We start from the raw sequence: 134847 nt of genomic DNA on the forward strand, positions 1-134847 counted from the left end.
TTCACTGCGAAAGCTGAAGGGGCAGAGGGAACCAGTCAGTCAAGTCAGCTGCACTGTCCAGTGTCATGGGCAGAAAAAGAGTTACGTGAAGAAGGAAAATACAGTACAAAAAAAAAAAAGGAGCCTATTTGCATTTGAAAAGGAAAGTAAGAGGCTAATGATTATGAAGGGAAAGCTGAGGTGTGCATGGTGTGGCAGATCTGCACCCTGGGATGTCCTGCAGGCTGTGCTCTGCACGGTGTGGGCACGGCGGTGTTGTGGGACGGAGCGAAATCCATCAGTCTCCACCTCCAGTACCGAGGGAAGTGTTCATCTGTACCTGCAGCAAGGAGAGCAGCATAACCCACATTCTCCGCATTCCTGAATCTACAAAACTGGGCGTGGAAATGACTCGGAGGTGCCCCCGGGTGTGTGTTAAAAAGCTATTTCCAAAGCTCCTGTTGTGAGGAACATGCCTGGAAACCTCTGTCCTGTAAGTCAGCTAAATTGTCTCCTGCAACTGGAGACAAATACACTTCACAGCTTGTAATAGCATATTGCAGATACCTGTGAAGCCACTTGTTGTTTCAGTGAATTCTTGATTTTGCTTTCGTCAGGAGCGGCATTAAAAGGTAAAGGTAAATTAACTCAGGAAAGTGTAAATGTCGGCATTATCCTGTCTGCTTATCACCTTCATCGACAGGCCCAGTTCCGATCGGCCACGGGGTGTTGTGCTGCCGGGACAGATGTTTTGTGATCACTCGGCATCCTACAAACAAGCGAGTATTTAGAGGGTATTGTGATGGTCTTCCCTGAGAGGGTGTAAATGATTCTTTAAATGCTTTTACTGCAGGAAATGCCCTTCAGCAGAACCCAGGCCAGAGCTCAGACTGCTGCCCAGGAAGGCTCGTTTGAAGCACAGCTCGCTGCGAGGCCTTTCTGTGCTTGCAGCAGCCCGTGGTGCCGGGCCTGGTTTGCAGAGGGTCTCCCCCTTTCCTGCTGCTGGGGGAAGACGAAAACTCCTGTAGGAGAGGGAATCCTCTCACTCTTGCTTGGAGGGTTTTCTTGCAGAGGCAGCGCAGCTCCTGCTGCTCACACGCGGTCAGAGCGAGTCCTGGTTCTGCCACCACCAGGCCCAGCCCCTTCAGACTGCAGAGCTCCCCTTTGCCCACCTCGGGTGTGACTTGTCCCTGCGCTGGGGGACGGGACGAGCCGCCTGCTTTCCCGACAGACGCTGCTATTGCTGCTCCTCAGGTCTGCTTTCCTCTCGAACTCCAGCCCGTGTGCTCAGGCTTACACAACAGGAGAGGAGCTGAGCCACAGGTCATGGAGAGGAAGGAATACAGGCCAGGCTGTGGTGGAGTAAATAAAGGTTTTGAGTTTGGTTTGTGACGCTTTCTAGGTCTGAGGTTCAGCTTGACCTCAGGCTGAATGAGGAGCTCCTTCACAGCCAGGGCTGAGGTCTGGTCCTGCCCAGCAAAGAACGGTTTTGTTGATGAGCCTGCAAGGTCTTGAAGAAGTGTAAGCCACTATTGTTATCTCACTGCTCTGGGCACTAAAACCAGAATTGTCCACTCAGGGCTGAAGTTCCACCAGTGCTGAGCTAGTGAGGGGCTAACCTGTCTTGTGGAGGAATCTGCCAGATTCCATGAGAGGGCACGGAGGCAATGGGGCCTCGTGCGCCGGGCACCGCCGGGTCAATGATCCGAGAATCCCTGCTCCCTCCCTTGGCCCGGGCCCCTGTTCTGCCTCCAGTCCGGAATCCCGGATCCGCTCGGGACGTGGCCCGGTTCAGTGCCTGTTCAGCACCAGGGCCCATTCCCATGGGATCACCCTCGGTTCCCGGCGCTCGGCACCGCTCGGGCTGGCCGTGCTCCCAGCCCGGGGCTCCGGCACTGCCACCCACCCGCTTCCACTGCTGGGTCCCTCTTGTCCTCCCTCCCCCTGAGCTGCACAGGATTGAACCCTGGCGTTAAAATGCTGGGAAAAGACATGGGTTATGGGTCTCAATAAGTACCAGAATATTCTGCTAGGCATTTTCCACTCTTTGTTTAAACCACATTTTTTTACAATATAGATACTTGGAAATGTCGCAAGATTTGGTTGCTTTATTTGAACTGCAAAATGAAGGGTATGAATTAATGTCAGAAAGTCAGACCTGTGCAGTGAGTGAATCATTATCAAATCCACTCATAGGTGAAGCTTGAGACATTTTTGTATTTTTCTCTCATTTGCTGCTGACTTGTCTCCATTGATCCATGGACTCTTGAGCAGCACGAAAGAGGTGGGAAGAGTCATTCCTGATGAGAAATGGATTTTTTTCCCCCACACTCATTATTGTAGAGGACTGTCAGTTTCCCTTGGCAGCCCGTACAATGGGCTTGCTCTCTAATAAATGCAGATAGCATTAAATTAACGTTTCATTCCCACAGTGACAAACAGTGGCATCCAGTTGCAGCACATGATAATTCAATGACAATATGGCAGCAGACATGTACCTCGCCTGTTATGGGCTAATCAGAGATGCAGCATTCAAATCGGACTCAAAGCATCTGCAAAATTTGGAGTGAGGGTATTAACCTTTATCAGCTGGTGAAAATGAGCTGGGAACTGAGAAATGAGAGAATATGAATAATAAAAAAAAAACCAAAATGCATAAAAAGAAGCATAAAAGCATGAGTCAAATCTAATAAAAATCTTTCTACTCTTCATCTAACTCTAACTGGAACCTGTGCAGGAGCTGTCAGGGGAGGAGAACTGTATCCACAACTGACTGCAGGAGTGCAAGCAGATGTGGACTTGAAGAAAAGAATCCTTGGTTCGTATGCTTGGCTGATAAAGCTGGTAGAAATTGTGCCAGCCTCGGAAAGGATGGAGTTTGGCTTTGTTGTGCTCTTGATCAGAGTTTGGATCAGAATCTAGGACAAAGCAAGGCTATGGAGAAGGAGACTCAGAGGTATCTGGAAACTGTTGCGCCAAAGAGCTGCAGTAGAGAAGAGCAGATACCCACTGCAGGGAGACTCCAAGGGCCAGTGAAGGGTGAGCAGAGCCCCCAGCACCCTGCCATGGTGCTGGGAAGGGAGCTCAAGACCTGACTCCGAGGCTCCTCTCTGCTTCTCCTCTGCTGCCTTTGTTGTTTCCTGCTGATGCTTGGCTGGGTGGCCCAACCATGAATGTGTGAATGCATCTCTCTTTTGGAGTTGCAGCACATATGGGAAAACACTCCAGAGGGAAGTGGATACTGCGCTTTTTGAGACAACTTGCAAAGGAGAAGAGATTTTGCAAGGACAGGAAATTCAGCCTTCACTTTTACAACACACCCTGGGGTTTTGTTCAGCACATCAGCAGTTCTGCAGGGGGAAAGGACCAGTGGCAGCTTCAGAAAACACAGGGTTCCCCTTTCACTTGTGCTCAGCTTTCTGGGCTGTATATTTCTGAAAGGCTATTTTGGTGCATGTGTTCTCAATGAGAGCAATGCCTCAGTTAGCGCTTGGTATAAAATCTTACGGGTGCTAGTTGCTTTTTACTTTTCATCAGATGAGATATTTAAAAGCATCACATTTGTGTCCCCTAGAATTAGTCTGAAGATTCTCATCACACTTGGTTTTTTATTAATGAAAGCTCTTGGAGACACATCTGGCATATTTTATTGATCATAATCTCATGGTTGGAAGCGCATCTTGGTAGCCATGGCAACAGAAGGTTTTTTTTTTTTTTTTCAGATGTCAACATAGCTCCACAAAAAGTAGAGTAAGGGGGAGCAGATAATTTAAATTACTAGACAGCTAATAACTCCTTCTTCTGTAATAACACCTTCTTCTGTAACCAGTTCTGAGATTTCTGATTCAATACAGTAAATAATGGATAAGAACAAAATCTTTCAATGACTACCTCTGCTGTGGAAGCTTGTGAAAGTGGAATAACATGGATGGATGTGGTGTCTCAAGAGTGTTTTTTTGCTGATTGTCGTCCATTGCTCCCATCCTCTGTTGGGCTGCAGGGATCATGAGCAGGCTGTGGGCACAGACCATGGAGGAACAACAGTACAGAGCATGTATTTGCAGCCCTCCCTCTTCTACCCAGCCAGGCAGGGGTCCCAAACACTGCCCACAGCAGCAGGGCTTGCTCCTGCTCCCGGGGGCAATAGGCACTCCCAAAATGTGCCTGGGAGTTAAGGTGAAACGATACACACTGAAATATAATCTTCTGTAAGTGTGCTCTGATGCCTAAAGACCCCTGTGAGGTTGGCACCATCAAATTTTTCTTATCAGAGATTTCCTCGGGTGTGTCTACCCAGGCACAAGTGGGACCTGCAGGTAACCTGGCCTGCACCATGGGATGGCTCTTTCCTCTTCTTCCAGCCCCAGGGTTTGGCTCTGAGAGCATTCCTAGCAGTGTTTCTTCATTCTGCCTTACAGCAGCACCCTGCTAGCATTTGAAAATGGTGATGCTGGGACAGCCAAATAAAGGAGTGGGTGGATGCTGTTGCCTCCCTGGCTTTCCCTTAGGGCTTTCCAGCAAGGCAAGTGGAGAACCACCCTCAGCCTCCAGGCAGAGCAGAAAGTCAGATCCAGCTGCGGCTCCCTAACTTCTTCAGGTCTGCAAGAAGCTGCATGTGGGCATAACCAGTATTCCCAAAAGACTTCTAGACATTCAGACTTTCACATCATCTTCTCAGCAATTGAAGAAAATAGGCTTTTGGAAGTGCTAGAGAGCACAGCCCTGATAAAATTGCAGGGGGTGAAGGGCAGACTCCTTCCCTGGGGGCTGCAAATGCAGCTGGAAACATTCCCACCAGCTCCATGGCTGTCGAGCAGGGCAAAACGATTTGGTGTCCTTAACTTGTTCCCCCAGTTGGCGATTGCATTCCCAGAGTCCTGCTCCCGGTGGGGGAAATTTCCCTGGGCCAGACAGCCTCAGGCAGGGCTGGGTTTCTTGGCAGGATGCTACAAAGGACCTAGATGATGATGATGATGATGGTGGTGGTGGTGACAGAAGTCAAACGCAGAGCTGGTAACCAAGTCATTCAGGAGCTCTGCTGCTCTAAATATCACCTATTTAACCCCCCTTCTGTACAGTCCTGTCCTCAAGCTCACGCAGCACAAGGCTGTCCCTACAGATGGCCTTTCCACCCAAGGAATCGCACAGATCACCCTCTCAAAACCCAGGGTGGGCTGAGTTTGTGTTTTTTGTTTGTTTTATTTGTTTTGGGATTTTCTTCCATCATCTCTCCCGGGCTCTGTTAACCCTGTCTGTGGCCGGGAGGGTGCGGATGGCCGGGGCAGAGGCGGGTGCCGCTGGCTCCCCGGCATTCTGCCCTGTGCAGAGGATGCAGCCGCTCATGCGTGTTAATCCCAGCGCCAGGTCACTGAGCGGGAACAAGGCGAGGATTGTTCCCGGGAGCTGGGGAAAAGCAGGAGCGCAAGGCACGGAGAGGGCAGAGAAAAGCCGCGCCGCCCATCGCGGACACGGAGAGGGTGAGCTGCGGTTCCGCTTTGCCGGGGGGAACGCCGAGGGCTGCTTGCTGCAAGGGATGCTGGAATCGATGCTGAGGCCTCGTTGCTGCCGAATAAAAGGGTGACTTGGCGCGGGCTGGCGCTGGCTTGGTGAAACACGTTTCCCCTGAGCTGCACCCACGGAGCAGCCTGGGAGAGGAGATAACCATCGGGAAAATATGCAGCTGCGGCGCTGCCAGGGATTTGACACAGCAGAATACTTGTGCTGTTATGGGTTTCTGCTGGTTGGAGCGCACCTCCCTGCCGGCACAGGTCCCTCACTGCTTTAACACTCAGAAATTTGGGGAGGTGAGGCCAGAAGGAAGCACCAATCTGCCACATGGTTAAGGGTGGGCCCCGTGGGGCTTTGCTGCCTGTTCGGTCAGTCAAGTGCATCACTGTGAAGAGTCCACGCCTTTATATGGTGAGAGCAAACAGGGAAGAATAAAGTAGATCCATAGGAATAGACAAAACCAATGTGCCTTAAGAGAATTTCAAAGACAAAATGGCTCGAGCAGCTGGGGAAATCGAGGGGACTTCTTCAGAAAATGAGTGTGGTGTTGTACTTGAGAGGAATAAAGGTGTAGAGTGTTCTTTGCTCAGTTTAATTTCTTCCTCTGCCTTTACATTTCCTGAATGCTATCCCCAAAAAAGTCTTTCACCTTAAGCAAAGGTCTTGCTGCATTAGCATAGCTGAGGGCCTCTGAGAGATCAGTGCTGGAGGAGTTTGCCTGGAGCTCGGTGGCAGCGAGAGGATCTCAGATATTTTAGAAAGGATTGATGAGACTACCTTTTGTTTTAATTCTTGGTATGTCTTTATAGCTATTCAGATTGCACACCATCTGCTCTAAGAGGATCCTCAGACAAAATCATAACCCAAAATTTAGGTGCATCACAGCAACCTGCCCCAAGCCAGTAGGGATCTAGTTCTGTTGTCTCCTCCTTTTCCACACTAGCAGACATCAAAGTCCCTCCATGTCTGTCACCTTCCAGGACACCACAGCCAGGGAGAAGGGAGGTGTTGACCCCTCACACCCAGATTAGGGCTCAGTGTCCAGGAATGTGCTGCAGGAACATTACAGGTTTCATTATTTGGTATTCAGCATTTTCAGGAGTGAGGATGGGAAAGGGCTTTTCAACATCTACTGATGAGTGGTGACCTCTAGGCCAGAGACTCACACTGACTTGACCCAAGAAATATTTATAGACTCCATACAAAAGTGGAGAACTTCCACTGGTGGAGAGGAGAGGGCAGCCAGAGCTTGCCACTGCCCTTAGGCAGAGGAAGGGCAAGACCAGAGTTTCCATGTCTTGGCTGTTTTAACCACAAAAAACTCTTAAACTGGAGGGTGAATGTGGCAGCAATGAAAACCAAACCCAGAAGGTAAATGAACTGAAACAGAAAGTCATGACTCATGGATGGTGTATGGGTCTGCACAGAATTTTCTACTCCCACTTCCAATATACCTTCAAAGAGCTGCAAAAACCCTCCACTTTTTTTTTAAGCTAAATTTATAAAAAATATTTGCAAAAAACTATTGTTTAAGCACTCATGAAGAGCAGGGCTGGGCTCAACCCTCCTCAGCAGCTATTTCAGCTCCTGGCTGGGGCATACAGCACTCCCTGAACTGGCTTTTCATCTTGGGTACGTGCAGCCCTGTGTAGTGGTGATATTATGAATGCTAGTCAAAAATTAAATATCACAGGGTGCTATTGCAGCCTAAATCATCCCTGTGACTCTGCTCTGTGTTTGTAGCTAGCTGTGTGTGATTATTGTAGCAGGATTGTTTTCTATGCTTGGAACTTGTAAATGCCAGCTAGAGAAGGAGAGAAGGGAAATTAATTTAGTTGAGGAGTTAGATTTATCTTCTGTACATGTTACTGATATGATCATTTGTATTTGACTCAGTCAGCAGTCATTTAGTACACAGGCATTAACAAACACTCATTAAAGTCAGGCAGAAGATGACTGCTGCTTAGTACACCAAATACCTCAGGCATGTCATAGTACTGCAGAATGATTGCACTATTTATTCAGGTATATATATGTGTGTGTGTGTGTATACAGCACATGTATATACACAAAGATGTGTGTAGATGTATGCATGTGCATGTATGTTTGGAGACTGTTATGTTCTGCTCATCCTTCAATACAGAGTAATCCCTGTGGATGCTCTCCAGTTGAAATGACCTCACTCAGTTTACACCACGAGTGTGGGGTGAGGCAGGGCTGTTGTCATTGTCGGTGCAGCCCAGCCCACGCAGCCTGAAGTCAGCAGCAGCCCCACCAGTGCCCGGGTGACCGTGGTTGGAGTTCCTCCCTCTCCAGGGAGCAGAGCAGCTGCGGATGAGCATCCCTCTGGAAGGTGAGAAAGGAGCAGCTACTCTGCCCCAGCAGGGCATTAGCTACATGAACCAGCTTGGTGCAGACTGGACCCGGTACCAAGTGTTAGAAGAGCTCACATTTTATTTAGTGTGTCTGTTTCCAAGGCAGAGCCTGAGCTGGCTGCAGTCTTGCATTGAGAGCTCTCTGCCGCCCACTCCTCAGGGCACAGTGAGCATTCACCAAGGAGAAAAACTGCCCTGAAAACGCAATCTCTCCTAAAACTGTGGTCACACCACCAGTGCTGGCAGCAGCAACCCACCAGCTGCTCCTGCCAGAGCAGACCAAGGGGACACCTCGCTGTCAGGGACCAGCAGTGGCTGCTGCACTTCTGCACCAGGGCTTGGGGGTAGGCAGTTGTTCTGTGCCACCTCTCTTCTGCACAAGCACCCCCAGAGTACCAGTAAAGTGTAAGATCTTGTCCTGAACTTTGATTTACTTGGAAAAAGATATGTCACTAAATATTGACTCATTCTGCAATGAGACTAATACTTTCCAAACAGCTGCAGGTCTCTCCTACCCTTTGAAATATTCTTGTGGGGGAGTGACGTGGAATATGTTCCCCTCTGAAATATTATTTTCATTTGATGTGTGTTCTAATGCGTGTGCAATACTGTCAGTGAGATTACCCCAAACTGTCACGTGTTGAAGCCTCTGTGCAATTTGTTTCTATAATGGCACTTCTTACTGCTCAACATTTTATTTTTTTTTTTATGAGCAGACAAATAAGTATTGGGAAAGTCTTGCATGAAATAGGGAAAACAGTTCCTGGGGGAAAACGATTTTTATTGTTCTTGGTTTATGAAACACTTCACAGAGGTCAGACTTCTTTTCTGTGTAAAGATTGCACATGGGGGTACAGAAGGACTTCTTGAGTCTCACAGTATGTCAGTAGCAGAGGTAGAATGTCATTATTAAGCAGTAAATAATTAATGTTAATAACTAAGATGCTGATGGAAGGGATGAGGCGGTAGGGCTGTGTTCAGACTAAAGCTCCTGGTCTGCCTCTCAAACTCCAAAGCAGGTGCACAACATCTTGCCTCTTCCTGTGCACTTCAGCTGCCCTCACTGAGCTCTGCTCTGACCTTCCCTTGCAAAGAAGGGCAGGCTTTTGCCCACAGGGAAAGGCATATTAAACGAAAACAAAACCAAACGAAAACCACCCCCCAAACCTCAGGACAGGGCACTGTGCTTTGAAGGGCAGCAGCCTGCTCACCCCTGCCCAGTAACTCATCCTCGGGGGCTGCGAGCAGCAGCCGGGGCACGACCCGGAGCCGGGATGTGGATGGATGCCACGGGCAGCCAGGGACACGTTCAGAGGGAACGGGGAGCTCGGGTGGCACAGCGGTGGCACACGTGGCCCTTCCTGTCACGAACAGGCACATCCCAGCCCAGCACAGGCAGGGGCACTGCCTGCTCTTTGCAGACACGTTTTGAGCACCTCTGGCTGCTGGCAACAGCATCCAGAGCATCACCTGTGCTGGAGCTGTGACCTTCATGGCTGGGGGGCTCGGGGGGCTCAGGGGGCCCGGAGGTGCAGGAGGGGTTCAGCAGGGGGGACCCTGGTGCCACAGTGACTCCCAGTGCCCTGGAGCTGCCCCAGGCAGGCGTGGGTGCCCAGCTGCCACGGTCCTTCCTGGAAGGAGCCTCTGCTGCTGCTGCTCCTTAAAAATTAGGAAATTAGCTTGTGTGAAGAAGTATTATTTATACTCCTTTTTCACTAGATAAATCTCCAAGCTGGCTGTGACACCAGGAAAGATGTGAGGTTAACAAATCAGGGTGTCAAAATCTGCTCTTCCCACTTGATGGAGGACTGTATGAATTTCACCCCACACTGACCTGGGGATGTACCTCGAGCCAGCCCTCAGCCTTTTGCTGCCACTACCTGCCTAAGATTCATTGCAATTTGATACTTCTTGAATGACTGGCTTGGGTAGAGCAAATCTCTGGTGTATTCCTACCAACCCTGTGTATGTGAACAAGAAGTATAGAAGCACTGGCCAGGACAACAGTAATTAGCTGCAATTTATGAATCAAAATGCATAATTAATGCTGTGTCACATACTGAGTATCAGTCATGCAATGAGAGGGTTGAAATGGCAATTAGAAATTCCTAAGTTTTAGGGCCATTGCTGTGTCAAAAATCCTGCTCCACTTGTCTGGGCAGTATCAAGCCGTTGTGCAGCATCAGGCTGAGGGATTGCTTGCACCTGACAGGAGCCCTGTTGCAGCTCCATCTCCAAAGAAATGGCCTGGAGCACATCTCTGAGTGGCAGAGTAATCCTGAGCCCAGGAGAGCCAGCTCTCCCCCTACAAAAGGGGAATACTGGAGGTGCTCCTACTCACCTTTCTTTCCTTGGAGTCTCCTCCTACACAAATACCAAGAGCTTCCTCCCTGTCATATGAGCTTTTCCAATTCCATGGAGCATGAGGAATGGTCATGCCATGGCCCAGGGCTTCAATCTGATGTGTGAACAAAACTGATCTGTGCCTGCCTCAGTGCCCATGGCACAGCAATGCTGGGCTCTGAATCCAGTGGGTGATGCAGCTTGTCCATGGGTTTCCTACCTGCAGTGTTGCACACCCAAAATACCTGTCCAGGAGCTGAGACACCTTTGCAATGAATGACTCAGCTCACGTGTTGCCTGTCAATAACATTTGCTGTTTCAAAAGACATCCTGGGATGATGCCACCCTGTTTGTCCTCTGCTCCTGTCAAATACTTCCAGCATCTCAGAGGCACTGTGAGATGTGTTTGGTTTGGGGACACAACCTAGTATTTCCCAGTCTTTGGGTTTTCTCAGTCGAGATGAATGCTGGGGCATTTTCACGGTCACATCTGAATACGGGGAAAGGAAGGACTACCTGCCAGCAGGTGGGACAAAGCAGTAGTGTCCCCACTGAGGCTGAAATTTAAAATCTCACTTATGGTATGCTAAGGCTCTGATTAAAAGAGGGAGGTTGATGCTGGTGCAGACAGCACAGTGTCCCGTGCCTGCCAGAGGGAGGAGAGGAATGGTGATCTCCCCAGCTTCCCCGTTAGCACCACTCCCACTCTTTCTTACTGATTTTTAGGAAGCAAACTTCGTTTTGCATCATACACCTCCCCTCTCTATACCCCACACTCTTCATGGCCTGTTACTGTTTTTCCTAAAGCATTTTAAATTAAATGTTATTTTCAAACATGTCCCCATGCCCTCCTGATACTGCTGGATCATCTTTTTAGCCTTCCACCCCTTAATGGCCCTCTTACAATATTAATAGTTCACACTTCTAATAATATGAGATTAATCTAATCTAATCTGCATTTTTTACATAGTAATTGTTATTAAATCTCTGAATCCTGATGAAATATTAACAAGTGGCTTCTACCAGCTGCTACAGTGGTAAGGCTGGACACACAGACCACTGAATTCTTTTGTTTCGTGGAAGCTGTACAGGACTGAAGAAGAACCACATATTATTTTTACTGCAGACTTTCCACAGGTCACTAAACTGACACCTACAGTAAGCAGACCACCATTATTATTCTGAACAGGGAGGCAGCCCCATCCCAGCATTATGAACTGGTTTGAGAAAATTACTGATTTCTTTTCAGTTCAGCAGCTGAACCAAAATGTTAATAAAAGAAACAAAGAAGCAATTACCAGAGTTAGCAGTATGTAAAATTTGCAGGTGTTTCTTTTAGCAAAAAAAACCCTTGTCACAAAAACCATTCCATCTGACCCACATTAAAACACTTTATTTCCTTGCATTTGTTAAAAATAAAAAATGAAAAAAAGAAAAAAGGGAAAAAGGAGAGGCTCCATACACAGATCTGTTTCTACACATTCAAGATGCCAGCCAGCACCACGCTGAGAAATCCTCCATCAGAAAGCAGCTGTGCCCCCACTGCACTGGGTGAATGACAAGGATCTCACACTGACCCAAAATGCTGCTGCTGTGTCCAATTGACCAATAAATAATGTCTTGTTCAGGGGTGATCTCCTGAATAGCCAGGCAATCCTGTTCCTTGGCTAAATGCTCCCTCATGGGTGGGGATTCATTTGGAGCAGATGTGAGTCTTGATGCCTTATGGGTGAGGGTTTTTCAGTGCAAACTGAGTCTCCAATAGTGTGGGGCCAGGAGCATCCTGCAGTATCCTCTCTCTGCAGTGGGGAGAATTGTCACCAACAATTAATCACATTTTTGTTTGCTTGGTTTTTTTCCCCCACAAATTTGTTTCAAATTGATGAACAGTTTTGGGATAACTGAATTACTTTCTAGGGAGAATTTGTAGTTTCCTTCTAAGAAACTGCTGAGATCTACCTCAGCAGATTATTCCTATTAGCAGCTCTGAGGATCCTTTGGGCAGCTGGAGACCATGTAGAAGAGAGACTAAACATTTTCCAAGCAAAGATATAATTAGGGATTAAAGAGACTGATCCTACTGCATAGTGTAATTAGGGGATTATGTCATGGCATTGGCTGGTATTAGATTTGACAGAAAAATCTGTGCCCTGCTATATAAAATCTTCCAGGGCTTGAAATGGAAACCTATTAACAAAAAATCTTCACTGTCTTAAACCCGTGTTCTGCAGCAGCCTGGCTGCATGTTGAGGCATGAAGGGAAATTTCAGTGGTCTCCTGGGCAGAAGTAAAGAAACGCCTGACAGGAGGTGACCACAGCTCTGCCTGCTGTTTCCCCTTCCCTGCACAAAAACCGGTCCCAGCTGAGCCTCCTCTGGTGTCCCCAGCACCCCTCAGCCAAGGGGCTCTTTGAGCAGCACCATGGGGCAGAGACTCGAGGACCCCCTGCTTCTCCTCTGGCTTCTGGGCAGGTTCCTGCTGGGATCTTCCCTAGGGTTTGGGAAGAGGCTTGAAGTGCACCTGCCACCTCCCTGGCCCTGGGCATTGCATGGGAGGACAGAACCACTCTTTTACTCAGTAAGTGGGGCCAGTGAAGGCACCCTCTGGCAGGGAGAGAGGGAGAAACTCACCTGAGCACAGCCCTGCTGTCACCGTGCTCTGCATCAGCCAAGCCAGCCCTTAAATCCAATGAGCACAAGGAAAATAGTGAGAACCAGATACATGGATGACATTCCCTTAGCTCCCACCCTAATGCAGCTCTAAAATCAGTAACTCAAAAAAATCCCTAAATAATACCTCTAAATGAACCACCAGCCAGACAGGCTTGGTGTGCTCTCAGTAAATTAATTTTTGTTTAAAGTCAATGGAACACTCCAGTGAAGCATACCCCAAAACAAGCAGTAAGACCAATTCTGCCAATTCTGTTGCAGTATTTTTAAGGTTGCCCAGAGACACAGATTGCTTGGGGAGAAGAGGGAGATTAGTGCTCCCCTGAAACTCCAAGAACTTTGCCAAGGGCTTCTTTGTCACACACTGCAGTAGCAGCACCAAGGCTGTCCAATTCCCACAGCATCTTTTTCTCACTTTTATGCAGTAAAAAAAAAAGTGCACTTCAGCACAGGAGCCACCTTTTTACTGCGTTACATCTATTACTAGCTGTTCCTGACAGAGTAAATGTGAATAGATTGTAAATGTGAACAGCTATGAGTACTCCACTTTCCTCATTATATTCCCCAGCACAGGAGTTGGATAATAAAATAACAACTTCATTCTATGGTCAATTAAGAGGAATAAATCTGAGGATGAAGTACATGTGACAAACCCCCTGTGTGAGAAAGCACTGCAGCCTCTGCAGATCCATTTTTTAGTTTATCAAAAATCAGTGTATTGTAAAGTTTTGACAGCCTTCACAAGAAGGTCTTGACCAAATCAAAGGTTTCTTTTACTTTGGGGAGCATTGATTTTAGCAAGGTCAGTTGCCTTTCTCTTGCTGTGCAATCACAGAATGAAAAATTGCAGAATTTACAGAAAATGGAGAGCACATCATCATCAGCACATCATCTTGTCAGAGTATGATTTGTCTGGAGACAAGTGACTGTCAGATTTCCTCAGCCTAGGAAGTTAATCTGAACACTATCTGTCATCTAGTAATTGTGCTAAACATTCCAGCACTCATATCAAGCCAAATATTCAGGATACTAAAATGAAGATTAAACATGTGATTTTAAGTAAAAATTATTCCAGAGCAAGTGCTAAGATTTTCAAATATTTTAAATTACTGCTTTGAATTGTTTTGCAATTTTATCTCTGATATGAACTAAATCTTTCAATACACTGTAGGCTTGTTTAGTAAATATAGTTGTTTCTCCTCTATGTTGTATTTTACTTGGTCAGGATTATTACACACTGGAGTACCTTATTTAGCCTTTTTGATATCTGACAAGCTAATTAAAAAGTTACTTGAAGTTGCAAATAAAGAAGTAAAAGATTTAGAACTATAAAAAGTAATCTGTATGCTTCTATAAAAGCATCTCTCTGGGGGATTTAAAATGACTGCAACATATAGTCAGGAATAAATGGTACCACAGCAAATCAGAGCTGCAATTTCATCTTCCATTAAGAGATTAAATAATTTTCCTTTGACAGTGATTGCAGTTGATCTTCAACATAGCTGAAGTTGAGCTTCATAGCTGAAGGACAGGATGTCATCCAGAGGGACCTGGACAGGCTCCAGAAGTGAGGCCATGGGAACTTCATGAGGTTTAGTAAGACCAAGTACCAGGTGCTGCCCTGGGTTGGGGCAACCCCAGGAATCAGCACGGGCTGGGGCTGGAGAGATCAAGAGCAGCCCTGCTGAGAAGAGCTAGGGGTGAATGAGAGGCTGGGCATGCCCCAGGCATGTGAGATCACAGCCCAGAGAGCCAAAAGAGTGTCCTGGGCTGCATCCAGAGCAGCATGGGCAGCAGGGGAGGGAGGATTCTGCCCTTCTGCTCTGCTCTGGTGAGACCCCACCTGCAGTGCTGCTTCAGCTCTGAGTTTCCAGCTCAGGAATGACATTCCTGGGGCAAGTCCAGGGGAGGCCACCAGGATGATTAGAGGGATGGAGCACCTCTCCTGTGAGGAAAGGCTGGGAGAACTTGATTTGCCCAGTCTGGAAAGGTGATGGCTTCAGGGTGACCTAATTTCAGCTTTTCAGTATCTGCAGGGAACCCACAAGAAAGATGGAGAGGGACTTTTTGCAAGAGCATGTAGTGACAGAAAAAGGAGGAACCGATTCAAACTGAAAGACAATAGGTTTAGATTACATATTAGGAAAAAATTCTCTGCTGTGAGAATGGCCAGGCACTGGTACAGGTTGCAGAGAGAAGCCCCATTCCTGGAAGTGTTCCAGGCAAGGCTGGAGGGAGCTCTGAGCAACCTGGTTTAGTGGAAAGTATCTCTGCCCATGGCAGGGGTTGGATGATCTTTAAGGTCCCTTATAAGGACATATAATATGAAAGCATGAGAACTTGTTTTAAAAGTGTGTGTTGATAGTCATCTGTACAAAGTACAGTAGACTTTTTCTCCCACATTCGGCCCAGCAGGACCATTAGCTCATTTGTCAGAAGCTGCAGAAATGGTCAGGAATTCCTGAAATGGGAATTTCATTCCTTTTTTCCAGAGTACGTTTTTTTGTCTTTTGTAAGATCTTGAAGATCTTACTGTTCCTAAAATACCTGTGTGCTTAGGGGAATTTTATATGTCAGTCTTCTCACTTGTGTTTATTTATTGAACCCTTGGGAGAAAGAAGTCTTCTTGTATATCTAACTAAGTACCCTGAAAAGATCTATATTTAAAGCAAGCCCACTCACCTGCCTGACAGCCCAGCTCTGTGGAATGATCTTGTTTCTTGTGGTTCATCCAGAGCCTTGGGGGCAACCTGTTCCCTCAACACCCCCAAAGACGCCACTTGTACAGCAGTGAGCCCCAGGTCCACCCAATTTAGGAGCCTGACCTTGCTTCCTGGAGCTGGGATGAGTTTCCCTGGCAGTCCCCGCCGGTTTTCCAGCAGGTGGCAATAACCCATAATGGGTGAGTGGGAGGAGTGGGGTCTGTGCAGCGCCGGGCCAGGAGCTCCCCCAGCAGCCCTGCAAATCCCTGCGCTGTGGAGAGAGGGAGAAGCAGGGAAGAGAGAGCAAGGCAATGAATAATAGATCACTAAAATCTAGCCAGCGAGAAAGTGCATACGCAGGAGAGGGGTAGAGTGCATAATTCATCTGTAATTGCTTGGGGGGGATTTTAAATAAAGAAGAGAGCTGGGTTTTCTTTCCCTTTGTTTCTCTTCTGAGTTTTCCAGCAGTGTAAATGTGTTTTTATTCACCTGTCTTGGCCTTAGGGCTCAAAGGTGACCCAGCTACCATCCTGCCATCTGTCAGGTGATGGGGCTGGTCACACATGAGACGCTGAGGCGTGAAGCATGACCTAAAAATGACAGTAGCCTGTAATACTGCAGGCCCAAAGTGGCAAGTGGATACACCTTTAAAAAGACTGGGACAAAATGCTGATACCATCTTGTCAATGGCTATTTCACAGCTCCTTAATATACCCTGAAGGAATTTCTATCTTGTGATTCATGGTTAATCATCCTGTTCACTTTACAAACCATAAAATTTAGCTAGGTTGACTTTTGTCACAGCAAATGAAAACCTGTTTAACTTTCTTGTGCTCCTGCAGAGTGAACAAGGGAGCACAGGTTGGCTAACTTGGAGTCTGTAAACGATGTTTCCTTGGGAATTGAGTATGTTTGTGTCTGAAAGTGACGATTCTATGTGATAATTTACACCCGGCATTTGTCAAGATTAAACACCACGAAATTCTTATTTGCATTACAGAAAGTTGCATAAAGATAGTCCCATGGTCTTAATTCAGAGCTCTGTGCCAGTATCTTGTCTCTGAAAGTCAAAAAAATTAAGCTCTTGTGGAGGAATAGCAAGTGAGACAACATGGCCTGGTTTCCTAATCACCGTGGGGAGGGATAAAAGGCTGGACTCTGCTGTAAAACCCGAGCATTTGTGACTGCCGCTGTTCCAGGGCTACCTGCCTAAAGTGCCTTTTGTTTTCTCATCTTGCTACACTCTTGGCCTCTGTGAAAGACTTTGGCAATAAGTTCCATGTTCTAGTTTGTGTGAAAACCTTTCTCAGTTTCTGCTTTGTAGCATTTCAGTGTCACTGGATGTTCCCTTCTTTTTTCTTTTCTTTTTATGAAGAAATGCATTTAGAAACTTTTGATCTGAGTTGTCCTTACCATGATATATTTTATTTCAGAGTTTCCTGGTACTGATACTGATGTTTTCACTTTCTTAAAAAAAAAAAAAAAAAAAAGGCAAAATAAATGGGAAGAATGGATGAAAACCTCAGAAAACATACAGAAAACTAGAGCTACTCACATAAGAGAAGGCAACACTTTGGTTTTTATGTCGTCTTTTGAGAAACAAATGCAAAGGGCTGGGGAAGGTAATTGTTTTGGGTGGGTATCTGATTGCAGGAGCAATAGCTGAAGACCTATAACTGTTATAAATTAGTAGCTGTTTATGATTTCTTCATTGCTGTATCAGCAGATGTGTTTTAACTTCTGCTGTCATGGCATCTTCTCAGTCTCCACAACAATAACCTCTCTCGTGCCTATTGCTGAATTATGGTGTGTCCAGCACCTAATGAAACACTCAATTTGTGGCATGTGTGGAGTACCTGGTACAGACTACCAGCTTCGTGTTCCTGTTGCTATTCTGTTAAGATGGAGCTGATGCAGTGAATGCCAGAGATCATTTAGTGCCAGATGGACTGGCACAGAAAACTGCACTTTGAGAGACTTGCTCAGAAGTAACTGTCCTGCCCTTTATTTTCTGACCTAGAGATGACTGTAGATAGTGTGGTTCTTTTGACATTCATTTGTGGTTATTAATGGACAAAACAGTTTCCATTAAACGGGAGTGGAAATGGGTGGTATATTTCCCAGTGAATAGTAAATTAGCAACAAATTTGGTTTCAGTCATTCAAAAAATTCAGATTAGATCTGAATTCATTTGAACGATGCTGCCTAGGGAGAGCAAAGGAAAAGCGATGTCATTGTATTCCTATCACAGAGCTGGGGGCGGGGGACGCCTCTTTTGAACATTCATGCTTGGCATGAAAAATGCAGGTTCAGTATCTGCTTGAGGGGATTTAAACCCCTTCTACCACCTCTTTCTCAGTCCTTCATCACTAACAGCCACACCATTTAGTATTCTGGGGTGCCTGCAATCCTGTTGCTGCTGTTCCACTTAGCATTAATAATTAAATCTTCACTGCAGAGGGACTGAGCTTCAGATATCTTCCATCCTCAAGGAGTGCTCCAGGCTGAGAAGCATTCACACCCTTTGTTTAAATGACTGTTCGTATATTTTCCATACACCAAAACTGTGGCAGTCAGAAGGCCCAAAGGTGGCCCATTTAGAGTGACTCTTGTGGTTAGGAGGCTAATCTGGAAGAGATTATAAACATTATTTTAAATCCAGTTTCTGCCTCATTTGAACTAAACTACAAGGTCTTTGTTTTGCTATAGAAACTCTCACATTTAAATTTGTTTTGACCCTGGTCAGGACCTGGTTTTAATTTTGTTCCCCTTCCCCCACCCTCCTTGCTTTTTTTTGTCTCGGGCAGGAAGCCTGAAAACTCTCCCTCCCTTTTCATGAATTGCAAACATAATGCTAACAAAACTCTGAGCCAGGGAGCACCTCTCACTTGGCTTTGGAGTTTATTCATCCCTAAGGTAGAGCTATTATTTCATAATTGGAAGCACCTTCGAGGGCCTCTTTTATCAGTGGTTTAATGGATACCTGCAGCTCTGCCACTGCTTCCTTGTGAATCTGCCTTGGTGTTAACAGCTTTTCTCTTGGCTCAGCTGTTTGCAGCTGCTCTGGGGCTCCTCCCTCCCAGGACATAGTTTCATCCTGAGCGAAACCAGCATCCTACACAGCGTCACTCTGTCATTGGGGCAGACAGGTACTCACCATATTTCCATATTTCCATATTTCTTCCCATGCTGCAGGAAGAGATCATGACCTCGGTTATGTAAAACAGCTGATGGGAGAACATATTATGTACTGGTAAAGTCATGACCTAGTATGCACAAGGCCTCTAGACTTTCTAATTAGGGACTGAGCTAATTAGAACTGGTTAAAATGCCCATGTAGTACACATGTTTTTATTTCATGGGCTTCAAAAGGGATATAAGCCTCTAAAATATTTAGCATTTATTAAATTGAAGCCTGACTTTTCAAATGAAGTCTGTGATTACATGAATCAACAATTTTTATGAGAGTCTGGAGATTGCTTTAATGACTTTGATAAGGGTAAGATGTTTTCATGAACATTTTAGGGAGTGTCAACCCAGTGAATGGCTGAGGCTAGAGAAAAAGGCATTAGACCACAGCTATGGCAAAGAGGTGCAATGCAGTGTCACAGCCAACTCAGCCTTTGATTTCTTGCTTTCTTTTTTGCAGACTAATTGTAATGGTCAAACCATGATCTACATTAAACTTTCCAGGGGATCCTTTGCATCAGCTTGGGATGTAAAACTAAGCTGGCTGAGCCAAAACACAAAAAAATTATAGTCTTTCTAGTGAAACTTTTATTTTACTATTTAAAAACTACATGAAAATAACAAAGACCCATCCAGTCCCCTTTTATCACTTTCTCCCATGGTTTTCTCTCTAGTGAAAAGCTGGAATGACTCATTTCTGGCTAGAAATGTGAGAAGCAGGTGAGACAGCAGAACTAACGTTGGCTGTGTCACCTATGGTGTTATTGCTAGGTCAGCCTTTGAGCATTTAAATTCTTTATAAGGGTTTCTGTTCACTTTTAGATGGAAAGAGGAAGGAAAAGCAGCAGAGAAACTTGCAAGAAAGCAAACAAGACAAAATGTGGACTTGGATTCCTTAAGACAGCTCTGTTTGAAGGAGTGATGGAATTGGAAAGGGTTTGGGCCTTGAACTCCAGTGACTCCTTGGGAATGGCTATGATATACTGAAATCACTAAGAACTCTGAGCCAGCACATAGTTTCCTTCATACCAGCCCACTCAGGGACTTGAAATAACTTTTTTTTTTTGTCAGAAGCAAAACACAGAAATGAAAGATAGAAACACAGCTTGACATGGAAATGTCATGACCTTCTACCTGACTCTTTCTGCATTAGCTATTGGCACAGAAGGGTTGGTTTTTTTTCTTTTATAAAGCAGAATGAAATTCAGAAGAGTTGGTGCAAGGGCTATGATGGGACAGAGGAACTGGAGAAGGAAAAATAAAAGGTGGCGTCTGTACTAGTCACTTAAACACAGTCACAGGGGCTGGAACTTGATCATCCATACTGTGAAATTGTGAAAGCAGTCCTCCCAATGGCTTTGGTGAGAGACTAGCTTGCCATCTACCACACATGTTCTGTGAAGGGACCATTCCCATCCAAGCTTTAGACTGTGATTTGCAAGAATGTTTACACAGTTGAAAATCACAGTTATCAGATTAAGTATTTTTCTGAGTCACTGGGATCAACAGAGTGAAACTTCTTCTACCAGGATTGCTGTCTAGTTCAGCTTTCTTCAAGAACAATCCATGGTGACCAGGCAATATCTTCAATAGAAAATATCATGTTATATAACAAAAGAATTTGGAGAACATCTGAAATAAAACATGTGTCTGTTTTTCATATTACTGATTTCAGGCAGCTGAAAATTAAAATCTAAGTCACTCATTTTTTTTCTCATTAATTTGTCTGATTCTTTATGAACATGAAAACTTTTGGCATTCACCATTTCCAATGGCAGTAATTTCCACTAAGTACACGAACAGACTCTAGGGTGCAATTGATCTGATCACATATGGGTGCCTACTTTAAGATGAGATTAACTACTCTCCAGACTTCTTTGATTGGGATAAACAGAGCTCCGCTGAGTCTGAAGGGAGCTTTGATGTAGATGCACACTAATAGATACCCACAAAAAAAAAAACTTCCCCTGTTTTTAGCTATGCTTGCTAAGCTGAGGGGAAACCTATCAGTTTCTGATGTTCCTCAGAAAAAACACCCAGCATTAACCAGACAACCTGACATAACTTCACTTTGGCCATCCACTGGAAGCTCTGCTGGACCTTGAGGAGCCTCTGTGATTGCATGAGACTAGCAATATGCAGCATGAGTTGGATCTTCCAGTTTCAGAGCACCCACCAGAGACTGGGTTGTTTACCAAGTCAGGCCAGACCTGTGCACTGAAGTAAATTCTGAACGTCTGTGATTTGGGGAACCAGAAACTCGCCTGTGAATCTTCTCTAAGCCTGAATTTGGTACCGTATAATAAAATTAACTTCAACATGAGCAAAACATTTAACACTCTAGGTTTTATTTATTTTTGCATAGCTATGCATTATTTAGATTCTGCTTATCAGTGATTGATAAACAACCCTTCCTTTTCATCAGAAAACATACAAGGTACTTGGAAATTAAAGTCACTTATGTGGGGCTATCCTTAATTTTCCAAGGTATAAATGGACATTTACATTGTTCCTTTGATTGTGAGCATTTTTCTTTATGGGTTTGTAAAAATAGATATTACTATTTAAAGGATTAATTGCCTGTTAGCTCAAACCATGGTGAGATCAAGACATGACTAGCTGTGTAGAAATGACTAAGATTTAGCTTAGGCAAAGGTCTTAGGTCAAGGTAGCACAAAGAAGTGTCCGCCTTCATCGACTGTAGGCTTTAGCTATTCAGTCAGAAAATTATTCATTACTTTTCTCCACTTTTAATTCTGTGCTGTGACTCAGAGGTATATTTTAGTGCTCCACACAGAAGTGATACATTTTGGAATACGGTGCTCGAGAAGAGAAAAGCGATAAACAGTTGAACTACACAGGTAAGCAGGGAGCCAGGTCTTGGCAAGAGCAGAATCAAAAGATCAGTTTGACCAGAACAAATCTCACTTTGTTCTTAAGTAAGGCTGACAATCAGACACTTGCAAAAAAATGTCCTTTACTTGCAAACTGAGACTGCAAATACAAACAATAGGTATGCTTGAATTTTTGTTAGAACTTTCACTGGATGCTCTGAGAGAGATGTGAATATTGAAGATCACAATGGTGATGTGGCTAACAAACAGAGCAGAGTAAAAAAAGAATGTGTTGGCCACTGTCCACTCTGCCTAATACGATTTGCGAAAATAATCTGCTGGCGAAATGAAAAAATTTTACAAATTCCTTGCTGATTTTTCACAGTAAAACAAATAATCTTCTCTGAACTCTGAATAAAAGTTCCTCCTTAAGGCAGAAAATTCCTTTGTAGTGTCATGGTGAAAGAAGTTCTTTACTGAACTCGTGAGAAATCTGGGTTCCTTTTTCTATATTCTTTACTTTAGTTGTTCCCTCGTCAATTGATTTTTCTCATAATGCACAGTTATATAAATAAAAATAGCTCATCTATTAGTTGAGTCAGGAGATGGGGAGTAAATTGACAAGTTCATGCAAAAAGCCCACAGCATCTGCACTTTGTGAGAAAGTGCTTTTGTAGTACAGAGAAAGAACAGAAAGAAGGAATTGATTGTATGTCTATGTGTAGGTGGTAAGAGTATTTTTAGATAGAGGTGAGAGGCTGGAAGCTGTCAAAAAACTGAGAGTAGGAGCAGAGTACACAGGAGATGCCCCAGGTAATGTGTTTTATATCAGGCAAGTTGAACCATTGTATAAAAAAGTAGTATTAAAAGTAAGATAAAAATATATTCTATTTATATTAAAAATATTTGCTAAAATAAGTGCATATGTCTAAATTCAGAATGGTTTCTCTAGAGCATATCACTCTTGAGGTTATAAGACCAAAAAGAGAAAAGGTCTCTAAAAAGGAGTCAAAACCAGAGGAAACAGCAAAATGAGCAAGGTGGATATTTGCAGTATCTGCCTGTTAGATGTGACAAAGTTTTTGTATTTGCCTTCTTGATTATTTCCAAGAGAAAGAATCAACACTGTTCATAATGAGATTATGTTGGTAAGGAGGGGTGGCAAACAATGAATAAACAACCCAGATTTAATACCAATCACGTTTTCAGCAGCACATTTCTGCTGGTTACCTAACACCAGTTCTGGCACTATGAGTAACAGGATGGCAGCAGCCACTCTCAGATACGCATTTCTAATTAATTAAAACATGACACACATCTAGGATTACTGCGACTGAGGCATAAAATAATGGACAGCTGAACTTGCAGAGATTTGATATAGACTCAGAAGAAAAAAAATAGAAACTAAATAAAATGGCAATTTGCCCTTCAAAATTAATAGGCTCAGCTTTTTATACATGTAATGCTAGTAGTTGAGAACTTTGAATTTGAGGAGAAAATGCAACATTTCTATGCCTAATTCAAGCACCACAAATGGATTTTTTTTTTCAAGGCTGAATTTTCAGAACTGTGAAGCTTGTTTTCTATGGATTTGTATTTTATCATAGATTGTAACTATCACCTTTTTTCCCCCACAATTGCAGCATTTATAATGCCACTTTCTTATGTGGATTCTTCTCCACCTCTATATGGCTGACTGCTTCCGCAGACTTTGTGGGAGCTTAACTACCTTTAAGGGAACTCCCTTTTGGCAAACACAGTTAAATTTGGACAAAGGTTTTGAGGGTTTTTGAGGGTGTAATAGAACGTACAGACACTTCAAACACTGGCATTTCATAAGGAATCAGTTTACAAAGAGAGAGATTGATGTTGTTGTGTGCCAGGTATGATACAGAACAGTCAGAACACAATAGATACATGAATTGAGTCCTGTACTCTCTACCATATCTCGCACGTATTACATAAAGCAATTACAGTTGGCAGTCCTTTCAATCTGGGATTCGTGAGGTCAGTACATGTACTGGATGTTTCCAGCTAACATATACATGTAGTCCCATCTGAGGAATGAGTACGGCAGCATTCCTACATCTCCGGGAAAAAACAAGTCGCTGTGAGTAAAGGTTGTGAACTTTAGCTCTTTCTACTCCACTGAAATGGCAGAGAAATCCTTCATAGGCAGAATACGCAACAGATACTAAAATTGGAACTTGGGCTGGACAGTTTATTTGTAATGTGGAATCTTTCATGACTGCACTTGGGCAGGGACTCAAAATTACATATCTTCTGGCACCTTCAGCTCTATTATGCTTGTTGATCTTATGTGGGACCATTGGTTCAACCCTGACTCAGAGGGAAGAGTGCCTCAGACTGAATCACTAATGCTGTATCCTGCAGCACTCTAGTGAAGCCTTGGCATTAAAGAAGGATAATTACATTGTGGTTACTATGACTGATTTTTGAGACACTTTTATATACACCTCAGGCATGTCAGCAGGTAAAATGCAGTCAGCTTGTTCAGAGGTACCCAAGTGTCCTGAGTATTTTTATTACAAAACTGGGCATTCAGATAGAATCCTACTAGACAAAAACATCCAAGAATTACTCTTTATCTTTTTCATGTATGTGTAATTTACAAGGGAGTATGAATAAAAAACTACTGTCCTTTCACACAAAAATTTCTTTTGCCTTTTAATGATAAATAATGGACATCTATATACAAGATGTTGTTCCCCTTACAATAGAAATGATGGTGTCTAGTCTGTTTCTTCCAGACTCTGTGAATAACTCCTGACTGAGTGGGTGTGACAGTATTATCAGCCTTACAACACCAACAGAATTTTAATAATTGTGTTTTGTGAACAGACAGCCCAAAGTCAAATGATCCTTGATGTCAAGGGGACATTCTCAGCAGTATTGAGGCTTGAGAAGAAAAAGCTTTAAGGTATATGCAGCATTTTCTACTTGTCTTGCATGTTTGTTGAATAACATATATGAGATTTCAAGGAAATATCAATATTGGAAGTTCCAGACGGATTGCAATTTCATATGAAAATATGCCCACATGTTCAATTAAACCTATTGATGCTGTTTTCATCTTTTCCTCAATTACAGTCTGTTTCTCTCTCTCTCTCTTGCTGGCACTTCTCAGGTCTTTTCCCAGTGCTTGTCCTTCTCTCAGCAAACCAGTTCTTTCCACCTTTTGATGGTTTTACTGTCTCCTTCCTCCTTCCGTGTGTTAAAATAGTCAAAGAAGAAGTTAGACCAGCGTTCCCCTTCATTAGATTAATAGAGTGCAGTCAGTTTACACATCTCCATGCCACTGTTTCAGGCTGTTTGCAGATTCATTCAGATACTACTGTATCAGTTACAGTCAGTTAATGCTTTCAAGGTTATCTTTGCAACCAAGAGAACTAGATACCGCTTTTTCAAAGAGAAAGATAAGATTATTTTTAATTTGAAAATGCGGTGAAGGCCACTTAAATATTTTCAAACAATGCTTGAAAACTTTTTTAATATAGTAAGAGACATCAAGCAAGTTAACCCGAAATAAATGTCAAGGACTACTCCTTATGATATGTCTTTGGGCAACTATTTAAAAAACGAGGTTTCTTCAGGTATCATCTATTAAAGAGTGAGACCGACACCCGTACGCAGCGAGGAAGGTGCCTGGCAGTTGTTTTCACTGTTCGCTTCAGCAGGGACAGAAAGGCCTGGGTATTTCCCACGGCCACGTCAGTGAGGTGCTGCTGGCACGGCTCCAGCAGCCCGGGCCGAGATGGGCAGCAGCACGGCCGGACCGCCCGGTGCGATCACCGATTTCTCACCGGGCCCCGCCCCCGCCCCGCCCCCGCGCGGGCCCGCCCCGGCACGTGACCCGCGGTGACGCCGCCGTGCCCCGGAGCCGACACTGGCCGGGGCCGCGGCGGGAGAGGAGCGGGAGCCGCCGCAGCCGGAGCGGGGCCCGGGCGGCAGGTGGGTGGCTGCGCCGCGCCCCTCGGCCCGCCGGGGAGGGGAGCGCGGGGACGGGAACAGGGACGGGGACGAGCGCGGCGCTGCCGCCGCCGGGACGGTCGGGCAGGGCTGGGTGGCCCCGCGGGGGCACGTTCGCGCCCGGGCCGGCGCACGGGGCCGCAGCCCCCCGGCGCCGCCCTCCCGCCCTCCGTCTCCTGGGGCGCCTCGCGGAGCGCTCCCCGCGCCCGCCGGGGGTCCGGGCGGCGCCGCCCCGCGCTGCCCCCGGCGGTGGCGGCTCCTCCGTTCCGCGGGCGGCGCCGGGAGCGCCGAGTTGGCGGCGCCGGGAGGCAGCCCCGCACCTGGGCGCTGCCGCGGGCCGCGCTGCCGGGCGGCGGGGCCGGGCCGCCCGCGCTGCCGTGTGCGAGCGGCGCCCGCTCACCTGCGGGAGACAAAGGGAGGCAGCGGCGGCCCCGCCGCCCTTCCCGGGCGCCCCCGCCGGGCCGGGGGCATCTGCCGCCCTTGTGCGAACTTGAGCGCGGCAACTCGGGCTGGCTGGGCCGGGGCGGCTCTGCCGCGCTATTTATAACCAGCCCTCGCAGACAACAACTTAACAAAAGCCCGCACCGAGGAGCGAGCGGGGCTGCGAGGGAGCTCGCCTGGGGGCGGGGGGGGAGCTGCAGCGGCGCTGAAAAGTTGTCCTGACACTTGTTTAAAATGCATCGCTTATTCAGTGCTCTGAGTCACGGGCAATTATTAAATGGTTGCTTATTATGCCTCTAGCGTTTAAAGACGTGTGAGCTCCGGGTAGGTAGTTTACTTGCAAGTAATGCTCGGTTTCTAACTGTGTTTGAGGAAAGAGTGGAGGGCTAAGCTTGTTTTCATACAGGTTGTAAGCTGTCTGTGTTTTGGTTATATATGTTGTTTCCATTTGCCCCTATTTGTATGCAACTTTTGCATGCTTTAAATGCACGCTTTGCAGAGGGTGGCTCTTAGAGGCGTCGGTGAGGACTGGTCTGCGTGAAAATACTGGCTGAGGAGTCAGGTGTGCTGGACAAGCAGTGGTGCCCCTTGGGAAGAAAGGTATGAATAGGGTTGAAGTCTGACAAGAGACCAGTCTCCCAGGCAGTGGCCATGCAGATACAGCCTGAGCCCCTAAGAAAACTGCCCAGGGAGAAACAGAATCGTGGAATCTACTGAGGTGTCACTAGGGTATCTCATCTGGCCTGAACTGTTAAGAATTTATCTTAATTTAGCCTTCATAATTGAGTTTATTTCTGTATCAGCACTGTGGAAGGGTTCATTTCAGTAGTGGGTGAAGTTTGATGCTGAAAATGGAAAAAGATTACACAAGTCAATTGCTGCTGCTTTGTAGGACACTGCGAACAAGGTCACACAAAGAAATTTAAGGCGATTCGTTAAGACTCAGTGGCATTTTTAACACCGTATCATCTGCTTGTATTAGAAAGTAAGTAACAATTCCCTATCCCCAGTAAGGGTTTGTTATTTTTTCCCAGAGGAAAGTAAAACAAATACCAAAAAGTGTTTTAGGTTATTTCCCAAGACTCAGTTACTTGGTTCTGGAAGATGAGAAGTAAATGCTGCGTGCCTGATAGTTTCAAAAGAGAGGGTGGGAGGGGAAGTCTTGAATTTTAGGATAACGCTGAAGGTAGAGGTGATCATATCTCATACGATACATGAGCATACTATATGTGTATCATAAATGATCATATTAATGATTCTGTGTCTTAGGACCGTGCTTCTTTCAAGCATTTGCATCGGGAGAGCATCATTCTGTAGTTAAGACTGGGCGCTGTAAGGAGGTGAGGGTGCAGCAGCTGCAGGGTTTAGGTTGCTCCAGGAAAGGCTCAGCTCGGAGCGGACCTGCAGCTCTCTGAACCCTGCCTGTCTGAGGGTGATTGGAGCTGTCACATCGGGTCTGGATAAAAACGGTCTCGTTCTGTGGGGACGCACATAAAAATCCGGCTAGAGGCAAGTGATGGCATGTGGAACCCCTGGTGCTGCGTGTGCACCCGCTGTGGGGAGAGCTCCCCGGAGCCCTGAGCGGGCCGGGCCGGTTCCGAGAGCAGCGGAGCCCATCGTGCCGGTCTGGGCCGGTGCCGGGAGCAGCGGAGCCCATCGGGCCGGGCTGGGCCGGTGCCGGGAGCAGCGGAGCCCATCGGGCAGGGCCGGTGCCGGGAGCAGCGGAGCCCATCGGGCCGGGCCGGTGCCGGGAGCAGCGGAGCCCATCGGGCCGGGCCGGTGCCGGGAGCAGCGGAGCCCATCGGGCCAGTCTGGGCCGGTGCCGGGAGCAGCGGAGCCCGCCGGGCCGGGCCGGTGCCGGGAGCAGCGGAGCCCATCGGGCCAGTCTGGGCCGGTGCCGGGAGCAGCGGAGCCCATCGGGCCGGGCCGGTGCCGGGAGCAGCGGAGCCCATCGGGCCGGGCCGGTGCCGGGAGCAGCGGAGCCCGCCGGGCCGGGCCGGTGCCGGGAGCAGCGGAGCCCATCGGGCCGGTCTGGGCCGGTGCCGGGAGCAGCGGAGCCCGCCGGGCCGGTGCCGGGAGCAGCGGAGCCCATCGGGCCGGGCCGGTGCCGGGAGCAGCGGAGCCCATCGGGCAGGGCCGGGCAGGGGCGCGCCCGCGGGCGGAGGGGTGGGGGAAGGGAGGAGCTGACCTCTGCGAACACCCAGGGTTTGCCAGCCTTACTCAGCCTTAGCTGAGTAAGAGATGGGAACGGTTCCATCAGCAGCCGGAGTCCGAAGGGATCTCTGCCCCCGTGTCGAGTGAAAGCCCTGCTCGCCTCTCGCACCGCCTGCCGCACCCGGTGCCGTGCCTGTCATCGCCAGGCTCCGCTCCCGTGGGACAGCGGGAATGCTCCGGGAAATGGTGGATTGTGTGTCCACGTGGGGATGTGACCCACCTGGGATCACTTGCCAGTAGCGATTGGGGTTTTCTTCACCAGGAGAAAAGCGAGGTCTGAGTCTGTTCTTCGGTGTTCATGAATAGGTTTTCTTAGTCGAGCCATTTGTTATTAATCTCTCAATCAGATACTGAGACTTTGTTTAAGGTATTAAAGCTTACAGATGTTCTCTGTGGAAGTAAATGATTTTTCATCCTTATCATTCTCTAATTAGAGTAATTCAACCTTCTTTACTAACGTGGGTGCCATCCAGCATGACAGGTAAATGGCAAGGAATGAAAAGTACTGTGAGGTTACAAGGGCTGACATGCCATATCACTTCAGTTGTTGACTAGTCGCACAATGAAGTCAGTAGTCCAAGTGTCAATATCGTGCATTCATGCCTGCATTGTCGTGAGCCCCTTACAGCAGAGGTTTGACCAAGGCTCCCATGGCTCTTTAAACTGTGTTCTGTGTAATAGCTTCATGAAAGGGCATTACAATTGGCTCTCCCCTGGGCTGCACAGAGAGTACAGGCAGGCTACCTTTTCTGACACGAAGGCTTCATTAAAAGAATTAAAGTAAAACAAAAATTAATGCATTTGAATCTGTGAAATCAAGGCTGTGGTAGTCGTTTGCTGATCTACAGGGTTAATTTCCCGACTATACCATACATATTTCTTGCTTTTTAGGATTGAGGAGGAGAATTAGAGCCTTGCTCGATCCTGATGATGTGATCTGTTTGTAAAACTGTTTCAGTGTTCTGGCTGAACACAGCCTGTCTCTCTTTAGTCATATGTTCAACATTACCAAATGTTTGCTATTGACTTGATAATTTTGCAGCTTGGATGAAAGACCAGAAATTGTGCTACTTATTTTTGTTATTTCTTCTTTGTTGTTATTTTTTGGAAAAGGATTAGGCTGCAAAACTGACTTCTGGAGTGGGTTGAGCTATTTTTGTAGCAGTTTTGTTTTACTTAACTTGTATTATTCAAAATTTTTTGGTTTTTTTAAACAGAACATGCAACCTGTTGAACCTTTCTGTCTTGAAAAATGTTAAGTGTGCATTCTCAGTAAATAGTCATAGGGAACCAACAAAAGAGGAATGAAAGATCCAAGCTTTTAAACACTTGATGGCCCTGTGGGAAACCAGAGGCTTATGTTCTCTTTTTGGTTCCTGTGTGGGAGAAAGAGACTCTGAATGGATCCTTGTACTGTGGTTCAGCTTTTTGAGGTAACAGAGCTTTGAGGTAGACTGCAGCTTGGTAAGACTTGCATTTTTTTGGTGTCTGACCTGGAAGCCATGAAGGGGATTGGTAGCAGCTTTGAAGAAGTGTTGGAAGGAGTCAGGTTTGCTAAGAAGGAAAAACCAGCATTTAAATGGCAGAGCCTCCAAAACTAGGAAGAGCGCGGGAATGGCTGCAATTTGTTCATGTTTATCTTCTGCTGCTGTTGCTAAACAACTGCAGAGCTGCACTTAAAAACACCTATTTATGTAGAATAGCAGGTAAGCAGGTTGTTTTGTACAGAGGCTGTAAATAGACTTTGAATGTCAATGTGCCATTTTATGATAGAGAGTAAGCACCAGAATCCTGGCATTCTTTTCTACTGCTTTGTGTTCCTATTGTCAGCTTTGTTGAATGTGGTACCATCGTTCCTTCTGTCAAGTCTTTGATGAAATTGCAAATCTGACTTTGTGATTCTATTTGGAGCCTTGAAAACGGTTGTTCTTGAAAATGCTTCTTGGAAGCAAAAGAAGATGGGCTGAGGGGGAGATGCAGATTAAAGATGGGCACTTCTGTCTTGGTGTAATACTTTAGCTTTTTACCTTCTACTTTGTCTCTCAGTGGCAAATGTATTTTTTTTCAAGGCTCAGATCAAATAACAGAAATGGCAAAATAATTGAACAGTCCTGAGTGGTTTCTGTTTTAGATCTCCCCAGAAGTTCTTGTCTGATGTTATTTCTGTCCTTAGTCCCATTTAGCAGCCGAGTTCACTCTGCGTGTGTGTGCCTGCATGGAATTGCATTAGTTCCACTTTGTGGCAGGGTAAAGGCTACAAATCTCATCACAAAGTCTTAACTTGCAGAGCTGTAAGTTTCTATGCAACTTTTCTCATTTGCGAAACACGTATTTAAAAATAAAAATATGTGTTTGTTAATCTTTACAAGATTAAATATGGCAGCATTTTACTTGAATTCTCCTTCATTCCACGTGACTGATGGAGATCTTACATGCTTTGATTTTCAAGATTAAAAATCCTACCTTTCATGTTAATTTACTATATTGTCTTCAGTGCAAGTTGGCAAGACTAATGCTTACCCACCCATGAATTTGGACATTGATGCTGCATGATTAAATAGAGAGAATTTGTTTTTGGGTATGGATGCAGTAGCAGTTGTTTGGATCATAAAGATGCTGAAAAGTACTTTTCAGAATTTTCATGTATTATTGATTATTTCATTACCCATTTTGGTTCATAGTCCTATTTTGTCACTGTTGAGGTTTTTGTTTGCATTTTTTAGATCTAGCCCTTAAACATTTGGTTAGATCAGGTTTTCTTTGAGGTAAATAAGTCTTCCTTGGAATATTTTGATTTGAACTATTGTAGTGACAGTTTCAAAAAGAAATTAAGCCTGTGTGTAAGCAAGAGATTGACTCAGATCAGTGCCCCCTCCCCCAAATCCCCAATGATCAATCAATGTTATTCAATAATAGAAACAATAAATAATTAATTAATAAAGCTAATGAGGCACTTCATAGCAGGAGGCTTGTGTGAATAGGACAGTTAACTCATTGACCTAGGTTGTGCTACTGATTTTCTATTTCAACACTGAGAAAGGTATCTGAAAATACTGCATTTTTTCCATCAGTTAGTCTAAAGTTGATATGAATTGAATAGGCAGGATTTAGTAAAAATTATTTTTCTCCAAGGTGCTCTCAGCCAGCCACTTGATTACATATACTTTTTTTTTCCTTACAGCTCTGAACATTAGCAGGAAAATAACACTGAAACAGAATGTTGCTTGCCTTTTGTCTGAAAAGGTGAAAGCTTTCAGATAGAAATGGCTGATAAGGGTGGGAAGATGCTTCCAGGACAATTTTACATTCAAGTGGAGTACGACTATGAGTATGAAGCCAAGGACAAGAAAATTGTGATCAAGCAAGGGGAGAAATACATCTTAGTGAAAAAGACTAATGATGATTGGTGGCAAGTCAAAAGAGATGAAAATTCCAAACCCTTTTATGTGCCAGCACAATATGTGAAGGAAATACCCCGTAAAGCGCTGATGCCACCTGTGAAGCAGGCAAGCATGTTGCCAAATAACACCTTGAAGTTGACACATGGATTACAGAGATCAACAGAAAATGTGAATAAGTCACCAGAGCTTTCTAGTTTTGGAAAATCTTCTCCAGTTCAAGTGTCTTGCTTAGTTCGAGATGCCAATCAAAATCTAGGACCGAGCAGTAGCCCCTGTCAAACTTTTGGTTTGAGTCTGGACCTTACCCAGAACAATGGAAAACTTAACAATGAGTTGCAATCTCCCAAGGTTTCCAATCAGTTTAGAACCATTTCCATGGGTCATTTCCCATGCCCTGATTTCTTGGAAATAGAGAAGACCAGCTTTTTGCATGAACAATGTTGTGATTCAGCAGGAGAAGGCTCAGAAAAAATTCACCAAGATTCGGAGTCCGGAGATGAACTCAGTAGTAGTTCCACAGAACAAGTGCAGGTAAGCTAAAAAATGGCCCCCATGTCTGGTTTGTTTTCTTTTCTTATTCCCATGATTGCTGCTGTGTTGAGACTTACTGCCAAAAAATTCGAATTGCTTAAATAAAAATTTCTTCTCTCAGCATAAAATTGTTACTAAAATTGAAACAGTTGATGTATTTGGTCCTTGCAGAATTACTGTGCTATGGGAACTGATTCCATTTACATTATTCTGTGATTTAAAGAACAGTAGTGTTTCTGTATTAAGATTGGTTTAATATGACACTGAATTGGGTTCTATTTTCTTTCAGAGGAAGGAAGCCTACTGCTGTAACTCCTCACGATTTTTCTTGTTGAAATAATAGTGGTAGTTAACTGTCAGTTTTCCCTAAATATAAATAGATAACGTAAGAACTGTATGTTAACGTCTTAGTGGGTTTAATTGCGCTTAAGATTTATATGGAGTTTAATTTCTGGCTTGATAATTTTATTTGTAGGCTGTTTTAATTAGTCAGCCCTGCCAGTTCTGCTTCTCACAACTTTACTCTGGATTAAAACTCAAAACATGTGAGTTTGTTAATTAGTATGGAAGAATCTCAGGAATGATGTACTCCTACTTCAGGCTAAAACTGAGCATTGACAGCCTTTGTCCTTGGTAAAGCAGTTTCTCTCACTTCTTAATTTTTTTTGTAACAGGCATCCCCCACCCCCATCAAAAGATTAGAACTCTGACTTAATCAGGTCACTTCTGGTACGGGTAACCAAGTTAATTAGTCTGTTGTAATCCAGGTTTGCTCTTAAACCAGTGATGTATGTGTGCATACACATAATTATATATTTATATATGTGTGTATGTAAATAATTCACCCACCTCACACTTGCCTCCCCCATCTTTCTGTAGGGACATGTTAAATTATTTTAAATTTTGTTAAAAGCTCCCTACTCTTGAACTTAATCTGTAGTGTGAAACTGTTTTTGCTTGGATAAGAACTGATTGTTACAGTAAATCCCACTTGCTAGCATGTGTTCATTGTACCAGAGGATCTCAAATCAAACTTGATGCTAACTTTAGACATGGAAAGTTTTATCATCGAGAGCTATGAATCAGTACTTTGCTAATAAGAAATAATGAAGGCAAAGCTGCTTAGGAGCGAGTCCGTATAGGAAGATCTTAAAGATACAAGATTGATTAGGTGAATTACAGAATCTTCAGCTATATTTATATATATTTATTGAAATAATCAGAATCAGTAGCTTTTCAATATCCTACTATATTCTTAGTCTCATTCTTTATATTCAGAGTTTCTATAGTTATGAGACATTATGTCTCTAATATTTGTATATTTTATGTTAGTTTTAACTTTGTGAACCCTCCCCCAAATAATATGGAATGAATAGGATTGCTGAATTTGAATCAGTGATGTCTTTCTTATGCAGTGTGAGAATCCATGAGTTTTCTTGCACTTTCTTTACAGCCCTAGCTCAGTGTAGTTGATATGAACCACTTAGAACTTGGCATGATAAAGTGATTACTAGATATTTATTTTAGAAGCGTGTGTTGGCATGTTACTGCCATATTAATCAATTGCCAAACAAATTATGAAAATACCAAGGAATGTTTAGAAAGTGTATCTTATTTCTAATAGTTTACCACATTAAAATTTATATTACATGGTAGGACAGTTCTTTCTTCTGTTTTGACTATAATTTGATGCATTTCCTTCTCTAAGGCAGATGGAATTAATATTACATGGGTGTCTTTTGTCAATAATAAATATATAGCCTGCAGCTCAGTTTCCACTGGACTTTGTGCTGCTTGATGCAGTGACACTTAATCTTTTCACCATTCTCCCCCCTCCCCACTATACTTTATTCAACACTACAACTGATTATGAATCAGATTTGTATTTGAGCAGGGCAGCAGTGCATGTATTGTAGAAATGGGAAATCTGAAGTGGGGCGAGTTTTCACAGTGTTTAAGAATAACAAATACTAAATATGCTGCATTTTGGCTGTGGAAAGTGCTTGGCAGTATGACTGATGTTACTGAAGAACTTGCTATTATCAGAATCTTGGGCAGCAAGAGTGTGGGTGCTCGCTGTGCCTTGCAGTTTGCCTTATTTTGTAACTTAATCTCATCGAGCATAATCACAAGCTCTTTAAATACAATGAAAATGTTTGACATTTAGTAGCCGTGGGGATTAAAGCAGTGGTAGAACTGATGTCACCGTTAGCTCAGTCTAGATGTTCAGAGTGCCAGCCTTCTCACTGGAACAGCTTGGCAGTTTTTTTAGAATTCTTTCAATAATGAGCATTGTTTAGTAGAAATCAGCTGTGTAGAAATTAATGGCTCAGAAAGCTGTTTTTATTGCTCTTAGTCTGTAGTGAGAACATCAAGTTCCTGGCTTTCACGCACAAACAGGATTTCACTTCACAAGACTGACTGCTTCTCCCTCCCCTGCCTGCTGTGGAGTTCAGTTTTATGCAGTCTGCATTATAATAAACTCTAAGCTACAGGTGTTTTCTCTTAAATTTGTAGGATTAGAAGGTAGAATTACCTTAATAATACCTTAATGTAAGTAATTTTTTGGTGGGGTTGAGCTGACAGTGTTCAGCTTTAACCTGACCTTCAGTATGTTTTCACTGTCCTTGAGTACAAATATATGAGATAGAGAGGAATGCTTCTCTTGTGAGATCTTTCTAAGAAATGGTTACATTAGTCCCTGAAGATTATCTTCCTCCTTCTTTCCAGTAATGAAGTTCAGGTTCTGCAACTGTACAGTCTTGAAGTCATGCCTTGCTGGCTGTGAGCATACTGGATGATCCAGAGCCTCCAAAGCAGTGTGTAAAGGAAGGATTTTTAGCAGATGAAATATGTGAGGGACAGAGAGGTGGCAGTGTGAGCAGAAGTATTTGCTAATGAAGACGTAGCAAAGGGTCGGTCAAGAGAAGCATCAGGACTGGATAATGAACATTCTTCACATTTATGCAAAGAAAATGCAACTGTTGGTTGCCACTCTGGTGGATAAGGCGTTGTAAGAACCATATGTTTATGGACTTGAACTGTAGGTAGGCTGGAGGTAATTAGAGGAAGTAGGGCCTGAGAAGAAACAAGCTTCAGTTTAACCAGATTTAAATCTCTGGTGTTGACAGTAACTGCAGGTCAAAGTGGAACTCAATGAAATGGTTTGAGTGAATGCACCGCTGAGATAATGGTGGCACTCAAGGCTGTGAGAATCAATGAAGTTCAGTAAAATTTTAGGAAAACTGTGTCAGGTGTGATGTCTTGATCCCAAGGAAAGGGCAAAAATACTCCTCAAGGAGGTTAAGGATGTGGGGAAGAAAGAAGGTTCTGAAAGAGTGATTCTTGAGCAGATATGGGCAGTACTTGAAAGAAGCAGATGAGATGTCTGAGCAGTAGGAGCAGAGACCTGAGTAATTGTTCTGAAGTAAAAAAAAAAGACTTGCATGTTCAGGCAAACAGGCAGGAAAAGTTGAAGCAAAAGAAGACAACATTAAAAGTGATCTTTAAAAAGCACCCTGGGCAATGCTTGCTTTCCTAACAAGTTTTGAGAGAGAAGGTGTGCAGACAGGGAAAGAGTTGGGTAAGTTCAGAGATCATGTCAAGAATGTTTAGGTGTTATCTTTGAGGATGATACTTTGGAATAAAATCATTACAGACAGAAATTAAAATCTGCTTTTGGCAATGCTAATGCATGATCTATGGGAAATAACTTTGTTTCTGATGCGTGTTACTGCCTCTTTTGTAATAGGAGACAGAATGTATTTAAGAGTAAATACATGGCACTGTCTTAATGTTACTTTTTATGCTTATTAAAAGTTACTTTTAGCAGCAGGTTGGTTTTAATCATTATAAATATAGGCAGTGACCTATTTGCAAAGATTGTTCTGTCTTTCATCCTCTTTAGTAATTGACTATTGCATAAACTGTGAAGCACTAAAGGGGATTACCACTAGGATGGCTGTTTTGCTTTGATTAATTCTGAGTAGTAAAGATCTTAAAGAGCTCTTTCTGTCTTGCCTTTGCAATTTCTGTGGGATTGCAGTAGGCTTTTAGTCAGAAAAACCAAATATTTTGTGCTTCTGTGGATGTCAGAGTGTATCTTCTGGAGATCTTGGCATTCTTGTCTTTGTCATTTAGTCGAAAGACTGGTGGCAAATCATTAGTGTTAGACTACCTTGCTGGTCAAACATTAAACCTCTGAAATAAATACCCGTCACTGTTTTGTGGGGCACAGAAGCAGTTTGCTTCTACGGTAAGAAATTTCATGCTGATTTTTTAATTTCATTCATTTGTCCAAGAGATGAGTCATTTGGCAGTATGAAGGAAGCATGCAAGATTTTTTTTCTTAAGAAAACTGAGCATGTTTGCAGATTCATATATAATGTAATAGTTTGAATTATGTTTTAAGTACCATTCTTTAATCTCTTAACTTCTTAAAAACAGCATTTGTTATTCTAATGATGTTAAATGCTGAAATATGCACATTATAATAAGGTGAAGAATAAATGACAAGGAACTAAAAGCTTTATAATTTAAGGAGTTTTATAAAACATAAATTTAATTTATTTTTTCTGTAATTTCAGTAGTTGCTGCTAGAACTTTGTAAACAGCTTGAAATGTTTGCTGAATTACATTAATAACTCAAAGGTTCTGGAGAGATAATATTAGGGAATATTTTTCCTGGCTGGTTTTGTATATGTGGGTTTTTTTGGTTTTTTTCTTACACAGTGTCAGTAGGTCTGGATAGTTTCACTTTACAGTGTGCTGTTTGTGATTAGTTCTGTCTCTGTAGTTTTAATATGTAAGTCAGATTGCAGGTATTTCTCCCTTTCAGTCCAGGTGAGTAATTCTGGATTTTGGTGCCTTAAATTGAGGAGCCCTTGTGTGCCACTACTGCTGCCTACAGCCCATATCCCATGTGCTCCTCTGAACATCCCTGTTGCAAATCAGATCGGCCTTCCTTAAAAAAATAACCAGTGTTATAACAAGTGTTATCTGTGTGAGGCAGTTGTCAGAGAATCATGACCTGTGAGACAAGCTGGTTTTAGTTGACTGGCTTGTTCTAATACTGGTGTTGGAATGCTCAACTGAGTAAGCTACAGATCTACTTGGTACATGCAGTTTGGTGTTGTGCTTTCAGAATTGAAACAAACCCCTAGTGCAGTGTTAAAATTCTGCAAGTGCCAGCACAGTCTGTTGACTCTTGCACCCCTGTTTGCCCTAAATTAATGCAGAAAATGATGAAATGAAGCTTTGAAGGCACTGATTTAGATGAATAAACCTTTATCCTGGTAGAATTACTTCCTATCTCAAAGCTCAAGATGCACTGCTTAAAGAATAGAAGTCATAATATGGAATTGATTTTTCTGTTTTTGTCTAAAAAAGTGTTATTTCTAGTATGCAAGTGTGAGTTTTGGTGCATGTTGTCCCACCTGCCGTTTCTCTTGAATTCGTGCCAAGTGTCAGCAAGGTGATGACAGAATTTTTAGGGATGGTGGAGTAAATGCTTAAACAGGAAAGCAGCCCTAGGAAAAGGAATGGGTGTTTTGTCTCTCTGTTGCCTAAGTTGAAAGCAGCTGGAGATACTGGGAACTTGCTTTTTCTCGTTGGCAGTGCTTCTGTCATTTGAAGTAGGGAACCATCAGACACAGAAAGGATTGTAATATGTAAAAATCTGCTTGAGACTGTTTTGAGAATATTTGATCATACTTTGTTCTCTCACATGGGTACAACAATGGGTACAAACAATTGCTTTTGCCATGTCTTTACCTGGTTACGATCTAGGCAGTTGTTTAATACTGCAGTGCTTGCCTATAGAACAAAGGTGCTGTTATTCTGTAGAATCCTAAAGAAAGTATCATTTGTTTCACAGCAGTGTGACAAAACATCAGGGAACGTATGACTCTGTAGAATAAAATGCAGAACACTTTTTCCTTTTTTTTTTTTTTTAGGCAGCTCTCTGGAATAGTAGACATTTGTGCTTAAAAAAAGAGAAAGCAAAATCTGTGCATATCTAGTATCAAACAGCTGATGTCTCTGACGTGCCTTGCCAGGTAATTTTGATTTAAAAGCGATAGAGACAGATGGGTTTTCCCTTTATGTGGAGTTTGTTCTAAAGCTAAGGGCAATATTTTGGACAGAACAGTCTTTCAGGATAGTAAGAACTGAGGATTTTCAAATGACTTCTGTGATTGTGAGTAACTGGACAACATACTGTTAGAACACTTGTATCAATTTTGAATTTAGCCTATCTAAATAGGACTTCTGACCTAGTTCTTGGGAAAGACGGTAGATTTCTAGTAGATTATAGTTCTGTTCTGGTAGATATGAAAGTGCTGGGTTAGTGCAGAGAAGCATTCAAGCAATCAGAGAATGCCAGTAGTAGAAAATGGTGCAAAAGGAAAATGCAGAATGCGGATTTCATGGTGTTCCTGTATTCTAAATAATGTGCAGTTGCCAGCCTCTCTCACCTTGAAAAGGAGGTAATAGTGCTGAAAACAGTGTAGAAGAGGTGAAAAACACAAGCAGAAACATGGAACAGTTCTGTGAAGGCTTTACAAAAATCTTACATGAGAGTGGGTGCATGTTTAATGTTGCAGAGGACTCCTGACTTCTAGGCTGTTTGTTGCTGAAATGTCCAAGGGATTGTTGAGAAGTAAAATGCAATATTTTCCCCCCCATCTTCTGATATTTTGTCCTGTCTTTGTAAATGCTTTTGACAGAGATTTGGAGGTTGTGTACAGTGAAGACTAGCATAGGTGTTTAGAGTCTGTATTTTAATTCATTCTAGTTTTCCATCTGATAAGTTTTGTAAATGAAAGCTAGAAGTTGAGGAGCTGTCTGAATGAATTTAGGTTATTGCTTATGTTGAGTTTTGATGTTAAATTATCTGGCTTCACCTTCTGCTTGTAATCAAAATCATGATTAGAAACTTGGACTCCTATTTTAAATCTGAAATTACATATTACATTTTGAATTTAAATAACATAGTTTTAACTATTCCCTTTTAAAATGGTTTACCTAAGGCCTCTGGATGATCTTCAGATCACCTAGTTAAATTAAGTAACTTCCCTGTATTTTGTTTAAATGCAATGCTGAAGAGCAGAGTTTTATGTCTGTTTTCTGCTGGTGTATAGTTTACACAGTTGCCGTCTTTTGCTTTTGTGGATTGTTGTTCAGCTGAATCACTTTGCTGCTCTAGTCACCACCTGGCTCTACAAATATTTATTTCCAGTGCTGCAGGGAGGTGGTGGTGCTGGCCTAGGCAGCATTGTGACGAGTGTGTCAATAGCATGTAAGTAACTCCTTTATGGCAGTCACAGTCTACTGCAAAGTCAGCAGATCTGAAGGACTTGAGGACACACTTAATTTTTTACTGTCACTGATGTGATGGGACTCAGGCAACAAGTGTACTTATGCAATACTGTAATAAAATGGTATGTCTGATAAAAACAAAAATACAGTTAACAAACTTTCTGGACTCTCAACTGGTTGTTCAACATGTCTAGTAATATTGCATGCACATTCATTTTCTAGAGAGCTTGAAAGTTCACTGGGATATGGTTTTTGGAAATAATTCATGGTACAACAGAAATGTTCCCATGTTGCACACAATTATTGTCTTTTAAGTATTTAGAAGAAGCTTTATCCTCCAATAAAGTGTTGTAGCAGAGGTTCTTGAGTGACTTTGATTTGACTGCTTTTCCTGTTGAGATTGAATAAAGGTGCTTCATTCCTGCCCCCAGCCCTGAAGATTTATCAACATGCTTGGCATTACCCATATTAATTCTTGGTTATCTGCATCCAACTGGAAAAGCTAATAGATGTTTGTCATGCATAACTGCATTGTGCTGTAGGCACAGGGGACTATGTAAGTGTGTTGGTATATGTGTATATACCTATGTTCTCTGTATATACAACAAAAAACGGGCAGGTGTTCTATTTCTTGATAGCGCTTTGATCTTGATTTGCACCTCATATAGTGGGACTACTAACTTTAAGCTTCCTCCCAACTTCATGAGATGTACTCATCAGTACTGTCTTTTTTCTGACATCCAGGTTAGGTCCATTTGTCCTGGCTGTGGCTTTGTTTCGTTCATCCCACCCGAGTGCTACACTCTAACTTGTAATGGCATTTTCATGCTTCCCCGAGGCTCTGTGCTTTTCCTGCTGTAGCATGTGTTACTCTATGGTGCTGATGCCCACGAGCTATGCCAGAGGACTGCAGTGCTTGCTCCCGGGAGAGCTTTTCACAGCCGGGCTCTGTGGCTGCCTTGCCCTAGGCAGGGAGCAGGAGCTCGAGCAGAAGCAGCGTGGCCCTGCCAGGGACCCGGTGGTCGCAGAGCGCTGTCCCTCTGACCCTCTGCTCATCTCTCATCCTCTGGCTGAGCTCATCTGCTCGCTTGTGCCCGTGGCAGCTCCTCATCAGTCACCCAGGGCAGCCTGCTCAGGAAAAGCTACAGCCTTCAGCTTCACTGCCTTTCATTCTCCTTGCCTTTGCCAGCCTGAAGGGTCATGCTTATGTGACTGCCTGAGGAGACCCACAGGGTGAAGGAAGTGAAACTTGAGACAGTTTTTCTTTTTATTCTTCCATGCTTCAGTCTCAGAGACCTGTCTCAGTGTTTCACAAGGTTGTGGGTTGTGATCCACCAAGGTGTAAATTTTACTTTTAAATTTTGTTTACTTTTCAGTTAATTATATATGTAAAAACTGTATTGCATCCGTTTTTGCTTTTTGCTAGTTCATAAATTGCTACTGTAACTATCTGTTGAGCAAAACGTAGGTATGTACTTGGGCTTGTGGGTTTTTTTTTTCCTTTTATGGAGAACCAGAAAAATCCAAATCCTAAGTGCTGTGCTAAAAATCTGGCTCTAAACTCTAGTATTCTTCTTTTCTTGTTTTGTAAATCTTCAAAGATCAGCAGATTGTGTCCAAAGGTTTGATGATTCCCTGTACAGCGTTTGTGAGGACTGTAAAACAGCTCTTTCCAGCTGCTGCAGGTCTTTGGTGTGCTGTTTATTAAAACAATTGAAGTGAACATTGTGCTAAGATGGTACCACACTGGAAAATTCTTTCTTTGCAATAAATTTTCTGAGGAAAGTAGCTTGAGGGGCTGTATTTAAATTCTGTGCCCATAGATGGGCTCAGGAATTCTGTGTGCTTATCCTTCTCTCACATCATTACTGTCTGTCCATAAACTGCTGCTTTGCTTCTCAGAGTATCATGTTAAATGGTGAGTTGAACCCTGAGCCAGCCTTCTGTGTTGTCCTTGGTATAGTTGGATCTGCTTGAGTGCAGCCTCAGAATTATAAAGTAAATAAAATTCCACAAATACTGAGTCTTTTTATATCTTCTTAACTGCCTGAAACAAAAATTGCTGGTTTAATATTCATTGAAGTAAAGAGGTAGTTGCAGATTTACTTTAACATTTTCACATAGAAACACAAAATTCAATGACAAAGGTATACTTCTTTTTCTAGATGCAGATTTGCAGGAATAGCTGTTATTGAAAATGAAAGACATTCTTGGTAGTGTAAGGAAAATAAAGGGGAAGAAAAACTGCAGAAATGCATGGCTGAATGTTTCAGGCTTTCTGTCGTTATACTGGGTGCCAACAAACTGTCTACAAGTAGAGAGAAACAGACTAAGAAATACAGTCAAAGAACAAATACCTCTATTTTCAGTAGTTGTAGAGAGAAAAAAAGATTCAACCTGGTTGAGATTCCCATGAGAATTTTATTGTTTTCCTTAATTCTGCTGTAAGCAGTATATGTAGTCTGTTGTTTTGAGAAAAGTCTGTACAATTGTGTACTTGGCTTGAGCATTTTAAAAAAAACCCACAGAAGTGATCTTAAAAAATCTCTAACTTCTTTAAGTTAGGTGCAGTGAATTGGATACATTTCTAAAAATGTTCCTCCTGCTATTCAGTATACTTTTGCAAAACAGAATCCCAGTGTTAAAACTGGAGTGATCATAGCCTGTTCTAGCTCAGTTAAAAGTTTAAAATTAAAAATATCTTAAAAGCATCATGGCATAATTATTTACAGACTTCTTTTTGTGTGGTTTTAAACAGCTACTGAGAGAAATATTCCTGCTCTGCTCCAAGTTTGAAACACCTCATATAAATATATAAATATGCTAAGTGATAACACTTATTTTGCTCATCCTATTATACCTTTAAGGCAAAATTTTAAACTGAAGTCTTGACCTAATGTTCTCTGTATGTTTTCTCTGGCATGAGGCTTAGCTTTCTACTTTATCCTTCATTACCAGAAAGAAATCTTATACGTGATGTAATAGGAGGTGTTCTTTGTTCTAAGTCATTAAAATACATGAGATTGAGGGGGTTCAAGCAGCCCTAACAAAACTTCAGAGTTTTGCTTGTGTGCTTCAGCACGTACATTGTATTGAGAATAGAGGCAGTGTCTTGGGAATTTAGAAGGCCTTGTGACATTTTGTCTTAATTCTTTATATCTCTCTCTGCTCCAGTATAAGTGACAGATGCCAATATATGTGGGATTTTAATGGTTTATTTAGAAGCTTCAACATGCAAACTAAATAGCTGAGTACTTATGTATACTGGAGGTGACAATATGTAAAGAGCCTGTTAAGAGCCCAACTTACCATGGGAATTTAATTTTAAAATACTTCTCTAGTGGAGCTGTGAACTTAATTTCCATAAGTGCCAAAATCAGAGCTATTTTTCCTGGTCAGATGAGTTTTAAACACAAAACACTTGCAGAGCATAGGAAAAACCAGAAATAGATTCATTATAATGTTAAGTATTTTTTCCCATCCTTGCTTTTTGCCTTAAGGTTTGCTTGCTTCAGGCAGGCTGGTGAATGTCCCATTCCAGTATACTGGGAGACAGGATTCCAAAGAAATGCAGTGTCCTAAAATACCAAAGACTCATTTGAAAATGGAATTTTAATCTCTAAGTCCTTACACAGTGACTTTGTCTTGCACCTTGTAAAAAAGTCTTGCTGTCTGTCATAGAACCCACTAATTATATTCAGTGTTACACAGTAAACATGTGAGAGGATACTGGATCTGAATACAGATTTAATAAAGGGTAATCTAATACAGGGACTAATGGGTTTTAAAGACAGGAGAGTCTAATGTGTTGACCACTGTTTGAAATCTGCCAGGTGAAAATGAATTTTGATTTTTTAAAATAATGAAATTTTAGATTATCTATTTTAATAGTAAGATAAATGAGTAAGTGGGAGCACTTAATTTTAATTTAACCATTTAAAAGATTACTTGTTATCTGAAATTGTTGAAATATGTTAAAAAGTTTGAATGGTGTGGGGAAGATGGTTTTTGTATAGTCTCTAAGTTTCAGCCTTTATTGAGGGAAGGTTTATGTGGCAAAAGAAGTCTATGAAAAGCCATCAAAACCATATCAAACAGCCTCTTGGTCTGAATCTTCTTCACGCTGAAGGATCTTCTCATATTGATGCATTATGCTAAGAATATCAATAAAGGCATGATTTACATCAAGTGATTTTTAGAGAAATTGATACTTGTAAGTTCGTGCTAGATGCATTTTGTCATGGTGGGCCAGCCAGTCTGGCTCAAAGCTCTGTACTGCCTTGGCAAAAGGGGGCATAAAACTTCTGTTTCTGCTCAAAATAGGTAAATCTATATGCTAAAATGGGAAGTATGTGTTCTTAGCAGAGTATAGTGGTTCACTATCTCCCTGCATTCCTCTGAGGGGATTTATGGCTGCCAGGCTCATCTCGAGGCTTCACTAGAGGTTTTGTTGTTATTGCTGTACTATTGCTGTGCCAGATTGTTTGCCCATCCTCTAATCCCCTATTTTAGTGGCAATCTCAAATGCACAGCTCTAGCTCAGAGTAAGTGTTATTTAGGAGATACAGCTAATCACCCTCCCTACTCATTACTGCTCTTGTGAAGACAAAAGCATTTGGAGTAATGTTAGCCTAAAGCCTATTCAGGCACTTAAATTTTCCCAATAAGCTTCATATCTTTAATATGGCTGTTGTACTAGATGTGGCTGAACAGCAAAATCTTACCAGTCAGCAGGCAGAATAAGCTCTGACACTGCCAGCAGTTGCAGAAGGCTCTCTGGGCAGTGCACTGATCAGCTTTCAGCACTATTTCTACAGATCCTCCTGGGACTTGGGACCCACAGCTCCTACAATGCCTGCAGTTGCATAATTCACCTTTTTGTATGAACTCAATGGAAATCTTGTTGGAAAACGGTATAGTATTTGGCAAAGTATTTGTGTATCCAGTAATTCTAAATACATTAATTATTAATTATTTTTTCTCTTGGAGACTCCCAGGAAGTTCATCTTCCATTCTAACTGTGTTTTCTGGAGATCAGCACCAGCTTTCTGTCAGCTTGCAAGAGCAGCTTCATGTACTGACCATTACTATGTACTCAAGCATACATACATGTCCTTTAAAGCAGTATTTTCCCCTGACAGCTTGGCAGATAGTGCTGCCATACTTTATTATACTTGTAGTTTCAATGAGAATGTTCTCTAAAGGCTGCTGGCTCCAGCTGATCCGCTGAGTGCTGAGCATGGAATTATAATTCAGCAGCACGGGGGAGGGCTGTGCTCGCTGTGGCGGGCACAGGGCACCGCTTACTGCCTGTTGCTTAATCAGCATGAAACTATTAGCAAATTCTTGCCATCTCAGCTAAATGTACTGCTAATAGCTTTGCTTTATTGCATAGGACAGTCAAAAAAGCCTGGAATGTTTTAGTAGTTTTAAGTAAGCATAACATTCCTCTTAATGAAGTTTGACAGCGTTTTCAGAACTCCCTCACACTGTATAACAAGAATACCATTACACATGCCTGTGTACTAAGTGCTGGTAATTTATTTGTGTGCATTTTCTGACACAACTCTTCTTATATGAAAGCTTTTACATTAGAATTTAAAATTATGTTATTTTACAAATGAGATTACTGGCAACAAAAGCATCTGTATATTATTAGTCCATTTAAACATACTCTAAATTTAGTCATGGTTTTACAGTTGTTAGAAGACTTTGTAAATCCAACTTCAGTGGAAAAAAATCACAGAAATTATTTGGTGTTTTTAAAATTAATTTAGATTAAGTCTCACCCCCCAGTATTTTGGAACATGCTTTGCAATCTGGAGCATGCAGTGCACAGGGGAATGTGTGTGCTAGTGTGGTCTTTTTCATTTGGATCATCAGGGGTAAGTTTCAGAGAGGGTTAGTGACAGATAACTGAATCTGATTGTTTCTTTCACCTCCCTGTCTTTTGTTCAGTGGTAGGTTGTTTTTTTTTTGTTTGTTTGTTTTTTTAGTGCAGTTTAATAATTCCTTCATTTTAGTGATAAATTTGAATCAATCTCTGATACCTAGGGATGATTTTCAGTTTTTCTTATCAGCAGTGAATAATGGTGTTGCACGGCAGAAGGAATTCAATTATGTCAGTTCATTTTACTTCTAGTAAGCTGTGAATTTGTCTTACAATCATGGGGGAAGTGAGAAGGGCCACTGTGTTTTCCCCAGTATTGTAGGTACCAGACAGCTCAGGCAGTCTGCATGATGGGCAGGGATGTGACAAAGAACTCTACTTCCTATTTTTATTGCAGGGTCTGGTTTACTTACAGCTGCTCTTACTCATTTCTCTTACTTCTGAGAGTCTTATCTCATTCCTGGAGCCCAGAATTGAAAAAAGGTTTTTATGGTCTTAATCCAGCAGTGCTGCTCATGGTCAGAATGGCTCTGCTTCGAATGCAGTGCCATCCCCTTGCATCCCTGCAGGACCAGATGCAATCTTTATGATCAGTGCATCTTTAGCAGACCCTGTCTGGATTGGTATAACTGTGACTGCAGGCTTTGGGAGATGGAGTCTACTTCAGATATCAGAATACTTGACCCCCTTCCCACACACACCTCCTCCTCCTTTCTGGCAGGCTATACCTCTTTGTTTCAGCTCTTCATAAGAGGTCTTTCATCCTCAAACTTTGAGAAGGACCTGCAAACAAGCAGGGGGATTTCTGTTAAACATGTAATTACAGTAGATGTTCATACTTGTCTGAGTGAATGAAATCCACGCAGAAAACTAGAGTAAGACTTTTTGTGTGTGTGTCCTGTTACTTACACAGTTGGTATCTACAGCAAACACAGCATTTTTTGTTGAATAGATGGTACCAAGCGTTTTAATTACTCAGCAGCCCATGTAGAACTTAAGAGACCGTTGGAACATGTTGTGATCCTGTTTTGCAACACATACCAATGGACATCATGCAATAATTATCTGTATGAAACATGTAACTGGCTTGTTTAAGGACTATTGTTGAAAGAGGAGAGATACTCAGATTTAGTTTTGGCGGGTGGATGGTTGTGCTGAGCTTCTGGAGGAATTGTTGATGTGCCCATTCATTATTATTCTTTGAATATTGTGGTATCCACTCTTTCTCTCCCCACCTTTTTAAAGTAAGTTTCTAGACTGTGTGACACACTGCCTCAGTGCCATCACCAATTGCTTTATGTGAGCTAGAATAGACATGCTGTAGGCACTGTGCATTGATGCTATTTTGTGGTTCTTTCTTGGTTACTGTAGCATACAACCAACGGAATATTTTTTTATCCTCTTGGCCATGTAGAAGTTATATTTGTAGTGTGAAAATTACAATTGCTTCTAAACAGATGAATACTGGATTTTAAATTGTGCTGCATTTACTCAGAAGCATAAAGAAGCCCCAAACCCCAGTTCATTTAGTTTGCATGACCTCTATTTCATATTACAAAATGCAGCTTGTTTCATCATTTGCTTATTTGCAACTTCTCAGGGAAGAAAAATGACTTTAAGTTTCCTGTTAGTGCTGCAGCTGTGAAAGCGAACCAGGGGAAATGGCCACAGGTCCCAGTAAAACTACTCTTAATTAAACATTTGGGGTTTGCCAGCTTATAACATTTTGGGGTTGTTTTTGCAAATTGTACCCAGGAATTGATTTAACAGCTGCAGTTCTGAGGATGGTGAAGTTGATAATTCACAGTCAGGGGAGAAGTACAGTTGAAGCACAAGTTATTGCCACTTGTTGACACATTTCAAGATATTGCCTTGGGTGACTTAAATTCTATGCTGGAAACCTTTTTAGTGTAGAGATGATTTTACTTTGATCATCTCTGGACATGGAAGTAGGCTTGTCCATTGTTGAACTTGCTTGTTCTAAAATAAATACATATTAATCCCACAAAGTACAGCACTGTGTATCTTTTGTCTGATTTGTTTTGCATCTTACTGTTTTTTGGGGTTAACCACCTCAGTGAACCGAAAATGGGGGTATGTCCCTATTTTTTTTTTTTTCCTGAAATCTGAAAAGCTTGATTGTCCATAACTCATCCCTTAGATTTGTGGGAATGTCTGAAATAGGAAGGATGTCTAGACCCAGTGGTAGCCTCTTGCTTTACCCCTGACAGTTTTGCTACAGGTTGAAGAAAATTGTCCTTGAATTTTTCTTTTTGGGAAAGGTGTGCAGGGGGAGTGGAGAGAAAATTTCCTCTTTCCTTACTGGTGTGATCTTAAAATACTTAGGGATTTTAACTTATTTGGAGTATTGAGATACCCTGGTGGTTTGCAGAAGAGAGGAGAATATTGCATTTTTCCTTGCTTAAATTGATTTAAAATATTCTGAACATTCCTGACCCAGGTTTTTTTACTAAGAATTAACATTAGTAATATTTTTTAATTTTTCCAGATGGTGTGAGGAAAATGCTTTATTTTATACTCCATGTGTAAAGTATTGCACATGTTAGATTTAATGTTAAGGCAATGTTTATTGCTGACAAAAACTATGTTCTTCAGAATTCAATTTTTTCATTCCAAGTGTGGGACTGAAGCTAAATAAATAGAATATTTTTCTCTTTACAGTCTTATCTTTCATCCTACTGCTGAGCTCTGTACTCTGAGGTGACAGGAAGAACTGTCATCTTAGTCATCTTAAAAATATTTATTATTCTCTGCCTGAGCTACTTGGGGTACTTATTTCCTTCTTTGATGGCATGAGGTCTCATCTGCTTCAGATTTTTAATGCTCTGATCACCATGGTACTGTACTGCTCTTTCTTATAGGCTGCTGTTTTTTCTTAAGAAAAAACAAGGACTTAACAATAAGTCAGCTTCTTACTATCTACTTTTAATAGCTTCTTCATTTGTTTCAAACTTCAGATGTGAATGTGCTGCTTTTCAGGATGAGGGTTACAGATTTGTAATGTAGCCTTGTTTACAAAGCCTTGTGTGAGTAAGGAAAATAGAGAACAACCCCCTTGTGGTTCCTTCTCACTGCACAGGGATAAGAAGCAAGAGTACCAAAAGTGCTATTGAAGGTTGTGGACTAAACTACACTCAAGTTTTCAAGGAAAGTTCCCTATTTTCCTGATAAGGCTGTTGCAAAATTTATTTCCTTTTTTGCTCCATATGTAAGTAACTTTTTTTCCTCCCTTCAATTTTTTTTTTACCCATCCCTGGGAGAAATAGACAGTTCTTTACTTATTATTGTTTCTGTAACTGATTATGTTGCTGATAATTCCTTCTCTCAGCTACCTTTGGAATTTAATTAGGCGACTAAACCTCCTTAAGAGCTAACAGAGAGGTTCTGAAAGAAGGTCCTGCTCTCCTGTCACCTTAGTCAGACACTTCAGAGGTGTCTCTGGCTGACCTTGCAGTGACCTGCTGACACCTAAGGAATCTAAATATGGGAGGGCTTTTTATTTGTTTGTGAGTTTTTTGTTTATTTATTTTTTGAAGTCTCAGTGGGGTTAATTTATTGCCATTCTGTTTTTTCCATCCCTTTGCTGCAAGATCACATCAGTATCAGGGGTGCAGAGGGCAGGGGAGATGGGGTTGCTCCTTTTGATAGCCAGTGGGCCAGTAGACCAGCATAGCTAGATCTTAAAAATGTATCACTAATCTTTGATTTTCTGAAACAAATAAATTGGTTTTTTTTGTTTTCCAAATTTTGAGTTGTTGCCTGAGTCCATTGAACTATGTGCTTTATTGATTTGATTACATGAATTGAATTAGCAAAAGCATTTGCTGAACTTCTGTATAAATAGAAGTGTCAGTGTGGCTTCTGCCTTTCTGCACAAAGGAAATTCTTTGTGTGCATGGGTAGTTAGGGTAAATAACTTAAAGTTACTTTGTCAAGTTACTTTCCTCTTGGTTTCCCTTTCTGCTAAGATTAGCAAACCAGTTTTTATAAAAGGAAAAAGTGAGGAAAAAGTTGTTTTAGGTTTTTTTTTGCAGTAGATATTCTGATGTTTTAGAAAAGATAGCTCTTAAAAAATTTGCCTGAAGTTAGAAATATGGACTTTGTGTGTACAGATTTAAGAACATGCTGAGATTTTTATTTCCCTAATCCAAGTTCGTTTTATATTAGAGTATGAATACGTTACATGATTAACAGATTTTATCATAATTTTTCTAGACTTTGGATGTATAATTTGTGTTTTGGCTTGTAGTGGTATAGAGTTAACATGACAGTATGTAAAATGTGGTTCTTCAAATCATATATTTGGAAATTGTTTAGCCAATCATGATTCCTAAAACATGCTTTTTTTAGGTGTTCCTGTTTATAAATTGAGCACTCTTGAATTTTGTTTCCCAAGATTTTACTACAGTGTTTATGGAAGTCAATGTGAATAGCTACAACTTCATCAGCTGTTTCTGAAGTTTATTACCAAGTGGGCAGTTTAATCAAGGAAATTGCCCTCTGGAGTTTTGGGGCACATGAGAGGTGTAGTAGCTTGTGAAGGTAATTGCAGGTAATAAACTCAGGGAATGCGTGGAGAGGCAGATGTGGATGGTAACTGGGTAAAAAGTGACTGGAGCCTACCAGTTACACAACAGAATGTATCGCTCATTAATTAGAATGTGTTACTGCTAATGTATTAGTAAGGCAAACCAACAGATGCCATTATAGTATCTGATTAGATGCTTTGCTTCCTAGGCCAGTTAACTGTGTTCTTCACTGGGGTTTGCCACCTTAATTAATCCCGTAAGATATTTCTAGTATCCCAGTAAGTGTGCTCCTACATCAGCTTTGCTTATACTGTTGGAATACTGGTGATGTTCTGCAGCTGCATATGTTATTAAAAACTTCTAAGTGTTGCAGTTCATAAGCTCAAGAAGATATTTTGAAATTGTTCTAACACCTAACAAAGAAATACTACCATAACAAAGGCTTGCTGGATTTGCTGCCACAAGCAACATTTGGTGACGCAGAGTTTCACACAAGTGAAATCTGCTTTTGCAGCAGAGTAAAAGGACAGCAGCTGTAAACTGAGTGGGAGTTCTGCATTTTCTTTTCAAGTGTTTGGAATGAAATACCCTTTCTAACAGAACACATATTTGATGACTGATCTGTTTTAGAACTATTTCTTGCAAATTGTTATTTTCTCTATTTTCTTTAAGAATCCTCAACTATCTGTTGTGAAAGTGAACCATTATAATACACATATAGAGTTTAAAAACTATTAATTGCTCTGGGTCTTTCCTTTTCTTTCTCTTCTTCTTTCTGGGTTTTTCTTTCTCTTTCCTTCTCTTTAATAGGAGAATATTACAGTTTTTGCTCTACTGAATGATGGTAGTTTTGGTAACTTGTGTGGTAGTATTTAGACTTCATTCTGTTTATTCAAGTGGCTCTCAAGCTGTCTTTTAGGTTTTTGAGCTTGCTCAATACTACAACTTCAGTAACTTGGGAATTTTATCAGAGGTGGTGTTTACTTTCCCATCTGCACTTTTCATGGGTTCCTGGCTTTACACTGCTTTGTGTAAGCACTGGACTCTCAAAAGTACACTGAAAAGCTATGGGATCTGTACTTTTGAAAATGTAAAGTGTAGAAAAAATTGCCATTCAGTTTGAAGTGACTGTAATGGAAACTTTTCCGTGACTTTTAGGCTGAGTTCAAATAATACCATTCTACACTATTCTCATAATAATAGTAGGAACTAACTTCTTAGACGTGCTGTGTTTCTGTAATGGGTACAACATAGAAGCGTTCTATGAAGATCTTAATAATCTGCCTTTAAGAGCACTTTCACCTCTCTGAGGCAAATGAGATGTACAGCTACACATTAAACCAGTTAAAACTGTAAATGGTCTGGTAAGTGAGGAGTCTCCACTACTTCTAAAACTTAGAGATTACTCTGCTGTAAGTTTTAAAACAACTGAAGAGCTTGTTGTGCTCTTGTGATACTTGCCATCTGAAAAGCAGTACCTATTACAGGATAATTTTCCACTGGAGAAAACAAACTAGGCTTTTCTTGTGTTTTCTTAGTGTACTGTTTTAGTTTGTATAGACTGCATCCTTGAGAGACATCACAAATGATTCCCAACAGCTTTATTATTCACAAATCTGTATTCAGACATGTACTGCAGACTTCAAAGAGCTCAAGAATTGACAGCAATTGAGATACAGTGCAGAAAAAAATAAAATTAACTTCCCTAAAAGGGAGGAAAAAGAAATGTGTAAACCTCCTTCTGTATGGCATATCCAGGTTGTTCAAGATGTGGACTAAATTTCTGAATTAGGTTACAGATAACTTCATTATGTGTGTTGAAATACCAGCATTTGATCTGGTGAACAGGGAGAAAAAGGAGTGAAGGAAATTCACTCTCTGACTGTCAAACATTGTCAAATTTGGCCCCTCGTTCCTAACTGGGGTAAGCTTGCTGTGTAAGCATGTATGACGTAAAGTGTTTCATATGGTATTGAAATTTTCTGCTATAGGAAAAGCAGCTTTGTCTATATTCTTGGACAAAAGCTTTTTTATGGAAGGGAGAAGCTAGATTGTGCAAGTGGCAAAGTACAAGTACGGTAAACACTGTCATCTTTGTGCATGTTTGACAAAGGATCCCATTGTAAGATCTTATTTCCGTTTTTTAAAATATTTGACATCACTGTTGCACTCCTTCAGTATACTTTCTTTTATTGCTGTAAAACTTCCTACATTTGTATGTAATAGTTTGCTCATGCAGCGAGCGGCTGGAGGAATGTGAATGGGAAATTTGCAGAGTATGCAGGGGAAAAATGGTTTTCCATCAATTTTCTTTGATTGGTCACTTATGATGGATGATCTGGGAATGGTCTTGGTACTCCAAGACAGCCAAGTGCTCTCCTGTCACAGGCTGTGTCCTGCTGCTGCAGCCAGTTCCCATTCCTGTTCCTGAGTTCTTGTGAATGTGGCAGAAGCAGCCACCTTTAGCTTTCTGTACTGCAGGATTTAGCAATACAGTTAAATAAACCATTATCTTAATGAATATGAAAATAATTTAAGTAGTTTCTTTTGGGCTATGAAGGGAAGGGAATGTATTTAGTTTGAGGGGCTTTTTGCTATGCACCTAGATAATGGTAGATTTCAGTAGCACTAGATAAAGATTTATATTTTCATCAACTGGAATTTTTTTTTTTATTTTTTATTTTTTTTTTTATTATTATGAGAGAGCTAAAACAGAAGGGAATTTACATGGCTGAAATAACACAAGCACATTCTGGTAACCCCGATGTCCTATGTACTAAGGCTCTGCTTCATAATCTGGTTTCATTACGCAGAATATTAGTAGAAGTACAAATAATTCATTGTGTGCAACTATTGCCAGTAATAGAAAGAAGTAATATATCAGCCTGTAGTTCAGTGTAAGCAAAATACGAATTTTCCTGAATTATAAAATTAGCAAAGGTGAATCATGCTTAATTTAGCTGTTTCTAGTCTAATCGAAAGTTGCTGACTAGCCATTAAAAATTACTTTAACTCTACCTGCTTAATTTTTAAATTGGACACTTTTAACTGTTGAGTAGCCTTTATTAGGCAGATACATCTGAATTATTTGTATGGGATGATTTAATTTCTGTATTGCTTTGCAATGTCATATTTTTTTCCTTGCCACTTTATAATGGCAGATCAACTGAACACAAGTCCTTCAGTGCACTTAAATAATACTTGCATTAATATAGCTTGTCTGAAATTTATAATCAGCTGTTAACAGGCTTATAATATTTACTCACATTGTTTCATATGTTCCTTAGAGGTAGTGTGAATTATCCAGTCTATGTTGGAGAAGGTTAGAGCAGAAAAAAAATTGTTTCAGTTCCCATTTAATATGGCTTGTTTAATTAGCTTGCCCTGTTCACTTGTGAGGTAGCAGAGGACTCACTGAAAAATCTCCCCTGTGGGTTTTTCAATATAAATTGTAAATATGCCCATATCTGGGCATATTTAGAAAGAAAACATTATTAGAAAGAAAACAGAGTCCAGAACATGTTTGTAAAAATATAAACCAAAATTGGAAAGAGGAAGGAAAGGATGAGCTAATTATTCTAGCTGAAGCTGTCACTTTATGAAAATGAAACTGTAGAGTTTTTGAGATTTATTTTTTATCATTCCTGTTGAATAAAGCTCGTATTGAAGTGCTGGCCTTCCTAAAAGGACAGTGGGAATTCCTTGGCAAGAAGCTCAGTTGTTGAGGGAACTGGGATGCTTCATTCCCAGCCTCAGGATGCTGTGGGCTTTGCCTGTTCCCCTTTCTTCAGCTTGCTGCTGCAGAGACAGTATTCCCTTGCTTTCCTTCAATATAATGCTCCTCTTTTACATGAGTATGGACAATCTGTTGTTTGTAACTTCATAAGGAGTATTGAGATTTGCCTTTCCTTTTTTTTTAAAGTTTATTAATTTTTAACAGCTACTTGCAGCAATCTGAATGCTGCTACTGAAATGAAAGCTTTTACATTCAGGTTCATAACAATAAGAGAAGCTGCAGAGCCACCACAGTGAAAGCAGTTTGATGTGTGGTGGGTCATGTTTTGCAGGCTAGCACTGCAGTCATTCTTTAAAAAATTGTTATGTTTAAGAAGTTTTTGTCTTGAATTCAAGTTCTATAAAAGGAATAAGGTAATTACCAGTTACAAGCAAACTTTGCTTTCTGGCTTTTTGTTGCTGGCATACTGTGCTACTTCACAAGGTACTTTTCATTACTGAAATGTGTACGTTTGCTTTCCATTGCACTGAGTTCAGGTTTCCAGAGGCCTGATAGCATATCTGTGGCCTTTGTTAAAAATGTTGACTGCTCATTCATGAATGATTAACAGGTTGTTTTTTTTAAAGGCCCGTATCTGCTTCCTACTGTGCCAGTATAAAAACTGTTCTGAAAATGCTGTGTGTGCAGTCTCTGAAGGATGTTGTGTGTTGATCCTGGAAACTTGGTCCTGCCTGCATGAAACTTTCTTCCTTATCAATCAGCAAGGATCTAGTGCAAGCAGACTTTTCTGAGAGACCGAGGTTAAATGTGGCAGATTTCTACAGTATTATACAGACCATTGCTGAGCTCTGGAAGGGATCCTTGTGTTCTTGAAGTTGCCAGAGTGCCTAATAGACTGTAAAATTTTCATTCATGTTGTAGTGTCATAGAAGTATTTCTGCTTTCTAATCTTCCTACATAATTTTTCCAGCAAGAGTCCCTCACTGTTCTTAGCAGAAGAAAGCAACATGAAAAAGTCTGAAATCCATATCAAATAGCAAATGAATGTTGAAATGTTTGGAGTATAAGGCATTTAGTGTGTGCATGCATGGGCATGTTGAAGGATGTGTTCTTGCAATTCTGATAGTGAGAAGACAAGGAGTCTCTTTGGGAAGATTTAATCCCATGTTGATGAGCATTTAAAGTCTGATAGTGAAAAAAAAAAGCCTCGGGGAGGGAAGTTCTTGCTGGAAGTCCTGTTTAATGTTTGGTATGTATTTAAATCTCCTTTAACTGTGTCTGTCTGGTTTGGGGCATACACCCATGGAAGTGATCAGGAACTGTTTTGGTCTAGGTAATGCTTTGTCTGTTCATATTAATATATTGTTAGTGAGTAATGATTTTGATAAAGTTAAATTGATCTGCTTTTTGGCTTGAAATGATTCAAGTTTTTTGCGGAACTCAGTTGCGGACTCACAAAATGGTCATCTGAAAGGAAGGGGGGGTGGTGCAGTGCCCAGGAGCTCCACAGGAACATCTGCTGTGACCTGCCTGTGTGGGACTGTCCTTCCCAGCCTGAGGGGTTTGACCTTCCTGCCAACACTGGCAGAGCACATATACTAATGTTAATTTCAGGAAACTTTGAGCTTTATAAAAGCTGGGGTTTTTTTAATCAATAAATAAGATATTCTTGACAAAATCAGTCTTGGTAAGGTTGGGTGCTGTTGAACTGAGCAATATCCTAGACATAACAACATACCTCATCACATGGTTCAGGGGGTGAGGAAGTTTTGTTGTGTGCTACAAGGTTATTAAAAATAGTTCTGATAACAAAGTCATATCCCTCAAATATGTACTTACGAGCTAAGCTGTGTTTTATAGTCAGATTGGTGGCATTGCATTTTCTTAATGCTTCACTGAAAGCAGTAATTTCCAGACATCTTTCAATAATCTTGCAGTTCTCCCTGAAAAATCTGTCAGAAGAGAAAACAACAGGGAATGAGAGTAGCTGGAGGGTTGGCTTGGCAGAACAGCTAGTTGTCTTGTTTGCTCAGGAGAAAAGTTCTGTCTTCTCCTTGAAAACCAGAAATTGGTAATATTGAGTTTGGAAGCACTAAGGATTCAGAAGAAAATCCTTCATTTACATTTTCATTTCATGTTACTGTTTTAAACATAACTTATATGCTGCTTGAGTTAGGTGGCAGTACTTTGGCCTCTGGTTATAATAGTGAAATGGTTGAAAACCTCGGTGTGAAGCATCTGAGCCATGTTCCTATGTGCTGCTTGAGCATTTCCTATGTGTTTGCTTTGCATTCCAAAGCAAAAATATACCAAGCATTCTGTGTTGCAGGCTTTCTATTTGGAAAACACTTTTATTAATACATAGAACTGTTCTTTTAATGATGGCACTTAACTGTCTTAATTAAAACAAAAAAGTAGCTGTTAAATGTGGGCCAGACAGCGAAGCTGCCTTATTGCTTTGTGTAGAAGAGGAATTTCAAGAGAAGGTGAGGGTTGTGCAAGCCACCAGCCCCCCATGGCAGCAACCAGGGTGCTCAGTGGTGCCACTTTTGCCACTTCCTTAAAAGAGAGGAAGGAGCTGGAGGTTTGTGCGTTCTGTGGTGTCATTTCAGTGACAAACCCCGTGGTTCAATGGCAGGGTGATTTATGTGGGAGATGCGGCTCTGCAGGCTCTTAGGACACCAAGGCAGAAACAGTGCTCTTGAATGAGGAAGCATCAAGATTACTGCCCTAACATCCCCGGGAACTGATTCATCCCTGAAGACAGTAGGGTGGTCTTCATTCACAGTAGTGTTGTTTATGCTCTTAGGGCTCTCAAGGCAGCTCTTCTGCCCTCCTCACCAAAAAAAAAACCCCAAAAACAAAACAGTGTGTGTGACTTGGATAGTAAAAAAATAACCTTTTACTGTTCATCAAGTTTTGTAACAGATTTTTCCTTTGAGTCAGGTATAGGAGGATACTGATTGGTTTTGGCTTTCAAATTTTTGCCAGTGCTGCAATTTTTTTTTTTTTTTGTTTTCAGTGCTTGTGGTTTGCCTTAGATGTACTGTACTTGCTATATCTGGTAAGCTGTGTTGTCTCTAGAGGCACGCAAAACAAGTCCATGCCTGTTATAATCTCATTAAGTTCCTCTCTAGCTGTTTCCCCCTTTGGTTGTGGATATTGCCCATATTTGGTTCTACCTATGGTGCAATCAGTTTATATCTGATTGTGTGGTATGATATGCTGTCTTGCCTGAGCAAACCCTGATATTTTATGATTAGATGTGGCCTAGATTAGCATCTTATGATTTTAATGCTTGAAAGTGTATTATAAAAGATCTTTTGTGCAATGCAGTAGCAGCAGGAGGCACAAGGACTTGCCTACAGCCAAGCTGCTCAATTAAGACGGAAGGGATGTATAAATTGTATAGTTTTTCCTTTAGAGTACCTAAATATTGTTCCCCAAAATACAGAAATGGCAATGCACTAGCAGGAAACTTAAATTTGGTTTAATAACTAGCTGCTTTCACAATCTCATAATCACAGCTCTCATGAAAACACATGCTCTTACACTTTACATGGTATGTTTGTATTAGACTTTAATAATTGAACATCTGAAGCTTTATTTCTCTCCTAAACACTGTAGGGGCTCATTTGGAAGTACTTGTGATTTCAGTAAGTTCTGTGGTCTTCTAACCATAATTTCTGCTGTAACATTAGCAAACTTTATTAATAAGCAATTGTCATTAGTGTTTTGTTTTCTTGTAGGTATTTGTTCTACTTTTCTGCATGTATGTGAACAAAATCATGTGGATAAGAATATACACTTAATTTCTACCAGAAGGGAGGGGTAATTGAAACATTTGGTGGTGTCGCCTAAAATAGTTTCAAATAAGCATGTTTGAAAAGGCATACAGGTGAACTGTCCAGGTGTTTTTCAGAATTCCATAGTCACAACATTGTGCTCATCTTTCTGACTGAGATGCCTGTTTAGACCTTGCTGAAAATGCAAAAGTGCTGCTTTACATTCACCATCACTATATCAACACTGAGGTGGAAAGTTTGGGGAACAATCTTTGCCTAACAAGTGGCATCTCAGAAATGCTCTGTATTGTCTTGAACAAGATCGCATTACTTACAGTTTCTGAGCAATATTTGAACTGTAAAACTGAAGTTTTTCAGCAAGGCATGGCAAGCATATAACTTTTTGATGACGATTCCAGTGTATTTGAAATCCACTGCAAGACATAATTATCAGCTGTCATCTGGAGAAATGCTAAAAAATTGGTTCAGTATTAAATAAACATAGCTTGTGATATCTACCTTAGAATTAAGAATCTAATGTTCTTACAGCCCAGCATTTTACAGCTGTCCTTTGTGCTTTTGTACTTAACAAAAAAATGAGTTTGTTGGTTTGTTTTACCACTGTATTCTGATTTGTAAGGGAGCATTTGAAAGTTCTTTTGCTCGTTAACAGTGCGTTTCTTCTCTCAATAGCCAACTACTCCACCAAGCCAAGGGAGGCCTGATTCACCAGTTTATGCTAATTTACAAGAACTGAAAATATCTCAGTCTGCACTTCCACCACTACCTACAAGTGCTCCAGTCCAAATAAATGGGGAATGGGAAACCCATAAAGATACAACAGGACGCTGTTATTACTACAACAGAGGATCACAGGAACGAACCTGGAAACCTCCGCGGTGGGCCCGAGATGCAAGCATTAATAAAGGGGATTCCCAGAGCCATGCAGATCATGAGGTAGTTCCTTCTGAGATCAAAAGCAATGAGATTATAATGCATATGAATGGTCTTTTGCTGTGGAATTTGGTATATCTTAGTTTCAAGGCGTCAAGGAGTGTCGTCCTTTGTCTTTTTGGTTATGTCTTGGTATGAAGTAATCATCAGTTTCACTCTTGAGTTGCTTTTGTGTACAGGAATGTGTATATGAACTGCATGGAAGAGTAGCAACTTGTAAAAATGCCTGTAAAAACAGCCCTATAGCAGATACTGCTACTTTTGACTAGATTACATTCAGGCCATAAACATATTTTTTAGGTATATCAATGGATTTTTTTCATTTATGTAAAAGTTTTGCTTTTGCAAAGCCTTTTGGTAAAGCTTTGCTGCTGACCTTGCTTGAGACAGTTGAAGCTTAATGTGAAGTTATTTATGTTAAAAGATGATTTGGACTAATTTGAGGTGCCAATTTATTCTGTGCAGCCAGGTGCTAGGGAAAGTCTGATTGTGGGGTGCATTTGTCTCAACTGCATTGGTTCAGATAAAGCAAAGGAATAGTTGGGAGATGGATATTACTATTAGATGTGCTTAAAATAGTGTTCTTGTGTCCAAATAGGACTGAGGTTGGCCAGTTTCGTGGTGGAAGGAAAAAGCAAATATTTATCAAGAAATCTTCTACATATTTCACTTCTATATGCCCTTTAAAAAATTTAAATAATAATAATAATTATATATATATATATAAAATTTGGTGGATTTTCTTCTGCACCAGCTATATGTAGTGTCTCTGTATATCCTATATATATATATATCTAAGCTATAAAACCAGAGCTTAGTTTTAAAATTGAATTGTGGACTGCTCAAAATTTTTTGATTGCTGGAAGCCTGTCACAGAAGTCTACCTCTGGAAAGGTAGGAACAGGAGAGAAAGGGAAATGGAAACTTTTCATTTCCTCTGGCACTGGCCTTCGCAGCAACCATGACCTCCACAAGTATTTAAATAGCCAAATTTTTTTGCCTCAGGTGAATGGAATGTTTATGCCTGCCCCTTTGGTATCTCAGGTGATGGTCTCCTATTTTATCACTGTCCTCTTGCTGGATAAGACTGGTTTTAGTCTGGATAAGCTGATTGCTTTTTTGAGTAGTGATGCTCCTTGTCATAGTAATGGTTTTCTCATTGTTTTAGTTCTTCCTTCTTTTCATGGAATGACTTGCAAGAATTCTTTCTCCCTCCCCATCTGCAAGCAGTCCCTCTGACTCTTACTCATCCAACTCTACCATCACTTCACCACATTGCTGCATCTTCAGAATGCTTGATTTTTTTTTTTTTTAAATTGCCCATAACTTCTTTCATCTCAGTTCTTCTGTTTATTTGTATTTCTTTTTATTTTATTTGCTTCAGGTACCACAAGCTGGCCATCAGACAGTAATGTCTATCAAGTTTCCAGTCTTTGTGAGAACAGTGGATGATACATGTTTTGATTTTTAACTAGACACACTAAGTCTGTATTTCCAGTAGCATAAGCTCCTTAGGTAATTTGTGTCTTGACTGGGCTATCAAGATATGAGTCTAGGGAGAAATACATGTTGTGTGGTCACGTCAGTCCACTTACCAGCAATTATGTGTTGATTTTGAAGCTGCCTTTCCCCCCACCCCCTTTCCTTTCTTTCCTTTCTTTCCTTTTCTGTTCTTCATTTGATAATATGCTTCACACTCCACTGTTCATGTTCCTTTTTGGAACCTCTGGATACTTAATCCAATATAAAGTAAAGATTGAGATCCAAGCCTGAGAAAAATGTAGGGCATCTCAAATTTTGTCTGATCAGGAAAAGTTGGAGCTAACATATCTTTATAATATTTTTTCAATATTATACTCTAATAATAATTAGCTTTTATGCTAGTCTGAGTTATGCTCTTTTAATAATAGAAGAGTACATGCAGGATTAAATGCTAGTTTCTGCTGATTTGTCCTCACAAGAGCTTGTGTTGTGGTAGGTAGCAAAATGGAAGGTGATGTAAAAATGAGAGCTGAGGAGGTCACATATTCTGAGTAATATATGAATCATGACATAGTTTAGTGTTGGTCTTTGAACTTTGTGATTAGGAAATTGAATTTTATTGGATAATTAAAAAAGGGCAGAATTGTACCTTATTGGCCAAAGTAGCTGGTTACAGACATGGAATAAAGAAAACAGTTGTAGGTACTGAGAGTTAAATGGATGTTATATGTTACATGGATGGGGTGTGGGGAAGCAGTGAAGTCCTATGGACAGGGCCTATAAGAAGGTGTATAAGATTTTGGAATTACAGATAAAATGTATTAGAGGCGGTGACTTGTTACTGTATCTGAGGAAGGAGTATTTAACATTAACTAGGAGAAATTTGTCAAGTGAAGTGATTTAATTAAGTTGAACTGTAAAAGGAATGAGATGTCACAATATCAGAGAACACAAACCCTTAATACCTAGGTTGGAGGTCATAATGTGAAGCAGACATCCACAAAATACCCAACAGCTGTAGAAAAGCAACTGGTTTTAATTGAATTTCAGAACTAGATTTATATTGTGTCCACAATGTGTTTTCATTCCACGTTTTTTGTTTCAATATAAACAAACAGTAATAAAGTAATGGTAGCTTCCTTAATTACTATTCTTCCTGATTATTTTCACTTTCACAAGTAGTAATAGCAATGGTAAAAGCTAGAAAGGTGAAGGGAGACGGATAGGTAACAGGACAGATAGTTCCTATTAAGTGCATGGTGATGAATTGGTCTCTGCCCCCATTTATTGTATGTAAATAGAAAAAAGCCAAGAATGACAATAGAAGCAATGATGTGGAGGACTTTTTCTGTAATTCTCTTCAATGTCACTGCAAAGTTCTTACAAGGTGTAAGGGTGGGCAGCTGTCTACTTAGGATAGCTTTATTTAAGTGTGAGATAGTGTAATTGGGATGAGACTTGTGATAAAGCATGGATAATATGAAAAAAACATACAGGCAGTTAATGCTGAAAAAGTCTTGAAACTGAAATTGAAAGCTGTGGAACGTGGATTAGCCAGTGTTCTCTAAACCCTGTTGATGCAGCTTTAGCAGCTGTTCCTGACAGCTGAGGGACAAGGAATGCCTTGGCTTGGTAAAATTTGTAACAACTCAGGAATTTTGTTGAAGTTCAGGTCAGCAAATGTGCAGGATATGAGTTAAGTCTTGCAGCATCTAAACTATTATTATATGGATGCCATGCAGATAGACTGACATTAATAGTCACTCCTACAGCACATCAGAGGTTTTTGTAGGAGAATTCTCATTTTTAGGTCTTCTATTTAATTTTACCTGTGTACAGTGTTTCTTCAATGTCAGGAATTGCTTGGAAGAGACAAATACCAATGTATTATATTATTAGGTCATAATCTCTGTAGATAGTAATAATAAAAATGTCCAAAGTCTTCTACATTGATTTGCCATATGTCAGTGCAATTAATATTTAACTATTAAAACCATGTAAGGTTAACTACAGTATAGTTTTCCTATTAAACAGTAGTTCAAATGGGGCCAATAGCATCACTGGCAACTCTTCAGTCTTGATTCTGCAAGTGTAAAAATGGGACTGAAGACTCCCCCCACCCTGCTTCCTCTGCTTTTCTCCCTTCCCCACAGTGCTTAGGAATTGGCACATGTGAATTTCACATTGCCCTGTGTGCAAGAGAGGTAGCATTGGTTAATTCATAATTTATGTGCTTGTGTTCTGTAAGATGTAGAGGACATTTGCATTTTTTCACGTTCCTTAATTAATGGCCTAAAAATTTCCTATGGGTTTTTCTGTGCTTGGTAAACTGGATCATGTCAGTTGAGGGAGTTTGTATCACACAAGTGGCAAGGTACTCAGAAAAGAAACACCAAAACCTGTGTAGAAATTATTTGAATATGTCACTAAACATATAATCTCTAAACCCACTGACTTTTAAAAAACGGGGAGTTTCTGATAATTGAATATTTTTTTGTAAGACTTAACTTTTTTTGGGAGAGGTTTTTTTCTGTTTAAAACTGAAATTGTGTGTCTCTCCTGCCTTACAGTTTTTTTCAAAACCCTTATGCCAGTGTTATTGAACCGTAGTATTTTACTCCTGTAGTTTCTGAGTAGCAGGGTGTCTTAAATGTCTTGCCTCCTGCTAGCTGAGGATCCAATACACTGTGAAAGAAAATCTGCATAGAATTCCTCAGGAGACCATAGCATAGAGATGTTGTGGGAGATGAAAGAAGGGAGATTTTTTTTTGGATGCATGGAGTGGATGCTTAGAATAAGACTACAGTGTGTTAGCAAGGGGATGAACAAGGTTTATGGGGGAACAGAAATTGTTTGATGTGTGTGTAAAATCTTTTCTCTGTGTTACACATCAAACTTGTTCCTAGCATAATAATTTACTTTTGCCTTCAGGAAACAGTTTTTCACCTCGGCTAGCTGTGCCTGGTGGAAAGCCTTGCTTTTGCAATGCACTTTGTCATGTGCATCAGAATTGGGAGGAGGAAAGTAGAAATTCATATTTTAAGATGTGTTGGACAAATACTGGAAAATGCTGGCATCTAAGAAGGTGTTTCAAGTTGTCCTTAATCAGTCCTGTGTTTCCAGATGTATTTGAGAAAAGGAGAAAGATTTAGGTATGAAATTTGGGATGATGGGTAGAAAACTGACGTAGCAGGGCTCAAAGGTTTTTTTAGGGCAATGCAGATTAATAAAGCTAACTCTCTTAATTAGTAATATAAATTTGTAGGAATAAAATTTGGATAGGCAAAACCCCTGGAGTTTGAGTAGTGAAATCTGGTATAGTGGAAATAAAAAAAAAAGTATCAGTAAAAGATACTTTTTGTTCTGAAAATACTTTTTTTTTGTATTTTTTAAATTGTCTGCACCATAAAAATGCATCTCATTCTTTCATATAAGTTATAAAAAATGTGAACTCTTTGATTTCATTACTATTCTCTTTCTAGTCAAATAATCTTTGATCTTTCAGATTTTAAAGCGCTTTCATTCTCAAAACTGCCTTATATGTTTCTGACTACTTGTAGCATCTTTCATCAGAAGAAAACGACCACAGTTCTTGTTACAGCCAGTCAGATAGTCAGTATGGTTCTCCTCCAAAGGGTTGGTCAGAAGAGTTGGATGAACATGGTCAAACCTTATATACCAATGACTATACTAATGAAAAGGTACTTTTTCCTTCTTCTCGTCATGTGTTCTAAATCTTTCCCACTAATTCACTTCTAGAAATGAAACCTGTATTTCCAAAAGTGAAGAGCGTACCTCAGCAGTATCTCCTTTTGTTTTTTTTAAATATGCATGAAGCTTTAGCAAGTGAACTGATTTTTTTACTTATGTATGTTTTTGTTATTTAGAAGAAGTTTTATTTCCACTTGTGTATCCGATTCTATTAAATGAGCATGCCATGTACAATTTTTTTGGTTCCTGCCCTCCCCCTTCCTCTTGGTTATATTACAGGAATGAACTTCATACCAATAAGTTTTTCTTACTGTCTTTTAAGAGCTGCTGTAGTCTACATAGACCTAGTTAAGATGATTTTAAACTGCATGTAATGCTGCTTTATCACTTTCATAATTTCCTTTATTAGAGATTTTCACTACTGCTTTCAGATGTAGACAAATGTCTTAATTAAACTGCAGCTATATCAGCAGATTTATGCCTTATTTCATTTCTGCTGCCAACTTACTGTGATTCTGGGCATGCCATAAAAATTTCTCCCACATAGGATGAATTTGTATTTGTTTATATTTGTAAAGCAGTCCATTTTTCTAATTGTTCACTGAAGTTGTATTTTGAGATTTTTAACTTCTGAAGTGTTCACTGAAACAGTACTTTGTTTATCATATTGTAGCACCACCTGTTCTTGAGTTGAATTAGGCAAGTTTTATTTGCAAGAATTTTCTAAGTAGTTGGATTTTTTGGTCAGTTTTAGAATTTTATCCTCTTTAATCTGTTTCTGACAAACATCTGTAAAGCACATTCCTGTGTTTTAGCAAATATTCAGCCTTATTTTTAATTGCACTGGGATTGATAAAAAACAGCTTTTCCTACCACAAACAGTTATAGAAAGGCAATCTGTGAAACCTGCTTGAGCCAAGAGCCTTGCTGTGCTTCTGTATTTTTCTGCAATCATCTTGTTGATTTTTGCTCATTACAATTATTTTCTTTCTGCATGACCAGTCCCAGTTACCATGGGTTTACTTCTTTGATTGTGGTAGTTGCTTGTAGAGGTTACAGAAACTATATTGTCTTCCCCATGATAGTTCTCTAAGGACTGCATCTCACGTTTCCATTGATGTCTTAAAAAAGTTGTTCAACACGTGCATATATCTCCCAAATTATCAGCAGTTGCTGGTTGAGCTGCTTTTTTGTAATTTTATAAGATCCTGATGCAGATATGGAGGAAAAATTGTGCCTCCTTAAACTGACAACATAATGTTAATGAGATATGTCATCTTAAAAAAATATCTATTTATCACAATCTCTTGTGTGATATTGCAGGACTTTTTTTCTGAGGAGTTACAGAAGAAAAAAATCAGTATGCTGGAAACCGTTGCTCTCATTGCAATCTAACCTTAGTTAATGGAGGTTGTGCATTAGACATGGCTGAAGTGGATGGCAGTTAATTAAAAATTAACTTTAAATCTCAGGTCTCAGAGTTGTGCTGTTGTGACTGTCACTCTGATTACGTTTTCTATCATCACATTTCTTTCTGCAGTGGATAAAACATGCAGATGAACAAGGTAGACCATACTACTACAGTGCTGATGGCTCCAGATCAGAGTGGGAGTTGCCTAAGGTGAGTGACCTAAAAAAGAAACTTAATAACTTGGGGCTTTCCCCTCTTCCTGAATATGTGTTCTATCAGGCCTTTAATGTGAGGACTCAGATACTGCTCTTTGTTACTTATCGCATTTTCGTGGAATTTCTGATTATGAAGAGGGAAAAAAATATTCTCAAGGACATGAAAAATGGATGTATGTAGCTATTCAGATGTCAGAGGAGATCTGGTGTCTTTGCTGAACTGAGCAAAGGTTTTATGCAGGGCTGCAGAATAGGATCTGTGTTTTTGTTGGAATAAAGAGAGCCTGTATGGGAAAAAGAGAAATCTTCACTGAGAAACTGTAGTCTATTTTTAGTACCCTCCAAAGTGCTTATACAAACAAGTGTTGGGGAAAAAAAAAGTTTCAACAGAGTTTTGTGGTATCTTTGAGGATGACACCATTTCACCAGAGGTGTGTTCTGGTATTTATTAATTTCATAGTGAAAAATAGAAATTTGTAGGGAAGTGACAGATCTAAGGACACTTGATAGTCTGAGGATGTATCTAATACTATTTAATTCCCATATTCACTTCAAAAAACTAGGACATTTGTCATATGGATGTTGTTACTTATGTCTTCCCTGCTGTTTGTTCAATGTGACCATTAAAAAAATTGTTTCACACAAAAGAGTGTGTGTAAATATATGAAAAAGCATGTTTCTCTGTTATTGTTTTATCAGTACAAAAATCACTGTCTTGAGTCACTTCCACTTAGAAAGGAGCAACCTTAATAGGCTCTTTCATAATACTTGTGAGAAAATATTTACATTGAAAATTATGAATGGAGTTACATACTAAGCTCTTTTGTTATGTCAGTAGGAGAATGTGCTTCTGAATCACTGAAGAGCTGAGTTAGCTTAGCTTAGAGAATTCTCTTGTGTTAGTCTGATGTCTTAGATAACTTTAATTTTGTACCTCATGTATGTATTTAATGCCTCAATGTAACAATAAAATTTGTACCTGTTGGTTTGAAAAGCTGTTCAGCTTTTGGTTAGTTATTGGATTTATTAGCACTCTGAAAATGTGATAGACCAGGTTTTACCAGAAGCAATTTTTACTTCAATATGTATAATTGAAATAATTTTGGGGAATAATGTCATGAGTACTTCATTCTATGACTTCTACTGTGCAGGAAGTTTTGACTTGTAAGAAATTGTATTTCACAAAAATAGCTTGAGTTTGGATTTTAATTAAATCGCCAATTGCCTTTAATCCAATTAGAATAAGTCACAAAGGTAATCCAGAACCATTACTTGAGGTACACTAGGAGCTATTAACAATGGGTTCTAGTATTTGTTGAGTAATGCATGTTATTCTAGTGATTCTAAACAAAGTCTGAGTTCTCTTCTATTAGTAACTACTTCCAAAATTAAACATAGTCTTTGTTTGTAATTTGTGATCTGAAAGTGATCACATGTTGCTGTTAGAAATTTTCCATGAAAATTATTTCTCATGATCCACTTGGGCAGAATGTACTTTTTAATTCCTTCTTGAAACTAGTAAATCTTGACTGGCAGCAAATATAAGGTTAATGGAAGAAAATGAGCAATTGACTCTTAGATTCATGATCCAAGAGTCTCCGTATTTCCTAAAGTCCATAGCTTTTAACTTTAAATTCTGTTGAATAGATTAAATATTTCAACAAAAGATTTAGCTAGTTTATGTAACTATATATTTGAAGATGTTATGCTTGTGAGTAATTAAGCATGATTGAAGATTAGTCTCTCAAAAATCTTGCTGAAGCTGGTTCTAAAGTATTTAAACAAATGAATTAGAAGGACCACTTAGACCACAGAACTGCTTTGAAGAAAAATTATCTATGTTGAAAATTCTCTTGATTAGTGAGACAAAACCATAGAAAGCTCTCAGCATTGTAATACTTTCTTAAATGAAAAGTAAGTTACTAGGAAAAGTCCTACTCTTGCTCAGTTTTGTTTTGTTTTTTTCCCAGTGTATTTAGCACAAATATTGCCTTCCAAATCTTGTGAAATAAAGTGATGTAATAACATGGTCATGTAATGCTATTAAAGCAGAAAAAGAATAGAATCCTTTTGTTAGATGGCTTTTAATAATCTGGATTTCATTGGAACTAAAAGTGGTTTCTGGAAATAGCACACTAGCTGAGCTAATACTGTGATATTAAAAATCTTCCGAGTAATGGAATTAACTATAAATGCGCACATGCTTGGGAATAACACACTGTTCCTGTGCATGTTTTAAAAATTGTGAGGGTATATGTTGGGAAGGGAGGACAGTTACAAAACAAATGACTTTAGACAGTCTCACAGAAAGCCCTCCAGTCATGTGAATTTAAATAACATCTAGGAATAGCTGGATGCCTCTGGCTAAAAATGATATTTCAGATGGAGTAGCTTTGACAACTGCTGAAAAGTCTATTAAGGCTCATGATGAGTGTGACCCAGCTTTCTGCAGTGGAAGAGAACATACTGAATTAATCTTTAAAATGGATAATAATATTTTAATCATAGTTTCTACTAGATCTTGCAGACAACTGAGATTTCTGATCTGTGACGCTCTGTTGTATTCAGGTTTTGGTTCTTGCCATTTATTTAAAAAAACCCCAACCAAAACAACCAAGCAACAAAAAAAACCCAACAAACAAGCAATTAAAAGTTAGACACTATAATAAAATATGTTTCCTGTGTAGTGAAAGAATACTGTCTAAATTCAGGTTAAGAGAGCTTCAACCCTATTCCAGAAACCTAGTTTTCTAATATGAGTTTTATGACTTAAGCAAATGAGAAATCTCTAGTAAAGGTGAGGGGAATTGGACTCATCTCAGGAGCAAGAACTCCCTAATTTATGAAGTTTCAAAAAAAGTTAACCTATCAAAATGCCAAAAAAAAAAAAAAAAGTGGGAAATCTGTCTAATAAATATTGAATAAATAGCTCAAATGAGAGATAGAGGGGACAACCTAATAAAAAGTAGAGATTAAAAATCTCAGATTTTCCAAATACATTCCTAGGCCAACACCTGGTGTAAGAGCATGATGCTTGGCCTTCCTCTGAGCGAACTCGCTGATCCAAGAGTAGCCTTTGGAAGAAAATGTGTATAATTATGACCCTCTGGAGCGAACTCAGTTTTAGTATTAATATTTGTAGACTGTGATATTGCAATTGCATGTGTTCTTCTCACAAGTTCCTGCAGCATAAGCTCTCCTGGTGTATCCACAGAGGAAGCAGTAGCTGGCGGAGCTTCATTTTTGGCAGTGTTAATGGATCAGCAGTCTTAATTCACCGTCTCCACTGCCAGCCTTGGGAGTGAGCTCAGGGCCTCAGTTCTGGTTCCTGGTGAATTATTTTCCTGATAGAGACCTGAAAATTGTTAGAGCATGATAGCTGAAGAAATGATAGTAAAACAGGGTGCAGGTAATGTCAGGAACATACCATGCAATCAAATGGTGAAAGAAAATAAATCTGAGAACATATAGCTTGGTTGTCTTATGGTAAATTTGTCTTGTTCTGAGCTGTGCTGCTGGATTTGAGGTTACCCTATGTGCTGGCATTTGAGTCTACTGCAAGTCAATGCGCTGGCAGTCTCATTAGCAGTAGTGACATCCTTGTCCTAAAATTTGGGATTGGCTGGTGAAAGTTGAGACAGCCTTAGCTGGTGTGAGGGTCCAGGTGGTTTTTAACAACACAAGTTGTTAAAAAAGCAAACCTGAGTTAAGTATGAGAAGGCAGTCAGGGTTTTTTTCCCTTTCTCTTTAATATATATATTTCTACTCAAAAAAACTGGCCTGATCTTCCTGATTTGTCCTGGGGTTTAGTGGCTACCACCTCCCCCCGGTTGGAGCTTGGGCACACAGTTAATTTCTTCATTTGTATCTTACCTTTCTTTCATGCTAATGTTCTAAGTTCTGCTGCCTTAATCCCTAAGAACCTCATTTTTCTCTAGGAAGGGTTTTTGTTAAACCAGTGGATTTTTCTGCCTCTTTTGCATTCTAAACTCTTGGCCAAGTCTTATTTGTAGCCATATTAGTTACTGGGCATCTCCTCCTCCATCTTTGCCTACTGTTAGTCCATAATGTGCAGAGACCTGCTTTTCTCTTTGCCATGGCAGTCCATCTGTTGAAGACATTGGTACCTGTGGCAATCAGCAAGGACTTAGGGCTGCTTATCAAAGATGAGCAGTGGTGGTGACCCTGAGGATTAAAAAGGGAAGCAACATGAACAAAGTAGGTTATCCAGAGGTGTCTTTCAGTCACTGGTATATCTGAGCTAGAGCTGCTTGTCCCAATGGTCTCATTCTGCCTGGGTTTTGTTCCTTCCGTGTGGCTGAGCCCTCCAACTGCTGCCTCCCTGACATTCTGTGGCAGAGAATGAGGAGTCTTCATTGCCTAGAGAAAGGAAGGGAATGACATCCCTTAAAAGGACAAAAATAATCCTGATTTATTTGTTTATGGAGGTTTAAGAAAAATGTGTTTCTGATTAGTTGATAAGAAAAGCAAAAGCTGTAAAATAGGTGTTACATCTATCACAACAAAGAAGTTTATTCAAAGCCAAGGACAGTAGGAGCACTAGAAAGTAATTTTATTCTGAGGCAGCTTTAGTTTTTTCAAAGAAGGTTCTTCTATTTCAGACACTCTACTGGGACAACTGCAAATAACATGTATGATGTGCTAAAGGGTAATAGGATAGCACAGTGTTTTTAAATGCTGCTGTTTTGATCTTTGACTGCAGTAAAGGAAGAGTAAAATGCTTCACTTCAGGTCTTTATCAACTATCAGTATTGGCTGCTTCCCAGTCTTTTCTCCCTTAGCCCGTCCAGTTCCCTTGTCTGGCTGAAGATGTTGCTAACACAAACCAAGAAAAATCTTTTTTCTGTTTCTTAAAGCTGACAGATCTGTGCCATCCCTGTAGAATGGGGACAACTGCTACAAATAACTTGGAGGTGTTACATTTGTTTCAACCACAATTAGGCTAGGACAGAGCCTTGAGCCATGCCATGTATCAGCTTAAAATTAAATAGAAATCACTCAGCCAGTTGAAGAGGTTAGAAAATTTTGTACTGAGGTGAAGAAAGCCTATAAGTAGCTAGAGAAGGTATTGAACAAATTCAGCAATGAAAAGAATATTGTGTGACCTAAATTTACACCGCTGGTGTCCTTGAACTACAACAAGAACTGTTACAAAAACATCCCTGTTTTGCTTGGTGTGTGCTGTCAGAGAATGACCGATTTGCTCATGTGCCCGCTGTGTGATAGGAGATGCTCCCAATGAAATGGGGAACAAGCTGGGGTGATGTGCCAGAGAGGTTGGTGTAATGGGACAAGTTTGAGTTTGTGGAGGATTTCCAAGGAGCAGTAGTATGTAAATTTGGAGTTGTGTTCTATGTTTTAAAAAGTTTTACGGTTAGGAAAATAGCATTGCACCCTGAGAAGATGCTGTTAAGGCATGTGGTGTAGCAAGGGTTGACCCACTAGGCGCTGTGGTGAATGGGTTGATTTTATTGCAGAGGATAGCCCTTGCCTGATCTGTCTTCAAGATTACACCAAGTCTTAGGCATAGAAAGCCTGCTTAGAACCATAACCACGTAAAAACAAGATTTTGTTTGTGGGAAGGCAGGCCCAACCTAGTGTCTGGTAAACAATAGTCAATATTGCAAATCAGGAGGCAAGAGAGAGAGCAGCTTCTCTGCAGGCAGGAGTCCTGTGGAGTGTCAGAAAGGGAACTGGACCCAAAGCTGTTCTGCAGGGCTTTTTGAGCTGAGGTTGGGTGGGGGCACAGCAAAGAGAAGCAGAGTGGTGTCATCCAACCAGGCAAGCCTTCCAGCTCTGGCTACCTCTCCCCAGCCACTGGACTCTGCCTGGTCTAGAGGATGGTGAGTACCACTGGACAGTGCAGAGTAGGAAGTGGTGTCTCTGTCTCCCTCTGAGACATCTTTTTGGAGATCACAGGCCAAGCCATGTATTTTAAAGGTAGAGACTCATCTTGAGCCCAGAAACACAAAACTTTTTATTTCCACATCACTCTTCCCCCCAAGTATGTTTTACCATTTCTAATGAATAAAACAAACAAAAAACCTCATAGACATCCAAGAGAAAAAAATTTACTTGAAGTTTCTATTGTGAGAAAAATGGGGCAGAAATGTCAAGTGTTCCCTTTAAAGACTTGTCAGTTTACTAACACTTGTTTGTATCACCAATGCAAATTATTTAAGCTGCTAAGATGCATAGAGCTCACTGTTCCTGAGTTGTTAGCAGTGCTTTGTTGATGAATTCCATATACTGTTGCTTTGTTTTCTTGTTAAATATGTTTAGTAAAACTTGAATTTCATGTTACAGTTCCTTTCTCCTTCAAGGTGTGGCTGTCTGTTAGGGAAGTTAACTCCTGATGGCTTGTGATAGTATCAAAGGCACCATTTAAATACCGATCACCTATGCCCATATCCTAACTTTTAAAATGTACTTGAATTCAAGATAAATTATGTCAAAATACATATTAGTTTATTCAATTACTTGAGTTACTCAAATGGAAAGTGCATGGAAGATTTCTATAAATAATGTATACTAGTGTCAGTAATGTGTAAATCTATTTCTGAAATAACAGTTCCGTTTAATAGCAAGAAATGTGTTGGAGTTGCCCACCTAAATGGGTTAGAGCTGCTGCAAGGAATGCTATTTGTTGCAGCCTTTGTGATTTGGACGTAGTTTCACTGGAGATTGTTTAGTTTTTAGTTTTAATGCTGGCAGGTAATTTTGCTGCACGTTGCTCAATGTGCTGCTGCGGTTTGGGTTGCAAGAGCACCAGCAGAGTGGATATTTCCTTAATGAGAAAGCAAGCCAGTACTAGGGTCCTTTCAGCATGTACCGTGACTCAGCTTTTGATTTAACAAGGAGACAAACTGAGTTGCTTAAACCTCACCGCTGTACGGAAGCAGTTTTCTTGTGAGTGGAAATGTGCTGGGGCCAGTACAAAGGCAGGCTCAGAAGTGACTTTCTGTAGAGATAGCTGATACGTTTCTGTCTGTACATGAACTACTGAATTTTGTTCTCAGTACTGCAACATCCATTCACTTGGGAATGTTTTACTAGTCTTGTGCATGTTCAAATAATGTAACAAAATGCTAAAGTTATTTAGCTTTTAGGCAGCTGTTGGCTTATTGGAGCATTAACTCCATTCATAGTAAAATACAAAGCGAACTCAAGCATCATGAGTGCTATAGCAGTAGCAATGCTGGTTCTTTATTTGGACAATAAATATAACTGTATTATGCAGTTTTGTTTAGATTTACTGTTTATGTTGTTTAGGTTAAACCTTGCCATGCTTTGTTGGTATGAGCAACAAACCTATTGGTATAGGTTATTCTGTCTTTGAACATCTGAGGCTCTGAGCTTATAGCAGGAATCAGTAGCAACACTGTAGAACTCAGTGTCCTTGCAAAGATTATTGCTTTACCCTTCTCAGGTGAAAGGGGCACTTCACTTTTCTTTGTTATTTCCTGCCTAGTGGATTCTAGTGCTTTATGTGACTCCATAAATACTGCCTTAAATTTCTTTATATGTGCAGATTCTAGTCTTTCGAAAGAATGACATTTTAATAAATTACTTAAAACCCCCATACATTAATGTTGTCTTTTCTTATTTGTGTTTTCAGTATAACACTTTGTCTGAAATATTTTTAGAATTTTTTATGATGTATTGATTGTGATGGTATAAAATGGCAACACTGTTAAAGAAAAATATGCTTCAATTGTGAGATCTATTGAAATGCTGTGTCCTTCTCATAACCTTCATATTTTCTCAGCAAGTTTGCATGCTCTTTACTAGAAAGCCTGTGTTATGATAAATATGGTCTCTCCTCAGTTGTTGAAGCTCTGCTAGGACTTAAAATTACCTCCTGCTAAATGTTTATCTTCTGTGCATATGGAATGTGTACATTTGTATGTGGTATGTCCATTCCACACCAGCAGACTCTTTTATAAGCAATTTGATGTGTTTATTCTGAAAAAGCGAGTCCTCACCCTCATGTCTCCTCTCCTAGGCATCCCAAATCTTTGGGTCAAAGAGGGTCATACCAGGCAATCATAATAATCTAATTATCTTACTGCAGGATAATAGGTTTTCTTTTTCTTATGCAAGAGCTGGTCAGGTGCTGTACTACTGTCAATGTAATATAAAGAGTGAATGTTTAAGTCTTGTATTTCCTGTAATTCCTTGGTGGTTTTCAATACCCTGTTGGGTTGCAAAATCAGCAGCATCTGCTGCAGAAGGAATCATCTCTGCCAATTGAGAGTATTATCCCAACACAGTCTTAGTTACTGCTTCAGAGAGAACTGCAGGAGAAAGGACAATTCTGAAGTCTAAATGCAGAATAAAATCAAGGCTGTTTTCACACCCTTGGGTGGTAACATCAGGAGTCTGAAAGTTTGCACTATTTAGGCATATGAGTGGTATGTCCAGGTCTTGTTTGCATGAATTAAATTTTACTTAAAATTCTATTTTTCTTTTCTTTAGTATAATGCTTCACCACAGCAGCAGAGAGATATTATAAAGAGTAGAAGTCTGGACAGGAGGCTACAGGAACCAATAGTTTTAACAAAATGGAGGCACAGCACAATTGTGCTAGACACCAACGACAAGGTAGGAGCAAGTTATCAGCATGCTGAAGTGCCACTTATTTCTAATATGTGACATATTTAATCTATCAGAAATGACTATGTCTGAATTTCTGAAATTTCATTTTTCTTTCAGTCTCTTGTATCTCTGTGTATAACATGCAGGCACAACCAAGGGCAGTTCAATAACTTCACTATTGTTACTTTGTGAATAGTAGCTCTTTCCTCGTCCTTGAAGTATTTTAGCTAGTGTTAGTTCAAGGGAAAAGCTGTGCATGGTTACAGCAGGGTTGTAATGTTGTTATTGAAGGGCAGAGGACAGTACTGAAAGTACTGAAAGACTTGGCTTTGATCCTCTCCAGAGCTGAGCTGGTGTTTAGTCTGAAAAATGCTGTGAGTCAGTAACAACAGAAGCTGTTTTCTGCCCATTCTTAGGGCATGTTCTTGGTAGTCTTTTTGGGCTTTACAGTAACAGATGCTGTTTAGGCTAGCAAGGAGACAAGGGCTTCTCCCTTGCTCTCCATCTGCTTTGACCTTTTGCTAGCCATTTCTGCTTGTGCCAGGCCATTCTGCCTGTGTGTGAGGAGAGCTGATGTGAGCAGGGAGGAACTGAAATGGGTGCTGTACAGTGGTGACATACTGGTTTCTGTAACTTCACTGCAGTCCCTCCCAAGATTCATGGAAAATTGAATAACTTGGTAGTGATGAAATTGTAGCACAAACTTCTTATGAAATACCAAGAAATGGCATTTTTTAAGCTCCCTTTTCCTAAAACTTTGAGAAAAAAAATTAAATAAACGCAGATTTGAAAATGTAAGGAAAAGCCTATGAGTGGCCTTGTGTAACCACAGATGTCAAAACCAAACTTGAATGGACAAAACACACTAGTTGTAATGACAACGTATCTGCTGCCCAGAACGTCACTTGCTCGACCTGTTGTTTCCATTTTAATGGACTTGCTTTCCATGAGTTGACTTAGCTCTTCAGAAGAGGATGTATTGGATTTGATCTTGAGCTTTTGAGTTGTCAGTTTGGGATATATCATTTGTGGTGTTGAGGAGGCAGTGGGCCGTGCTTGGCTGGAGACTTTGCAGCTCTCGGCATTAATTCAGCTCGAGTGATTCTGAGATCCCACTGCTGCCCCTTTCCCCTCCCTCCTCCTCTTCTCTGCCTCATGCATCCTTCTGTACTCAGTGTGTTGTGGCACTCCATGAGACACAGCCTAGATGGAGCCCTGGTAAATCAAAGCTGAGTGGACACTTCTAGCCTCATGTGCAGCTTATGCTTCACAGGTATGAATGGTTTTGTTGGAGAAAGCTTGAAGTTCTGGCTTCGCTTTTAAAGGAAGATGTTATTTTTCGGCATAAGATGTACTGCTGTTTTGGAAAGAACTTGATGTGGTGCTACATTGAATGAAGAAGTTTTTGTAAAACATTGAATAAGTGGAGCTGTTTACATTTCTTCAAGGCTCAGTGTTCACATATCAAGAACTTAAACCTAGTGAAGCAAACATGAAAATGCACAAATGTTATGGATAATGACCAAAAGAAACTCTATTTGAGCTGCATTTGTGATATCTTAAGTCAGCAGCCTAAAGTTCCTGTAACAGTTTCCAAATGTGTAGGCAGCCAAGTGTTTTTTATTGGTAAGGAGAAAATAGTTTATGTGAAGCACAACATCAATGTTTTGAGAAAACTTAAAACATTTAGTGGAGCAATAAACTAATGTTTTATGGAAAGACAGATAATTTTTAGTGTAGCTGTTTTATTACCACTAGCAGATACACTGTTAATATATTCTGCTTTAAATTAGTATGTGAAAAGGGAATGTTTCCTTACCACAAATACTGCATTTCTTGTTCGAGAGTTGCTTTTGCTGTATGAAAACTATATCAAATTCAGAATGAGATAGAAAGGAAAGCAACTGGTATTTGGTTCTATTCATTTGGCACATGAACCCCAAGCTTTCTTTTTAGCTGTTTTCTGCTTGTTTTCCTTATTTGTTTTTTTTCCTGGAAAAAATAATGAAACTCAATTGTATGAAAATAGGGCAGTCAAAAGAGTATTTGAAGTGTGTCAGAGTAAAAGTATGGGTTGCCATGGCTCATGAGAATTTGATGATACCAAACATACTGGTTAACAGTTTATTGGCTGTGGCACATATCTGGATATAGACATCAGCTAAAAAATTCTATAAACATAGGAAAAAATACCTTCCTGCGAGGGACAATTGATTTTCTTAATTTGAACTTTTTTTTTTTTTTTTCTTTGAAGAAAAAAGTATGGAAAAATATTTTCAAAATATTGAAAATAGGGATCATTTAGGCTGTTCTGCTTAGGAGTTCTAAAGTTCTCTGTTATTATGCTACTAAGAGAATTAGTGAGCCACTTCTCTAGGTAGATTTGCAAGTGAATTTTAAAGCACAAGTGTGCAGAGTGCTATGTTGCAAAAGCAAACTGGGTTTAGGAGAGCTATCAAGGGATTTAAAAAGAGAGGGGGAGAAATGTGTTAACAGTAACAGAGAACAAGTGATGTTTTTCTTCCATTTGAAATTCTTTACCAGATTTTCAAGCAGTGTGTTTGTGCAAGGCAGTCATTACTTCAGAGGAAATGCACATGCCTTTTTTTTCTAATTCCAGATGGGCAATTTTTATTTTCAGAGATTTATTATTTTATTTTGGTCGGTAGTTAACTGTTCATAACAAAACCCAAAATCTCTAGAGATTTTCAGTGTTTGATTATAAAGAGATTAATGATCATGACTCGCAAAAATTAATAAAGTTGGTATGTGTTTTTCTACATCCATAACTTTTTTATGCTAATCTTGTATTTACTAACCACACAGAAATATATTGCATTCCTTAAAATCATAGTATTCATACATAGTATCTTGTAATAAGCCATTATTTTAAATATACATCATAATTTGGTAGCAGTGTCATACAAAAAATCTACTCCTTTATTAGGATGAAGGCTTTGCTTGAAGCTGATGCAGCATGTATTAACATTCTTTTTTCTAAATGGTTATCTACTAATTTAACCCAGTTTGAGTGTTGTCTGTAAACACTGTTTAGTAAGCAAATTTAGAATGTAGCTGTCTGAGAATATTATAAATGCTTAGAATAAGTACTTTTCTAATGAGTGTGTAAAAAGAAAGAGAGAGAGAGAAAGCATCTTTAGGTTAAAAAACATAAAATAATTGTATGAAAGATAATAACAGTATCTGTTGACATTGATTATTTGAATTTTATAGGAATCATCAACTGCTTCTAAGGCCGTTTTTCCTGAAAATGAGTCATCTCCTTCTTCACCAAAGCATCAAGCCACAGTCAGTATGCAAAGTGTTTAAATAGATAAGTAGATGTTGTAGAAACTGAGCTATTCATGATTAGAGAATTGAGGGTAAGCCTTCTTGTTCTTGGGAAAAATAATGGGATAAAACTGTTTGAAGGCTTTGCATTTTAGAAGGAATGTGTTACAATCCAACTCTGCTTTCAGGAAAAAAATGTGAATGTCTTTGGTTTAAATGCAACTTTGTGATAGTATATTAAGTTAAAAATAGTATTTAAGTTAAAAAATGTGGAACTCAGTTTGCTTCCTCCAACAGTCATATCTTCATATGTAGCATGCTGAAAGGTAAAAACAGAAACAAATTCCCCCCCTTCATGGAATCCCTCACTGCTAGTAGTCAGTAATAGTTTTGTAGCATTTGATACTTCTGATTTTGGCTTGTGTTTCAGTCTTCTTAAATAGAGGTAGGGGACCTATCCTATAGGGCACCATAAACTCTGTCATTTTGAGTTAGTAAATTAAGATCTGGGAGAAAAACCTAAGCCTGCTAAATAGCTTTTTTAAAATTTCAGTTTATGCTTGAAATGTGATCATTCATTTTCAAACAGTGGAAAATGGATAAAAAACTTTTTTTTTTTTTTTTTTTAAATTCTGGGACTGTACTATAGTAGCATTGAAATAAGTAACTTGGTCAGCTTTAGCAGCCCCTTGGTAGGTACCTCAGGGCATTAAAGTCACAATTTCTCCTGTTTCTTTCTTATTCTGCATGCAGGAGAATAGTTCTCTGGCTTAGTCATGATAATCTATTCTTACAATACTTCAAACAGTTATTCACAATAAAATAAATGTTGTTTATTAAGCAAGCATAGCTGATAGCCCTGCACAAAAGCAATTATTGCTGCATGTGATCTAATTTCTTTAAATATGGCTCAGATCTTGAATTTTTGGAATTGTATTTTGCAGAAGAGCTCACTCCCGATTCAGATAATAGAAAAAAAATCTGTATTTTCTTTAGCTGTTCCCTGGGATTTAAATATTCCGGAGAAAGTTGGTAAATTTTTGGGAATTTTGATCCTTAACCTGCTTTCCTCTTCTTTTTCCTGATTCCATTAATTTTCCCATTAGTACCCCCTAGTGTTGCTGCTAAGTAGGGCAGTATGATACTTTCTCTGAGTAATTCTCTGGAACAGCCCCACTTGTTCCACAGTGAATAATTGATTAAAACCATTATTTATTTTGGGAGGTGAGCACAGGTTGCTCAGTAACTGTGAAAGTTGGTGATAAGCTGTTCTGCTTGTTAAAAGCCAAAGGTTGGTTAAAAGGGTGTAGTTCATAGGACTGTTGGTCCATGGTCCACATGAATCACAAATAGAATAGTCTAAAGAATAGGATAATTCATTTGTTTTGCCTTTTGGAGAGTGTACGAGGGAAAGTGACTCACTTCTTTTGTTGAAAATACCAGTTTTGGAAAATAATGCATCTATCACTGGCTATGAAGAGCATTTCAGCCCAGTGACAGTATTAAACTGAGTAAGAGCAGCAGTTACCATTGGACTGAAGTAAAATCTGATCCACCAGCTAAACACCTTTGTCCTTGATAATGTGTCTTTTCTGTATCTTATGTGCTGGGCTTGGAACATGTAGGTAGAATTTTTAAGGTCCATGGAAAACAGATCTGTGTCTCTGATAAGAGTGTTGTCCATGGTATCCCAGAAAAAAAAAAATTCTTCAAAATTGTATTATGCAGTTTCAGTCCATTTAAATTTGGGATTTAGAGGAAAATTCTGAAGGGGATTTATCTTCTATTTTCATTGGATCTATAATTGAGTAATTTTTTTAATGATAAAACTAATTTGGATACATTCCTTAGTTGATGGTTTCAACTAATAGCTTATTTCATACATTAGGAACTGTTAGAAGCTGATACTGAAGAGGAATTGATAAAATAATTTAGTGTTCTTTTAGCACCACTGTCTGGTAGGACAAGGCTGGGGTGTCAGAAGGAAATGGTAGATTTTGATACCTTGTCTTAAGATGATGGTTTAAGAAAATCTTTTTATCCTAGAATGGTTTTTTGAACATTCCTTCATTTTATTATTTTTACACAGAAACTAGAAATATTCAATCCAAATATTTGAAACTTGCAAACAGCCTTCTTGTTCAGCAGTATTCTTTTCCCACCCATCACTGACTGGTCTTAAAATTATTTTGTAGGCATGCTGATATAGATGGTTTTCATCAACAAGACATAACTAAGTAGTTTAAAATTCTGCTATTTTCCATAGGGATAGGAGAAAAAGAGGACATCAAAGATCTTCTGTTTTTAACATGAATATGTTAATTTTTATGCACTTCAACCATGTTTTATTTAAAATATGAAATCGTATTAAAATTAATAGGAAGAATTTGTATGGGAATTTAGGCTGGTTTTCATCAGCCACCTCCTTTTTTAGTAAAAGACTATTGTGCTATTATACAAATCATTACAAATTTACATTCATAATTTTCACTGTCTTCTATCACAAATTGTTTAATTTGGCTTGTCCAAAGAACCTTGGTATTGAAGGAAAGCTTTTAACCTTCTGAATGGTAATAAGTACTTTCCCAGAGGAATTTTGATTTTGCTGATCTCTTAATATTTAAATATGCTTAAAGACAGTTTCTTGAAATTAGAACATGAGCAAAGACGGCTCATTGCCAGAAATGGATTATTTGGGGGATTTTATTCTGTGATGTGATGTTAATAGAAGCAGATTTTATTTTATATTTATTATGACTTATTCTTATCTTACAGGGTCAAGAAAAGTATGGGTTATTAAATGTGACAAAAATTACAGAAAATGGGAAGAAAGTTCGGTAAGTCTTGGACTTAAAAAGTGCATGTGCTTAGGATTTATGCAAGGCCTTTTGTATTAGAACAGCACACTGGGGTATGCAACTTCTTATTTTTTGTCTGAATTTGCCTTAGAGGTTTTCCTGTATGACACAGCTTAACCTTACCCCACGCGTTTGTCCCAATGAGCTAAAGCTAATGCACTGCAGAGAGCCAGAGGCTCATGTATCAGGGCCAGGCCAGTGATTTCATGAAGGTGTATTGATGAGAGACAGCTTTTTAAAATGGCATTGATTGATTGATTGATTGATTTACTTAAGAGCAAATCTGTATAGGTTATACTGTGTCTTGTTCCTTGGATAAAATTGTTCTAAGAGGAGCTTTCAGACTTTCGCTTACCGTCCTTTAGCTTCCAAGGAGTGCACATCCATGTGCTCCCTTAATTCTTCCTTCACTGTGCTTGTGAAGGGTTTGGAGCAGTGTCAGTCTCCTTTAGGTGATGAGTGACCTAATTTCTAACTTTTCACTGCGTCCCAGGCAGTAATTTGCACTATAAATCGTAATGTGTAATCAGGTGATGCTGTCTAACTACATTTCTGGTGTTTTGCAAGGAATCAATGGCAAATACTGCAGAGATGTGGCACATCCTCAGAGTTAATTTAGATTTGCTTCTTGCCTTCCCCCCCTGCCCCGCTGCTTTTTTTTTTTTGTTAATTTAATCTTTCAGATCTAATAGCATGTTGTATCTAGTTCAGTGTTTCCCAGACTTGTGATACACAAAGCAAGCTTGTTCTAAGGATTAAATAGCCAATGCCCAGTTGGTATTGTAGACCCACCCTGACCTAGACCAGTGCAGTTGGGCAGCACATCCGACCTCTACTTTGGTTTCTCAGAGCTGCTTCCAAGAGTTTGGTAGGGCTGGGTAGACAGTTGCATGTGTACTGTGTGCTGTCATCATTTACATTGCATCTGCTGGAATCATTGATCTGGATTGTTGCATTGCTGAACAGAAAGATACAACATGGCCATGCTGTCACTTTGAGAGCTGTTAAGTAATAATTCAGTTGGGCAAAGGGAATAGATATTCAGTCAAGATTTTTTTTAATAACCTCAGGAGGACAGGTCTGCTGGCATAAAATCAAATAGTCAGACAACTGAAACAACTTGTTCTTTCTTTTAATTTTTTAGATGTGTTGCAAATAATTTATTGCCAATATAAATGAGCTTATTACATAAACATGGGACAGTTGCAGCTCATATCAATGGATTTCAGAATTATGCAGTAGTTTGGCATGATCTGTTAAGTACACAGTGAGCTGAGCATTCCAGATTAGCCCCTTTGAAATTATAATTGCATGGTGTTTCTCTTGGTGAACTGCTTCTACTACTAATTAGCTTTGTTTGATTTAGACTTTGATGGTCAGGCTGGGATTGTTAACATATGTTCCCTTCTACAAATATGATAGCAATTAAGACTTACTGATGCCACTAATGACTATATATGTGCTTAACTATATTAACATACAGGTCAGCTGGGCAACAGTGAATGACGGTTTAAATATCTGCTTTCAGAGTCAATTTATTTTATGTTTGTTTACAATTATTTACAGAAAGAATTGGATGTCATCATGGGCAGTGTTACAAGGGTCATCACTGCTGTTCACTAAAACCCAAGGAAGTGGAACTGGCTGGGTAAGCCCAGGAACAACCCTCATGCTCATTGAAGTGTTAGTCATGTAAAGCACAATAAACTAAAACCCTCTTATTTGCAGGGCCTAAATACCTACATATATACACCTAATATAGAAAAAAATGTCTGTGTATAAGTTGGCAAGAAAACAGTTTAATGTAACAATTATGATGTAGCATAAAAAGAAAACCAGTTGTATGTATGTTTGTATGTATGTATGTTTGTATGTTTGACAAGAAACATTCAGGTGCTCCTTAGTCTTGAAGTCATTTCTCCAGACCAAATACTTCGTGTTCTTTACTAATGTGTTTGTCTGAACAGTTTGTGTGTTTTACCATTCTTGGATATTTTTCATGAACTCCAGGTAATTTTGAGCATGATACATATGATAAAGAGAATAGTCTGACACATGGCTTCTTGCATTGGCCTATTTGAGCAATGCAGCATTGTTGTCTTATGATTTAGTCTTGCTGGTTTCCGTATTTAGTGCATGACAAGTACATGTACTTGTACTTATTTTGTTGTCTGATGAAGACCAAAAGAGAAACATCACACTGAAGATGATGATTATTCAATTTTTTATCACCTCTAGAGTAATAGCACTATCATTAAATTTGCTCTATTTATCCAGCTGCATTCCTGCATTAATAGGTACAGAAATGGCTCTTTATCTAAGGCTTACATAGCTTCTTTTGGAGGTCTGACATTAAACTATATGGATCTCCTGTACTAACTATAGGTATTGGTTATTTCCATGTATTGTCATGTGGATTCCAGTACAATTGCCTCTTACAGATCTGTGCTATCTTGCTGTGGTTTACTGATCTTTCTGCTTGGCTTGCTTTCTCCTGCTGTACTTTATTATGGATAGTGAATTGAAATTGACAATTCCTTTCTATAGTATGGAGTTTTTTTCAGGCCTGTAAATATATTTTCCCCCTTCTTCTTTAGAAGTGGAGGGCTTGCAAAAAAATAGATGAGAATGGATAAGTAAAGTTTGGAGTAGAAGGGAATGAAAAAGGTAAAATTGGCCTAGATGGTCAAGCAGAGGGAAAAGCAAGGAAGGAAAAACAATAAAAGCATGAAAGAAGGTTAATTCCACTGTATGGCAGGAAGTGGATTTTGGTAACTTCTGTGGTTGACTTTTGCAGCCAAGGATCCAGAAAGTATTTTAGTTTTACAGATATTAATATGCATATTGCAAAACAAAAATTTTGCCTAGGTAAGTAGTCAAGTTCCAAAATCTCAATTACAGCTACTAATTATTCTTAATTCAGGCGTGGCTGTAAATCAAAAGAGCTGTCTTTTTCAGCTGTATGTTGGTGTCATTAAAAATCAAAATGCTAAATTGTTCATGAATATACGATAATATTATAAATGATATAATATTAATATTATAAATGATGTGTGCCCAAATTAATTATCCATAAAAGATAAGCAGTAAGCAGAGTTGCATGATATATTGGCACTAGTAAGTTGTGTTAAGCCAGATAAAATAATTTAAAAATTAATAAAAATCTTAACAAATAAATTTAAAAATAAAAATGTGTAAATTCTTTTGATAATTTAAGTGGAATAGAAGTCCCATATTCAGAATATTTCTGTGAGAAAATATCAATTGTGTGTATTGTTGAGCACTAGAGTTGGGTCAGCAAAATAAGTATCAACAGTGCCAACAGAGTAAAGTGAAACTGGAAATACTAAGTGAGAATCTCTTTCAAGGACTTAATGTTTTTTACACCTGCATAATCATAGCTGACTTTGTAGCTGTGTAATTGAGTGTTCAGCACACACTCTTCTTGGTCTCCATAGGAATTTTTCTTTTTTTTAGGTATTCAAAATTCCACCTCACGTCTCCAACTTTGTTTTGTGTCCATATTTTAATAAGGCTAAGCCAAGTCTAATAGTTTGACATACAATAAGAATTACATTTCTTCTTCATTTTACAAGAAGAATATTTAGCATTCATCTAGTGATTGATATAACCATATCTTCTTTTTTTGTGCATTGTGTTTTGACTTCATCACTTTTCTTCCTTTTTCTCATCAAGTCATTTTGCCAAGGGAGCTCAATTCCTGAGCTCTTGCTCTCGCTGCTTTCTTCTTGGAAAAATGCTCTCAGTCATCGACCTGCTGTCACCTATGTAAACTCTGCCCGAGTTTCAGCTATCACTGTATGTGTTCTTGTTGCATGCCTCTTGTCACTGTAAGGCTATTTGCCACTAATCCTGAAAGTAAACCTGAATTTTTCCAAGATTTAGTTTTGATACTTCATATAACAGCTTATGTATCTTGTTTGCTGTTTCTGAAAGTCATCCAAGGTACAAATTAACGCAAGTTTATTGCAATAATCCTTTAATTGTTCCACTGGAACAAAGTGGAAAGCGTATCTAGTTAATTTGTGCTAGAAGTATAATCCCAAATTTGCCTTCTCTTTGAACCACTAGTGCCTTGACTAATAAGCAGCATGATATGCTGAGTTTTTTAACAGATATTTTGTCTGATTCTTTCTAACACAACTAATTTAGAATATTTGTATGGTGCCTATGATACCTTTGATAAAATGGTGTACATGTTGTTTGATAATTCTAGCTGTAATTGGAATACCCAAAAATGTTAATGTTATGCATGAAGAGGAGAAAGGACAAGAGCACAAGCATGTTCTGGTTATATTCCACATACAGAAAGCTGATTTAAATAAGTAGGATTTTTATATGTAATTTAAGCATCTGTAGTTATGTTTTGAAAATGACAAGCACAGAAAAGCTGCCTATCAAAAATTCATAAATTAAACCTTGTGTTTAAATTATGCAACTGTCTTTTTCTTGTTTGTGAAATTAATTGCTCTGTATGTGGAAGCCTGGTACAGATAATTTATGAACAGTTTGGCAACTTTGTAAAAGGCTGCTTTTTATGAGGAGATCTGGATTTTTTTTTAAAGTTTTTTCACTCAGGTTTTGGTGTGAATGAGATGTATTAGGTATTGTCAAAGTGACAGGGCTTCACAAAGCAAAGAAAATGGTAACTGCTTAGAAGGATTCATCTGCCAGCTTTCTATAATAGGCACATGTCCTCAGTGACAAGTACAGTAGTGGCAAACCAAGCCTGTAAACTTCCCAAACACCAAGGAAATAGATGCTCTTCAAGATTAATCTGAGCAAACTCTTGTTTATGTTACACAACTGTGATTTTAGCCAAGGATGTTATGTGTACATTACTATAGTTCATCAGCATTGCACTGCTGATTATACAGGAGCTCAGATGCTTTTGTGAAATTCTTTTTGAATGCAAATGCTTCTATCAGTCTGGTTTAAAAACAATTGATAGTTTTTCTGTGACAATAAAGAATATATTTTACTTTGTTTTTTTTTTCTTTTTTTTTTCCATTCTTTCTTTCTTTTCTTTTCTTTTTTTTTTTTTTTTTTTTTTTTTCTCTAGATGTAGTTTGAAACTCCCCTGCCAGCCAAAAAGGTGCATCTGTCTTAGCTTTCTTTCCACAGTCCATCCATGGATGAGGAGGACTTGAAATTAAAACATCCTACCCAGCTCTAAGTTAGAAACAGAATTACTAGAATGCCAGGTGTCATTTGTACGTGCAAAGTCTTCCCATAAATAACTTCCAGTTCTGTTTCCAAAGAATGCTAGAATGTGTCACAGTACAAACTGTGTGGTTTGTCCCTGTGCAGGCTTCCAGGACTTGGAGAAGATCCTGAAAAGATTGAAAAGGCCTTCTATTTATTGACATCAGTCAATAAGACTATCCTTAAGCTGCACAGCATCTACTCTATCTAGAGCAAAGAAAACACCATATTCTTTCCAAAAAATTATCTCTCCCATACAACGAGCACAAGTACATCCCATGACTGTTTTTTGTCTAAAAAAAGCTGTCAGAAGTGACTCTAGGACAGCTTCATATCTAGGACAGCTGGCAGCACCATGTGTAAGACATCTCCCTCTTTCTGTCTTATCCTGCTGCCCTTTCCAAAATTCCCAGACAGGTCAAAAGAGAAAGCCAGTAAGAGGTGTGTGCTCAGTAAGACTTGGCTTTTTCCTGACTGGTGCTGACCAGGTAGCACTCTGCTTTGAGAAAGCACACTTCATGTCTGTGTGGCAGCAGATGCAAAAGGAAGGGCTTTTTTTTGCCCTCTGTCAGCAGAACCTGCTGGCTTCAGGAGGATTCAGTTGCTTTCAGCAACCTTTGTGTGCAGGTTGTGTGAGCAGCCCAATGCAGCACTTGCTCCTGAAAGCTTGAAAGGAGGGAAATGGCTGCTGGCATTTCATTTTCATAGACCCAGGAGCAGAAAAGAACCTTGACAGGAAAGCTCAAAGGAGAGCCTGCATGGTAAACTTAAAATGTCCTTGAATAAAAAGGTTGCGATGAGTATATAATGTGTTGGTCTTTAAAAAGAGCTTTGCAGGGTAGCTGGATTATTTGCCTGGGTTTCCCCATCCTTGGATCTCACACAGCAGTTTGGCCACCATTTGAGCAAAAGAATGGTAAAAGACTTTTTTTCCCCTTTTGACTTTAGTTTTTGCCTTCTACTGTGCTTCTCTGAAATGCTGAGGGAAGTCAGGCCAAAAAGATGGGTAGAATGTAAAGCTTGTAGGAGGTAGTGCTGTAATCTGTCAGGTGTGGATTCAGCATGCTAATGTAGTGGAGGGCTTTTCTTTTGGTCAAAACAGCACTGACAGATAATGTTTTTTTCTTGTTATGTGTTGATGTCACCTGAAGCAAGTCCTCTCCTGTGATTCTCAGCATCATGTGGGCTGTTGTTTTAACCAAACCCCCCTCTACCCCCAATCCTGTAGAGGACTTTGGCACTAGTTTCCTGTTCTCTCTAGTGCTAAATTCTATAAATTGATTTAATTTTTTTTTCCAACACGCAGCAAGATTGATCTAGGCTGCCAGGAAGTGCGTGTCTGGGACCCTTTGGATGTGTGTGCCATGGTTATGTGACTTCCTCTTGAGTGGGCAAAATGGCCCAGAGATTCTTCCTGTGGACTCTGCTGCTGATCTGGGCTTCTCTCAAAAGCTCTAATATAATTAATAAGAAATGTTCTTGGATGAGTTATCTGAGAATTAAGTTAGGAAGCAGAAGGCAGTGGGGATTTTTCCCCAAGTGCTAATTGGCATAGGGTAAATTAGAAGTACAGCCTATTCTGATATTTCTTGGCTAAAATAAAGAAGTTAAGATGCTACTTTCCATTCAATACTTCATTGCCCTTAGGACTCTAGGCATGGAGATTTTCCAGTGGTAAACAGCCTTTCTGAAACACAATTAGCATTAATTAACATCCATGCTGGGAGTTTAATCAGAAGCAGCAGATTAGTCCTGTTTTCTGAACCATCTCTTCTCCCCTTGGAGGTGGCTGTTGTTGTACAGACTGGAAACCTGTGTTTGCAGCAAGGAGCTTGTCCTGGGGCTTAGGTCCCCCAGAGCTGTCACAGGAACAGCATTCTCACATCAAAGACTTCATGAAGAAGTAAGAAAAGAGCCTTTCTCGAGGAGCAGATGCTACAAGCTTTCCCTGGAACTACAACATGAAATTTCTGAGCTATATCTGACTTCCAGCTTTCCCTGTTTGATATTTTACTCATGTAATTGCAATTAGAGCTTTTTGTTTGTGTGGGCCACTGAATTGGTTTCCTTAAGGAATTACATTTCAAAGTTATGTGGTGTATGTTGAAATTGTAAAAGACTTTATTTAAAAAAATTCTGATACCTAGTATGAATGTGAAAGTAGGAGGTAAAAATTGCTCCCTGATATTTTTCACTAAATTGCGTGAAGGGTTACTTGTGGCTTAAATGTTTAGATTTTTCTTTTTTTAAACTCATCATTTTATTTATTTGCTGTTTGTTTAGTAGACAGACAGAGAGTTCTGTTTACTTGGTAGGACATGTTCCAGTATTGCAGTAGAAGCACTACAGAAAAGTATAAAAGTGTTGGGGGGATAAATGTTTTTAAAAAATTATAAATAGATAAATATACAAACTGAGAGTGCTCTTTTGGTGTGGAGGGATGTGATTCCTGTCCAGCAAACCTACTGTTTCTGGTTTGATTTTTGGTTTTGTATACAACCACTGATGAAGTGGCAGAATGTCTGGGGATGTTTTGTTCAGTTATTAGCTGGTTTTATTTAAAGCTTGGGACTATCTTGACTAAAATCAAGCTACAGTCAAATGTTGTATGGATTTCTGCTGTTTGTGATAGGAAAAAAAGCTCTGCTTGAGTCTGATTGGCATTTAAATTTATAGAATTTTGAAGGCTTTAAGCTGAGCAGCTTGTAATAGACATGCTTATAAGTTGTTCTGTGGAAGGTTTTTTCTTTTCCTGGTGTCCTGCCTGTTGATGGGTATCAAAGTATTGTATCTGGTTTAAGTTGTGTAGGTTGTAAATAATACATGTTTTCAAAAGATTGCCAGACTGCAAAGAATTTCATCAGGTTTAATTTTATCATCATTGTTCCTATTTTTTTCCAGAAGTTTGGTGTCAATCAGTCTAAGCCAGAATTTACAGTGGATCTCAAAGGGGCATTGATTGACTGGGCCTCAAAGGACAAATCGAGCAAAAAGAATGTTATTGAGGTAGATTATTTTATTCAAATGAAGAATTATATGCTCTTCAATTACTGATGTAAGAAATCTTCTTTAAACTTAGAATAAATAACTCATAAAACTGAGTTTTATCCACTTCTACCCGTTTAATGTAGCTGTTATCTCAGTATTTGCAAGAAATGTCAATTTTTAATGTGTCTGTATGTGATATGCTTTTCAGTTTTAAGCAGACTGTTCATTACTGTTCTTACTTGGGAATGTTCTTGAGTGGCTGTGTATTAGCTAACAATTTTGCCAGTGAGAAGTTAAATTTGATTTAAGTAATTTTACTTTTGAACTGTAGTGTGTTTATCAGTTCTGATACTATCTGGTTTTTTTCTCCTTTAAAGCTAAAAACTCGCCAAGGTACTGAGCTCTTAATTCAATCAGATAATGACAGCTTTATTAATGAATGGTATAAAGTTCTTAACTACACCATCAATAATCAGGTATGTATTTAAATCATGAAGGTTCTATTTTCATGGTAATATTATTTAGTAAACCAATTGATATAGCAACTTCTTATGCTTCACGAGCTTCTTAATTTGCTGATTTTCTTGAAAGCAGGCAGGAGTTTGAGGATATGGCAGTTTCAGGTGGTGATGTGTGAAATATAATTAGTAGTGGCAAAGGGAGAAAGATGGTCCACTGGCTTAAGATCCAGGAGGTATGGGCTGGCATCCATCCCAGAAATGAACTTATTTCTGTGCCCGAATACTTGTTCTGTCTCAGTGACCTGAAAGGTTCTGATAGAGAGGGAATAAAAGGGGGAGGATGGTCAAGGGACAACTTCATGACATACGTTTGTTAGCATTTGATACTGCTCTTCACTTACTATGGCTGCACTGAAGTGCAAATTAAAAGTCCTGGCAAAATACTGTATTATCTCTTCTTATCTGACAGCATAATGCCAAGTATTTAATTATTGGAAAAGTGCCAAAGCATTTGCTTTTGATCGTGCCAAACAAGATTAACCGTTTTTGAATTCAGAAGTTGGAGATCTTGGAGAAAGTACTGCTCTCATATCAGGCTTATTTTATGTGTATTCTAACTTTTCAGTAGTACCAGATTTGGCTGCTGTCCAGTTTCATTGCTTTCAATGCCAGTCAGTGACTTTCATTTCTCTTAGTTCTAATAGTGCTTTTCACATGTGGGTGTTTTCCACCAAAACACAGCAGGCTAATATGAATGGTTCAGTTTCTTTCTGAGTGCTCATGGTTTAGGTTCCTAATCTTCTGAACTCTCCTGGTATGGAAATGTCATGGCCCATAATAACCAGGCAAGGCAGTGTCACCCAGTCACTCAGTGACGCTCTTCTCCTGTCTGCCCTGTGTAACACAACATACAAGGCATAAGTCAAGAAGGTGCGTTAGGCTACTTGATAATTTGAAGCACTGAAGCTTTGGGTACAAAAATCCATCAGATCTAAGGGCAACTTTAATTTTGGAAAGTTTATGGTAATAGTAGCTGTGATCTCTTTCCAATGGCCAGGGCACTATTGCTAGCATGACAAGATCTTCCTCAAAAGGAAAGGCAGATCAGATTCTGTTTTCTTTGCTCACTCAGGCTGCTGTTGTGGCAATATCCTGTACAAGAGGATACTGCAAAGGATGTAGCTGCTCTTTTTTAAATCAAGAAATTTCCAAGTTATTACTTTAGACTTGTTGCATAGTACAGACTAGATCCCAGGTGACTTTCTTCCATAGCATTTAATAGTATTTTAATATATGCCAATCCTAAAAAGCTCTGGAGCCTGTTGAAGAGTGGCAGAGGATCCTTTATGGGAACATTATTTGGGCAGTTGAATATATCGATCTTTGATGTATGAAAAGGCTATCCAAAGCTTTGAAAAGGGGCAGGAATTAAGGTGTTTAACACTGCCCTACAGGTTAAAGTGCAGCTTAGTCCATAAAGTCATGCTGCTGCTTACTCAGTGCTCGGAGTGCACAGCCCTGCCTCATTTTTACAGTTTTCTTCCATGTAAAGAAGGCACTCTGCAGTCAGATTTTGGCAACTGTGTAGCAGTCCAGTTCACTTCAGTTGAAGTGAAGTAAGACATACACAGTTCGGGAAGGGAATATGTTGTACTGAAACTGAGGAAATTTCTTTCCCTGTTTCCTGGTGTATCTGCAGTCATGCACATAGCATGGGCTGCAGGTAAGATCAGCAGACTCTGGTATCTGCCTCCACACTTCAACACGACCTGTGTTTTCACTTGACAATGTTCAATGAGAATTTGCCAAGATAGCAGGAACATAGGGCAAGAATTTTAAGCACCAGTACACTTATTTTTCAGAGGGAATTCAGTGTATATTTAGACGGTAGTGAGATTTTCCAACTGATAGTTCTATTTTCTATTAAGAAAATTTTACTTGCAGAGAAAACAAATTGGGTAAATTTTGGGCAGAAATTTTTCTTGATTCTATCAGTCAGGCATTTCTGTGGCAGACCGTTGAATAGCTGATGTTTATCTAGTGGATTTGGAAATTAAGCCCATCCAAAAATAACTTCTGTTGTTTATTGGTTGATGTAATGAAGTGTTATCATGAAAGGCTGTTTGTACTTTGTTCAGTGCCCAACAACATTTTCTTTATTGGGTCTTATGATGAAAGAGAGTTTCTCAAAGTTACTCACTCTGCCAATGAGAGTGGTGTTGTCTCTGGAGATGTTCAACATCTAGAGTTCAGGAAAGAACAAACTGAATGTCATTATTGGGGGAAAAATTGTGTATTGTAGAACTGTCTGTAGGAAATGCATGTGTTAATGCTGTATTTTCTGAACTGGTAAACTGAGCACTGCATATCTTCTTAAATCCAATAGGTAATAGAGTCTGATGAAGCATTAGATGATGAGGTACCAGATTCCCCTGGAGTGGAAAAACAAGACAAAGAGAAAGAAAATAAAGACTCCAAGAAACTTCGTTGTGAGTTGAAAATTTTCCATTAATTGATTCTAGCAATGCCAGAATTTTCTTCATTTTCTGCATCTTCAGTATTATGGTTAAATAGGGAAGAATTCAAAAGGACAGCTAAAAATGAAACTACTGAAGTTTGGAAACAATCTTAATATAGTTCATTCTACATCTTGCTGCCACTTGGTAAATTTTCTTCCATGTTTTATTAATCATACTTTAAAAAAGGAAGAAGAGGAAAAGAAGTGTGAAATGTCTTTAGCTCCTGTTGTATGACATATTTAAAACAGGGGAAAATAATCAGTGGTGAAATTGAATATTTTCAAGGTGTTATCAAATGCACAGAAATAGTATCTGACTTATTTATAAGTAGTTTTGAATAAGAATTCTTTTGTCGTTTTACTGATTGGAATTGTGTTTTATCTGTGGCACAGCATCTGTAAATATTTGTACTATTGACTTGGGTGCAATTTCGCTAAGTTGCTTCTGATGTTTTGACTGTTTAGAAAAACAAAGCATTTTAAATTACACGTTCAGAATTTTGGAGCTAAACGTCTTTTTGATGCTGGAATTAACTACCGGTGCACAGAAATACACTAATTAGGCAGATTGTTTTGTGTCTTTTCCTTCCAGGCCCTATACGTAATTTTGAAAAAGTATTTATTTCTTTCAAATTATTTAACCTAATGAGAGGCAGGACTGGTTTTGAAACATAGCTGCATTTTTAAATTTCCGCATCAATTCCATATGTAAGCTCCCATTTAGTTGGTTTTGCAAGTTTTTAGTGACAGGGTTGTCTCTTGGTAGTTTGAAAAACAGATGCTTTTTACAAGGAGTTCCAGAAAGTTAAGGAAAAAAATTAGGGATGCGTTGAAAATTTGAATAGTTTTTTTGTGTGTTTTGGAGCATAATTGTTTTTTTCTTTTAATGTTGGTTCCTTGGCTGATAAATGCAGTGTTGGTTCTGTGGGTAGTAATGCTAAATGTGTTTCTCTTTACAGCAGTGAAAGCACCCAGCAATATAGACTCCACAGATCAGAAAAAGACCAAAACGAAGCTCAAGAAGTTTCTTACACGGCGCCCTACATTACAAGCTGTCCGTGAAAAAGGCTACATTAAGGGTAAATGAACCTTTTTAACAAAGGATGTAATTTGATAAGCTGAATTTAGTAGTTCATGTGTAAAATGGGGTTAAAATGGTCTAGTCTCAGAGTAAAATACATGTGTATCGTTGGTTTAACAAAAGTCTTGGATGTATAGTGGAACTGGTGATTGCTGTACTTCTGAGTGCTGTTACTAGCCATTAAACTGCTCGGAGGATGCCTTCTCCTTCCGCTCATTGCTGGCCAAACTGCAGTGAAAACTGGGGGCCCAGGAGCCCATTTGGACTTGGACTCTCTAGCTAAGAAGCACTGCATCCCACCCTTCTGAGCTGGAAATTCAGATATCTGACCTCATTTGTGCAGACGGGAAAGAGCAGCCCTTTGGGGTACAGAGCTGAGAGTGTGTGCTCACCCGTTTCACAAGGGTGTTTTAGCACGTGTGGAAACAGACAATCATGTGCCATATCATAAGAAATGAAATATTTAGGAAAACCAGGATGAGGTTACAGGAGTCTTAACTTACTTTTTCCCATAACCTTTTTTGAATGTATACATTGTTTAATTGTTTCACAAAGAGTGTTACATATACTCTTGAATCAAAGTTATGAAAGATTTCTTTTTGTCACACTTGTAGAAATTTGAGAGAACAGTATTTGCACAGGTTTAAGTTAATGTGTTTGTGTAAATTATTGACTTGGTGCTCATTGTAAAATTTCATTTATTTATTTATTTGTATGCTTTAGCAGGACTTGTAGGTGGTGGTCTACTAGGGTCAAAATAGCATATGGGTAGGCAAATACCAGACCAAATCCTACTGTGATTTGCCTCACCGCATACTTTAACAGGTGTGCTTCTGTTGCATGTGGCGTTTGATATATTTGTGTATCTGCAAATATAATTTATTTGTAAATGATGGAAATTTTGTTTGGAATAAGGAAGCATTATTCCCAGACTTTGACATTTTGCTCTGCTTTACAACTTAGTATTCATGTCATGGCTCAGTGACGTAACTTCTGACATTGGCAACAGTGAACACTAAGCCAAGTTTAATTTGTACATGTGCGTGCTGATGATTGGATTTTTAATAAAGGCATTAAGGAATGAAGAGTTTGTTTTTTATTTAAAAGCATGGTGTAAGTTTTAAAAGTTGGATGTGCACTGTACAGCTTTATATTTATTGTATGAATGAAGAATACAGAAGTCTTCATTTAAAAGCCCAGTGTACTTTTGTGGCTGCTGCAGAACAAACTAAGTAAATGGAAAGCTTGGCAAATCCAGTATGAGCAGAAAACTAGTGAAAAGTTCTGGAAGAAAAAATCCACTTGAAACAGCATGCGCTAAGTGGAGAAGGAACTGTGTCAAAGTTTTGTTACATTGAAAATCAAAACTACAGAAGTTACTTTTAAGATGTGAAGAAAAAATACTGCTCCTGTTTATGTTGAAATTATTAAAGTTAAAGGCAATTGTAGCAAATTACTTTGTTACATGCTACTATTTTCTTCTGCTACCTAATCTGCATTGCTTTACCTGCCACAGCTGCATGCTAGCCTGGCTTTCTGCTGCGTGGGCTTTTTCAATCCTTTGCTACTGATTCTGCTTATAAAGCTCGCTGCGTGAGTAGCTGCCACAGCACTGAGGTGGTGTGGACCACTGGCCTTATCATATCCAGCTAATAATGCCATTAAATGCCCATTTTCACACTGTAAAATTGGTTTAGTACGCTGCTTGGGTTTCCCAAAGCACTAGTCAACATGCAAGAGTTGTTAATCTACTGAAATCATTGAACATGAAAAATGGGCTAAATGCTGTGCATGATGCAAATGCAAGAGCAGTCTCTCTTTTGCAGCTCTGAAGTAAGACACACCAGATTCTGGGAAGATGGCCACTTATCTACCTAATTTAACAGAGTAAACAAACCAGCAAACACTCCTTCCCTTTAATAGTGGGATCTTTGCTTCTCTATTTCAAGATCTCATGTCACCCCCATGCATCTGAGTAGAAGAGACCATCTATTATTTGGGCATCTTTGATGAAAGCCATAGAAATGGATCTATCAAAGATTTTGGTAACGTTCAACACCAAAGATTGATAACAATCTGAGCAAGAAGAATTAACATGTTGCAAGCTGATCTCTGTCCAAGCTGATTTTCATTTTTGCTCCACTTTATGTTGGAAAATATTCCCCCTGGATTGTGTAGTTTTGAAAATAAGACTCAGATTTACCATTGCCCATAAATATCTGTATTTAGATTCTGACCTTGCAGCCAGGCTGCCTGCATGGTCAGACTTGCATCCATTCAGAGCTCTGAGGTAGAATCTGTCATTTACAAATTTGTGTCAGAACTTTAAAATGTCAGAAGAGTCTATGTTAAAGTAAATTAATATATAATGCTGTGTTAAACAGTGGGTGCAGTGAAAGATGACATTTTGCAGGGTTTTTTCCCAAGCAATGCCAAAAGCTTTCACTCTGGTTAATTATCTCTTTGAATTTATAACAAAGATTGCAATAAATGCATGTTGAACTTGGGACAGGAATGGAGTGTAGCAGGACGCATTTGAATCCATTAAATTTCTTATAACATTATTGACTAAATGACTCTTTAAAAGAATCACCTGATGGATTAAAGTTATTTTAGTAGCAGAACTTCCTTTCCTGGAGGCTCACGTTTGTGTAGCTGCTGTCGCTCTTCTTGCTGGGAGCTTTTTCTTGCTGGGAGCTGCTGAGAACTCTTTTCAAAACTTTCCTATTTCCTCTCCAATACTGCGACAATTGTATCCAGTAGACTTTGCCCTTTGTAGAGGTTTGTTTTAACCTGAACTAGTTCTGTCACTCGAGTCCTGTTCCACTGTAAATCAGTCTCTTTACTTGGTTCCAGATCAAGTTTTTGGTTCAAATCTCACCAGCTTGTGTCAAAGAGAAAACAGCACGGTGCCAAAGTTCGTGAAGCTGTGCATTGAGCATGTTGAGGAACATGGTATGGTTGAATTTTTTTGTTTACAAATCTCTCTAGCTCACCACTCCTAATGTTGAACATTTTAATCTTAAAATGCAGTTGGTTTATTTGGGGAAAATAATCTGAAACTTGTATCTGGAGTTAGCGTTGGGTTTTCAAGAGTTAGGACATAGGTGGGATCCAAAGTGGAGAGAGGGGAGGAAATCCTATATCTCAGAAACTGATCTGCTCCAGTGCATTTCAAGCTGAGGAGAAGTAGGACAGCCTCCTGGCAGCAAGGCTCCAAGGGAAGAGGGATTACAAGAAGTAGTAGAAGAGCTCAGCTCATCAAGTTCTTTTTTTTGCAGATTAAAAGTGACACTATCGAAATGCAACTATTCATTTTTGGAAGGCTTAAGCATGCTAGCAATCACTTCTATTAAAACTTCCTTGGAACCAACTTTTAGGAAAAATGTATGTTTTTTATGTGTATGCACTGACTGCCCGAAGACCAGTCTGTTGGTTTGCTGCCCTTCAGCCAGTTACGTGAATTGCTAAATTTTATGCAATTCTGGAGATTATCAGTGTCCACATACTGACTCAGTTTTTTTGTTTGCTTTCATTGAAAATACGTGTTTGCTACCTAATAACTAAGAACACTTTGTTTGAAAGCTACATATGACATTCTGGGCTGTCTGCTGTAAAGCACATCTTTGCATTTTTGTTGAAAATTTGTCAGTTGTGACTCCTGACTTGGCCATAGTCTGTGGGTTTTGCTCCCTGTTTCTTGCTGTTGTCTTTGCCTTATCTCTTGGAAAAGATGACTGAGAGGGGATTATAGCATCTCCATAATCATCATTCAGATATTTACCAGTCTGTCAATCTGAGAACATTCTCTTGAGTGTCAGGGTAAGCGTTACAGGGCAATACATGTGAATCCTGAGGCATCGTCCATGGAGCTTCATCTATCCTGTAGTCTTCTTTGTCAGTGCTTCTATCTTATGGCCTGGGAGGGGAGAAAAACTGCTTCCATTGCATTATTCCAGTCTGACAAACTGCCACCTTGCTTGTGCATTCAGGCTTTGTTCCATTTGTGATCTAAAGAAAGGCGCTATTTTGCTTTCCTATTTTTTCTTCCTTTTTTTGGTGATTTTTGTTTTGTTTTTAAATTTCTTTTTTATTTTAAGGGCAGGACTGCAGTGAAGATAGTGAAGTTTTCTTTTTTTAAATACCTGAGGGGAAGCTGACAGAAATGAACAGCTTTTTTTCCCTACCTCTCCAACTCTTCCTCCTTCTACCAGTACACTTCAAATCAATCCTTTCTGTAAAGGATTGACTAGTGGATTATGGGGAAAAGGGATATGTCAGATGGTGCTGGTAACTGTGCTGTGTTGCATCAGACAACTGCTTGAGGAGCTACAGGGAATTGCAGGTATTCTGTCAACACTCACCCTCTCAGAGGCAGTGACTCACCTGCTGCATCCAAGTGGCTTTTCAGATAAATTCTTTACCTCCTAATCACTGCTGAGTGACTGCAGTAGGAACCACAGAGACACAGTTTTATTCTTTCCTGGTCGAGTGTGCAGTCCTGTAGGGCACAGGCTGCCCATTTTAGTTCTGTAGGCTTTTGGGTAGCTCTGGGTGTGCATGTACATCATTCCTTCTCCATGTAAACCTGGTCACTTGACAGCTGAGATGCTCTCTGTGCATGACTTGATTGGGTTTTTCTTAACCATTCATTAAAAATTGAACATTGTATCCACAAAATACCTGGTTGTTGCATGTTGGACTCCCATTTATTCCCCTGCCCACCCACCAAGAGCACCTTAAACAAGACATCTGATCTCATTGGGGTAACTTGGAGCTGTTGCCTCATTACTGCTTGAACAGGAAGTTTCAGAGATTTCTTTGAGCTTGATGCTCCTAAACTTGTGTCAGCAAATTAAACCTTCTCTGTTTTATATGCCCTGCCCATCAAAACAAGCTAGCTTAACTTTTTATTTCTTTGTTACAAGGTGGGTTTCCTTTTAATTTTGCTGAATAGATCTATACATATGTAAGGTATTAAAATGGATTTATCCCTTTGTTTCAGGATTAGATATTGATGGCTTATACAGAGTTAGTGGCAATCTTGCTGTGATACAGAAGCTGAGATTTGCAGTCAATCATGGTAAGCCTCAATTAAACTACAATGGCATATATTTTCAGATTGTTAAAGTTCATAGAAAGCCAAGGAAAAAGATTTCTCTGTAACTGTAGTATATCCTGAGAAATGACTGTCATATTTGAAATAAAGTTACTTCAGAATTACAGAACTGACTATGTAACTAACATACATCACTTGAAAAACCTGATATTCTGGAGGTTTAGTCTCGTGTGGACCACAGAGGCATTGCTAGAACAGAATTCCAAAAAAAGGATGGTAATAGAATTTGAGAAAGGGGGATTATTTCAAACAAAATAACTCACTACCTTATGGGAAAACAGCAAGCATGTTAAGCTTCCACTAGCATTAAAATTGTACATTAATGCTTTTTTAGTGAAATTTGCTACTGCCTTTAAGTGGGGGGAGGGCTTAGCTCCTCTTCACTGTACTCTGTGTATCAAACCCTTTCTTCTGGCAGTGTCTTAGTGTAGCCCATCCACAATCTGACCTCTTGTTTCCTGATTGACAGGATCTAACAGTAGGTTTTCTGTTATGTCAGCAGCTCCTGTTCCCTTCTGGAAATGCCCTAGCAGTAGGGGAACTGTGTGTAGTGCAGTAGGCAGAGTTTAACCATCTCAATCTGCTGCTGCAGCTCTGTGTCCCAGAATGGGATATGGAATGTGCTGAAGTGGAGCAAGTCTTCTCTGCTTTGAAAGCAATAAGTACAGAAGAATAGTTGAGTTAATTAAAAGAAAAAAAAAAAAAAAAAGAGCTTTTATTGTTGAAGTAGTATCATTAATTATTTATTTTTCTCTCAGATGAGAAGCTGGACTTGAATGACAGTAAATGGGAAGATATACATGTCATTACAGGAGCTCTAAAAATGTTCTTCAGAGAATTGCCCGAGCCACTGTTCACTTACAACCACTTCAATGACTTTGTCAATGCAATTAGTAAGTCTGGAGAACTTGCATATTGTGTTTAAATAATTCCTGTACAATTTTTAAAATTATTTTGAACACAAGAAAGATGTTTTTGTAGTAATCGGGGTGACTTGTCCGGGGTTACATGTCCGTGATGCCGATGCCGGCCGGGAGGTGGCAGTGTCCTATCTCGAATTAGCACTGCAAACCGTAGCTCTCATTCCCAGCCTCTTTAATTATATGCTAAAGTTTCAAACAAAAATACTGAACTTTGGTTTCTCAACCTCACCCTTTTGCAGAGCAAGAACCAAGGCAGCGTGTCCCTGCTGTTAAAGATTTAATCAAACAGTTGCCAAAACCAAATCAGGACACAATGCAGGTACTCTTTAGACACCTGAAAAGGTAAGTAACAGAAGGCTTTGTGTTGCTGATCCTCCCTTAAAGAATCCAATTAAAAGTACCAAGTGACAGTTCTTGCTGCATTTTTTTATGCTGGACTTGATAAAAGCAGTGTATCAGTCTGTTTGGGTGTGAGCTTGCAGAACACCAGGCTTGAGACAGGATATTTCATAGTTATGATGTTTGCTGCCAAGTCCTTTAGAGGGACTGTGAGAGGACCAAGAATGACATTTTAAAATAGAACTTTTTTCATAGAGAGGGGAATTACAGCAGCTATATGTCCTATTAGCAAGACTACTCATTAATTAAATACTCTGAATAGCCAACTGCTTTGGCATGTCTTTTGCTGTCATCCTATTGCCCTAACACTGATAAATCTCTTTTTTTTGTATTTTTTTTTCTTTCAGAGTTGTAGAAAATGGAGAAAAGAACCGAATGACCTATCAAAGTATAGCAATAGTTTTTGGTCCAACTTTATTAAAACCAGAGAAAGAGACTGGTAACATAGCAGTCCACACAGTATACCAGAATCAGATTGTAGAGTTAATTCTACTGGAGTTGAATTCCATCTTTGGACGCTGACATTTTTTTTGGAGAAGAAACTGGAAGTGATGGATTGGCAGCAGTACTCCATCAGAAGGAAAATCTCTTGCTATATATGATGTTTTATGTTTGTGGACCAAGAAGCAACTTGTTTTTTTGCACTTTTGGGGAGGGAAGAAACAGGAGAAATGTTTGACCACTTTAATGCGAATTAAAGACAACACTTCAGATTTCTTTGTAAAGTTCAATATAAAAAGTGAATTGAAAAGTTTATAGTTTGACTTTTTTAAGGTATTGGAAAAACTTAATATAGGTTCATACACTGGATTTCTTGGAGAGTAAAACTAATAATCTCAGACTGGGTAATCTGGAATTTAATCTCAAAATTCTTTCATATGATGGGGAAAAGTACCACCATTTTTCCTGACATGCAAAAATTCAGTGAAGTTACATCCTAAGCTTGTTTATTACAACCTACTTAGATCTGTATAACACTTTTCCAAGGGGTTCTGCATGCAGTGACTGTCATAGACTTGCGCTAACAGTTTGGTTTAGTTACTCAAATCTAATTCTTCACTTGATATCTGCTCCCCTCTTTCCTTCTTTTTCTCCTGTTTTTCTATTGTTATTTCTTTTTTTAATTTTATTTCTTTTTTCCCCCAGCAACCTGTCTGGAAGTTCTTTGCTGCTTCATAGAGCAGCACACTATTACACTATTTCAAACACTGAACTTGTAAGAATAACCAGCAATGGTTATTTGTCTTGGGGCATAATAGAAGTAATATTTAATAAACATGGTCATTTTTTCAGGGTATGTCCTGAGCTAAGTTTTGTGTTATACTGATCTAAAGCTAAAGTCCTAAGTAAATACCGACTGTAACACTGTATTGAGTTCTTGGTATCATGCTGTGGTAGTGGAAGTTCATTCTTGATGTAAATACAGGCTGTCCTTTTGATTCCTGTATATAATTCAGTTCCTGTATAGTTTAAGAACACTTTAGTCACACATTTCTAATCATGGGTAGATTAGCTACAGTAGCATAATGTTTCCAGTGGATGTCTGGGTTTCAGCAGGGAAACAGGTTATGGGGAGGGAGGGAGATCTAACTGTGTGCACTTTTAGATGTTAATTACATTTGCGGGCAAATAACTGTAATGCAAATGGTACTGGAGAAATACTGAGTGTGCTTGCTAAATTGTTAATGCACTACAAGAAGAGCCTTTTAGGTTATTTAATATGTACAGGATACATTAGAAAAATGTTTTATGAATTCTAACATCTACAGATAGCGAAAGTCATGTTTTGATAGATAGATGTTTGATGGAATCCACAATGCTAAATTTAAGATTTTCTTTTTACATTAATGTAGAATAATTTGTAAAATTGGTTTTGAAAGATTTTGTTACAGGGAGCATGGTCTGCTGAAGATTTTTTTAAATGTATTTTTCTAGACTAACTGCTGTATCTGACATATTTGTTATGTCTAACCCAAATAAAGAAAACCAATAGTTCTTTTAGAGTTTACCATACCCACTTCAGAGAACACCTTTAAACAAGACCAATGTATCTTACCCCTTAGCGTGGATGGATACCACTTGTGATAAAGAGCTGTCACACTGGACTGAAACATGAATGCCTACTTTATAACCTGACAATTTTAGGAACTTCCCAGTCCCCTTCTTTAACAACTTGAATTCTAACATGAGGTTCAGAGAGGGCAGAAGTAATTTCTGGATATAAATTTGTGGTCTTTAAAACACATCCCAGCTTGGAGCCCGCTGTACAGGAAACAATTACATTGAGGAAGGGATGGTGTCAGTAGCCTTAGATCTGCAGCATCCCTGTCACCCACAGCCCTGGCTGGCAGCAGAGGGACTGTGTGGTGACACACTGAGCTGTAACCAGACTGATGGTACAAGAATTTCATGAGCATAGGGCTTGCATGAAAAGTTTTTGGAGATGAGTGAGAAGATTAGTAACCTTGTGGCTTTCTCAGTGTCTTCTTGTGGTAATGGTGAAGTCTTGTGGTTTGTTACAAAGCGACCTGGGTGAGAACTGCGAAAGCCCCGTCTCAGCGCTGTGTTATCAGCCTCCCTCTGGGCTGTCACACCGAGCAGTGCTGAGCCTGTGCCCTAGAAAATAGCAACAGAGTTGGAATCTGTGGCTGTACATTATTCAAACCCTGCCTTTGGCTGTAAAGAAAGAATTCCTGCTGCTACATGAGAGGGCTTGTTCACCGGTCACCGTTTGTTGCAAGTGTAACCTTTTTCAAAGGAAGAATGCCTTTTAAAAGCAATTTGATAATGAGGATGTCACACTTTTCCTTGTATTCCCCAAAAATAAAGCATTTTGTTATTACAATATCTAGATGGGTTTGTGCCGTGAAGTTGTCTTAATGTTCTAATTTTTATTTTGGGGATGGGAGAGGATTCTTTTTAATTGAAAGAGCTGTGGGCAAACACCTGAGACATTCAGGAAGAAGAGGAAGTCCAAGCTGATAGTACATTTGTTGTGACCAACATGAAACTCTGTATGTCTCCACGTTGTGTTTCTTCACTGCTTGAAAGATCTTGTCTTGTTCCTGTCAGTTAGCTTTCTTTTAAATAATCAAAATTAGGGATTTGCACAAACACACCAGGGAAAAGCTATGTGTATCAGATGAAATAGTTAGTTTTATATATTCCTCAGTTCAGGCTCTGTATCAGATTTGATTCTGGTTTAAAGTCAGTTTAAAGCCTGAATATAATTTTTTGGGGGCTGTAACCACTCAAAGGATACTGGAAGTCCAGCATTAGTATTAGTGCCAGCTGAAATTTTTGTTCCAGCACTGGAGCTGTGTTCAGCTCTATAGTCCAGCTACACAGCAGTATTACAAAGCAACTTTCAGCCATGCTTGACCTGTACCAGTTACGGGTTTCTTCACTTTGAAGCTGGAGCGAGAAGTGGACACAAAAAAGACAAGGTAAATGTGCACAGTTATTTTGTGTAAACTAATTTTTTTAAGACAGAGTTGCATGCAGGAAGCTTTATTGATAGGTCATGCTTACTGTCCAGGCTCAACAAGGCCTCTTCCTATCTTCACAGAAATCCATTATAAATTCCCTTTGTACTCATTGTGTCCTGGCAAGCGAATCCTTGTCTTGCAGCATGAGGGAGAAGGGAGTTTATAGGTAACGCAGTACCTATCAGTTTATTCCTAGGCTGAGCTCTGACTAATTTCTTCCTGAAGGGAACAGCTTTATTTAGCCCTAAAGTAGTGATATTTTCAGAATCAATTGGTTAATTCATAAGCCATAACGTAACCCAGGCACAGTAGGGCATTCTGCCGGGCCCAGGGGGAGGGACAGCATGTCTGATGAGGCTGCCTGCAGCCGCTGGGGAGAGGAGAGCTCCTCTGAAGAATCTTAATTAGCCTCCACAATTGTGAAGTTTTGTGGGCAAGCAGCTGGTAGGACTGGATCAGGCCTTTACAAAAGTAGCCCTATGTGAATGTGGGACTTAAATGAACATTCCCCCCCTCTCCAGCTCCCCCAGCATTCTTGTAAACAGAGCACTTGTAAAACAAGCTCACACTGTGTAACAAACCAACATGAGAGACATTCAGAGGCGACTTGGCCTCTCAGTCCTTTTTATTGCCTTGAGAATTAAATGGCAGCTCTAATATTAGTTTCCTACAACTTCCCCAAACAGATTCTAGTTTCTTAAGGTACTCAGCTGCTACTTTAAAAAAGTAAAAGAAATCTGTGTTGCGTTCAGCAAACGCAGAACCACAAAGTGGAACAAGCAGGTATAGTGTTGGTTTTATTTCTCATGGAGTCTCCTCTTACAGCTTATTACACTAAAATACAGCAAGCTGGGGAAGGGGAGAGAGGTCCCGAGTGTGGGAATAAGTAAATGCAGAACACTGAAGGCAACAGACAAAGCAGGTGTGATGGACAAGCAAGATAGCAAAGAAACATTCACTTGAAACTGCAGGAATCCAGGCCAGAGACCTGGGAGAGAGCTAGGCTGCCAAGAATGTGGGCTGGAGTTGCTTTTTATTTTCTCTTTTTCTTCCTTTGCACGTCTCATGATACAGATGAAGGCCAGCTATGTTTTTTAAGGGTAATTTGCTCTGCAAACAGGTGGGGGTAAGTAATACTGCAAAGCAGCAGTTCCTGCCTTTCTCCATCTTTTCTGGAGTGGCTTCTATGTGTCAGCTCCTCTGGGATGCACTTGTGTCTAACTTCCCTGGACACAAACACCTGAGTGCTAATGGGAGTCAAGAACAATGTCCCTTCAACCAGCATCTGTGCAATACAAAAATAAACTTGTTCTCAGTTTGGCAGTGTTCTGGTGCCACTGAGGACCCCATCCAAGATCCAATCCTTGTGGCACCAGATCCTGAGAGGAACAGGTGGTCCTGTCACAACCTCAGCATACCAGAAGAAACAAATACATGAAGATCCAAAGTGGAAGTATGCCAAACAAAGATTTGTTTCTATCTAAACTATCTTCACAACTAGTTTAGATCTGCATGCACAGTACAAATCTGGTCAGAATAGCTTTTTAATTCATAGTGTGAAAGAAACAACTGTCCTCTAAAAAATTAAATACGGTAATAAAAAGCTGTTGTTTCTTATATCAAGCATTGGAAGATACATGCTGAACATTGGTCAGCCTGTCTATTTCATCAAGTGCTGCAGCCAAATAACAGGAATCAAACCACTGGCAGCGTATCATGGTCACTGATGTGCCAGTGCTCTCTGCTTTTAGGTAGAGGGAGATGCTGAGCTGGTGGTGGCTTGGTGGTTTCCTGCATGCAAGTGTCCTAACTAATAAGTTGTTCCAGTAAGAGAGGAAACTAACCTAGAAACAAAACTGAAAAATCACCTCTTTACAAGAAAAACTCTCAGCCTGGGCTGGGCAGTGCTTGGGCTGCAGGCGCTTGACCTGCACAGTGCTGTCACCAAGCTCTCCTGCAGGGATGTTCTCCCCTGGCACTGAGTGACTGAGTGCATCTTCTGTGGGTGCTGGCCTTGCCAAGGCCTCTGCCAGCACCCACGTGTGACCTGCTCAACTTCACAGCTTTCTTCTGTGAAGACGAGCTAAGACATTGTTGTGCAGAAGGTAATGCCTCTCCTCTGTCAGGTTGAAGGATGCCACTGTATTTCCCGCTATGCAAAGGCTGTTTCAGAGCTGAAGTGCTGTTCTCACTGATAACTAGTTGTGCTCTAATCCAGCTCGAACCTTTTGCTTCCTTATTTGTACAACAGTGTGGAGCCTGGGGGCTGGAATGTGCTGTGCTCTGCCCAGAGCGCTGCTTCCCTGGCAGAGGCTGAGCACAGGCCACTCAGCCATAGACACTTCATCACAAAGCAGTCATCAGCGTAAAAACGTGGACTAGAGAATTAGAAAAATGTTCCTTTCCAGGTAATAGTTAAAGCAGGCAGTGCGCTGCTGTGTCGCAGAGTGCCTGTTCTACTCCAGTACTGCAGAAATGTACCTAAGCTGAGCAATTAGGTATTACACTTGGCACAGGACTGAAGGCAAGCAAAGTGTTTCCATGCAACCTTTGAATCCCTGTCTGCATCGCTTGTGTAGGCTGAGCTGTGAGCCAGCTGCCAAGAGGACAGCACAATCTTCAGGTTTGCATTAAAACACTGCAGCTGTAGGCCACGATTGTGCTTGCTGCTTTCTTTTGCCCAAGCTTCACAGCCTGTCCCATACAAATGCATGAAAATTAATAACTTTCTGTCTACCTTTCCTATTTATGGAGTACAGCAGCTCTGTGCAGCAAGCCAAGTGCTCAGGGCCCTTGGGTACAGCTTCTTATGCTGTATATACACAATTTAGTTAAGAGGGGAGAAGACAGTTTATTATAAACATTGAACAGTGGGCGGCATCATTAGCTTTTAAAAATCATAACTAACTCCCCAGGTGGTTGTCCTAATGTGTTCTGGGCTTTCTTTGCATGCCTGAGATGAAAAGAAAGCCTGAGCATGTGAGGGTGGGATGCAGCACAACAAAATGTTGTGTGCTGCTGTTGGTGGCACAGCAAATTCCTCTCTGCCAGCGTCAGTCTCAGATGGCAGAAGTGCTGCCCGTGTTGCACTAGGCACAGGCTGGGGACTAGGGCCTTTCCTTCCTTCCTGCTGCCTTTCTCATTTGCTAGGTTGTGATCTAAGGCTCGTGGCATGTTGCAAGCCAGACATCCTCTCGAGTTTTAGAGAATCTGTGAATGGAATTGGCAATAGCCTCCCATTTAGCCACCAGCTTCCTTGTTCCTACTTGGCCATTCATGGTCTATATCAAATGAAAGCATTTCTTCTGGCCAAAGGCTTCCTTCCCATCTTTGTCCTAAAGGAACGCTGCTCAGCTGAGCAAACCTGTCTCATCTCCCTTGGCAGCACTCACAGCCCTGCTGGTGCACAGATCACTCTGCTTGACATCTATAGGGACATGTCCTTGGGAGGAGCAAAACTCACATTAACAGCTGATATATCAAAGTGCTCCAAAATTTACACATCTATTCAGAAGTGCTGGCAAGGAGAACTGGCATCAGTTATCAAGGAGGAAAGTGAAAACCATCATGGGCAGCTGCACTGGGTCTGGGCAGAAGAGCTGTTTACTCTGACTCCTTTCCAGAACAACCAGTTTAGGTGATGTCAACACTCTTAGGTAACTGCAACTCTTGTTATCCTTGTGAACAAAAGCTTTTCTGAAGTGCCAGGGACCAGAGCACTGGTAGAAAGTGCTGCTCTGTGGGCTGGGCTGTGTGCAGGGGTGAAAGAGCCTGAAGCAGCAATGGCAAACTGGCTGGCTGGCTGTCACCAGGGCACTGAAAGGGGCTGCTCTGACCCTCAAAAACAGAGAGGGAAGAAGAAGAAGAGTGGCTTTCAGGAGCTGTCACCAAAGCAGCAGCCCCGACACAATCTGCTGTTGTCTCCCTAGAACACCTCGCAAACATCCCAGACAGGGCCAGGGCCACAAAACGGGGAAGACCCTGGGGTTCCCCTTCCCTCCTCTTGTCAGTTCCCTTCCCTCTGTGTCTCCCACAGTGGTAACCATGACAGCTGCCACGTTGTCCTGCCCTGCTCTGTAGCTTCCATGAGCCCATTTGGGCAAGAGCTGCCCCACCAGCTGTGTGCTGGACAGATGAGGAAAAGTTGGAATTACCTTTCTGCTCATGGCATGAAAGTCAACATTGAAGGACTATGCTGTTAGCTACCTTGTGGCAGCTGGAACCCCTGGAAGAGATTTTGGACACAGAAAATACCAAACTACCTTCCTTCTACACATCTATCTTGATTATTATTTTGAAGACAAATTTTGTTGTGGCAATGAACTATTTAACTTTGTATCAGGTCTCAGCATTTTATAATTATGTACAAAAAGTTAAGATTCTGAGTATTCAGAACCAAGATTAAAATAAAAATAAGGTACTAACATATTTGTCTTAGTCTAGCATATTTGGCTGACAAATTAAAGGAACAGAGGTGCTATTTATTACTATTTTACGCTAGCTGGTGATCAGCACTACACCTGCAGCACCAGGAAGGGCATGGAAAAGTTGGACTTCCTGTCATTTACAGGAACCCATGAAAAGCCTTTAATTTAGACCCTGTAAAGCCATTCAGTGGTAGTTTGGGGTCTAGTAATAATTTCCCCGCAGTGCATTGCTGTGTGGAAGATATGGCAAATCCCCTTACAGATTCAAGGTCTGCAAAGCAAAGCCTCCATTTCCCTTTTTATTCACACAAAGTGGTCCCCAAACAAGTCACAAAATCCTGGGTGATGTTGAAAGAGCTAGAAATTATAACCCAGGGCAGAGCAGATGGTGCAAGTCAAAGTGAGTGAGTTACTGCTCCTTTGATCCCACCATCTGGGCCCCCTCCCACCTGCCCTGCAAACAAACCCTGGGCAAAGTTGTTGCCCACCCCCAAAGCTCTGCTCCCCACCAAGCTGCCCAGCAGCATCTCACAGTCTTGCACAAACACATTTTGTAATTAAAGCACTGAAAAGAGAGAGAAGACAATTAGGAGGACCCTAGTCCTCTTTTTGTAACCTTAACCCTGCTCCTGTTCAATCTGGCAGAACAGCACTGTCACCTTTCCCCAGGATAATGAACTTGGCTCTGTCAGACACTTTCTAGGGAGGTGAAATATCTAACAAATTCTGGCCCCTGTTACCCATTAAGCACAAATTGCTTCAGAATTGCCTTGACCTGATCACGTTGGTCATCCTTAGTCTTGGTCATCATCCTCATTACATCTCCTCTGCAGAGCACGCTTATGAACACTACCAGGCTACAAAAAATTCCCTCTTCTCATCCTGCTCCTCGAGTTGGATGCTGGATGCAGCAGGAGGGCAGGATGGGCAGGAGGGCTCCAGCTCCAGGAACAACAACCAGGGAAAAGCTCTGGGTTGACCCTTACCATGATGGGCATGAGCAGGAGGCACTGCCTGGGCCAGAGTGGGCTGGATCCTCTGAATGAAGGGTGCCCTAGAGAGGACAGGCAATGCTTACAAGCACAGGGGCAAGTGGGTATTCCAGGAAAATTTCCAGGCCAAGTTGTGTCCTTGCCTGAGACTTCATACTCCTTTTCTATTGGTTTTACTGTCCAGTGGTTGGCTACCAGCAGAATGAAGGTCACAGCCCAGTTTGTTAAAAAACCCACCCAATTATCTGTTGGATCATATTTATCCTTTATTTTCCTGGAAGGCACAGGACTGCTCACCTTAAAGAAGGCAGCCAGTCTGGGAATGTGGTGTTTTCATCATCACCCGCTTTCTCCCAAAACGTGCCATGTGAGGGCTCTGATTCCCTTTTGAAGGAGTCTCACCGTCTTCCCTGTAAGAATGCTGCGAGGTCTCCAGCACAGAGCAATCTGTTCACAGCATCATTATTCTCTGCTAAGGCCTCAGAGACCCTGAGGCTCCTGACATTTCTCACTGCCTGGAGAGAGGTAATTTTTCATTGCTTTCCTGAGAACTCTTGCAGTTTGCAACAGTAATGGAGCATCCAGCTACACCGAGCTGCAGCCTACAGTTTATTTTTATCTCTTGATAGGCATAAGCTGAAGGACTTCCAGCTAAGATCAGGAAAATGGGGAGGTATAAGCAAAGCTAGTAAGAACACAGAAGAGGCCCCTAGCAAACCACATATTCTATCACAGTGTATGCAGCATGTTTTTTTAAATTGTATAACAAGATATGCTTTACTAAATACTAAGTAAAAGTAACAGGAGAGACTGGATCTCAAGTAACATTAAAATAAATAAACTCTGAAAATACATTCAGCAGTATCATAAGTGCTTCTAACTTCTTCTGTCTCCAGCTACAGATCTAGAGGCCAGATCCAGCTGCAACTGGTATGGGACTGTGTCAGCTGAGCTGCTGGTTGGGAAAGACATCATCTCTGGGATGCATACTAAGGAAAACAGAGCCCAGAAACTGTACTTTGGCAGGATCTGCACATCTCCAGCTAGTTATTGCATTTTTTCACATAGTCTGTTTAAAAGAAATTAACTATAACAGAAACCACTCTTTCAAGCAGCTGGTAAAAAAGAACAGCAACAACAACAAAATACCAAAAAAAGCCCAAACAAACAAACAAACAAACAAAAAACAACAGGGCAGAAAAGGATTGAAATTATAGCTCCTATTTGAAGGGCCATTGCATGAAAAAGTGTTTCCAAATATTTCTGAGATCTAACATCTGATTTAACTTAACAAAACAGATAATCAGCAATCTGCAAGCCTGAAAAAAAAGAACATCTGAGTTTTGCCAAACCTTGCCAGTGATTTGTGGAAGAATAACTATTTTAATTTCAAGTTCTATAAAGGGAATTATTTCTGAGAATGAGAATGTAAAGCAGAAAAACAAACTCTATTTTTGTTTATTTTTCTGGTAGCATTCCCAGTGCTGCTGCTGAAGGGCAGGCAGGCTGGGCTGCCTGCTCAGCTTTACAAAGAGTATGGAGAGAGGGGGAGGTACAAACAGGGCTGAGGACACTGCCCTGGGCAGGGCAAATCCCTGCTCCCGAGACAACTGAAAGCCTTCGTGCACTGCAATTGCTTCTCTCTTGTGTTAGACAATCGGCACTTAGGTGACAGAGTAAAAGTCAATCGAATTTCTTTGGCGCAGTCTAGGGCAAAAATTAGTTTGATGCTGTTTGCTGCAGATAGGGTTTGTCTCATATTTTTTTTTTTTTCGTTTTTTTTTCTTTTTTTTCTTCTTTCTTCTTTTTCTCCTTTCTTCTTTTTCCTTTCCTTTCCTTTCCTTTCCTTTCCTTTCCTTTCCTTTCCTTTCCTTTCCTTTCCTTTCCTTTCCTTTCCTTTCCTTTCCTTTCCTTTCCTTTCCTTTCCTTTCCTTTCCTTTCCTTTCCTTTCCTTTCCTTTCCTTTCCTTTCCTTTCCTTTCCTTTCCTTTCCTTTCCTTTCCTTTCCTTTCCTTTCCTTTCCTTTCCTTTCCTTTCCTTTCCTTTCCTTTCCTTTCCTTTCCTTTCCTTTCCTTTCCTTTCCTTTCCTTTCCTTTCCTTTCCTTTCCTTTCCTTTCCTTTTTTTTCTTTTTGCTGTTTTTTTTTTTCTGTTTTCTTCTTTCTTCTTTCTTCTTTCTTCTTTCTTCTTTCTTCTTTCTTCTTTCTTCTTCTTCTTCTTCTTCTTCTTTCTTCTTTCTTCTTTTCTTTTCTTTTTTTCTTTCCCAACCCTAAAATTCAAATTAGGCTCCAGCTCAAAGCCTTTACCACCAGGGCATGAATGCTAAATAGCCTGTTCCCAGTCCAATCTGTTCACTGCTTGGCTAATGATTATTCTCCATAGAAACCTCACCAGAGTCAGTTATTATTCTCTCCTCATGCACTTGTATCTCTCTTGTATTTATATAAGATTAAGTAGCCCTGTTAAGTTTTTACCTCTCTGATTGGAGCTTATTTTAACCTCAATTAAGCCATCAGCCCGGGTTTCTGAAGGCAGAGTAATAGCATAGCCATTATCATTCTCTCCACCTTTTGTATGAAAATGATGTTGAGGATTGGTTGCTTTGGGGATTGCTCTGTGGCAGGTAACCAACGCCGAGAGTCGGGGAGGATAAATGGTGCCAGACTCCCAGAGGTGCTGTGGCACTGTGTAATTATTGTTCCAGACAGCTGAAAGCAGCAGGGTTTCAGGTTCCCCTGCTTAGTTTCAGTCTGCCATGATTGCTGGCACAGAAAGATGCTGATTGTAAGTAAACATCAATTATGCCCTGCTACCCCACTGCTAACATCTCTGGGCTTGCAAGAAGCAGAAGCACAGCGCTGTACTTGGCTCATAGTACGAAAAAAACATCTGTACAGATTTCAACTTCCAGGTTTTTGTCCTGCTTGGTCAAGGGACATTGCTCCTAAATTCCATCCTGATCAATAATGAGAGTTATGGTGCTCTTTGTATCACTGCTTATGTGCTGTACTTCAATGCTGTTGCGAATATAATGACTAAAGTACTTATTCTTTGAAGAAGGCATACTCAGGTGATGCAGCAAGCAATTCTGTTATCTGCTCTGGAACAGAGGAATCATTTTAGAGTCTTTAAAAGAAAAGAAAAAAGAGCAACCAACCAACAAGGCAAATATAACTTATCAATCATCCTATATGTCAAGGTAATTTTTTTCAGATGATGTGTTTTTTTAAATGTCAGCCTAATTCCTTACCCCTTTTTATGTGGCTTTGGGATTTCTTTTTTCCTTTGCTAAAGGAGGCTTAAAAATGCAGAGCCCACACTGTGGCAGGCGACAAGCCCTGCTCCTCGGGTTGTGTGGACAGTTACAAAGCGATTTCCGTGGCGCTCGAAATGCAGCCTCCGACGCTGATGGAATTTCGCTGTGCTGTGATTGCACCGCACTGCAGTGAAATGGGTTCAATTTGATTATCTGGCTATTCCATTTCGCCTATATTTACAACCTACCTGACCTCTGGGAGAAGGGGAGGACAGGCAGCCAGTCATGCTGGAGACATTTCAAAAGGTCAAAGCAATACAGCGTTTACCACTATAATTCACAGGCTCTACAATTCGGAGATAGTGCTCTCACGACAAAAATTGGCAGATGAACATAGTTAATGTGAAATGTTTATCTATTCCCAGAGCAAACACAGAAAGTAGAGAATGCTTTAAAAATTCTCCCCTTTCTCCTTTTGGCACATGATGATGTGTAAGTGCATAAAAGCAGTGTGCAGACAATACCTTCTTTTTTAGAAGTTGCCCTTGGCTGGTGCCAAAAAGTTTGTGTTGGACTGGATACCTTGTCCACAGCCTTGGTGCTGATGTTAACACATTTATAGCCTCACAGGGACGATTTTGAGCATGCTGTTGCTGCTGATGCTGCTCCCAGATGGGTGCTACCCTCTGCACCTCCACTATCTGTGCTCAGCAGAGAGGCCTCAACCTCCCTCCAGCATCGTACCAACAGCTTGGGGGTGGGTAGGAACAGAAAGTCCTCTGCAAATCTTAATTAAACCTCACATGCAGTCCTCCTGTCTTGAGGTACAGATTCATTATGGTTGTAAACAAGCACCACCCATCCCAACTGGTTAGCTAATAAAATGGTGTGTTGATTCCAAAGCACCATTTAAAAATTCTTGTATACTTTATAGGCCCCAAAAGCCAGAAAGTAAGAAAAGCATCTTCATGCTTATGAAATCTGTGCAGCTGCCCATTTCTAACATTTCCATCTCTCCCAAGCCTGGACCCCAGGCCTGGGTGGCCATGCAGTCTGGCCATACATTTTGCACCTCTAATCTCTTTGTTTTTAAATATTGTTTGGTCTTAAATCTCCCCCAGAGTTAGGCCTTCTGCTACTGGGGGCAGACATGCTATGAGTTATAACAGTTTTATTTTGAAAACTGGACTGTTTTTTGTTTGTTTTAAAGTGAAGACCTTGTATGACATCTCCTGAGAATTTCTGTCTGTAATTTTACATATTATTGGATTAATATATAAGAGAGAGTTGAGTCTGAGAAGCAGCTATAGCACTTACTTCTTAGCATCTTTCATCTTTGCAGGAAAGATATTTGAAAGGCAGCCTAAGAGCAGAGCAGCTTGAAATAAGGTACAGCCTCAGTTCTGTGAGTCAGCACAGATCAGCACTATGAAGTGGTTCACACAGGGAAGCATCTCAGGTAGATGCTGCATCACATCCCGAAAGGATCACTTGAGGCTCACACTGCCTCTCCCTGCAGCTGCCACGAGCTCCTGGTCCTCTTCTTAATCCCTAGCAGAGATCTCTGGTGACACCCAGACCCTGCACACAGCCAAGCAGAGGAGTTTTCTGTGTGGGACAGGGACAGGCACTTCACTGGTGCTGGGCAGACTCTTTCAGGCAGAAAGTAGTTTGTTTATGTAGCTCCCTCTGCTCCAGTCAGCACTGCATCATCACCTTCCACCAGTCCTCACATGGGTGTTTGATGACACACCAAAAGAATAGCAGCTTGCAGGGAGGGGAAGAAGAGGAAATGAGACCTGTGTGCTGTTGGATATGATAAGCCAAGTGAGCAAGGAAGAAAAAAGAGTGTGCCAGAAGCACAGACACAAAGAGTCTTCAGGTCTCACCCACAGAGCATCTTCTCTGCAACCCAGCTCACCCTCACAGGAGAAGAATCCAGCTTGGAGTGAAGAGCAGCTCTCTGGTTAGAAGGTGGTTGAAAGCAGTTTCTGCTTACACACAGGACACAAAAAAAAGCTTTGCACCAGAGGAAGTGAATGCTGCATTAAGGTCACAGTGCTGGCACTAACTGTGAGTTTCCGAAGCCTGTGAGCAGGACATGATTAAGCAAGGTGCTTAGGGGTGCCTCATCCCAACTCAACCATTGGCACACTTTTCGGGTTTTCTCCTACATTGTGAAGGCTGCAATCTGCCTTTACCTCTAGATCCTTTAATAATTCTCTATTTTCTCTGCCTCCTTCCATTTCTTTTTCGTCACCTTGCATTTTATGTTTGCTATAATTCAGCAAGAATCACTCACCTCCCTCCACCTCTTTCTCAAGGCATTTCAGCATTTATAATTTTGAACTGTAGGCAGTCCAAAGTTCTTTAATACAAGACCATTTTCCAGTGGATTATAAACACATCAAAAGCAGAAAATTTGACAAGTTTTGCTGTGTGGGATTTCTACTTTGGTCTGTAACTTTTGAGAGGCACTGTCACAAAACCTGCTCAGAGAAACCTCAGAAGGAGCTCAGGGGAGGACCCTGAGGTGACAGACCTTCACTGGGGATCATTAGCACATCTATTGTTCAAGGCAGAAATTTAGAAACCTGCTGAGAGGTCTCATGTTAGTGATGGGATTTTGTCATTTCCATGCTGCTTGACCAAATTTGGCCAATTTTTGAGTCTGTGAAAACTTTCAGACCGCACATGGGCAATAAATTCCAGTTGGAGTTTGCCAGCTAAAATATCTTTGCACTGAACATGCTCCCACTGAGGGGCCCTGAGATGCCAGATGAACTTTCCACACCTCCCCTTATGGGGCACAAATGCTGGGGGCCAAAGGACCAAATTAAAGTTATTTCAGAAACCTTAATTTTAGAGGTCACTTTAATTTATTTCTTGGCTTGATGACTGTACTTGAATTTGTGCAGACAAACAAGATTAAGATTCCCCCTGTAATGGAGCCATTGGAGAAATTAATATTTGCTGTATTTAAAGTATGCAAAATAAAGCTTTTACAAGAAACATGTTCATATAACCAAAAATGTCAAAGGTATGTCTTCATTGTTTGTCAAAAGAATTGTTTAATTATTTATTACTCTGCACTGCATTGCCAAGATTTACACACTAGTTCAAATAACAAAGTTGCTTAAAAGAGCAAGATGATGTCTTGACAGAAAAACCTCGTGTAACTAGCAAAAGCTCATCTTGGCTGGGCTCTGTCATGGATTGTCTGTAATATTTCATTGCCAGGACACAGGGTAGAAAGGAGACAAGCCCATCAGGCTAAAGCTCGGAGTGGGGAGTGCTGAGAAAGGTGAGAGACAGCATCTGCAGGAGTTTCTGCCCTCGAGCTGTCTGGAAACCAGGCTCAGCAAAAGGCTACGTAAAAGTGAAGCAAGGAGTAAAAATAACAAGGCAATAAAAATATTAAGACAAAATTACCCACACCAAGAAACAAATGCATCTCTAAGGCAGGATGAGAGAGCAACTCAGGGAATTTTTCTGCAGACAAGAGAACTTGGTAAAAAATCCCCAGAGTCTCCACCCTGCAACTCATGCACTGGTGGATGGGAGGGTGGAGGATTGCAGGGACTGCGATTGCAGCCGCAGCTCACCCATGTCGGGAAGGACACGGTGTTGCTCTTAGAGCTCACTGAGACCATGGCTGCAGCAGAAACTGGAATGCAGCGAGGGATCAGAAGGCACAAAACTCTGCCAAAGCCACTATCTGAACTGTCAGGCACATGCACCCTGAGTGGAGCCAGCGGAAGGTGGATGGTGCAGCCACAGTCTCCAGGTAAAAGGTGGCCAGAGGGAGCCATCTGGGCCAGGTGAAGGAATGCTCGTGAGCCACAGGAGGAAATGTCATACAACTGACAAAAAGTTACTTACAGACAGTATACAAAGGAAAAAATACCCTGTAGTGGTTCTTGTTAATAAAGGTCCTTTCCTATTTTTCTTTATTTAATTCCAGCTGTGAGCAGAAGGAAAGGATTTAAAAAGGAGGCAAGCAAACCTTTAACCCCGCATAGATTCCTCCAGGCTGTTAACAGCTCTCCAAACAACTACAGCTACACAGCCTTGACATTCCTGATCTTTTGCAACAAACTGGGCATTGAAACAAGATTTTCCATGTTTGCTTCTTCATGTTACAAAAATTAGAAAGGAACAAAAAATTACAGGCTGCACCAAAACACACGGACCCAGAGGGACATTCCTGAGCATCCGCCCTGTGTCTGACCCTGGTCTGGCACATGTAACTCGAGCTGCTCTGGAAATGCCAGCCACGTCAGTGGCCATCATGGGTTTTCCTGCCAGGGCTGTAACTCCAGCAGCAGGTTGCTGAAAAGCCACAGAAGAACTACAGGAACCTTGTGGTACAAATGCGTGGCCAGTGCTGCCACTCCTGTCATCCACGGCTATAGGCTCTCTGGAACTTTGCCCAGCTGGAAACAGTCAGAACCACAGAATCACTGTAGAGATAAGGGTGGTGGAGACTTCTGGAGATCAGTCAGGGATGCCTAGAGGAGGCTGCCTAGGTCCATGCCTAGCTGGCTTTGAAATACCTCCAATGACAGAGCCTCCACCACACTCCTGGGCGGCCTCTGCTAGTGCTTGGTTACCGTCACAGTTAAAAAGTGTTTCCTCACTTCCAGAGGAAGCCTTGCACTACCTAAAATATTTTGAACACTTAGGCTTTATGTTCTTGTGAAGAAGCAGGAGCAGGAGGGAATAAAACCCGCTCTGCCACTGTTTCTTTGGCGGCTGGCAGGCAATGAGTCTCCAGCCTCCTCCTTTCCTATCACAGTTTTATTGACTACTGGAATAGTGGCTATACCCACTGACAAAACAAAAATGAACATTCATGCCCAAATTGTTAACAGATGTTGAGAACATCTCAGAAAACACATGAAGCCCTAAGTTGGTCTTTCACTGAGGTTAATATTAAAATGTCATCCCAGCTTGGTGCAGCTCACAGAAACCTGCCAAGACAAAGAAAGTAATTTATAAAGTTAAGACTGTGCTGTAAGTCCAAATAAGGGAAGAGAAAGATGGAAGTTTACCCTAAGCTATCCTTAGCTCACCTTACTGTGTCTGGATGTGGCAGGTTGTCAGAGAACTCTCCAAGAGCCTTGGGAGCAGTCATGCAGCAGATCAAGTTTTTCAGCTCCCAGCTGGGCAAGATGTCACTGGTGCTTGCAGACTGCAGCTCACTGGGAACCTCAGCAAAGCCTGGCTGGATTTTAAGCCTGTGTTTCTCCTGATGTATTTAGGCATGGGGTGAATTTGCAAAAACTCCAGCACTACAAGTTTTATACAGAGAGCCAAGGGACTTTTGCTACCCTCTTGCTGCCCCTTCCAGGTGTTTTGGAAGAGTCTGAAGAATGGCTCACTAAAGAGACCCCCACAGAGGGGGGTCTACCACATGTTAGCCAATTTATAAAAGAAAGACAGTTAGACAGTTAAGTGTCAACTTAAGGGCAATATAAAACCCATGAAAATTTGCATTGACTATGATTTGACACCACAAACTGCCTACTATATGTACACAAAACCCACACTTGGGAAGAAATATTGCATTGGGCAAGAACAAGAATGTGAGTAATGAGGTTGTGGATTCAATGACTTCAAAAGAAAATGAACATTTTCCAAAGAAAAGGGGTGTTCGAAGAACAGTTTAGTCTTGTCATACATTTTGGTGCTTTTTGCAACTACTTTGGTGCAAAAGAATTCTCTTTAGGCACAGGTTTTTGAAGAAAGGCTTTGAGATGTTTTGCCTTAGAAAATAGTACTTATGATGCAGCAATTGAAGGAGATCACGGTGGGCAGGAGCTGGTTACAAAGAAGGAAAAAGATAGAAGCCAAAGGGGGCTGGGAAAGGTCAATAAGCATGAGTGGAGCACAAAGCAGACTACAGCAATTACAGCATCATTCTACTCTTCTGCCAGTACTGTACTTTGTTGAAAACATGGTGGTTTTCTGTTCCCTGCAGCATAACCCACAAACTCACAGGCTTGCCGTGCCAAAAACCTTCAAGTCAATGTGCTGTATATTTATATCATTAGAGAAATAAGAGGCCACTTCATTCATGGAATTTAAGACAATATATTCAAGACATAAACATGTTTTGAGTGACAAGGCTTAGTAAAGTTATTCCATAGTTACCAGCTATGAAATTTCTCCAAAACTTCTGACTGATGCTTGCCACAGTTGCATAGGGGCACAGCTGGAATACTCACTACAGCAAACTTGTGCTCCTGCAAGTCTCCATATTTGCACACATCCCTCGGCTCCCCACATCCCTCTGAGATCAAAGGACCACCACGTCCTGGTTCACAGTACGGCGGGAGCTGAAACTGGAAGTGACACGTTTAGAGAGCGGCCTTTTAGCACCAGCACAGGCTTCGTGAGTTTCCACTTGCCTTGATATTAAACAGGTGTTAAACAGTAGGCAATTTTATAAGTTTCTTTTAACTGGAAAGTGTCTGGAAAGCAATGAAAACCTCACAGAGAAGTTTTTGTGAAATGTCAGAGGGAAACACCTGTTATTTGAAAGCCTAATAGGAGGGAAGCTCTGCAGTAAGAACTTTCTCTCTGGCGTGTTTTTGCCATGCTGGGAAGTGCTCCGCTGGGACTGTCACTCTCACCTGCCTGCAACACTGCTGGTCGAAGGCTTTGCCTTCAAGAGCTGTAGAATCTAAAACTGCCAGAGGTTCAGGCAGGACCTGAGCCATCGGAGAACAGATGGGGTGAGGCAGCTCAGCATTGCACAGCCTTCCTAGGAGCACAGGGCCACACAACTTAGCACCATTTTGCCTTTAATCTCTTGCATTTCCAGCAAAACTTGACCTTTAAGCACCACTGCTGTTCATTAAATTATGTCACTTGGCAGGAAAAAAGGGGTTTTCAGGGTCTTTCACTTAACTGAAATTTACTGAGGGCATCAAGGAAGATTCGAAATACCAAGAATAACAGAAATGAGTCAGGAGCACATAGAATATGGGCAGATCCACCACATTCCTCCTCTCAGCATGTACTACTGGCCACCACCCATAGGTCCCTGGGCAACCCAGACACAGTTTATCCTAGGGGAAGTATTGGAGATGGCTCCTGAAAAGCTGTTGCTTCTGTTGCAGGTGCAGCCCTGACTGCTTCACTGGGCTCAGGGAGGGAAAATGACACTTTTAGAGCACCAGGGAGCTGGTGTTTCAGCCTCCCCCCAACATCCTCTGCTGCCCCAACCCCAGGCACAGAGATGGTGTGAGTCCCTAGTTTGTCACAGCCTCAGAAATTCTTGACAAGAGCAGTTTTGGCTGGTGATGCAATGGGTCCTAGGAGAGACAAAAAGGGTTGCTTTTTCTATTTAGACCTAAGGCTTGAGCTGTTTCCTGAGTCTGGTGTATACTTCAATATTGTTTATATACAAACCCAGGGGATCTGAATTAGATCAAGAAAAGATAAGCAAGAAAAGTCATACTCTGTCAGATTCTCATTTCTCTAGTAATTTCTTTATTTTTCAACCCATTCTGAGGGTAGCAAGGGCTGCTATCCTCTCACATCAGGGTTTAGCAGGAGGAACTGCAATGTTTTTCTCTCTATCTTATGAACAGGTGATGACCAAAGCAGAAAAAACCTGAATCTTGGAGGACTTCTGTTATCCCTCTTTGGCTTAGGGCAAACACCCAGAGCCAAAGAAACTGGTTGTGCTGTCAGCTTTAAACTGCTTGGTGTGACTGTTTTGGGTAGAATAAACAGCATTTGTTTCATTCTTCTGCTGTACTTGGCTGCTGCAGGCACTGGTTTATTGGACTAAAACATACAGATTAAAGGGATAAACTAATCAACAAACACACATGGGGCTCCACTAGGCTGGGGCAGATGGAGGTGCAGTGCAGGCTGCCAGCACAGCACCCACAGCTGGGAGCATCGCTCCTCCCTGGGCACACTTCTGCTGAGGCATCACACCATGGGCAGCACCACAGCACACACCTGGGTGAGACATCACATCCACGTTCTCTTCTCCTGGACTCTTCTTCCAGGTTTGTCTAAGTTGTGTAAGCTGTGTTTGGTGTCTGCACCTGCCTAGAGATCTCCTGGCATAATTTTAGACCCTGACCAAGTACTTGTAATGTCTGTCCTGGAAAAAGCCTCAGGCGAGCTCAGTCCAGGGCCCATGACACAAAGCCCTATATATAGGACATGCAGGCGCTGGGTAGTCACAGGTTTTCATGGTCCTACTTAGCTAAAACCAGACAATTGGCACAGGGTGGAGTTAATGTAGGAGGGAAACCTTCACCAGACACCCCTGCATGGATCTCCATGGGCACAAAGGCCATGTGTTGGTGTGCAGGCTGCTGGCAGTATTGAGGCAATAGCTGATGCTGGTTGTTGCAACCCTCCAACCTTTAAACAACAGGGGAAAAACAAACCCAACAAAAAAATCCCCCTTAGTTCTGGGGTGAAGAGGAAAAGTGAGCTGTGCACATATAGGCACTTTCTTGCTCAGGCATGGGCTTAGCCAGATACGCTGCTTTTCCTCTGAGTAATCACCAGAGACACCACGCTTGAGTTGTGCCAGCTCTTTGCACAGGCTGTTTGCTGCTGTGTTATAGCCCCATGGTATCTGCCATAAGCCAGGCTCCTAAAAGGCTTAGTGTGAAGTCCCTTATAGGAAAGCTCTTTGGCATTCATCTGCTGCTCTGTTCCAAGGAAGGTTACCTCGAATAGGCTGCAAAATCATGATGTAAATACCTACAGCTTTACATTACAGAGCTAACTCAGCTCCACCCACCTCAGAGCCTGCACGAGAAAGGCAGCAAGTGCCTCCACAACCCTCCTGCAAAACCCTCCTGTCCTCCCTGGCAGCTGAAATACTGCTGTGTTCACAGAATCACAGAATATTCTGAGCTGGAAGGTACCATCGAGTCCAGCCCTCAAGCAAATAGCCCCTACTGGGATTGAGCTTGTGATGCACAGACATCAGCTCACAAGGCAGGCAGTGTCCTTGAGCACAGAGGATTAACTTCATGAGTGACAAATTAAGAATAACCACCCCATCTTCATTATTATTCTAAAAAATTCAGAATGTAGCAGGAAACCTGACCTCTGTAATTGCCTTTTTCTCCAAGGCAGAAATCACATGAAATAAAAAGGCTCCAGCTTCTCACCCAAAGGCACACTTTTAACCTCCTGCAAATACACAAAGATGATGCAAAATGCCCATATTTTATCTGCAAATGTTATACTGGGCTAACAGCCCAGGCTGAAACAGATGGGCATAGGTTCTAAAAGCAATTAATGTGTCCTGAAACACTATTTCAGCATGTGTTCCTTTTAGAAGTATGACCTAAAGAGAAATTCTAGGCCCACTGATGGGCAACTGCTTCACTTCTGAGCGAAGGTGGTGTGGTTTTCCAGAGCCACAGTCTGCTGCACAAACTAGAAACCCAAATCCATTCCTACCTGTGCTGTGCAAGCCACTTTCTCCAGCCTCTGCCCCTTGTCTCCTTTCAGTTGTCTTGATTTTGTGTACTGAAGCATATGGGCATTTACTGTGGGAGCCTTTTCCCTTACACTAGCCCCAAGTCTTGAGTGAGGTCATGAGCTTTGCATGAATGGCTTAGCCTTCACTAATTAGGAGCCCTTCTAAAAAATACATATTTTTTGCGCTATACTGACATCTGCAGGTGCACCATAATGGATTTTGAAGATTAGGCATGTTATCGTTGAAGAATTGGCCTCCAGGTTTGCAATGAAAAGGAAGATTGCATCACTCTGAGTGAAGGGAATGGAGGAGCAGGGCCAGCTCCCACGAGAGGGTGCTGCACACTGCAGTGGCCAAGCTCTGCTACCAAACCCTCCTGCTGCTAAGAGCAGACTAACTCCTTGCTCATGGAATTGTTCAGGCCAGTAGGACACAGCAGGCCAATTTTGTAAAGAGCCTGTGAAGTTCAGCTGCTCAGAATTGGCAGAGAGTTGTATTTAGTGATATTTTGGCTGGTATTCAAACCTGTGTTGATCAATGTTGGCCTTAGTTTAAAAAATAGCCACAAAAACCTACATTTGGAAAAATGCGTCATATTGTAGATGAGAATGAGGGTCAAATTAACTTAGGTCATTGTTGCTTGAATTTATAAATACACATTGAAATTGTATTCAGCCAGAGCATAATGTGCTTTGCAAACATTCTCAATTTTCTACAGTTCTGATCTTATAGTGAAAAAGTGAACATCTCTGATGCTGGAGATATTGGAGCAAGATGTCACACATTCTTCAAAATCAAGTGGGGCTCAGAGTAAGTGAGTGCCTTTAATGAAGCTGTAAATAAAAAATCCATGAGAGATGCCACTTGAAACAGTTGAATGACAGGTGCCAATACAGGTAGGAATTTCTGCCACCTAATGCATGCCTGGAAGCTGCAGAAGTGAAAAAATTGGCTGAAGCTTAACTACCCACAACAGTGGTATATCATAGGAGTTTTGTAAAGAGATATGTTCTTCATGAAATAAACAAACACACAGAATTATCCTCATTTATCTTCCAAAGATTTTTCTGGCTTCTAAAAATATTCTATTACCAATACAAGACTTTCTGTAGTATCTCATCCTGAAAGTATTTCAAGGCATGAGGATTTGGACAGCCGTTGTGTTGCTTCTAGGTATTATGAATTCTATTTTATTCTATTCTATTATTCCATGAAAAAAGAATAAATAAATTAACAAGAGAGAGTTCTTTTTGTTTAAACAGAGAAACTTCCAGTATCTAAGTTGTGATTTGCTTGTCTCACATCAAATTAAAATTTAGGCTTTTTGCCCACTGGTTAGAGGATGTCACCAGAGACCTAGGCCTGCCTGACCATGGGGAGCCCTGAAGTAGGGGCCTTTGGGAACACAATTCCAACTTTATCCCTGCAAACTGTGCTTGTGGAGTCTCAGGACCTGCACCTCTGAGCCCTCCAGACGCCTTGTCACTCATGAGAGGGACAGTAGGGACTGACCCTGGGAGCTGTTACTTTTTAAAATGAATTGGTACCAGGAATTAGGTGGCATACAGATGAACACAGTAAAGTAGAAGAAAGCCTGGGAGGAAGAAACTGCACTGTCTTATGTCAAAAGTCAGGCTCTGCTCACTTTGGCTTTCCAGGTAGTCCTGCTGAAGGTAAAGCAGATGCTGGAGCAGCTGAAGAGAAGGAAGCTGGACTGTGAGTGTGCTAATGTTAAATGTTAATGCTAAAGAAAGCCTTTCCCCCTCCCAAGCCAACTGTATCTGAGTGCTGCTTCAGTGCTCCTGCAGATGCAGAGCTGCATTTGTACCATTTCCTGGAGCTGATCGAGCTAGTGGGTGCCTGGAGAAGGAGGTGAGGTGCCATTTCCCCTGTGAGCTGGGCAGGAAGGAGCTCAGGCACCTCCACTTCTGCTGAGGAGTAAGTGCCCCAACCACAGGATACAAGAGGAGGCAAGTCAGCTAACACAGCTGCACAGTGCCTGGGAGTCACATCCCAGGGTCAGATTGAAGCCTTTGAACAACTCTCAAAATTTGCTGCAGAGCTTAAAAATGAGCCCAGCGTGTGTTTGTGCTGAGCACCAGCCGGCTATGGGTCAGGGGCATGTGAGCATGAGAAGTGACCCTCTGCTAACACCGCACTCTCAGTACACATCTCTCAGGGCAAGATGCACAAGAAGGGTTTTTAAGACCTTATCTGCCAACTAGAAGTCATGGCCCTGAGTTATATCCCTAAGCTCTCTGCACACTCGGTGACTGCAGGGAGTCAAGCACCTCTGAGCAAGGAGTGATGAAAAACAAGCTGCAGGGTAAGGAGTAGCCCTACACAGCAGTTAGAAAACACTTGGATCTCTCTTGTGCACTGGCCCATGTATCCAGGAAAGTAGAAGTCCTGTAGCAAGAGCAGTGGCTTGTCTCCATCTGAGATTGACACCCTTGGTCCTACAGAGCCTATATCCCTGAGGCAGAGCTGTCTGCAGCCTTTTATGAATCCTGCCATTTATAAATGGCACATTGCCTGATGAGGTAGGAGGCAGAGGTGCAGCTCTCCCTGGCTGTGGTAGCTTTAGGCATGCCCCTGACAGCCCCAGGTACTCTTGCAGTAGGGTCTGGGCTGAGGGCAAGGTGGCTCTTCCAGTCTCCATAGCAGAAGCCACATCTTCTGGCTCACAATACAGGACAATGCTGGAGAGCTGGATCTTAAGTGGACCAAAGAGACAGAAAACTCACTCAGCAAGTCAGGTACAGCAGCTCTGAGGCAGATTGCACTAAGTGTGAGCTTCTCTCTTCCATCCATTTAAACATCACAATGAAGTGCCCCAAATGGTGAAAAGCTGGTCCTTCTGACTTGGCTGCACTGGTGAGAGAGGCTTTCAAACATCCTATGGAGGCAATAAAGGCTAAACCAGCTTGAGTATCAGCAAGTTTTTACTGCCTTCACTCAGTTTATGCTGGCATCTGATCAGAGATCTTGCCCTACATGTGGGCTGTGGAGCAGCTCAACAGCACACCAGGCACATCCCAGGATACTTGGCAGCATGGGATCTCCCAGGAGTTCATCCCTCAGCCACAGTTTCACCATGTGGTTGTTTGCATCCTTGTGCTCAGACTCAACAGTGCAGCAAGCACAGCCTCACACCAAGCAGTGCCCACAGACGCACCATTTCCATCACAGCTTTATACCTGTGGAGGGAAAACACACCTCCTGTCTCTTGGGCTCCACAAGGAAGGCTCTGGGGCAGGCAAGCTCTGTAGTACACGACATACAGTGTGTGCAGCATGGCTGACAGCCATGAGCACGAGGCAGCCGAGGAGGGGAGGGCAGGATGGGTGCTGTTCTCACACTGACATCCCCACAGTGGTGGAGACCTTGGGAAGTGGTGCCCAGGAGGACACAAGTGCCAACTTCTTGCTTCTCAATGCCAAAAGGGTTGTAGTACAAATCCCCTAACAGACAAAATTATAAAATCCATGGCCCTAAAGGCCAGGGCAAACCTTCCTGTTCGTCTGTTTTGAATATTAGGCATTGGTTAAAACCAGGAAAATTGATTACATGAAAGACCTGTTGAAGGCCCTGGGCTGAGGACCTGGCTCACTTGCTGACATGACACAGATTGAGTTCAGAGAAGAGAAACATAAGGGCAGGAAAAATCCTCTTCCAAACTCAACTTGGTGAAAGTGATGGGGAGAAAAGAAGGAAAAAAATGAGTCAGGAGCCAGAATGTATATTTTGGTTTGTGTTTTGTGATGGCTCAAACAAGAAGTCTGATCTGAAAACATCTGAAATGCAAGGAATTCCAATTCAGATCCAGACTTCATATTTGGATCCATTCCAAGCAAAACAAAATAGGACTAAGTCTTCTGTCTGAAGATGAAACAACTTTCTTCTGCCAAACTACCTATTACCAAGCACGAATTTAGCACAATTTAAAAAAATATTTTAAAAAAGGGGGGAAGAGTGGAATACATTTACTTGAGTTTTAAACAGACATTAAATAGTCTAGATATGAAGGTGCCACCTATGAAGACATAAGGCACTAGCCCAGCTTTGAAACTGGGAGTTTCCCAAGCTTTTAAGAAAACATTTTACACATTGTCAAAACAAACTACAGATAAACAAGCATAAAACATGTGAAAAATGTGACTGCAAGGGCTGTGATGACAGTTCTGTTTGCACAATACATTCATTTCAAGGTACTTGAGCATCTGTCATACATTTAGTTCCTTCCTGCTAAAGACAATAAAGCAGGTGAGCATCACTTACACCTAAGAGACCATATGTTTGTAAGATGCTGGGAGGTTCACTCAGCAGAAAAAGAAATGCATTCCCTTCAGGGTAGAGCAAAGCAGATCAAATTTCTTCTTTGCACTTTATTATAATGACATTACTAATGCAAGTGATAAAAAATAATGTACACAGAATACAGCATCTGGGCTAAATGCTTCCTCTTCCTTGCTGCCAAGACATTAAAAAAGAGTTTTGCTTTGAGTTTTGTGTGCAGATGAAGTATAGAAATGAAAATTAAGAGCAGTTGATTTCCTCTACCCTTTGTAATGAATCCTCTTCTGAATTGTTAGGAGACATTGGGCATGAAAAGGTGGCTTCCAAACAGGTTTCTCCTACTGAAGAGAAGCTCCCAGATGCTCAGCTTAAAGCCTCAGCTGAAGACAGCAAAAGGTTGTTTTGATTTGAAAATTCTTGTTTATGATGACCCCATTCCCAGAAACGCAGTAGCAGCTGCTTTTGCTCCCACTATTTGAGTGAATTTTTCATGTTTTGAGGAAAGCCATGATTAACCTTTATTCAGAATTATGTACATGGGAGTACCGTGTCCACTTTTGAACTGCCCAGAACAAGACAGACCTTGATATACTAAATTATGCCAAATAAAGGCCACCAAGATACTTGGAGGCTGGTGCACATGGACAAGGAGAAGCTGAGAAGGGCCTGCCCAGCCTGGAGAGGGATGGCTGTCAGAGCTCTTGTTGCTGTCTACACCTACAGAGGGACAGGGAAGAAGGAAGAGGGAGCCAGACTCTTTTAAGAGGTGCACAGCAAAAGACGATGAACACAATCTGGGACCTGGAAAATTCCACTTAGCTACTAAGTTGGACATTGTCTGCTGTGAATGGGTGAGATCTCCCAAAGTTACTTCTAAATTGCATCATTCTGCAATGGTAAAACTGGAGGAACCTCAGTTGAGATGGGAAATGCAAAGGCAAGGGAGAGGAATCATATGAAGAGAAAGATGCATTTTTTATTTGACTATATAATGTACAGAAGGGCCCAAGTAAAAAGTCTCCAATTTCTAGCTTCTAATAAAGTTCACCCAGCTCAAAAAACTTACCAGGTGAATGTGTCTTCTCTTCATTGACTACAGCTCTGCCGAGACAGGTGTCTCAGCCTGGAGAAAGGTTATAAATTAAGAAATTAAAGTTAGGTGTGTGCACTAATTGGCCAAATGAGTTTATATTAGTGTAGATGCAAAAGCAGAACTCCAGAAGAGTCCCATTGCAGCTGGAGAGGCTGGTCAAGTCATAACAGGAAAATATTGCTGGCTGTGAAGATACCCAGATTGCCTGCTGAAGGGGTTTTGAAGTGTTTAGGTAACAAATAAGATGATTACTCTTCCAGCTCTAAGAAATTCAGGTCCAGACTACAAATCGTAGTTACTCCATGAAGACAGGAAAATTACCTCTGAAAGGCATTTGGAGAGGACTGTGTTTCTATGTGCATACTGAAGTACAGAAGTGCAAGTGCTGTGGTGTGACCTTTCAGTACAAGTATGTGTAGTGGCAACAAAGGGGAATTTTGTATGAGAAAAGCTGATGGATTTACTGCTTGAATGGGTTTTGTTTTAAACTAAAGTACTGGTATTCTAAATAGTACTTACTGTGGGTTTTTAAAAAGTGTATTAAATGTTTGTTTAGCAGGGAACTGAATGGTATTTCTTCACTGATGCTAATGGGGACTCCTTACACCTTCAGTCAATAACTGAGTTCTGTGTATTGTTTTCTGGAAGAACAGAAGTGAAACGGATGTTTCAGGAAAGGGTTAAACAGAGATCCTCAGTAAAGGAGAGCTGGCTGGTTACAGTAGGACTGGCAGGGAAATGGGATTACACAGACATGCAAATGGGGAGGACAATTCCTACAGCTGAGCACCATCTCACTGCCTCTGCTTCCTTCTTACCACATCAGGACAATGTTACCCAAAATACGCCAGCTCATTGCTGGACAGGAGTTCTCCAGCCCACCAGATAAAGGCCTTGAAAGCTGTAGCAGTCAGGCAGGACAGAAATGCTCCCCTGGGGAGCCAGGTGGCGCAGGAGAAGTGGGAACCACCACACAGTCTCACGTCTCATTCTACAAGAAGCAATAGCGTAAATGGATCTGCCCCACAAACACTCCTCTTTCTGCATGGTCATTACTGGCTGCTGGGGTCCCCACTGACAGAAAGGGCAGAGGAAAAATCTCTGGGAGCTATGCAAACCTGCCAGCATTGTAGAGCTGGCAATTTCGGGATGCACTGTTAGTCTCCCCAGGCCCCTGGAGACAGGAGACAGGCAGGCCTGAAAGGCATTTCACTGGGCCAAAGGGGTGGTGCCTGGGGCTCCTGCTGTCCCCCACAGCAGTGCTCCCAGCAAGGCCGTGGTGGCAGAGGGGAAGCAGCCTTGGGAGAGGGAGCATGACTGCTGGGCTGCTGTCCTCAGGCAGGATCCTGGACTAAATCTTTTCATCACCCTGGAGCATTTAGTGGGGAACAACTGAGCTGCACAAACTCCCCAGAGGAAAGCCAGAGCTGACCTTCACCATGCCCTCTCGCTCACCTGCCGCCTCCTCCTCCAGGTCTCCAGCAGCCCAGAGCCCACCGAGCCCTCTGCCTGCTACTTACTTATTTATCTTGTAAAGAAGAGCCTGGGGCGTTTCATGTTTCAGCCTTTTGTACCCTTGAGGGAGGAGATAATGGAAGGCCTGGCAGAAGATGCACACACTCATCAGCCTGGGGTCCCCCACACCACCTTTGGAGGGATCCCTGGGAGGGGACCCCACTGGTACCAATAAACATGTATCAGCGCTGCGCCATTAATACCTATGCTTTTTTAAAATAAAGAACATGAACATAAATAAAGCTGGGCTAAAGCACATACATAAAATTTGCAGGAAACAGTGGAGACTTGGAGAAGCATCTTTCCTGTACTGGTGGGTTTCCTTCTGCATAAACACAACAATAAATAAGAAGTATTCAACTAACAGCTATAAATAGCATCTTGTGTGCACACTCAGATGATTTACATGCTTGTCCTGGAGTGATTGGGCTGGAATGAGTTGCAGCCTGTTCCTCTTCCTCCATGGCAGGAGCTCTCCCATTACCTAAGCTTCATTGTTTTTGCACTTTTTATTCCAGGGCTTCACACATGGCTTGTTTGCTGCTCAGTTCCTTCCCGTGTCCAGCTTCCCTCCTTGCCAGCATTTCCAGCCATGGAGATGACACCTGATGGTGAGCTGATCAATGGCTGGTTTCCTTCCTCTCAACTCAGCCGGTCCCACACACACCACAGTCGGCTTCACAGATGTTCCCACTTGTTTTCATGGGATATTTGAAAACATTTCAAATCCACCAGTGACTGAATGAAAATAATCCATGCCTGAGGTAAATGTGCTGATTTTAACTGTAAGAATCCTGTTGTAGAGAGGGACACACACACATGCAGATACTTTGCACGCTCTTTTCAGACGTGTGCATGTATACATGTTTCCTCATGCAGATAATATGTTTCTTCTATTGGTTTCTCTTGGTATGAAACAGTGTATTTAGAGACAGGAAAAAACTGCGTAGCAACAAGCAACAAGAAGTTTGTACTGTTTGAATTCTTATGGCAAAGGCACTAGTGGAAATTTCCTTTGGGAAAATAAATGGCATCTGAGATTTCTCCCTGTGTTAAGGAACATACATAAATGAGTCTTGATTGTATGAATTACTAATTGAGAAGAGACAATGTAACTCTCTTTGCTATCATAGCTGTAGAATTGCATTGCCTTCTTTAAAACTTTGCTGCCACCTCAAGTACATAAAGGCCAGAGAAAGTGAAGTATCTCAGTAAAATACACCATTGTCCCGGAACAGGAGTTCACAGGCTTTTTGGTCTGGTGTGCCAACTCTCAGCCTTTTGAACTGCAGCTTCACAGACGATGCCATCTCCTCTGCACCCCACATGTTGCTGGAGGTGGTTCAAAGGCATATGGGGAGTGAGAGTCTGTTACAGGCAGCAGACAGCACAGCTTCTGCTGAAGGCCAGACACAATCCAGCTGAGAGCCTGTGATCTCCAGATGAAGCCAAGGCTGTGCCTGCTTAGCCCAGCGCTCTGCCAGCCTTGGCAACTCCCACAGGCAAGCACAGAGTCACAGCCATAGACTGGGAGCTGTTGGCCAAGCAGCACCCATTGCTTTATTATTTCTTGTAGAACATAAGGAAACAGACCTCCCAGTTTACCCCTGTGGGGCCCTGTGAAGATTCCTGCTCCTCAAGCAGCAGTAGCTGTTGCCAGAGGATGTGCTTGTGCTGAGGCTCCACACAGCTGCAGGGTGCTGCAGAAGGGCTGGAGGCACTCCTGCTCACAATGCTTGTCTGCCTGCAGCTGGATTTTGCACATGGCTGCTCCCAATGTCCACAAAAGGTTGAAGAATGCAGAGAAAACAGCTCAGACAATTCTTTATTTGTTTTCAAAAAAGGAAAAGAGACTCTCTCAGTGGAGAACATAAATTCATGGCCAAGTACCCATCTTTGGGACTAGAATAAATGGTGTCTTCACCAAAGGAGATGAATGCTGGTATCTCCTGCCAGGCTGGGCCATGACACCACCTCTTGCTTTTGCCTCACCATGAGTGGCAGGACAGCCTCTCCCCGCGTGGAGTTCAGCAGAATTAGGGTCTCAACCTCTTTGGGCATCTGTCAGTAGAGGGCAATGTAGTTACAAACAACCGACCTGTTCCAGGTCCCCACCCAGCAGAAGGCATAGACCTTACCTAGTATTTTATATTGCCATGTGTGACCTAATAGTGTATCCTGCTGTTATGTGCCGTGTTTAACATACCAGCAACACTATGTCATGCAGCTGATACTAGAATTAAGGTCTAAGGTATTTGTTTATGAAGGCAGGTTCCCTTGTGATCACTGCTATTTGTGGTGGGGGAAAGGAGGGGACACAGCGCTGGAATGGGTTTCCAGTGGGCGTTTGTTTACTGTACTTTCGATGCACTGGGTTATCAGCCCAGGGAATAAGTTATAGCTTCCCAGCCTGCCTGTCTGGTTACAAATTCCAGTCTGTTCCTTCAGGCTGAATATAGAGAGCAGCTGGCTGAAGCTAAATGAATAATACTGCCTCACAAAACAATAGTGCTGGGCTCAACATGTTGCACAGACATCTATTTTGAGTTTGGATATTTAAAGACTAAGGAGGCATGACAGGCACATTTATGGGGCAGCGATTACCAGCAGCCTGCAGACTGTGCCTTGGATGTGAACAGATTAACACCTTCTTCTCTGCGTGTGTCAAATAGTCCAGTAAAGAGTTCACCTTTACAAAGAAAGTGTCTCTGAAGAGCTGACAAGTCCTTCCACTTCCTGTGCATCCAGCATTTGCCTGTTGGATAATGTTAAGCAGAAAGTTTCTTTGCTACAATCAATCCTATCTAAAATAAAGAGGTGAAACATGATGCTGTTATTTCACTCCATTCTGTAACTTTTATTGGTGGGAAATGGTAGAAAGATCTAGAAGACCTTTCTGGTCCATAATTTTCTAATTTCATTCTGATCTAATTGAAAGCACTAAGAACCTCCTTAGCATGTAAGGTGCCTCAATACTCAAAAAGCAGTCATTGCTGTTTGAAAGCTAATGGGAAAGGGAGGTAATTTTCTGCTTTTCAAGACAATCAAAGCTAGGACATAACTAGGTACATAGGATGCTTTTGGAGATTCTTCACCTCTTTCAGTTTCATCATCTCACTACAGCTATGATTGTCTGCATATACCAATAATCCAGAAGGAGGCTGGATTCCCATTTTTGGGTACAACCTGATAACCTCTATTCATCTCAGACCAAGCTGAATGTGTGCAGAAGAGGGATTTTTATGGTTTTGTGACCTGAGCTTGCAAATATGTACTGAAAAGCACAGCTCTCAGGACACTGTCATGACTGATTAAACATTCTCATGCCATCCATTCAGTGCAAGGACAAGGCTTTAAAATGTATTTGTTTTACAGTTCCATGCCGTTAAATCATATGCAAACAGTCATAGGAACATGCCAGAGTTTTTTAAGGTCATAGTAGCTTCAGGTACTCGGAACTTCTAAACTTTGACTAGTCTCTTCAGCAGGAAGGAAAGCTACTCTCAGTTAAATGGTGCTTAAGGGGAAAAAAAACAGTCTTAAGAAGTTCACTGGCCAGTAACTCTGGGGCTAGAGAAAGCTCTAGGTCGTAGTGGGAGGTCACTCTATAACCCAGGTTTAGGGGCTGAAATATAAATTAACATAGGCTAGAAAGTTCCTGGCCTAATCTCCAGCTAAATTAACAGGGTGGACTGGCCTGCAGATAGTATATGCACTGATGCATTAGCAGTTCTATGGCAAGTAACTAAAAATACCTAAGAGAAGATACTGAGATTGTTTGATAAAAGGATGCTAGGAAATCCTAAACTGCTCTTCATGTCCGAATTTGTTGGTTTTTTCTGCAGTTTTGAAACCAGCACTGTTTTCACATCTCATGATGTGGTTCTGCATACAGAAAATGACTGGGACACTGCAAACAAGCAGTGAACAGGAAATCCCAGTGAAAGATATGGTGTATCACACTTCTGACTTTTGTCTAGAGATGGGATGTGATACAAGTGCTTTGGTTCCACCAATAATTTTTGTAATCATTAAGCTGGGCATGTGTTTAAATATTTTGCAATAGTAATAAAATTTATCTGAAAAAGTATATAATAATTTTTTTAAGAAATAAAAAGATTCAGAAATCAGGTTGTGATTTCCAAAAAAAGGTGGATCTAACAATTGCAGTAGAATTAAACATTCACACCTGTATTTATGCCATCAGGCTTTCAGATAATTAAGGACCATATTCCCACAATCCAATATTGCACACTTATTTACCTGTATAATGTTTCCAAGGTCTCAATAAAGAGTTAAAGTCTTCTTCATGGTCAGTTCAAAGAACCTAACCTGGAACTGTGCTCTGGAGCACGTGCTTGAAGAGACTAATGCAGCAGTTAGCCTGGACAGTGCCTTAGAACCACTAATTTAGATTGGAAGGGATCTCAGAAGATCATCTTGTCACCCTCGGAAGGGCATCAACTACAGCACATTGCTCAGGGTTTTGACGAGCTGGGTTTTGAACATCTGCAAGGATGGAGACTCTACAACCTCCCTGGGGAAGTGGTTGCAGGGTCAGGACCTTCCTCTGCCCTGCTGCTGAATCAGGTTTTCCCACTGCCTAATTTGAATTTTGCATGTTCCAGCTGGTGTCTATTGCCCATCACTGTGTACCACTGAGGAGTCTGGCTCCATCTGCCCTTTCGTGGACCCCCTTCCTGAAGCTTTCCTTTCTCCATGCTGAACAAACCCAGTTCTCAGCCTCTCCCATACATCACCTGCTCCAACCCCCCCACCATCTCTGTGGCTTCCTCTGGACTCAATCCTGTTTGTTGATGTCCTGTAGAGTCCAAAAGTGGACAGAGTGCTCCAGATACATTCTCATATCTCTCAGCCTGCTGCCTCTGCTTCATGCTCCCACAGCTCAGCGTGGAGCTGGCTGCCTTTGATGCAAGGACACACTGCTGCCTCATGTCTCTCATTTGGCCCACAAGGACTCCCAGATCCTTTTCTGCCAAACCACTGTCTCTTTGCTTCACCCCCACCCCATCCTGCTGTGTGGGATTGTTTCATCCTAGGTACAGGACTTTGTGTTTGTCTTTTTTGAGTTTCATGAGATTCTTCTCAGTTTATTCTCCAGGTTGTTCAGGTAAGCCCTGAAGCGCAGCAACTCTGCCCTCCAGCATATAAATTATCCATCTCCCCCCATTTCAGTACCACCTGCAAACTGCAGGGAACAGAAGGCAGCAGTGGGACAATGTGCATCCAAACCCCAGACAAGCTGTGTTTAAGGTCTTTGCACAACAACATAGCAGCAAGCATGCGGAGACCTCCTGTGAGTCAGCAGTGGGTACAGTCACAGCACCTGGCAGTGCTGGGACAGCCAGGACAAACTTCCTGCCACTAGCAGATGGCCTTTCTGGGTGTCTGTCTTGTTTCAGACAGACAGAAGTGTGGGGCTGTCATGACTGAGGGAATGTGTCTGCTCCATCTGAAGGATTTATTCTTGCAATAATGCAATATTAGTACAGTAAGCAGAAGACAAAATGACATTATATATTTTTTATCAATTCTTTCACCATCAGACTGCACTATGAAATTTTTTCCATGCCACAACAAAGGGGCATAAGAAATAAAAATCACTGAGCTGACAGTTTTTTCCTGATTTCAGCCACTCCCTACAGCACTTTTTATCCAGATTTTGATGGTTTTTGCAACCTGTGTCCACCACTGAACAAGTTGCAGCTGGTCCAGATCTAATGGGTTAAATGCCCTGTTCCTATCTCTGACAATGTTTTACTGCTCTGGAAACTTTTTTAAGGTCTTGTGTCCAACAAAATTCAGTTTCTAGATAGTGAAGCAAACTGTGCAGATCACACTGAGCTGATCTCCGCTCACCAGCACCACTGGTGCTGCAGAGCTCCTGGCCACAGCCTTCTGCCAGGATGGCTGGGAATGGCTCTTTGTGTCCAGAGGAAGATACCAAATCTCTCTTGTACCAGGGAGAGCCCTAAAGCGAGAACAAACCACTTGTCCTCACCTCATGCAAATGTTACTCAGCACAAAAGGTTGCGTGGCTTCTCAGGGATGCGATTACAAAGCCGAGGGGATGCACATGCTCTGCCTGTTAATCGCCACTCGGTTGGTTAGAAAATGTAAATCTCCTCTCTATATGCTGGTTTTTGGCAGTGCCAGCCACAGAGAGCTGCAGCTTCACCCTGCAGTGTGCACAGCGCTCCCTGACTCCACATTAAATAGGCTCCCACCTGCTGCAAGACCTGAGGAACCACTTGGCATTGCTTGCTTATAAATAGCATACACCTAATCCCAGTGCCAAATTAAATTAGACCTAAAATATTCACATAGTCTACACCTGGCTTCCTGCTAACAGAAGCTAACAGCTACATTAGTAAATGTTCTTTTTCTCTACCAAAGCTGTCCCCTCCAAGGCAGATCTCACAGAACTCTGCTCTGAGCAAGCATGACTGGGATAAGGGATGTTCTCTGCCTCTGCCCCTCATTTGAGCAAAGTCTGCCATCCAGACAGGCCACCCCTGAAGCCTGCTGGCTTTTTTTTTCCCCCAAAGAGATATCTTCAGTTTGCTAGTTTTGCATCATGCACCAAGTACCATCTTAATTTAATTTTAAATATATATATGGGCTAAAAAATGACAAAAAAAGACACAGTTTGCATTTTCAGAGATGCTGACAAAGTGTGTACTGGGCACTCCTGAAAACACAAAATCATATTTATTCAAAGTGTCTATTAGGTCTGTACCTGAAGTCTTCCATTTTCTCAGTGACATACTGAATACAGAGATCGATTGCATGCTTTTATGTTTTAAGAATTACTGCATAATTGTTTATAGACAATATTATAAATAATATGTATATTATCACACAATAATATGATAAAATGTGGTGCTTTTTTAGCACCTAACTTTGGTCTAAAAGGCAATTTGCCCTGCTAGACTTCCAAGAAGCTGCTGCAGGAGAAAACAGCTACTGCCATACCAGTGGGTCAGTAAGTAGAACCTTTATCTGATCAGTGTTGTTCAGCCCAGGCTGCAGCAGCTGCCTTTGCCAAGCTGGATGGTCCAGAAATTTGCAGGACAACCAAATCTGTTACTAAGTGTGAGCCATGAACCACCTGGGTTGGACCCTAACAGGCTGCCCCAAAAGGGGAAGGAAACTTTGAAACTTCTAGAATATTAATTTAAGTATTTTTTAAAGTTGACATTTCTTATTTTTATTTAACCTTGAATTATGCTAATCATAATGGTAAGGGAAGGTAATTCAGAAAAAATAAATGAAAAAACTCCCACCTTTATCTCTGGTCTGAGGAAAGTATTTGGGAGTTCACTCTTTTGTAACAGTTTTGGCTGCCAGTTTAAAAAAAAGTCATTATTCATACATCTCTTTTCAGAATCTCTCAGTCTGTGTGTCCATATGGCAAGGTTCAGGCCTTGAGATATAGTAAATATCAAATATTTATGCAGTTTTGGGGGGGGGGGGGGGTAGGCAGACTAAACAACTGTTTATAATTCAGGTTTTGTTTAACCCATCATAAAAAATAAACTTTGAAAACCACTGTGGAGTCAGCATTTAATCAT

The 134847-nt window shown here is 41.0% G+C and overlaps 1 protein-coding gene across 5 annotated transcripts; it reads left to right on the forward strand.

The window, feature by feature from the left end:
• Window positions 1-25441: 25441 nt before the first annotated feature.
• ARHGAP12 (Rho GTPase activating protein 12) lies at window positions 25442-101557 on the forward strand. Of its 5 annotated transcripts, XM_058831816.1 has the most exons (20): window positions 25511-25571; window positions 26530-26630; window positions 31426-32176; window positions 58148-58411; window positions 63451-63591; window positions 65142-65222; window positions 73727-73852; window positions 77081-77155; window positions 79913-79974; window positions 81562-81643; window positions 83692-83814; window positions 88123-88227; window positions 88587-88685; window positions 91057-91159; window positions 92148-92267; window positions 95126-95224; window positions 97275-97352; window positions 98147-98281; window positions 98551-98653; window positions 99058-101557. In XM_058831816.1, exons 3-20 carry the CDS (start codon window positions 31508-31510, stop codon window positions 99230-99232), a joined length of 2640 nt encoding a protein of 879 aa, XP_058687799.1. In that variant the 5' UTR covers window positions 25511-25571; window positions 26530-26630; window positions 31426-31507; the 3' UTR covers window positions 99233-101557. The 5 variants fall into 5 exon arrangements, with proteins under 5 accessions (XP_058687800.1, XP_058687799.1, XP_058687802.1 ...); XM_058831817.1 differs by lacking the exon at window positions 26530-26630 and having other exon boundaries at window positions 25442-25571; XM_058831819.1 differs by lacking the exon at window positions 83692-83814 and having other exon boundaries at window positions 25512-25571; window positions 88126-88227.
• Window positions 101558-134847: the final 33290 nt, after the last annotated feature.

The sequence above is a fragment of the Poecile atricapillus genome, chromosome 2 (assembly GCF_030490865.1).
Source record: "Poecile atricapillus isolate bPoeAtr1 chromosome 2, bPoeAtr1.hap1, whole genome shotgun sequence".
Taxonomy (NCBI): domain Eukaryota; kingdom Metazoa; phylum Chordata; class Aves; order Passeriformes; family Paridae; genus Poecile; species Poecile atricapillus.

Bases quoted from the DNA above. Each gene is read 5' to 3' on its own strand.
- ARHGAP12 (XM_058831817.1), top strand. From the start codon at position 31,508: ATGGCTGATAAGGGTGGGAAGATGCTTCCAGGACAATTTTACATTCAA. The intron at 81,644-83,691 runs GTAAGCCCAGGA...TTTCTCATCAAG, and splicing joins AAGGAAGTGGAACTGGCTGG to TCATTTTGCCAAGGGAGCTC. The intron at 92,268-95,125 runs GTAAATGAACCT...ACTTGGTTCCAG, and splicing joins TGAAAAAGGCTACATTAAGG to ATCAAGTTTTTGGTTCAAAT.